We start from the raw sequence: 144,179 nt of genomic DNA, 5'->3' as shown, positions 1-144,179 counted from the left end.
CACAAGATTTGAATCCAACAACAAGTCCCATTTTCTCTCCCACCTGCAGAAGGAAATGGCTTTCAGCAGAGAGAGATACATGGAAGGCTTCTTACTCAAAGTCCCTGTAGTCAAAAGATATAAGTGCTTGCTCTGCCTTTCATTTAGTGGCTATTTCATTAACACTTTACATCATGTGTCACTTGTAAGGCAATATAAGATGTAACTAAGCACATCAAGACAAGGATGTAATTATGTGACATTAAATAACACACTGCATGCATTTGCACATTTTTAAAATGGTGTGAGGGTTGATGCTTGAAATTAAAGTTAAACTAGGTTAATTCACGTCATACTAGGGCTGGGCGATTAATCAAAAATGTATGTATCGAAATTCTGAAGCTGTTTTCGACGTATTTTTCCCATGACGATAATTTCGATAATTTTTATAAAACTAAAATGCGACTTTTTTCACAAGACATTTTCATTTCAAGCAATCTGTGCTTTCATTTAAATTTTATACATTTTTAATAAATAGCCATAATAGTTCCCACTTTGTGTTTCCTTCGATTATTTTAAAATCACAAAAATAAGCACTTTTGAATTAGAAACATATCTCACCTTCAATATTTGAGCTTATTTACAGTACAAACCTTGCTAATGAACTATGAGGACAAAAAAAAATGAATCACAAAAAAATTTAATTATCGTTAATTTATTGTTATCAAGGTAAAATGTGCAATTAATTGTGATTTTGATGTTAGGTCATATCGTGCAGCCCTATGTCATACTGTATTTAAATGCCTTTAAATTAGTGTAAACCTACATAATACGCTACAGTAATACCGGCTGCTATACTAAACATTCTATTACTACGCCACACTGTATTTTGGGCTCCTGCTGTGAAGTACACAACAGAGTGCAGTAACAATCTTCAACATTTTCATCCTTGAAATATGCAGTTAGCATTCAGAAAACACAGCTGCTGCCATTTATATGTAAATGACTAAAGGTATTTTCTTTTTTCGCTGTTTCATTTTGAAACCTGCTGAATAGTGCTACTGCATTTCTTTTTTCATTTGTTTGCATCTGCATCTTGAAGGTGCACCATGCATCAAACAGTTCCAGTTCTGTGCCGCTGATGAGATGCAGCTAAAGCTGGTGTACGCCATATACATCAACTATTGCTGAGTGGTAAATCTGCAGCATCCAATTATAGCTTTGCTCTCTGCAGCCTGTGCTGCTATACTGACTCTCTCTCTCATTTTCACACACACACACACACACACACACACACACACACACACACACACACACACACACACACACACACACACACTTTTACATGTCCATATATCACTAAATGTCAGCCAGTTTCGGTTGCTATCGTGTTTCATTTTTAAAATGACTTCAAATATAATCAGCGCTCCCTCATTGGCATCACAGGCTCTCAGTGCCATTTAACGATTATTCTGCTTTCCTGAGCCAAAAGTTTAAATCACTTTCAGCGCTGCAGTATGCATGTGTCTGACTGTTGTGCTCTAATGGAAAAAAGAACATCCAATAGAATCAGTACTGTTTCATAATTTAGCATGGTTTTCATTGTTAAGACGTGCAAATACACTGAGATTAGTGTAAAAGCATTGGTACACTGAAGCAATATTCCACGCAGGGAGTTGTGAAAATCATCACTGTTCTTATTTTAAAATTCACATTCTGAAATCTATTTAATGGGATAAAGGTGGTGGGCTGTAGACTTTCATTGAATACACAAATCGACAGCAGTGATTTTAAACAGCTGAATATGCAGCTGACCTTCACAAACTGACGTAGGAACACTGAGGATCTTTTGCCGAACAAATCCCAGTGGTGCTCACATTTAAGAGCTGAACACTGCCCAAAAGGCCACTTTTAGGGCACTTCAGGGTAGTTTAAAAAAAAAAATTTGGGCATTTTCAGCCTTAATTTTTACAGGACAGTTGAAGACATGAAAGGGGAGAGAGAGGGGGGTATGACATGCAGCAAAGGGCTGGAGGTTGGAGTTGAACCCAGGCCTGCTGCGTTGAGGAGTAAACCTCTATATATGGGCACCTCTTCTACCAACTGAGCTATGCGGGCGCCCCACTTCAGGGTAGTTTAGTATTCACAAGTACCAGATGTTTTTCCTGGGTGGGCGACAGGCAGACATGTCATCTTTTTAGTGTGACTGACACATGAATCCATCCACTGAATAACTCTGGGACACACTGATACATGCCAAAGTATCAACATGTTCAGTAAGTTCATATTGTCCTCACAAACATAGCCCACACGTATCAATGGGAGGGCACGGAATCGTTTTTACCAAAATCACTTCTGACTCGCTGAGTAGGCCTATATGTTGACGAATTTGTTCAGCTGAGCGCATCATTGGCCCTGCAGTCAAGCCATTTTTGTCGTCATAACCATTTAAAAGGGGAAAAGGAGTCACACAATAAACACTCACAAAAATAAACATGCATTGTGTGTACAGTATGCATGTGTCATCTATTATTCATTCCATGATGTTTTCTTTCTGAGGGACCAAAGACACCTCACTGCACAATACAGCTAGAGCTCAATACACACTTGAGTAATCCTCCGCACATCCCACTCACTGTTCTCCCCTCTGTTCCTTTTCTTCTCCTCTTCCTCCTCCTTAACTCTTGCCCTCGTCTTCGCATCTTCTATCCTCCTTCGTCTCCTTTTTAATCCTTGTCTTTTCCCATTCTCCTTTGCCTCCTCTTATTCAGAAAGCTGCTTATCTTGCTTAGCCTCTCTCTCCTATTTCGCTGTCAGCTATCAGTGCAATTTAAGAAGCCATACTGGCATGATAAGATCACTGCTGGAGCATCTGTACATACCAGAAGACCATGTCAATATACACTGAAAAAGTGTGTGAATGCAAATTTTGAAATATTCTGTGTTTTCTCGTCACTTCCTGTCCTCCCTTTGCGCTTCCTTCTCACTTTTATCTTTTCTCCCCTCCCTTTGATCTCTTTCTCTTCTCCTCTTAACCGCAGGCACCTTGCCGTGCTTTTGTAGGACACTTACATCAGCACAGGTCGGACAACACTGGGACACACACACACACACACACACACACACACACACTTACAGTAGGGAGGCACACTCTCTCCACATGTGCTCTCCCCTTTTCTTCTTCCGAATGCTTCTCACTCACACAGCAGGATAGTCATGTGTAATGAGTGCAGGATCCAGCAGTGATGTGTCGGACAACCCAGGGTCATTTTTAGATCTGTAACTGTGTGTGTCTGTGAAAGAGATGTCAGAGAGTTGTGTACAAATGCAGCAATCTATGCATGGTCACGTCTAGCTGCATCACCGCTACATCAGGCACCAGATGTGACATGCTGCTTAAAATGGAAGTCGTAGCATGGCCCCATCAGCCCACATACATTGCATCTCTTCCACAGTAAGTTTGTAATAACAACTACAGTCTCGTTCAAGCCTCTGCAAATGAAATAAACCAAATGGTTGCTGCTGCAAATATGGCCACAGATGGAAACCTGTCACATCAAATGAAAAAAGTTCCATGGTACCGTTTACATTCAATGTTTTAAGTGATGATGATTATGTGCAACATAACACATACTGTATGTCTTGTTCACATCATCAGTTAAGGGATTAACAGATCATTCTATGTGGATTTGAGAGTTTAAAAGAATCCACATGTCACTAGTCTGTTGCAGAGCACGCATTCAGTGAACATATTTAAAGGAATAGTTCAACATTTTGTGAAATATGCTTATTCTCTCTCTATCTCTCTTAATAAAAGCTAATGTACTTGCACTTACTACTTGTTGTCTGGAGTTTGAACCTTCAGGGTTGAAAGCACTTAATTGTAAGTCGCTTGGGATAAAAGTGTCAGCTAAATGACATGTAATGTAATGTAAAAGAAACCTACCAATTTCAAAATCAGATTTGTCAGTTAAATAAATAATACTACAGTCAGCAGCGGTTATTTTAGCTTAGCATAAAGACTAAACATGGGGAAACAGTTAGGTTGGCATTGATTTCCTAAGTGCCCTGGTAAGAAATGTTTCTGCACATAACCGCCATAGAACCACAAACTACTGATTTTACATTTCTGTGAAGGCTAGCTGTTTCCCCCTGTTACTTCCAAAAAGGAATAGAGATCACAAAAATCAAATGTCCTTTCTACCTGTTCCACCACTCCATCTCATCCCTCTGGTGTAACAAAATGCATCATTATTTTGTCAGATACTGTAAATTACTACAGGCTAAAATCTTTTAATTCCATCACTTTACATACCCAGCAGTCAATAATGTTACCGCCAGTGGCTGAAGTCATCTCAGATCTCAGGCCAGAGTGTGTGTGTGTGTGTGTGTGTGTGTGTGTGTGTGTGTGTGTGTGTGTGTGTGTGTGTGTGTGTGTGTGTGTGTGTTTGTGTGTGTGGGTGTGTGTGGGTGTGGCTGAACGATTTTGGAAAATAATGTAATTGCGATTTTTTTTCATCAATATTGTGATTGCGATTTAATATGCAATTCTTTTTTAAGCTCTTTGTCTTCTGTATTATTCAACAAAGACAATCAATAAATCATTCTATAGTATGAACAACACAAGATTAGATATATTAAACAAACTGTTCTTTCCTGGAGGCCAGGCTTGTATGTGATGATTAAATTGGGTGATGCATGAACTTATATGAATGACATCTTTTATTCAACTTCTTCAGTCACAGTAGTATATTGAGCACTGACCAAGCCTGGTGTAAACATTCATTTGAAAGTCAGAAACAAATCACACAAACTAAAGTGTAGATTGCAGAAATATAAAAACAAGTATGTGGCTTTACCACACTTAGTAGTAGTTAAATAAATAAAAAATATAGTAGATTGTGTGTGTGTGTGTGTGTGTGTGTGTGTGTGTGTGTGTGTGTGTATATATATATATATATATATATTACTATATTTTTTATTTATATTATTTATTTCATATTTATTATATATATATATATATATGTATATATATGTATATTTGTATATATATGTATATATATGCATATGTATATATATATATGTATATGTATATATATGTATATGTATATATGTGTATGTATATATATATATATATTAGGGCTGTCAGCGTTAACGCATTAATCGCGATGCGATTAAGGGCCGACGCGATGCGATTAATTTTTTTTTATCGCATTAATCGCATGCCGGCATTTATTAATTTATTTTATACTTCACTCGGCTTTGCGTCGTGCCTAACAGGCTACTATTTTGACCCTTTGCAGCACCGTTACTTATCATCAAGCTGCCACTTCATCCTAACACATCCTGCTGTTGCAGGCTGCAGGCATGATGGAGAAACACAGCAGCAATAACTCTGAATGGAGCTTTTTATTTTCCAAAACTCCCAGACGGCTCGTAGATAAGTCGAAAGCCATATGCATGTTGTGTAAAGCCGAATTAAAATATCACCGAAGCACGTCAAGCTTGAGCTACCACCTACGAGCTAAGCATAGTAGTACAGTTAACGTGATGCTACCCGCTAGCGGACTAAACGGGTGGCAACTAACTGCAGACCTTTCAGCATCGTAGAGGACTCGGGTCTTAAAGACGTATACGGTTGACCTGTCTCGTTGTTGTCGAGGAGACAGTAGTTTCACCATACACATACCACACGGAGAAAGCAGCTACACTGGAACTGCTGCAAGGTGCTGCAAACGCTGTCTCATTAACCGGTGATCACTGGGACGTTGGTGAGTAATCAACATTATTTAGGAGTTACTAAACACTATATTGACTCTAGTAAGGATTTATAGATAAGGGATTTTTTTGTTTTTTAGTTAGGTACTTGGAGGAATTGTGCAATAATGACAGATTCACACATTTTTCTTTTGTTTACAGTAAATAAATAATTACAAATCTTAAAATCAAGTTCATAAAGTAACTTTCTTTGCATTAATTTGATTCCCAATCAAGATACACTGGTAAAAATTGCTTTCGATTGTTAATATGTACTTAAAAACTGTTCTGAAATGCCAAATAATAGAATTTTATTCATGTGATAAAATATGCGATTAATCGCGATTAACTATAGACATTCAGCGATTAATCACGATTACATTTTTTTAATCCTTTGACAGCCCTAATATATATGTATATATATATATGTTTATATATGTATATATATTGTATATATATATATATATACATATATATGTATATATATATATATATATATATATATATATATATATATATATATATACACACATATGTGTGTATATATATACATATGTGTATACAGTGGGGCAAACAAGTATTTAGTCAGCCACCAATTATGCATGTTCACTATGAGAGACAAAATGAGAAGAAGAAATCCAGAAAATCACATTGTAGGATTTTTAATGAATTTATTTGCAAATTCCTCAGGAAAATAAGTATTTGGTCACCTACAAACAAGCAAGATTTCTGGCTCTCACAGACCTGTAACTTCTTCTGTAAGAGGCTCCTCTGTCCTCCACTTGTTACCTGTATTAATGGCACCTGTTTGAACTTGTTATCAGTATAAAAGACACCTGTCCACAACTTCAACCAGTCACACTCCAAACTCCACTATGGCCAAGACCAAAGAGCTGTCAAAGGACACCAGAAACGAAATTGTAGACCTGCACCAGGCTGGGAAGACTGAATCTGCAATAGGTAAGCAGCTTGGTGTGAAGAAATCAACTGTGGTAGAAATTATAAGAAAATGGAAGACATACAAGACCACTAATAATCTCCCTCGATCCGGGGCTCCACACAAGATCTCACCCCGTGGGGTCAAAATGATCACAAGAACGGTGAGCAAAAATCCCAGAACCACACGGGGGGACCTAGTGAATGACCTGCAGAGAGCTGGGACCAAAGTAACAAAGGCTACCATCAGTAACACACTACGCCGCCAGGGACTCAAATCCTGCAGTGCCAGACGTGTCCCCCTGCTTAAGCCAGTACATGTCCAGGCCCATCTGGAGTTTGCTAGAGAACATTTGGATGATCCAGGAGAGGATTGGGAGAATGTCATATGGTCAGGTGAAACTAAAATAGAACTTTTTGGTAAAAACTCAACTCGTCGTGTTTGGAGGGGAAAGAATGCTGAATTGCATCCAAAGAACACCATACCTACTGTGAAGCATGGGGCTGTTTCTCTGCAAAGGGACCACGACGACTGATCCGTGTAAAGGAAAGAATGAATGGGGCCATGTATCGTGAGATACAGCAAGGGCATTGAAGATGAAACGTGGCTGGGTCTTTCAGCATGACAATGATCCCAAACACACCGCCCAGGCAACGAAGGAGTGGCTTCGTAAGAAGCATTTCAAGGTCCTGGAGTGGCCTAGCCAGTCTCCAGATCTCAACCCCATAGAAAATCTTTGGACGGAGTTGAAAGTCCGTGTTGCCCAGCGACAGCCCCAAAACATCACTGCTCTAGAGGAGATCTGCATGGAGGAATGGGCCAAAATACCAGCAACAGTGTGTGAAAACCTTGTGAAGACTTACAGAAAACATTTGACCTCTGTCATTGCCAACAAAGGGTATATAACAAAGTATTGAGATGAACTTTTGTTATTGACCAAATACTTATTTTCCACCATAATTTGCAAATGAATTCATAAAAAATCCTACAATGTAATTTTCTGGATTTTTTTTTTCTCCTTTTGTCTCTCATAGTTGAAGTGTACCTATGATGAAAATTACAGGCCTCTCTCATCTTTTTAAGTGGGAGAACTTGCACAATTGGTGGCTGACTAAATACTTTTTTGCCCCACTGTATACATATGTATATATATATATACATATATATAATATAACTGAACTCCAGTCAGTAACAAAACAAAAATGCAGAAAATAAAAGGAGAGAAATATGTGCCTGAACCTCTGAAAATATTTAGGTAACTTAAAGTTAAATGTAATCACTGTCTGAACATTAATATCTAAATATTAATCGTAATTATCGCTAGTCAGTAACAGCAACACACAATGTCTGTCAACGCAAGTTATTATTATTACTGTATGGTTCTCAGTAGCTCACAGTTTTTTTTGCTAGGAAAACCAGCATATCCACTTTTGCTGGTTTAGAAGACAAGCGAGTGCAAGTCACTATATTCCCTCCGGTGCTAAACAGAAGCTTTGTGTAGCTGTGAACCCATTTCTTTGGCGATAAACTCCGTTACTGCTTGAGTAATTTCCTCGTTCCGTTTTAAAGTATGTTCATATGGAGTTAACGTTACGCTTTCAAACATTTCGGTGAGTGATGCCTGTCCGGTGGTATTTTGCTTACTTGACAAACTGGTGTTCGGCATATTAGCCATGCAACTGTCGTAGACAACTGTGTTGTGTTTTTTTTTTTTTAAAGTGCTGATACAGGTTCATAGTGTTACCCTGTGAGGTAGCAACGTTAGCAAGACAGATTTTGACCTGAAGCTGCGCATCATCTTCTTTTTTTAAACCAAAATAGTCCCACACAAGTGACATACTGTTCCTATTTGGGACTAACGTTTCTGTCAAGCCTGAGGCCAATGTACAACAGGTACAGGTACGGCTTGGCGTTAGCGTGCCAAGTTGATGCTTTCTCTGCGGAGTGCACACTGATTTGCTCTCGCGAGTCACGTGACCAAATCGCAGCCTTTGCGATTAGGATTAAAATCGCATTTTAACATATCGCGATATTATTGCAAATGTGATTAATCGTTCAGCCCTGTGTGTGTGTGTGTGTGTGTGTGTGTGTGTGTGTGTGTCTGTCTGTCTGTCTGTGTGTTAGGGCTGCTCGATTATGGAAGAAAATAATAGTCCCGATTATTTTTGGCCAATATTGAAATCACGATTATTTAAAATGATTACTCATTGACTTTTAGAAAGATGTTGCATTTATTGAACTTAAAAAACAGTTAAACTTCCTGGACGGCATTTGTCATATAAAGCAGGCAAAGCGACTTTGGTAAAATAATGGCTGGATAGCAATTTATGTCGCTTGTCCAAAGTATTCACCAGCTTTCTGAAGCCGTCGTTCTCAACTGTGCTAATTGGGCACATGTCTTTGGCTTAAAGGTATGCAATGAAATCTGTTATATTTGTCCTTCTCCAAACTCAACGAATAATGAGTTGCACTATAAAGTGTGTCTTTAATAAAAGACTGCGTTGCAGACAATGTCGCTTTGGTTATTAACATTAGTTGGTCATACATGACTTTGTGCTTATGTTTCAGGTGGTTAAACAGTTTGTGGTGTTACCAAGTGGTGCAGACACCACCGTGTAGCAAATCTTGCAGATGATGTGTTTCTTTTCCACGTCTGATTCCTTAAATCCAAACTTTTCCCAGACAACGGATTGATACCCCCTTTTTACTCACCACTCGCACACTACAGTCTATGCTCGCCCACCAGATACCACAAACAGGAGGGGAGGAGCAAAAGTGTGAGTGTCAGAACACAAGACAAAATAAGAGTTTACTTACAAAACCTAACATGCAAAATAATAGTTTTTTTTTTTGTTTGGAGACGAAAAATTTGATTAATTGCACAGCCCTACTCTGTGTGTGTGTGTGTGTGTGTGTGTGTGTGTGTGTGTGTGTGTGCGTGCTCAGGCATGTAAGAAATGGACAAGATGGCTTAAACTACCAACAACCACGGAGAGAGGAAATGTTTGTTTGTGTAAACAGCTTATGGTATCTGACATCTGGAATCATAACCATACTGTTCATGCTGTCGGACACACACACACACACACACACACACACACACACACACACACACACACACACACACACACACACGCACACACACACACACACACACACACACACACACACACACACACACGTACATAAAGAGATTATATCTATGTGACAGTGCCCTTGAACGCCACTCTGGTACTTTTGTCTGTGTACCAGGACCAGAAAGGCTGATTGAGTGATTCATGCTATTGTTACTAAAACAAACAACGAAAGTATGTCTCTTTGTTATTGAAATGTTGTTGAAATTAAAACTGAAGACACCTGTCATGACTGGTGGTCCCTGCAACCTCTTTTAACCATCACTTACAGGATAAAACATGTCTTTGGTTCGGTGTCTAGTCAAAACACAGATGCAGCATAAATCACTGTTATCTCACTATTTTACCTGTCCATTGAATTTTACACATTTTTCTATTAGCATAATAGGATGGTAGCACAAGTCCACTGATGGCAAATATCAAAATGGAATAACCAAACAAACAAAAACAATATAAAACAACAAGCTATCGACCCTTCTTTGTCATTTTGGCATATGTATAGGTTTTTTGCTTGGGAAAAGATGAAATGTGGAGCCATTTTCACCCTGTAAGTACTTTCTCATTCAAACAACATTCTCTTTGTTTATGTTGGTGGTGTGGCATTGGTGTCAGGCTGAATATATGATCTTTGGCCAAACCAAAATGTACTTTTTAAATTGCCAATTAAAGTAATAATTGGCATAGAAAGTCAATTAAATCTACCTTGTTATTTAACACCAGTGCACAAACAATGAATCAGATAAAGAGAACTGCTGTTATAATAGTAATATAGCAATATAGATGCACAGTGAGAAGAATTCATGGTAACTATATGCAAGGGTAATTACTATATATGTAGTCTGAAAAGCTTATTACATATATTTTGTAAATACATCTGAATGGCTACACTGCAGTTTGTAGAATAATGAATCTTTGTTTAGCATGTGATTGGACCAATGTTTCAATGGCATTTCGAGAGGCATTTTTAAAAAGCAATTGTACACCAGGAACATAACATGGCAAGGGAATGATTCAAAGGGCACTATTCAACTAGTGTGTATATATATATATATATATATATATATATATATATATATTATTATTATTTATTTATTTATTTATTTTTTTCTTCTTTTTTTTTTCTTTCTGGAGATTAAATAGGTTTAAATAGGTTTATAACTCTGGCCATTCTCCATTCAGTGGGGAGCTAGTTGTGTGAAATGTGTCTACATAACAAATATGCTATTGATTACCTCTAATAAAGATGTAACTTGATTTTGACAGAGCAAATCTCTCCAGCCTGGGGACTGCATGAGTTTAATTCAGTTCCTCTTTCCGTGACTAAAGCGATATTGTTGACCTCCCTTATAAAGGATAAGTCCATCCCTGAGGCTGTGGTGTTAGCTTATAACCATATCCTCCCAGCATATGATATTCTCCACCAGTATTCAATCACTGCCTCCGGCAGGCAGGAGAAAAACAAGAGACATCTGATTGAGAGAGGAAGAGACGTGCATGAGATAAGCAGGAATGACAATAAAGAAGCGAGAAACAAACAGGAGGGGGGGGGGGGGAGAGAATGCATTTCCTGTCACCTGTATTGTCAGTAGAGAGTAGCGATGAAGCAGATAGTTTAGCCAGGGTGGCTCTCCAATTGTCTAGCTGACAGCAATTAGAAAGCACTTTTTAAAACGTTGCCTTCATTAGGTTACAGAGCACTCGCTGCAGGAGGAGACACTGCAAAGTGTAAGTGTGTCTTAAACTATGGGACAGGACCCATAATTGGTTACGGCCAAGGTGAATGCCGGTGGGTCACCATATGTCACACTAATGAAGGAGACTGGGTCTTTGGGTTGGAAAACTCCACATTTGGCTGCTTGTGTGGTTAGGTTAAAAGGCTAATCAGCAGATTACTCACCGGTATAAGTGGGCCTGGGGAGATGTTAGAGAGGCTGTTAAGGGTCCAGAAGGTCCTCACCAGTCTCATCCAGTGGAAATCAGTAGATATCGGACCCGATGAGTAGAATCCACAGACTAGACCAATAGATAACAGGCCTGTCTAATCTAGTCCAGTTTAGTCTTCACAGATCACGTGCATCTTCTGAATCCTTTAACGATGTACAATTCCAGTTCAGGCTTCACTGGGTCCAGGTTTGGGTCCAGTTTCGTTCATGTTTTTGTTACATAGTATGTGCTTTCCAGAAACAAACCTCTGATTGAGAGATAACAGGGTCCAGTCAAGGTTAAGATCCAGCTCCAGGATCAGCTCAGTTCAGTTTGGTTTAACATAATTGCATTATTCCACATGGATTAATAGAGGGGAGCCACTGAGAGCCAGTCATGTTCAGATTCCTATCTGTTCAGTTTTAGAAACAGTGAGCCATTATTGTTTGAGATGTTAACATAAAAGCAGACCCATCCAGACATTATTTGTGTGTTTGTGCAGTCTAACATATTGTATATCCAGGTTGAGTGTGATTATCTATGCATACAACTTTTACTGTTTAGCCATTTATTTTCTGTCTGTTTTTACCGCACGCTCGGTACCTGTCGGTGCATGTTAATGCGGCTCCAAATGTTGAATTCAAGGTAATTCATATTTTCTGTCAATTTTTATGTTGTGACACATCCACGTATCTTTAAGTTTCTTTTTTAACTTATCTATGCCCATTGTATCCACCTCCACACTGATACAGATGGAAAAAATCAGCATTCATTGTGTGCCTTTCCATGAAAAAAGGGATTTAAGATGATCATACCGACAGATGGATCCTGCAGCAACTGGCCAGTCAACGGCTGAACAAAGAGCGGGCCTTGACGTGGTCGTCCAATCCAGACATGAGAACCAAGATTAGCAGTCAAAAGTAAACCAGACAGTATAGGTCTATTTCCTCATCATACTCATGAAACAAAGTAATGGGTAATAGTAAACAGGAGATACAGGAGAGGAGCTATAGGGCCTTTTTCTTCAGTTTTCACCAGCTTTTCCCTGGTGGTGACGTTCTCCACATCTGCCAGTCAGAACAACATCAGGGGTCTAGAAAACAGGAGAGCAAGAACACAAAGGTTTAAAAGTACAACATTTAAACGACTGGAAAAGAACCTTATTGTAAGGACTGTACTGTTCTAAAGGGGAATATTTAGAACAAGGGGGCTAAAAGGACGATTAAAACAGAGATGTAGAGTAGGACAGGTCTTGACAAAAGGATAGGACACCAAGGTTCTTGGAACAAAATATTTAAAACAGCAGAGGTCTAGAAGACACAATTTAGCACCTGTGAGATCTGGAGCACACCAATTAAAATGCTAATAGCACAGACGATTAAGAATACAACTGACTTCAACATGTGTTGTGAAGGTAAAGCACAATTTAATTTTAAGTGGCTTTCAGTTGTTCAGTTGTTGTTCAGTGTCCTGAGTTGAACTGCACTTAATCCTACCCAGAAGCCTGATTTATAACATTCTCTGAGGGCACTCAGTTTGATTTGTTTTCAGAACTTCTGCCATGACTTAAAAGTTTAAGAAAAGTTAATATTCACAGGAAAAACCTTTGTATTCTTTGTGAGTATATTACCTCCTTAGGGAAGACACAAGAAAATGAAACAATATGAACGTGTAGGAAGTAAAGGTTCAAATGTGTCATGTTTTTTTTCCCCTGACTTTGTGGTAACATCAAACTTGTCATGGGGCCAAACATATGAAAATGGCACAGCTAACAATTCAGTATGTTTCAACTTCTTTAATCAAGTTTTTGTTAGGTTTAAATGCTGTGTCTGACATAATATCTATTGGCGTCTTACAAGGCAAAAATGCTTTCATATGTCCCCTAAAAATGTAATCAAAACTCTATTTAAACACCTTATAATTTGTTTTATTTTGTGAGAGCTGTGTGAAAGTGTAACTGCTGTGTAGTCGGGAGATACAACAAATGCCTTCAAAAATGAGGTCTACTGACAAGTGAAAGCAAAGAAGTGCGATAGCTTGGAGATTGATGAAGCTGTACTTATTGTGGCAGTATATTGCCGCAGCTGTTATTTATAATGTGTATGTTGTCAAGAGAGCATTTCTTAACTGTTATTTGTCAGAAGGAATGTTTCCTCACTGCATTTATGTACAGCCAGTGCTTATTGTGGCAGTTTAAAAATTAAGCAGTCTTCTTAATGCCTCAGTCTGTATTCATCCATCACAACCACGGCACATCACCACTGCCTTCTCCTCCATCATCCTCCAGTCCTCTCCCCTCTTCTCCTCCATCACCCTTTTCACCACGCAGATGGATGAAGGCGATGCAGCGATACAGAGAGGAGAAAGGAGGAGGCGGTATGCAGAAACCATAACGCAGTGCGAGTGGTGAGGAAATAGATAGAAAGATGTAAGGAATAGAAAACAATTACAAAGACAAAGGTTTTATCAATTGAAAACAAACAGGGGAAGGAGACGTAATACGGGATTAAAAAGAAACCGTATGTGCAAACAGCTTTAGAGAAAAGGGATGAGAAGAGAGACAGAGTGGGAAGAGAGAATAATTATTGGAAATGAATACAATTAAGAGAATCAAGATAAGGGGGGGGACAAGTGTTAGGTTAGATGAGAAGAAAAACAAAAGGAGATATATAATTAAAAAGAAAACAAGGGAAGAATAGTAATAAGAGGCATATAAAAGAAACTTAGGGCAAATTAAAGAAAGAATCAGAAATCAGAGATAATCAATAGAGATAGAAAGATAGTGACCAGGAAAGATAAAAACAGAGAAAGTGTCAAGGTCAAATGAAACAAAGAAGAAAGGAAATGAAATCAAGGATCATTTCACCCACTTGACAGTAACGTCTTTCTCTAGTGGTATCTGTAGCCATCAGATTTATTTGTCATGCCGGTTTTGAGATGCTTGTTCTTGAGATTCATGCCTCTTCCCCAATGAAACAAATATCAATAGAGACTATTGTTTGTGTTGCTCATAGCATAGAGCAATTGCATTTAAGGGTGGATAATCCATTGAACCTGTCAGCAGTTTTCAAAAGAACTATTTCTTCAGTAGACACTCATTTCAATAAAGTGTTCACTGGGAGGGATGTTGTCAGCACTGCAACAATTATATTCTTCTTCAATCAGCTGATTGATTATAACTACAAATATATCACTTTTCAGAGCCCAAGGTGGCAAATTAATTTATTTGAACAACAATTATTTTCTTCTTCAATCAGCAGATTGATTATAACTACACATATATCACTTCTCAGAGCCCAAGGTGGCACATTCATTTATTTGAACAACAGTCTACAACCGAAAGATATGCAGTTTACTGTCATATATGACAAAGTAAAGTATCAAATATTCACATTTGAGATGCTGGAATCAGGCAATGTTTGCCATTTATGCTTAAGAAATGACTAATCATTAACTAATTATCAAAATAGCTGCAGACTAAATTGCTGTCGATTGATTTATGGATTAATCAACTAATTAGAAAGCAAATATTTCAAATCATGTTTCTATGCTGTGAGCACCACAGATTAAATTCCATGTTGCTTCATTGTATTAGGATGGAGGCAGGAATCTCAAGGATATACATCCCAAAACCTCAGCACACAAAACACCATAGGAAAATCACAAAATATGTTTTTTGTTATTTGATCTGACAAGAAAACAAGAAACCCCAAATGGAAGGGTCAGAGGCCCGTTTCAGAAACCAGGTTTAGTGAAAACTCTGAGTTTGTTAAAGCTCCATTGTGTAATTTTTTTTGTTGATTCTTAGCAAAAAAAAAACTTTGTTCTTTCACATATATGTGCTCATTCATGTGTAATTACTTCCACCAACTAATCAAAGTATTTTTGTATGTATGTAGAATCTGCCATTTAGAGCCATTCAGAATACATTTGAGCGAATCGCTCGAATGACGGCCGCCATGTTGCGCCTCCATCTTTAAAATACGTTAGCCAAAGAGGGACATACTTCCGCCTTTTGCGCTTTTCACTCAGTGGCACTGAATGTGACGAATGCCAGGGAGGGAGGGGGAGAACATTACTTGCAATTGCCGGCAGATTTGAAAGCCTGTTGAAAATGGAGGATTGCGCCTATTCTCGAGGACATGTAACGGAGTCGCCAAGGAAGATAAAAAGAGAATTAAAATGACAACGCGACAGGCAAAGCAACAAGACCAAAGTTAATATTATATATATATATTTCCAAGATGGAAAGAGCTCATAAGGAGCAAGGATTTTGAAAGTGACACCAAAGTTGCCTGCTTTCTTCTCAAAAGGTAATTCAGCTCTTTCATTTGTGTGTTTGAAGTTTTATAGTTGCTTGGCTACCTATAGCATGGTTGTGCATAACGCTAGAATGACGTCTATGATACTTTTCCTCGCGTCAATGATGAAAAAGGATTGTCTACCTTGTAACACAAACGTAATCATATGTGTCGTGATTTCCCTGGCAGACAACTCACGTCATGGAGTTGTAACACACACTAGCTACAGCTAGAACAGCTGCGTGTAAACGATGGAGATGCTAGGAGCTAATTTCGGTTTCATTGACATTGTTTATACTGCTCAGAGAAATATTTTAAAAACACAAACCTACGTTGCTTCTCTCCTACGCTGTAAACATTGCCTTACACTATTAATCTCGTACAATATACAGAATAACGATAGCACTGATACTTTGCTGATAATGTCAGCAAAGTATCAGTGTTATCGTTATTCTGTATATGCGTATGTTTGGGAACCTGATAGCTGATGTTAGCAATGAAATGTTACCAAAATAATCATAAAACTATTATTACACTGGAAGGAACACTTGCGGACAAAGTTGTACTTCTTGGAATAATGCGGCCGCCGTAGGAGTTAGAACGCGCTCGGAATGGGGGGGAGGGGCTAGAAAGTAATATTCAGTTGGTTGTCATATACAATTTCACTGCTAGATGGGAGAAATTCTTACACAATGTAACTTTAACCCTGAGATGAGGGAAACTCTTTATAGGTTCGATATCATTTCACCAGTAATATTATACTTATGATTAAATATGAAATGAATACACTATATTGGAACTTACGCATTTACTCTTGCAGCAATTTTCTTCCACGCAAATTCTCTCTTGCAGCAGCCGCTATGTTGCTTTTTTAACGAAATATATGTTCAAACTTGCTGTATGTGCGCATGAGTATTTTTGTTTGTTTGTGATTGTTACCATTAGGGCTGGGACAGTTACCGCATTACCGCAATACCGCGGTCACGTGACGTCTTCCGTGGGTCTGCGCTCATCACCATTATCACCGCAAAAACACATTGGCCTGCACATGTGTGCACATTGTGTCTAGTGACATGGATTCATTGATTCTAATGACATGGATTGTGTCTGATGACATTGTGTCTTACATGGATTCAAGGTTTTCTAAACAAAACTTATCATAAAAAGATGGAGCAAATCCGACCTTTTAGCGAGTTGGGGAGCGCAATGTTACATGACACATAATAGCATTCCATTCGTGTTGACTATTAGGCTTATATGCAAGAGTACCTGTGTAATGTCTTGTATCAGAGAAATGTCTTTGTCTTTCCTACCATGTATTAAGGAAAGGCAAAGACATTTCTCCGTTCTCAGCACTAGGGATGTAACGATTACCGGTGTAACGGTAAACCATGGTAAAAATGTTGAAGATAACAATTACCATTTTCATTTAAAATATCATTATTATCTCGGTGGATTACCACGGTGTGGAAACCGCGTGTTTCCAGCTAAATCTGAGGCTCCTGAAGTTGCTGCGTGGGAGCACTGCGGAGCTTACAGTGCATTTCTTGAAGTTGGAATCACGGCGTGAGGCGGAGATGACAGCCCTCAGGACATTTATCAGCCTTGTAAAAAATCCCATAGTAACACTTTCTCTCTCTCTCTCCTGAGATGATTGACCAATCATTGATGAGAGTCATCGCTTTGATCTCCTGCCAATCACTCACGCTCAGACTCGAGAAGGGGACAGAACAGTCGCTGTAAACGGACATTTCCCGTTTTCGGACTGGTTGAAGTGAAGTGTGTAGCCCAGAACATAAGTTTAAACTATTCTGTAACTTGCTAAACTGTCATGGGTTTTACTGCCTCATTATCTGTGTAAACGTTAAAGCTTCTTTCATATTTCAATAAGTGTTCTGTTACGATGTGGATTAAGTTTTGCCCGTGTTACGACATGACATTTATTTGGCGAGAGAGAGATATATTATCGCCTTGATAATATTGCTGTTGCTGTGTTTCTTATTGCATAGCTGATGTGCAGATTGTTTAATATTACTTGTGCAGCCACGTGTTGATATTCAAGTTGTGTTTGCTAGCAAGGTGCAATCACCAGTAAACAGCATAGACAGTAAAAGAAAGGTAAACAGACTAGCACTGTGGAGCCACGTAACGTGTAACAGATGTGGCTTATTCTCAGTTTGTGTTACTGAGCAATATGTTACATTTATGTTAATTATTACACAAAAATGTATGTAATTCTTAGTATTGTTTCTTGTTATATGCTGGTGGCTATAACATTTAGTTTTTGGTAAATAATGTTCATAGTAAGTCAGATGCTTATTAATGTGCGTTATTATTTGCTTATATTTCAGAACCACATCCAACTTCACATGTAATGTCAAAAAGTCAGACATCTCTGGTTCAAGTTCTTACTGGACACCCTACAGAGGGCCAGTGTTTCAGTAGCCAGTTTTCAATAGTTTTTATCAGTTATGTATTTTTTTGTATTTGTATTGCCTATATTTTTGTAATATAATAAACACTGTTACACTTTTCAAAACTACTTCAGCTTGTGTAGGCCTATCAGTGCTTTCTGAACATATTAAACACACTTTTAAAAATGCCGCGATAATACCGAAAACCGTGATAATTTTGGTCTTGTTTTATTGTTCACTTTTAACTCACTTTACATCAACTTTGCTAACTCTTTTTCCTCTCTCTTTTCCTCACAGCGGCACTCATACGTTACTACCGCTCGCTCTCCTTGCGTGAACACACCCACACGGGCACTGATGTCACTCACTTAAGGCACCCTGCCATTCTCGCTCTAAGTTACGCTACTCTCGGGTTGCAGTATACCGCAATACCGTGGGAATTTCTTGCTTTTCAACCACGGTAGGAAAAATCCATACCATCCCAGCACTAGTTACCATGGTGAATTGTAGTGTCATGGCTCCATTCATGCTGCTTTTTTATAGTGGTGGTGCATACGCTTACCTCTGAGTGAACCTACTCTGAGTTGATTGAACCAACTATAATCAGCTGTTCTGGAACCAAAAACTCAGAGTTTCCCATCTCAGGGTAAATCAACTCAGAGTTCAGGGTTAGACTCAGAGTTTGTTTAACCTGCTTCCTGAAATAGGCCCCAGATGGCAGCATGCTACACAGGAGTGAGTCTGCAAAAGGGACAGGCCGGTGTGGAGTAGAGACACAGGGTAAGAGAAAGGAAGAGACTATATGAAGACGATAAGGAGAAAATACAGGGAGTGCTAAAGGTTTAGGGGACAGTTTTTACTCTTTGTTTGTAGTGTTGGCACGCTTTCTTTATGATGCCAAGAGACCTTCAGATCTTAAAGTCTCTCCATTCGACACTATGAGGTCGCCTGTCGTCTGCTGCTGGATGCGTCCAAGAAACAGACGGAGAGAGAGAGAGAGAGAGAGAGAGAGAGAGAGAGTATACACATGGAGAAAGAGAAAAGGAAACAGAGCCATCCATGGCAAAAGAGTGAGAGACAGGAATGGGGAGAAACAGTGAGAATCAGAGAAAAACACTGACACAGATGCAGCAAAACAGCACAGAAAAATGGGGAAAAGAGAGGAAGCAAAAATGTCAGGACAGTCAGAGAGAGAGAGAGAGAGAGAGAGAGAGATGAATTCTGAGAGACAAAAGGCAGTGAAGAATGAGGCCAGGCATACGGGATGACACTCAAAGGAGTGATGATAGATTAAAATACATGGAGGACAGACAGGCTACAGGGTCATGGATAGGCCATTGGAAGAACACACACTTCACACAGAGTCACACACATCCTTGTGTTATCCTCGACTATTTTCTTTCTGGCCTAACCTTGTGAGGGCATTTGCACTGGCTCAGGGCTGTAAAACCTTGTACACACACAAATGCATGTACAGACCTGCATGGATTTGGTAGTTGAGCTTACACACACACACACACACACACACACACACACACACACACACACACACACACACACACACACACACACACACACACACACTTATTTTTGTCACTGTGAGGACATTGTATTGACTTACATTGAAGGCCTAAAATGAGCCTAAATGGAAGTATTACCCCCTTAAAATGAATAGTTTATCTTGTGGGGACATCATATTTGAAAGTTAATTTGAAAATGACGTGTCCAATTCGTACATTTGAATGTGAACAAAACAGTCTATGAAAAGCAAACAAACAAGGAGAACTCTCACCCACAGTGTGCCTATTTTTCATGTTGGGTTACATATTTGACAACCGTGGGCCTTTAATGAGGCCTCTCTGTGTATTTGTCAGTTGTTCTGTTCCTCAGGCACTCTGACTCACTGTGGCTCTCTCTCTCTCGCTCTCTCTCTCTCTGATCAGATCAATGTTGCCTTTCTCTGCATTGCAGCAACCAGTGAAACACATCACAGACACAGCTACACCCTGAGAAGCCCCAACAGCCTCTGTACATACACATGAGTATTATCCCTCATTGAAGGTTGCCCTCAAAGTGCCAACGATCCTGCAATCAAAGAGAGGAAACAAAGAACACAAAGGGCAGCTGCAACTTTTTCCTCATGGGTGAAGTGTCAAAATAAAAACTGTAGTAATTGCTTTGTTTGTCTGTCTCGTTGTCATCTGAGATGCTCTTTGGAAGCTCCTATGAGTGACACACTTCAGACAGTGAAGGTTGAGATGAGGTTAAAGCTGTTAATTAGGCCTATAGGGGAAATGTTTTAGTTTGTGCATATGGTTGCACTTCAGTGCTACAAGTAAGATTCAAACAAATTCTTGATCCCAGTTTGCAAAATTCTAGCCAGTTACTGCCCTAATGAGCAATCCTCAACTGCTCTGCTTTAAAACTTTAATTTGGCAATCAACCTCTCAGAACAACTTGCCCACATAAAGCTTCAGAGGTGAAGAAAACAACTTGTTTTACTATGTCTTAAGTAGATGTGGAAATCAACAGAGGCCCCACAATAAGATGTTATCACAATACTTAAGTCATGATACGATATTATTATAATTTTGAACATATTGCAATATTCTGCGGTATATTGCAATACATGTATCGGTTTGTTCATCAAACTTCAATTTATTGCTGCAAAATGGGATTGTCAAGTAGACAAACTGACCAACACATACTGTATATATTAAAGATTGATACTTGGCATCCGGGCATCGATACAGTATTGCCACGGGACATATCGCATACTTAATCCAGTTAATATCCAGTAGCCTATTAGTTAGAACAACACTTTACACCATTCTTTCATAAAATTATTATAGACTTTTGATGTGAGTATTTTAATTAGTATTATAATGTTCGACTGACTACCGATCCAGCAGAGTTCACAAAGGTGAAAACTTACTCTGAACTTGCTAACTATGCTGCTGAGCTCTGCACAGATCTTGTCTCCTCCCCGCAATCAATGTAATGACACCTCATTTCAATTCATTCAGAGAGGCCAATAGAATGACATATCAGTCGCTGATGAAGTATTTTGACTCGGTGGTTTAAGCCACTCATGTGAAATGGTGTCTTTTGTTCATTCTAATATAACTCCCATTTCCTGAGTGGATTAGTTTTAAAGGACAAATGCACAGGAGTGGGCTTAGTACAGGGAAAATCTACCTGAAAAGAAACGTTGCATGCTCTTCTGGATTCTGGATAATTATTATTATTATTATTATTATAGCAGTATTGATCATTTCAAGCAATCTTAAGCATGTGCAAGTCACTTCAAAAGTTTGAATCAAGAGAACTGGGGCCATATGTTATCTAATGCATTTCTCTTGTGTTCTTACCAACTGTCCAACTAGTCTAGGTCCTGGGTAAGATTTGTATGCACTTCATTTAGCGGAGAATATCTCAACTGTTATAGACTAATATGACCTTATTGAACAACGTGGGATGTGTGCCAAAATATCTACCTAGGACGAAAGTCCTGAAAATGACCACAACAAGTGACACTATTATCACACTACAGGTAAATGGGACTTTTTCTTCCCTTTATAGATATCCTCATACATTTCTACCAGATTAACCTTCATATTAAGAGAAATACTTTTTGTATTACAGTTTATCTAAAAAATAAAATAAAATATGCAAATGAGGCAGTATCTCATTAAATATGCGTACATATAAACCATCGAAGCTACAGATTTTCTGAGGTGATGATTATCAGGCCATAGAAGAGTGTAAAGAAAATGGCTAAACAGTCAACCTATTACATACAACTAGCAACATACAGGAATTGCCAGTTATTTATTAACCTAAACTTTAAAAGCTTACATTTCCTTTTTCAACAAACGTTTACTTGGCAGCCATAGTGACCTGAGGTCATAGCAGAGCACATGGCAGTTTTATATTTAATTTGGTGTGTATTATAGCAAAGCCCGTCTACGGAAAGCCGTTCCACTCCCTATTCAGCCCCATTGTACCGAATTTGGTTGCAGTTCCACCAGAGTTCCACTGGGGGTGATCGCGGTCCAGTGCTAAATGAATGGGACTCTATGGAGCTAGACGGCTAAATTTGTCTCTTTCGCCTGATTGTCGTTGAGAAATCTCAGATTTGATTGTAGTTTTTGCAAGTTCAACATGGATTATAGGTCAAAAGTTGAATGAACGAGTACTTGTGTCCTTTTGATTTCTTACAGGTTGAGTCGTTGTTGCCCATAACACGCTAGCATTCTGCTAATGAATGCTGATTGGTCAGTGAAGGACTGATTACGATTGGAGATCCCGCTTGACGGCATCCAAAGCAGAACCAGAATGTCAGAGTGAATATTTTTTATATTTTTTTATTATATATATTTTTTTCTTTAAAACATTAGCAAACCTCTTTCTAGCATGTGTATTGACAGGGAGAGTCTAACCTGTCAGCTGTGTTGTCGATGCTTCGAGAGAACAAAGGAAGCGACTCGGAGCTTGCCGTGAAGCAGTATCTCTGGCCATATATGTGTATGACGTCATTGACATTTTAAAAGGCTTTTTAGAACAAAAAAGCCACTTTAAAAAAATCTAACACCCAGCAGTGTGTATTTTCTTAGCCTCCCCTTTCGAATGCAACATTCAAATTACTAGACAAAAAATGATATCCTGAGAAAAGTGGATTTTGAGGGGTATAGCTCCATAGAGTCCCATTCATTCTGCACTGGCCTGTGAGCGCCCCCTATATGGAACTCTGGTGGAACTGCAACCAGTTCAGAAGCCGGAAGTAACAAAAGAGTGGAACTCCTTCCCTTATTAGAAATTCTTTGATTATAGCTAGCTAGTTTAGTCTAGTTTTTGTTTGTTTTTTTTTGCAAAATGTGGCAAATGTCATCACCAGTACATCTCATTTGCACACACGAGGAAGCTGATGATAGGATGATGTTCCATGTGCAGGACATTTTAAGTCACCGTACAGCAGGGGTGTCAAACTCATTTTCACTAAGGGCCACACTGAAAATAGAGAATCACAGCAAGGGCCGGACATGTAGAGTTTATTGACATGCTTTTGTTACTGCATGTCACTTTTGGCGCACAACTAGGTGAAACAAAATGTATTGTGAACCCAAATTGATATACGGGCCAGATCTAAATCTGCAAGGGGCCAGATTTGGCCCGAGGGCATTGAGTTTGACACATGTGCCGTACAGGATCTACATCACTGACACTGTCATCAGGTGACACAGATGTCTTTGTGTGCCTATTGTACCACATAACAGTCAATTGGAGAAATCTTGGCCTCCAAGAGCTCTGGCTCATCCGCAACTCAGGAGTGTAAAGCTCAATATTACCACTTCCTGATATCTGCATACCGCTGGCAGACGAGCTCACACAGTGTCTCCCAGCACTACATGCGCTGACTGGGTGCGATACAACCAAAAAAATATCAACCAAACTTGCAGTTCTGAACATTGTCCGCAAACCAGACAACTCTTCTCTGATTCTCAATTTCAACTGTCCACAGCTAACAATGTGGAGTGCAGTACAAATGGCGGAAACATTCTTGGTCAAATGTCTCAAACCATCAACGGACATGGAGACATTTGACAACCTGCGCATTGCTTCGTTCGATAGTAATGCCCTTAAGATGGACTTTGAGAGGACCGCTTGCACCTCAACTAATGCAAGAAAACATATACAAAAAGCCTATTATCAACAGCAGCTTTGGGTCCAAGCGCCATTTACAGACGCCACCTCAATCTTAAATGCAGAAGCTTATGGTTTTGCAAATAAGGGCAGTTTATTATCCCTGAAGGTTTGCCAGATCCATGCTCATGTGGCAAGTGCGCACACAAGAATGGGTGTCCCTGTCGGGTAGCTGGTATCCGTTGTTTCAAGTACAACAAATGCAAGGGAGGCAATAGTTGTAAAAATCCTATCACTGAATGAGCTCTCATCATCATCCCCATACCTGGACTCTGTTGTGAAAGTTTTACTTTGCAACACAGGGAATACACCTGTTGTTTTGTATTTTTCACTTTTTCACAAGTTAACGTTCCAATGATAATAGCAAGGTTGGATATAACATGTCTGTATATTAATCAAATGCTCTTTTAAAAAAGTCCCTTGTTTATATACAATTGTATTTATACAATAGTTTCCATTCAATACAGCACAAAACAGGACATCCCTCCCCCCCACACACACACACACATGACATCCACACTGAACATCTACAGAAACACAGTTAAAAATATCAAACCAGAATTCTTACACTTACACTACATGGTCATTGTGAACATTGTGATCACCTCAGAAAATCTGTAGCTTCAAGAGTTTATATGTACACATATTTAATGAGATATTGCCTAATTTGCATATTTTATTTTATTTTTAAGACAAAGTCTAATACAAACAACTCTTAATATGAAGATTAATCTGGTAGACATGTATGAGGATATCTATAAAGGGAAGAAAAAGTCCCATTTACCTGTAGTGTGATAATAGTGTCACTTGTGGTCATTTTCAGGACTTTCGTCCCGGGTAGAGATTTTGGCACACATCCCACGTTCACTGGGGTCATATTAGTCTGTAACAGTTGAGCTATTCTCCGCTAAATGAAGTGCATACAAATCTTACCCAGGACCTCTACTAAACAGCGTTCTGATTTTTTTTTTTCTTTTTCAAGCTGGCACAAGAGGTTGACGCACGGGCAGGCGAGAGAGACAGTGAATAAACTGAAAGCTCAACTAGTACTGAAGCTGGAAATTAACCAACTTCAGCAAATTGGGTTGTGACTGCACTCAACTTTAGCCTGTCTGAAAGTAGTTTTTGGTACCGGCTCAGTCTTGGGTTTTCTATATCTAGGTGTCACAGAGGTTTTATCACTAATCTTGGCTATGCTGTCCAAAGTTATCCAGCCTTTTTTTGATGTGGACTTCCTTTTATAACAAATCATAAAAAAACATTTTATTTATGTTCTTTTGGCTTTTTTCCTCCACATTTTAGAATTTCCAATCATTGTGAATAACTTTGTAAGTATGCTGTAAAAATTTACTTGATTGTACTTGCTGAGTGCTTGTACCGTTTACTGCCATTATGGTATGCCTCTTACACCAACACACTGCTTTTACTGGTCATGCTGATTACTCTCTCCACTACCACATCCCTCTCTTCTTGCAGCTTCTTAAACCGCAGTATATACATTAATAATAGTTGTGATTGCATCACTTGCCTTGTGCATTATGAATACTATATTCCTTCTAAATTATATGTGTCTGCCGGATTCTGTTTTGTTAAGCCTGGAGGGATTTGATTACGCTCCTTCTGAATTTAAAGCAAGTTGCTTGGATTTATATAAAGAACATCCTCAGGGGCAGAATCTGCACTGTGAGTGTATTCAGCTGTTTGAACATACATATACTCTAATAGTTTAACTTTATGAAGAGAGAGCCTAAACAGCTTACAGTGGTGTCAAGTTGAATGTTTTTTTTATAGAGAAAGACAAATATAAAAATTTTACAGAATAGCCACTTATCAGAGCTTTTAAGCTAATGTGTTGTGTGTTGCTTTTATAAGCCCCTCCAGAGACGTTACAGTATCTTTTACATGTAACAATATTTTTTTTAACCAAGGAAGCCTCACAGATGTGATAAATCAAAAGACTGATCCAGTTTTCCAAAAGAATACTAATGTTTAACTTCGTCATGATGACATTTTTATAAAGGGGAAATTTGGGTTTTGGATTTCTTCCAATCTGTTATTGAACTTCAGCCAACCTTCAATAGTCTCTTAGGCACTCTGGTTGTGTCATTTTTAATGGAAAACAAGCCTTCTCAGGGTGCTTACAGTCTAATGGTTTGTAGCACACAAGTGGAGGACATACATACAACCAAAATAATGTTAGCTGGGGTGCGATGGGTGATCACCACCACCATTACCAAATCCCTCTTTCTCTGACTCCAACCCACTAAGATTTATTTGGCCGCTGACACAGTCTCACAAACTTCGCACAAGAAAAGGGACCAAAAAGTACCATTTCTTGCAACAAGGTCATCAGGTACAACTATAGACTGTAAAAATAATGGACTTGGCATCATGGTGATGTCACCCATTATTGGGTTGTGGACTGCTGTTTCAAAGCCAGGAGTTACCATCTTGGTATTTTGTAGCCAGAAGAGGGTGGAGTTGGGCAGGATGACATGGCTAAGCCAGTGTTGTGTATGGTTTGATTGGTGCTGCGCTAAACTAAACGGTAAAGAGGTAAATTCACCGATTTTTAACCAGCTGACAGAAGTCATCCAGTGCAGTTTCGCTGGTAGGTAAACAGGGACCTCTGGGCACTGGAGAGCTGGGTGAAAATCGGTACACTCTCCCTCAAGTTACCAGTCAGCACTAGCTAGCTAGCCTTGGTTGGCAAGGAATGCTGAACAACACATTTTAGTCAGCCAAAATATTCCAATTAACTTTGATGTAGTGAAAACACAGTGGCCCTCATTTATCAACCTAACGTAGAAACCAGCGCAGATATGAGTGCAGAAATCATCTTACGACAGGCTTCACGTGTGATTCATGAAACGTTTGTATCACACCAATCAGAGCGTAAGGATGGTCATACATTGATAAATGCAGCGGCTGGAAACGATCGTAATTTAAATATCACGCCACAATATATTCTCGGTTTTGAGGCCTCGCCCCTACAATTTACGACATGACAAGACGTAATCCGGCTAAGAAGTGTCACTTTTCAGAGCTGGAGATTGAAACCCTGATATCTCAGGTTAATTTGCACTAACATTTGTAGATTTGGCAGCCTGAAAGCTGTTATTAAAGGCTGTAGAAAGAATGCGGAATGGAAAGAGATCACTGATGCAGTGAACAGTGTTGCCGTGGTAAATCGGACTCCAGCTGAAGTTTATTTAATGTATACATCCTTGACATATGTATGCTATAGTCCTAATAGTAATATACAGGCTTATATTGCAATCTCTTAGGCCTACATGGTTTACGTATATTTAAATAAACACACAGTAGCGGAGTTTATGCAGTGTCTTTTATTTTACTCGTGTTTTTTTCATGAGTCAGAGCCAGGCAATAGGTGTGAGGGAGAGCGTGTGTCCTCTGCCCCCCGTGCTGGACCACCACCCCGACCCTGTCTCCTGACAGCAGACGGGCTTGAAAAACAAGCCGAAATAACTCGGTCAATGGCAGAAATAAATCGTTCACTTGTGGCCTTTAAAACTTTAAAAGAGAAACGAACACCTGAAGAATAAATAAAAATGTTGTGCATCGTCATGTTTCCTGTATTGAGTAGGCTATCGTTGCCAAACATAACACTATACCTTTTAAAAGCGAGGAATAATATCCTGTCTCATTCGTATAGCCCCAATTGGGGCTGTGCTGGACACTGCTCTCTGGGCATCGGGTCATCTGGCTCCAGAACCCCACAGGCTAAAACAATGTTGCAGACTTTTTCTGGCGTGTATAGTAGGGTCCCACCGCTAATGCAAGACGGAGCCATCTGCCCTTAATCAATCCGATGGGGCCCTCAACCGTGGCCCGTGCGCGTACATGTGCACTGTTGTACCGGCGATTAGAGGTCTTTTAAAAGAGTCAGATCTGCCATTGCTGATAAGTGATCAACTGATGACTTCTCCTTCTCCTGTTAAACTTTTTATATGCTGCACCGCAAGTCCACACTGACTCGAAAACTTGCGTACACGAGTTCAGACCAGACATGAGATTTTATCGCAGCCTACGCTCATGTTCAAATTGATAAATCCCTTGCTTTGCGTAGGAATACGTACGCCCGTCCTACGCCTGTTTTTGGTCGTACGCACGTTTCATAAATGAGGGCCAGTGAGAGGGTCAACGTTTAAGACAAAAACATGGACAACACCCAAAAACATGTTCACAGCTATTTTAATGAGTGCCATGGATATGCATTGCTAAGCCTCTATCATGACTGACAGGTCAGCATGTAGACACGTCCTAAAGCATCCCCTGCTCTTATCTCTATTTTAAAATAAATGGGACGGTAATTTACAAAATGATCATCATGCTGTATTAAAGAAGACTTGAAACTAGCGATTGAGACCATGACCTCATTATGAAGAGGTTTATTGAGGTAATAAATCAAGTGAGAATTAGTCATTCCAAATAGACTTCTGTGCAATCGGAATTCTTTTTAGATCCAGTGGATTCGCCCCCTGCTGAAAATTAGATAGAATGCAGGTTTAAGGCACTTCCGCATTAGCTTCTCTTTTCAGCCCTTGAAGTTGTGGCTTGGGTACAACTCACTTTAGCAAACAAAATAAACTCAGTAGTTTCTTAAACAAATGGTTTTGAAGACTTTGAATTACCTTCCTACCCATATGTGTATATCCCATTGCTCCTAACTGAAGCTTGGTAATTGGCAAAAGCAGAAAAAAAAATCATTTTGGAGGATTTGAGGTAATAGGTTCATTCTCCTACACTATAGGGAGGTTAATTCAAGATTTCTGCACTGTCAAAATGACAGAGCGAATGCCATTTTGATCTGATTTGTCAATAACCATAGAGAAGGGAGTTAACTTTTGACTTCAGATGCTACTTCAGCTCTACAGACAGAACTCGTGTTTCCCCCTCTGTCTCTCTTACTATCTTCCCAGTACATGAGGAGGGCATCTCTGTTATTCATTCTCTCATTCACACTCACTCAGTTTCTCACTGTTCCACTCTTCGTTATTATCTCACTCAATTTTACACTCTTGATTGCACATCTATTTCTCATTCTCCATCTCTTTCTTTTAGACTGTATTTTTTTGTTTGCCCTCCCTTCTTGGTGATTCCCTGCTCTTTCTCTATCAACTTTGTTCCACCTTTCTGAAATTATTCCTCCTTGCTCTGTTGCTTGCCTCCTCTAATGTCTATTTCCCTATCTGTCTCTTTACTACCTGCCAGTTCCTTGGGGGAGGTGGGCTCTTTGGCGACAGATGGCGGCCTGCTTTTCATCTCAATAGCCACCCTGGAGGAGAAGCGGGCCTTGGTGGGCGAGATCAACTCCTCATTGGCCAAGGAGTCAGTCCTTGTCATTATGCTCCGTCCACTGCTCGCCTCCTCGACCAATGCCACAGTGTCTTTCAGAGTGTTGTTAGGCGACATGGCCTTGGACGGCGCTAGTGCTTGGTCGTCCTGACTGTCAGGCATTTTTGAGGCAGAGTGAGGGAGGACTTGGACCTGTCCGCCTCCTCCTTGTCCGTTGCTCTGCGGTCTTGGCGCAGTCGCCGCAATGGCTGCTTTTCCATTGCCTGCCCCTTGGTGGCTGTAAACCTTGTATCGTATCATTAAGATGATAATAAAAACCAGAACAGAAGCAACAATAATCCCTCCAATGATGATGATCATAGTGCCACCCAGGAAGTGGCTGTGCAATGCTTGGCACTGGCTGAACTCTGTGTCTGTGGTGAATGACAGACAGCCCAAAGGACGTGTTGCAGTTAGTGATGTGATGACATCATCAAACACGGCCAGGACACAAAGATCGTAGTTGCGCCCAGCCGCGAGGTCCCGAACTAGGAAGTCATTGCTGCTGGATGGAATCATCCTGCCAAAGAAAAGACAGAATAAACAATATTAGTGTCAGGCAATTTGTTAACATGTGTCATCGGTCTGTTAGTTTTGAAAACGTTTGTAAGTGTCTTCAAGAAGTTTTTGGGAAATATAATTTTGTATTAAAGACACCATTTAACTGATATACTTGATTAATACTAATTAATTCACATTAATTGCTACCATGACCTACAGTCTTGTACTCTAGTCAGTGTCCACTGGATATGCTGAATATGCAAAAATGTGAAATGTGTCGATAGGCAAGCATACAATTCAACATATAACTCGAAAAAATAAAACTATTGTAAATTACAAATGTACTTGGTTTTAAAAGGAGATTTCCTTTTAGTAAATTCCTGTTTTCTATAAAATGTTTCCCAAATTACACAGTTCTTCAGGAAATTACCCTTCCATAAAATAAAGCATTTCCAGCAAAGATGGACAATATATTAGTTTTTAATCAGCCATAGAAAAGGATTGTAACACAAGTTACCTAAAGTGAGATATGTATACACAAATGCATGAACACCTTTACAAATGTATCTGGGCAGACATGTTTCAATTAAAAAGGATAACATATATAATATATACATACATATATGGTTCAACCAAATAACTGAATAAATTAAAATAAAAAAGCAACATTTTTAAGAGTAACTTTGCACCAGACTGAAAAGCAGTGTTTTGCTGCCCTCTTGGTTTGAAGGTTTTAGTCCAGTTTCACCTCTGGCCACACCCAGCACTGATGTCCCAGGGACCGTGGAGTCCATCTGTACTGCACAGCAGCAAGGTCAGAAGTTAAACCACTGGAGGTCAGCAAAGACGAGATTTCCAGGGGGTGTAAAGTTACTCTTTAAAGATGTAATTGTGTTAAATAATTTGGCTGGCAACATAATGGCCATACTGCTTTTCTGTCACAGTATCTTGCATCGCATATGAAAGCTGCAGTAGTGACACATGCACCATCATCATATACTTCCATGCGTTGCCGCCTGTGGCACAACAGCCACCTCATCGTTCTTATTTCCCCACAGAGTTAGAATTCATAAGCCTGCAATCTGACAAACACACAGATCCATCCTCTACAGCAGAAATCATCAACACTGATCAATCATCAACGCATTCCTGAGTCTTACCATTGTCAACTTCTATCTTGGTATTTCCAGAGCTAAATACCGTAACTCTAGTTTTTCCTTGGCAGTATGCTTTCCTGAGGGAAATCCACCACCCAGGTAAACAGAAGCAATGCTTTTTCTCTGCTTATCTTAGTTTTGCTTTTTTCTCTCGGTTCTCTCTACTTATCGTTTTGCTTTCTCTAGGGATCTTCAATGTAACTAGTGGAATTGTCAAACATCCATATGTCATTTCTACATTTTATCTAAATCACATTTCCCTTCTGCTTCATTCACATTTCCCCTATGTACTGTAAGTCTTTTGGCCCGTGCCCATCTCTCCTCATTTCCACCTTTGCACAGAGACAGACAAGCTATGCAATATAGTCAGAGTCAAATAGAACTGCTGGGAGGCTGGTGTGTGTGTGTTTGTGCGTGCATTTATGGAAGCCAGTGGGCAGCAGGGTATTGGCTGGCCTAGTCTCAGTGCCAAGCTCATCGATGGCATTGAACCATCAGCAGGAAGTATATCTTGGCAGATAGCTCTGTAGGTTTCCGTGTGTGACCTTGTGTGGCTGTGAAGTCTAGTGTGAAAGGATCCCCAGGACTGGGTTCTTAATAGGAATCGAACCAAGGCACTTTAAATGCCCTGATGTCTTGCCGAAGGGCAACAGCATGATTTAAGATCAGAGCTGGACTAACGTTTCCCTAAGCAATTTCAAAAGGGGTTTTGAAAGGGAAAAAACAAAACAAATGTAGTCATAGAAAACAGTGCCTCCGTTCACCTTATTAAACTTCAAAATACCACAGGCTGGGAGGTCTCCTAACTGTGTTTGTACAAAATGATACCGTGGCTGTTTGTCTCTCTTCTCATCTTTGCAGTGAGACAAACTAAATCATAGTTTATTAGGGTAGAAACATCAGGGAAATCTGTCCTTCAGTAAAACCCACAAAGCACACGTGGGCCTCTAATGCGATATCTGCAGTCTGACACACTGTTTTCCATTTTAACAGGTAACTTATTGCTTGAATTGTTGCCGTTTCTGAAAACATGAGCTGTGATTGTCACGATGCAAAGTGAGGTGTGTAACAGTGTCCTTAAGAACTAAATCATCTGACTCAAAACACGTGTGAAAGTCGTGACTGATTCTCAGTACATTGTCATGGAGACAGAGGGAGCAACTTTCAACACGTGACTGTATAACCTCTGGTGCTAACTGTAGATCAATTTTCACAATGTCCGTACAGTTGTTAGTAATTAAGAAGGAGTTTAAGGTGGAAACAATTCTTTTTTTAAGTAAATTTGAATGTTGGAATCAGCATATAATGATACAACTTTTTTTTTTTTAAGATTTTTTTTTGGGGGGCTTTTCCCTTTATTTTGAAAGTGGATAGACATGAAAGGGGAAGAGAGATAGGAGATGACAGGCAGCAAAGGGCAGCAGGTCAGATTCAAACCCTGCGGCACTGCAGGACTAAGCCAACATGGGGCGAACGCTCTTACTGGGTGAGCTAGAGGTAGAGCTAGAAACAGACGCAAAGGGAGTCGGGAAGTCGGTGACTTTATTTAAGGGAACTGCTGTGGAAAATCCCTTGTCATGTCTAAGGATGCATGATTACCTCCACCAAGAAGGTTATGTTTTTGGTTGGGTTTGTTTGTGTGTTGTCAACAGCATAGTTACGGAAAAACTACTGGCCCGATTACCATGAAACTTGGTGGAAGGATGTAGTATGGGCCAAGGAAGAACCCATTAACATGTTCATGGTTAAACAATTAATCATTAACATCCGTAGTGAATTCATCGGTATGCACCTCACCTCTTCACCTTGCTCACATTGGTTTGGAGTCTCTACTCTTGGCATAAACTTGTAAACCCCACACAACACTGGACTTGATCAGATGCCAGGTCATAAATATCAATTATGTTATCTCTGAAGCAGCATGGATCGATCTAATCCAACCAGAGTGGGTGAGACTGAATCAGTGAACTTCTTCACACTACCCAGATAATCTTTACCAACCATCAGCGTCGCCTCCAAATACAAACTCATGTTATATTTATCTTTTATTTACATTTATCTTAAATTCATCTTATTGTCAAGATGGGCAATTCTGGTGGAAATCAGCGTGGAAAATACCTTGGTGTGTCCCCCAGCCTGTAAGTGCTCTGTTCTTAATAGGAATCAAACCAGGAAACTTCTATTGCCCCGAGGCTTTGCTAAAATGCAGCTGCACATGAACCGAGAAGTGAGTTGGTGGGTGGGATGAGGTGGAGGGAATTTTTGGGGGGATGTTATACCACCACCATCTGCCTTGTTAAACTTGAAGGAGTACATGTTCTGAACAAAACTGAACGATTTAATGACAACTACATGCATATTTCCTATTTTTTGAACAGATGTTTTTGTTATTAGTTAGTTACAGAACAACCTTAGAGGAATGAAGGAGTGTTTGGTAACAAAGGAGAATAAACCTGGGCCTTCCACTCCAGGGAAAGTATTCTTATTCACCCCCTTACGCTGTTGCAAGATGTACAAATTTGATCGCAGAAACTTCAATTAGATTTGATAAAATCCAGTTTTGGGTCTTGTGCAAGTGTGTCATGATTGTTTTTTTGTTTTTTTTAAGGACAAGGACTGCTGGGCGAAGCAGAAATGGTTCAGCAAGCCCAATTGACACAACAATCATACTGGATGATTTATTCAGTTAATGGGTTCAACCACGGACACCTACTCACACACACACACACACCCAGGCAGAGTTAAACAGCATAATGGATTCCTTTCCTCCACGATTCAGATTCAAAGAGACACAGAACTACTGAACAATCTAATGGTTTGCAGGATTGTGCTGCTTTCTCACACACATACACACACACACACACACACAAACAGAGCAACAATCACTCCTCGGTTTATCCTCACACCCACAGGCACACACGTACACATGGACGTGCACCCACACAGCTAAAAAACTGCAAGACTCAAATACACAAACAGATAAACTATTTTACTGTTTGGATTGCACAGATTAGCACACGCCATGTGATCTGGCTCTATGTACACATGCAGAAAAATACTGTAAGCATGACAATTGCCTGGTTAATGTGTTAAAATGATGGCATAAGCTGACAACTAAAAATAATCCCCTTTTCCCCCATTTATTTTTGTTTTTTTAACAAGGATGTTAACACATGATCACTAAGAAAAGCTTTGCATTAGTACGAGCAATTAGCGATCACACCAATCCTTGAGTCGCCGCTACTTTGGGCATAGCCCACCGCTCAGACTGTACACCTTGCTGCTGCAGTAAATGTATATAAACTTTAACCCCATTATGCTGACTAAGATACTAAAAGACATTTTTCTTTTTTGTAACTTTGAGTTTTACCCTAACAGCCATGAATCTGCACTACAACATTATGCTCAAACATGGCTTACATATTACAGTATATTATAACATAACAGACATGACAAAGAACAGTCCTCAGATGGACTTGATCAGATGGCCTAAACAATTGACAGAAAATACTCATAAAATGCATTGTTTAAAAAAAAAAAACGTAAGTCATATACTATATTTGAAAGATTCATTGCACACAAGTGAACTGTAAACACTTCTATTATGTGAGGTTGCAGGTTGCAGATGGAAAATGCAACTGTTCTTAGGACAGCTATAGGAATTCAATACAGTGAAAGCTCTGGCTATCGGTAAGAGTAACCCCTTAAAATAGCACAGAGCACACTGTTTGATACCTTCATACAAATATGATGAGCTAGACACAACATAATTCAGACCTTGCCCATAATTCAATATATCCACTAAAGTAGTATATCAATGCCTTACAAATTGTTTCAAATAATGTGATTAAAAGCAGAGTGGGTTACTCACGTATGTTCTCTGTGATTGCTCTTGAGCTTACATACTTGTTTATATTGTTTTTAACAATTTTCATATTGTTGATATACATTTTTTTTTTACCTTAGCCAGCTTCTTCCCCACCTTTAGCTGGTGCGTTGACACATTTCTTCTTCCAAATGTACGATTATGGTGTTTACAGTGACTCTACCTTACTAATCAAATCACTTGCACACTTTTCGCTAGGCATGTTTCCACATTTTACCATTTGAAATGCTGGTCGATACATGTTTACATTATTATTCAGCTCCCTTTTTTAACGTATTTCTCGATTTCATTTAAACCCAACTTCAACCCAATGACTTCAACAGACTTACAATTACTGAAATATTACTGACATTTACTAAATTGTCTTTTCTCTTTTTGAACTCTGGTGTTAATGCCCATTAACACAAATTGCACCCACAATTCAACTGTGACTATGTTTAACCCAGCCCAATGACATTTCACAGTGACCAGTTGGAAGTGGGGAGCAAGGCATTCTCCCCCTGTGCTGTGACAGAGATCAATCTGTCACAGCACATGCATCATCCTGAATACTGAATAGCTATGGTAATGTTGCCGTCTCTGCATATTTTTCGGGTTTGATCTGGTTCAGAAAAAAATGTTTGTTCCTGTCGATGTGCCCCCCCTCCCCTTTCATCATCTTTCGTTTCTTTGCTTTTCATTTCTGATTTCAACACCACTGTAATCAAAGACTAGTAAATACTGTCTAGATTGCTGTCATTTCCCCACGTTATTCCTCCTATTTGCCCCAAAGCACAACTTAAGTGCACTTTTCACCATCTAACTGCAATGCAATAGATGCAATAAAACAGCATTTGCATACTTTCTTTTAAACCAGATAATAGGCTATACTGTGTAGGTAGGTAGGTAGATACCGTCTCTGAACTATTGAATGTGTAGTTGTTGATGTAACTCACATACATAAACATTGGATTTGGAGCTGCCGTAGTGTCTTTACAGCAGATGTATAGTCAGTCCGAAGCTGAAGAAGGCCTTGCTGTCTGTTGCCAATGGCATTAATAGATGCTAAGATACCTGTTATCAGCAACTCTCCTCTATTTGCATGTCATTATTGTTTTGTCTCAGGCGAAAACAGTGACAGGTTTGTTGGAGGCACTTGTTAAACAGCAGAGTGACGAGGGGCATTGCACTGCTGAGTTGTGTGTGTGTGTGTGTGTGTGTGTGTGTGTGTGTGTGTGTGTGTGTGTGTGTGTGTGTGTGTGTGTGTGTGTGTGTGTGTGTGCATGTTCAAGAGTGAGTGTGCCCAGTCTCAGTGTGGCTGACATTTGCAAGCTCACTGCGCTTATGTATACTCACGTGCACATCTGTGTCTGTGCATGACCCTGACATTTTCACGCTGTCTGCATTCAGTTATGTTGACTGACGGGAGGACGCTTTGTTTGTAAATACTGTCCATCAATCAGCCCTTGGGCACTCAAAATTCATACACACACACAAGATATCATGAAGTCACATCCGGATCCCTGCATTCTGACTGTCGATCTAAGCAAAACGTTGAATGAATTTTTATGATAATGTGCCCCGGCTGTTATAAATAATTCAATGTGCCAATTATTCCTCCAGTGCAGGCAGAACGGAGTAGAGGAGGGCAAAGGGTTGACAGCAAAGTCCCTGCAGCACACACACCCTGTCCGTCCTGCTAGACACACTGCAAAAAAATGTATGGATGGATTGATGGATGTATGCACCTACATTAAACTTAAAATCACAAAACGGGATTTCTCAAACCAACACAAGGCATTGCGGTGACATTACTTATTGAAATAATCCATTATTGAAAACATGAAAATTTAATAAAATCACTTTCAGAGCTTGTCATTTTTTACAGAAGTGATTAACCATTTGGTATTTACAGGACCCAGGGAACAAAATCTGATGTTACAAGCTCTAATTATGAAAATAAGATGTGCCATCTTCCCCTGGGGAACTGAGTCAGTATTTTTACTTGATACAACTCCTTTATTCCCCTTAACTCTGTTTTTTTTTCCATTTGGAAGCCTCCCTGTCCCGTTCTCTTTCCATCTCTCCCAGTCCTCTCCTGCTTAATTTCTCCCAACATCTCCCATTTTTCTCCCTCTCTGTCTTTATAATTTATATTCATCCATTTGAGATGGGTGTAATTTGATTCATATAAATAAATGTGTGAAACCACTTCCTTTTATTAAGCCTTAAACTGTCATCCGCCTATAAAACTTATAAACTTATAAATCTTATTCCTTGACATCGCACGAGATTTTATTTATTCATTTATAAAAGCGCGTAGGATCCTTATGCGTAGGGATCCTTTACTAAAAGTGTATGTACGCCCAAAAGCCCAAAGTGGCGTAGGCAATGTTCCCTTTATAAATCACAGATTAACCACAAGTGTGCATAGGTGAATCAGCCTCTTATCCCGCCCTGTACACGCCCATTTTAACCATAAATACTCAATGCAAAGCACTTCATGAATGCTGATCAGTATGCTAATGGTCTGGCAGTTGTTCTTTCGTTATGCTGAATCATGACGACTGGTGGGGAAAAATCTAAAAACTTCTCAGACGCTCGGACATTGCTGCACATTGAATTATAATTGCGGCCTGTTCTCGCATAGTGTAGGGAAACCTGATCTATAGATACCTATATTAATAATACCGTCCAAAACGGCAGGCGTTATGGCACTCAAGGACAACTTCGATATACCAGACGTATATGATAAGATTTAACAGAACTTCATATTAAATCCAAACAAGCCTTAGTGATGAAGTTGAAGATTATAATATTTATATAAAACACTTACAGGTGAGGACCTGTATTTGGACCGGGATGGCACGTTTCCAGCACGTTGCCCTCTCTACTGGACCCAATTCAGTACATAGATCCAAGAGCTCAGCTTTAAGGAATTTAAATCGGCATATTAGCCAGTCATCGTCCGTAGGAGCCGTAGTCCTCCTGCAGTGCCATCATGCAGCATTACGCACGGGGGTCACCACATTATTTATATGTTTACAACAATTTGAAGACGAAAGTCTAATAGGCAAACACACTTTTTTCATGCAGGTTTGGTCACGAACAGTATTAAAGTTCATTAAAGTAGTTGTGAATGCATACCTCATGCTGTACAAGGTTTCCTAATTACCTGTATCATTATTGTGCTTGCTCTTCATCTGTTTTCTGCCTCCCAGTATGTAAGTGTTTGTCTCCTCCTGCTTACTCAAACACTTTCTTCCATTTTGCACCCTTTAACTATTCTCCTTTACCTCCTAGTACTTCTGCTTTTCCTCCCTCTGTCCTCTACCCTACATGGACAAAACAGCAAGTTAGTTCCTCAACATGTTTTTACAAGGCCATCAATCTCGAATGTTCTGCCTGCCCTGGATTTCTATTGAAGTAACAAAACGTTTTCAGGTACATACAGAGAGAGAGAGAGAGAGAGAGAGAGAGAGAGAGAGAGAGAGAGAGAGAGAGAGAGAGAGAGAGAGAGAGAGAGAGCGAGAGAGAGAGAGAGAGAGAGAGAGCGATATCTGGAGTCAAAGTCAGAAACAGGAGCTAATGTGATTCTGGCACATAGTTCCTTTTTATCCAATTATTATGATATCATTTTAAGTTGGAAGAAACACAAATCACACGTGTTGTGCAGAGAAACAGGGCAACCTTGAAACAAAAGAACAAATATTCATTACTGTACATTGCAGCCATAATTCAAGAAGCTGCATTGATGAGCGTGAACTCCAGCTGTCCCCTGGACTGAGCTTATAGAGTGCGAGCCAATATCGAGGTAGATCAATTATGAAGAGCTGAGAATGATGAAAACAAAATCCAAATTATAGATCCATACAGTGGAGGATGGCTGCTTATTTGTTTTGCACCTCACATGTCCTTTTTTAAATCAATTTAGTATTTTCTTTATGTTTTTCAGAAGAGGAGTATTATCGATTAAGTGTGTTCCAGCTTATGATTTAAATATGAAAACTCAGTTTTAAAGATGGTTTCGATATTTAAATCTTTAATGCCAATATTTTTTGTGTAGATCAATTTGAATTTTGCTTGGAAATCTCTTATTTTGCTATTTGCTAATGTTACTGAATGGATAAAGGACAATATGTTGAGATCAAATCTGTACGTACAGTGTATGACACACAACAGAGCATACAAGTCACTCACTCGCTTCCCCAGAGTTGTTAACAACAAGCTAACATCTCTGTGATTTCCCATTTGAAAGACAGGCGAAAACCAGACAGCTGATCACAAGTCTTAGGAGCAAGTGCCAGTCGGAGTCCTATGCTGACTTCAGCACTATAATTGTGAAACGCTGACACACACTCACTAACAAGGATGATAAGAGGATAGCAGTAACAAGGTACTGGTGGAAGAACCTAAACATAAAATCTAGTTAAACAGAGGCAGGCTTGGGACACTCACTGGAGAATAATATCTTGTTTTGACTTTTTTTTATAACCAAATCTGCTTTCTACCATCTCAAAAACATCTCAAGACTCCCATCATCACTCACAGACTCTGTGGTAGAGACCCTCATCGATGCCTTCATCTCCTCCCGTATGGATTACAGCAATGGAGTCCTGTTCGTGGGTATCCAGCAAAGCCCTGGACAGGTTCCAGTGTGTCCACAACTCAGCTGCCAGGGTTCTCACCTGCACCAAGCCCTGGCAGCTCAAATCCCCACTCTCATCCACATTCACCCCATCCCGGTCAAGATCCACAACACATTCAAAATCCTCATTCTCACATACAAATCACTTCATGCATCCGACCCCCAGTACTTATCAGACTTCCTCCTCCCCTACACTCCGTCCCGGAAGCTCTGGTCCTGAGACACAGGTCTGCTCACCAGTCCCCACACCGACCTGCGGGCTTTCAGGGACAGAGCCTTCAGTGTGGCAGCCCCTACCCTCTGGAACTCTCTCCCAGCAGAAATCTCTCATATGTCACATTCACAGACATATTCAAAACAACTCCTCAAAACCCACCTGTTCACCACAGTCTATGGTCTCTGTTACAGTTTTTTCCAACTGCTTACACATGTTTTCAAAACTATGTCTCCTTTTTTCAAAACTCTACTCACAATTCCCAAAACTGCACACACAAAATGCAAAATGCCTCACATCTCCTTCAAAATGAAACACTGCATTCAAAGTACCATAAACACATCTCAAAATAAACACTTTTTTCATAATAGTAAATTGTTGGATATACCATGTTCACATTGTTCTAAATCTAAAGCTCTTTTGTCTTTTATAGGCCTATATATTTACAGTGTTAAAGAGAGAAAGTAATCTGCTGAGAGTGGTTGAAAAGTGCACTGTAAACAATAATGCAATGTTACAGTAAAACAGAAAATATGTATTGGACAAAACATCACGTTTCTAAGAGTAGCACAGTGTTGTATACAGTAGCATAAAACAAGAAAACAAAACTACAAACATGTAAACCAAAGCTGTCATTTTTAGAATAAAGAATGTGTGTGTGTGTGTTGTGTGTTTGTGCGTGTTTGTGTGTCGTGGTGGGGGGCACAAACAAAGTCTGATTGATTTGTAATGCTGAAATAGTCATTAGATAGTTGCATGCAGTATGGACGCCATTGTAAAGCTACTCAAGATGGGCATAAGTGTGGCACTGATCTCATCAGAGATGGCTCTCCTTTCTCTTCTTCCCTCCTCCTCCTCCTCCTCGTTGTCGTCCCCTGTCTCTCCCTCCTCCTCCCTTTGCTCTCTGTCTATTGTTGGCATCCATTGTTCAAAACAGGTAATCTGACCCTTGACCAATGTATAGGCCTGTACTAAAGCAGTGATTGGTTAGTGTTCAGTTATGACATAATGTGTTTGCACATGTGAGGAGTGTGTGTGTGGGCCCTGGTAAATAAGTGTAGCATTTTGATTGGTTGTGTATAGAAAAGGAAAGAAAGTCACTTCCTGTTAGATTTTTGTGTCTTAGGTAGATAATTGTGTGTAGTGTTTTGAAAGAAGTGTTTTATGCAATTGAAAACTGAGTGAAAGGCTGAGAAATAGCTTATGGTTTTGGAGATTTGCTGTGTAATTTTGCACTTTGAGTGAGAGGTTTCAAAAATCGTGTGACATGAAAAGATTTTGTGTGTAAGCATTTGAAAAAAACCCTCTAAATCCTGTTTTTCCCAGCAAACATTGCCACCACTAACCCATTTATGTATTGTCTTGTTTTGTTTGTTCTGTTGAGGGTTACTTGTTCTGCCCTCATGTAAAGCGGCCATGGGTCCCTTCAAAGGCACTGTCAAAATCCAAGCCATTATTATTCTTAATAACTTTTCCATATTTTTCATCTCCCTTTTTATATCCTATTGTGTTTGTTCTCCTCCTCCTTCTCCTGCCCTGAAACACACTTGTAATCAACTTGGTCCATTCAGTCTGACTCTAAAGTGAATCCCCGAACCAACCTTCCTAATTTGTCATCTCAAACTTGGATCATGTTTCTAATCCTTGATTCATTAGTCCATGCAATCACCATCTCCAGATATTATAAGAACTGTGATGTCCAAGGGTATTAAATCAAACTTTATTCCTTTTTAAATTAGACTTGGATTTTTGAAGGTATTTAACACTAATCACACACACACATTTTAAACACTATCCCCATAATTATTGTGTATTGTATTGTGTATAATCATAGGGGAATCTAGAACCTTGAGCATGCAAGTTTGTTGAGGTGGCACATGCTAAATGTGCAGAAATGTCTGTCTTTCAACATTCCTAATATATCTATATTCTATCAAATGATTTTTATGATTGCTAAGACAGAAACAGGACATTCCAACAGCCTCATCATATCTGGGATACTGTACTAGTGCAGATGTAGTTGTGCTCTGTAAGTGAAATGCCACAGAGTAATCCCCATTAGTACTCTTGATCAAATTCTCTATGTTCACTGATTCTGATTAAGAGGCTTAGATGCTTTGTCCACTATACACAAGCCAAAGTGACATTTTATCATATAATTACTTGTGGTCTCATGAGAATCCTTTATTGCATACTATTTAAACATGACTAAAGTACATGGCTGATAATGAATGATGATAATTAGTTCACTCTTCATTTTTAAAACATATTACAATTTGATTAGTGCAGTGTGGTCACTTTTCTTTTGTTACAAACTTTTCTTTTGTTACAAACATGCGGAATACAAATTTATGCTATCGTTTGTGTAGACTACAATGGGATTATTTTTTATCTTGCTGGCTTCCAAGATGTGTCGGCCGGGAGCATGTGGTATTGCTGACTTTGTGGTGAGACATTATGTCTTTTTTCACAGTGACCAAAGGGACATGGATAGAAAATAAAGTCTGAGAGTGTCCAGTTCTGTGACATTATGATGGCATTTCTGTTTGCAAATGATGTCCTCCCTTTGCTTAACAGACTGGGTTTTTCTGTGTGCAGTGGAGCATTTTGCTGCTGAATTTTAGACTGTAGCAGATTCGAGCTCTGGTTCCCTTTCAAAAGAGGGTCATCTGCCAGTTAGATGAAGCGGCTGCATAAATTCAGGTGCTGTTGCACACATCTACACACAACAATGCATACATCTTTATTTACCGATCAGTTTTCATTTTGACCTTCACTCATGGCCGTGAGCTTCAGGTAGTGACCAAAGGAATATGATTATGCATTCAAGCAACCAAAATAAGGTTTATCCACACACTGACTGGGCTCACTATGTGTGACACAGTGAGGAGCCAGCCAGTCCACAGGGGCTCAGAGTTAAGATTCTGCTCTTCTGCATTCAGAGGAGCCAGCTGAGGTTGTTTGGCTCCTGGTAGGGATGCCAACCACTCGTGTTCATCCCTTTGAATGTATACCAACCGCGGTTGACTGAGAGGACGGCCCAGGGCAGGCCTGGGACGTGCTGGAGAGGCATGCTGGAGGGGCTTCCAGCTGGCATGAGAGCTCACTGGGTTCCCCCCAGCAGGAGCAGTTGCTGAAGAAATATGTGTACACAAGAAAGAAAAGTAACCCTAAAATAATGAACTGCCTGCCTTATTATAGTACCTGATTAGCAATGCCCATATTTGCATATTGAATCAAATCTGACCACATAGCTTTCATGGCATTCTGACTGACTTTTTTTTAATATTATAAATTTCCCTGTCATAAATGCTGCTCTCCAGCCATTGAACTTGAATGCAATTGAAGCAAAAAAAAATAATAATCTGTTGTAGTCAGGCATGTTTTATACTAGTAGAACATACATTTAACATGACCACTGAGCGTGCTTGGCCTAAAAAGTATTGCCAAGAAAAGTATGTTTTATCTCATTGTGTTTCATGGTAGAATAAGTAATAGATTGTGGTTGATACTTCCAGGTACCCCTCTTGCCACAACTAAGATGGCTGCTGTGCATTTGAACAGCAATAAGCAGAGTTCTTTGTTCATTGAACATGTACAGTTCTGCCAAAAAAAGGCCGTTGCTTTGGCGAATGTATTCTTTCTGACTGTTAATACAATAATCAATCATACTACTATACCTGAATTCCATTCAAAACTTTTAATTTGAGTATAAATGCCCCTTGTGTCTGTAGTTTTTGCACATGAAAGGTCAAGTGGCCTTATTTTACTGCTGAGCACATTGCCCAAATAATACCATTGTGAGCCATTTAATTCCAGAATGATATACAAAGAGGGAGTGCTTGATAATGACAATAAGTCACATAATCATGCACAGTTAAGAGCAGCCATACAGCTGTATCATTCCCTCTTCACTAGGAAAGTCAATGTGACTGACAGGTGCAGTAAGTCTTGAATAAGGTATGTATGCAGCAGGGAAATTATATCCCTCTGTGGTGGACAGAGGTTGAACATGAAATCTTGCTGCTCAATATGGAGCAGACCTTAGGGGGCAGGTTGTTAGTGGGATGCACAATGCAAAGTGAATAAGAATGGAAGACAAGTGGTTGCGTAAGTGTGGACTGAAACTGTCTTTCTTGTGGCGGTTGGAGCTGGCTGACATACATTTTTATAAGCCCAATGGAAGCACAGGGACAGGGACAGGTTACAAATGACACTTGTAAGCACTGCTTTTAAGTAGGTCAGTTGATTTAATGGTGCTCTACAACTGAAGTTACATTAAATCTCCAAAAGCTGTCTGCGGTGGTTCAATAAGCACAGGTGCTGTCGCTATGTTTTCTACTAGAACAAAGCCAATCTTCACTATTAACACTGTGCCTTTAAAGATAAAATAAATCAATACTAATCTCTGGTAGACACATGATTCAATACTGAGAGATGCATGACCTTCACTCTTACTGAGTCAGAGGGCAGAGGATAACCTATATGAGATGAAGTCAGCGGTAATCCCCAGTGTTACTATTGTCTATAACCACAGCCAAGATTTAACATTTAGCTTAAACAATTTATATATTGCAGCGCGCAAACTGTAGCCCTTTGTTAGCAGATGTCTTGACGAGATAAATATAGAATTAAGTTGTTGTAATAATACCAATATATAGGATGTACCTATGAACCCTTTGAAAAGAGTCCTTTATGAGAAAACACAAAAGTAATTTACTGAGTTAATACTCAGGAATGACCTTTGGAATAATATTATGACAGATTACATTGAGATAAATAAACATAAGGGTTGAATGTGATGAAATACCGCTTTGCTTCATCCATCTAAATAGACATTTGCAATTGATGGCAGAAACTTTGCTCATGTCTCATAAACAGTTACATGCTGGCTTTTATTTTAGATCTATTTCATTTTTCAATTCACCTCTTCTTTCAGTTTATTCAGACTTTCTCCAACTGTGCTTATGTGAGTCAAATGTCTGACTTTTACTATCCCACACATTCTGTATAATACTTGTAATAATGCAGTTTCCCATACATGTCCTATTCTACATTCTCCACGTCTTCCCACCATACAGAGATCAGAGTTCATTGTCAGCTACAGTATTAGCCTGGTATGGTAGGAAGGGTCTTGATAAAGGACACCTCAGCAGGGATGTACAGTAACCACCAAGGTCCTATGGTGGTCTCTTTATCCATGCTGCTCCCAGAAAAAATGGCCATTTAAATAGGGTCTGTAATCACATTGGGACTGCAGAAAAAAAACTGTACTGCACAGTAAATAGAGTGGAATATTTCCTAACCCTTTTGTTTGAATATAGATGTCACATGAGAAGAGATAAATCTCCTCTGCTCCTGCTGCTCTACAGTAATGATCTCTGACTCTCTGAACACTGTGACCTTACCCCCACATTTGGGGACAATGGATTGCCTTTGCGGGATAAATACATGTCATCATGTCATCTTTTATATTAATACTAGGGGTGGTACGGTTCACAAAACCCACGGTTCGGTTCGTATCACGGTTTTAGGTCACGTTTTTTCGGTTCTGTACGGTTCTTGTTATTTTTTCTTTTAATCTTTAACACTCCAGAAATATACTTCAGCATATGATATATAGCTTAATTATCCACAATGTAGGATACAGTATTAAATAATTATATAGTTATATCATGTAATCATGCACAAACTGAATTTGACTTGACTTTAAGCACATTATTGGGACCATCTCTGAGGAAAGCTAGCTGAGATTTTGATACAGCAAGACGGAAGACATCGATGATTTCAACATGCTTTTCATTTATTTGGCAAAACAAGGAGAATGTGTATTGCCATCTACAGGAACTTATGTGCCTTTTTAGCACATGAAGATTGAAATATTACAGAATATCAATTGAAATAACTTGCATTTATCAAACTGCCAACTTCAGTAGCTCACTAAAATGTATTCTTTAAAGAAAAAGAGAGAACTCTAAAGCTCCGTCTTTTGAATAAGTCAGAATACGTTAAACATAAAAAGCAGTTTACATTGTTAGTTAATTTCTATCCTGGCCTGGGCTGGGACACAGTCATACGGTTTGATAAAAGTACTTATTGGACTTATCATTGCGCACAATACTTGGCGTGGCCTGTTGTCAGGTCCTCCTGTATACATCTCATCTCCATTTTTTCCTGCATCCACCGTGTGTGTTTGTGTGTGTGTGTTTGTGTGTGTGTGCGCGCGTCAGTCGTGGGGAGAACTGAGCAGCCGCCGCTGCAGGGCCCGACAGGATCTAAGAGCTGCAGCAGCTTCAGCAACTTTAGGTGAAAAACGTTACAGTACATTTATGTTAAAATAGCTATGCAGGTTGGCAGGGCGGTCCTGAAGTGTTTTGCATGGTCTTTAGCTGTGCATTGTTGGTAACTTGTCCACACCTCTTCTTTCGCGGGAAAGGGAAACATACTGTCTGAGGTCACATACGGGCACCTGACGGGCACAAGGCTACATTGCACATGCGTTGAACCGTGTGGCACACACACGCTCCGAACCAAGACAAGCGGTTCGGATTTTTTTTCATGAACCATACCACCCCTAATTAATACTGTACTTTAGTGTGTACCTGTTTTGTAACATCACACTATAACTGTTGACCCCGAGTGTGTTTTAATCCTGACCTGAGAACAGTGCAGCACAACAGTGGTAAAAATGTGTTTAAATTACATATTAGCATAAACCCGTTGAAATTTAAAGTTTATAAAGCACCCGTTGTTGTTTTTTTTACCAAATTATACAATTTATGTGGTTCTAACCTGACATTGGCAAAGTACATGTAATTACCTTGGAATTAATTTAGACTTCATTAATGCATTCTAAAATGTCCTGTATATGTGCATTTTACCCATGTCTTTATCAATTTATTTGAACATTCAACTTATTTAGTCTCTTTTTTATTTTATTTATAACCAGTCAGCTTTGGCTCTTGATTTGTCCTGGTAATGTCAAAGATCAGAATTAAAATCACAGAGTACATTTAATATACTGTAAAATATTATGATGTCAAACACTCACTTTCGTGACAGCAGGGACTTAGCTTTGATAAAATAGTTGTAGGAGAAGCAGCTCTAATTAAACAATACACTCACACTGATGTTTGATACAATGACTCAGTAAATGCAGCTTTTCAAATGATAGTGCTTTTTCTTATAACAAGCTGTAACACTCTTTCTGATGCAGCACAATGAGCCAATCTGAGGACATCTTAATCAAAGTTAAATACCTGAAACTGTTAAAGCTGCCATCGTTTCATAAGACATGTCTTTCTGAACTGGATACGTTATTGAACCCGTTACTCTAATCTCTCTCTCTTTTCCTCTCTTCCCATGTGCTGCCTTGCATTCCAACAGGAAGAGATAATCTGGGCAGAGATTATTGTGAGATTAGTTGTGTCTACTGTTCGATGTGTGTATGTACTCTGTTGGGGTGGCTGGATTCTGGCTAGTACGGATGCAGGAGATGGACTGAAGGAGAACAAAGAGACAGGTGCGCAGTTTCACAGTCAAACACAGAAAGATAGTCAGCCTGACTGAAACTGAAAAAACAAATAGACAGGAAGGCACACAATAGACAGTGACATGTTGCTATGCAGGAATAAGGCTGAGAGGTAGTCAAGTTGTCTGACTACCATTTAAACATAAGTGGTTGGTTATTTTTGATGTGTGCTATGACCAGTGGCGGACTTAACATAGAGGCATAGGTAGGCGGCTGCTTGGGGCCCCCTACCAGTGGCTGTAGTAGGGGGGCCCCCAACCAACCTAAAAAAAAAAAAAAAAAGAAAAAGCCCGTTATCTTCATGAATGCTTCAAAAATCATGGTAAATTGTATTAATATTCTTAAAAAAATACATTGAAACATTGAAGTAGTAGTTAAATTGTCCAGTTCATGGTTATCTGTCCCTACACATATGAAATGGACTAGTCGTAGTCCGTAATACACCCCCTACTTTCACAATGAAATGGACTAGGCCGTAATACACCCCCTACTTTCACAATGAAATGGACTAGGCCGTAATACACCCCCAACTTTCACAATGAAATGGACTAGTCCGTAACGGTGCACACAGCACAGCGCGAAAGATAAACACACAGTGACAGGAGAACTGGGGAAGTACACAAACAGAGACGAAGCAAGACGAGTCTAAACGCGAAAATGAAACAAAGTTACCCAAGCGGCTCAAATAAAAGAAAAAAGTGAAAAGACGCCAATAAGTATTTGCCAAACGCTGCCAAAGATGACAAACTTTTTTATGGCTACTGTTTGGGGATACAGACAGGAACAACAACGTCCATAGCGTTGAACATGCCGCTACAGCAGCAGGCAGCAGCTAGCTGTTAAGTGGCGCTAAGTGAGGATAACGTTAACCAAGACAAATTAAATGAAGAGGACATCACGTTGTTTCAAAAAGAAGAGCAGGAGAAGGACAGAAAAAGGAGGAGAGGAAGAGAAAGAAAGACAAGGCAGAGAAAGTAAAAACAGGCATGAAGAGGAAAAGAAAAAGAGGGATGAGGAAGAGCGAAAGGAAGGGACAGAGGCACAAAAGAGGGAAGGTAATCATTTAACAATACAAAATTTCATATTATTAGTTCTTAATCCCAATGATTGACTGCTGTTGTTTTTTGTTATCCTCACACGTCATGGCAATGCTGCAAACAAACACACACACACACACACACACACACACACACACACACACACACACACTATCATGTACTTAGGTTTGTTTGTAGAATGTTTGAAATGCTCAATCTCAAATGTAATGTCAATTCACTTACAATATCCTGTATCTTGTACATGGGTTTGTTTGTAGAATGTTTGAAATGTCAATCTCAAGTGCAATGCCAATTGCAACCTCACTCACTCACTCACTCACTCACTCACTCACACATACAAAGTCAATTATTAATCTTGGCAATATTTGCTAAGTATATGGCTGTGATTTTTTGCTAAGTATATGACTGTGGGGTTTTACCCTGACTACTTGTCTTGCTGGTATATTGATATTGATTTGATCTTAAAAAAAAGAATAAACAGTGCTGGTTTTCCTGGCATTTTGGCAAAGACAGGTGTTATCTGAAACCTTATTCTCTCTTGGGTTCCATCGTGACTATTAGTTTGTGTAGTGCTACACTTTGTGTGTTCTTCATTTTGGAGTAAAGAAGTGTATGCAGGTTTTTTTTTCTCCTCTCCTTTTCGTTCTCTTTTAAAGATCGGATGGGGGGGCCCCATACATACCTTCGCCTTGGGCCCCCAATTTGCTAAATCCGCCACTGGCTATGACCTGTACCTTTTTACTTTGTTAAACAGTCACTTACTAACCTTCAACTTGCAATGCATGATGCTCACTGACCTTACATTCTGCTATCCCCTGTATGTGTTTATATTTCCATAGAAAGAACAAACCATGGAGTAAATATGTTATTATATGTAATAATATATATAATTTTATAAAGCTTTATGTTTTACTGTACCAAACATCACTATACAATGCTAAGCTACAGTACCATCCACACAAGAATCTCAATGAAAATTACCTTCTTAAATAGTGAAGCTCGAACAGCTGAAATAGTAGACGTGCTTCAAAATGCTATCAGAGCCAATATTGACCTGATTAAGTGGAACAGGTATCGGCCATAATAGGACAGTTTCTCTGTCAATGTCATTATACAAGTTCACTGCTATCGGTTACATTAATTCAGTCACGGCAAGTAGCCAACTCAGTCTTTTTTAGGTCTGCAGCAATCTATGGTCTCATGTTATCTTACATAAAAAAATGATTACAAGAAGTTCCACGCAGTGATGTTTAAAGACTTTATAACTGGGCACTGGGCACTGGGCACGTGGTGAGTTTTGGTGTCATAATCAGTATAGGGAAAGAAAAAGTTGGATCCATGCATGCCCAATTCACAAATTAAGTGAATTATCCCTTATCTCTCTTCTTTGATATGCCAAGACAGTTTGACTTGTGTAAGTAAGAAATAATCCTGGTCCTTGGTTGAAGATAAGTTGATTGTCGTAAAGTCCTTGTCTTTACATCAATCCTATAAGAAACTCTTAAATTATATTAAATAATACTGATTGATTTCTGACAAAAATTACAGCAATTCTTTAACCCGTGTGTGTGTGTGTGTGTGTGTGTGTGTGTGTGTGTGTGTGTGTGTGTGTGTGTGTGTTTTTTCTCCACTGCCAATCTCACATCATTTGAAAGGGCAACACAGACGGCCTGGAGTGTCTGGACTGAAGTGAATGTAATACATCAACTGTTGACTTGTAATGAAATAAAAATGATATAGGTGCTGTTGACATCTTGGTAAAATGCTCCCCTGGCCATAATGATAGACAGCCAGACAAAGAGCAAAAAACAACATATTTTTAGAACAAGAACAGATTTTGAAGTAACTGTATCAAAATATGATTTTGAAATAACTGTGTCAAAATACATTTTCATTGAGAGCTTTGGCCTTTTGTCCTTTTCCTATGTTTTAAAAACTTGTGGTGGGAACCACAAAGCAAACCTCCGAGCTATCGTGTTTTAAACATTTTCACCAAGACATTTAGATTAATACTTTATTATGAATGAGCAACTCACCTGTCCTAAGCACTGCTTAGTTAAGGTCCATGCTTAGTTGTGATTGGTGCTTAAATGCACCAATCACGGCTAAGCATAGAATTTAACTTTTGTATTCTAATCTTGTAGATTGCTGGTGTTAAACTATATTGACGTTATCATATTGTTGCCTGCAAGAGGTCCAACATAGCAACAATAAGTATGATGGTGGGACAGTAATTGGATCAGTTAGTAAGCTTGAGCCAACTACTATCTTTTAGGAGATTGTTTGATTGTTCCATGTTTTGTGATGTGTTCATATGTTGAGTGTTCGATCATTTGTTTGCATTACATTAACATACTGACACACTATAAAACCCTACATTCATATATCTGTGAGGACTGAATGATTTCCCATTCAGTCATAAACAAAATGTGCTGTAGCTCTAAGTAAATAATGTGCAAGGACAAAAAAACATACACACAGTCACTCACACTGTGGCAGTCATAACCAAGCGGGGGGGAATGTCAGTCTCTTTGTCAAGCAGAAGAGCCTGACAGAATCAATTAGCAGGCAGGGAGAATGGAGAATACAGGATTCAATTAAACTGACAGCTTTCCCCATAGGCACACCAATCACTGGGCCATTATTCAACCAAACTGTGTGTTTGTGTGTATGAGAGAGAGAGAGAGAGAGAGAGAGAGAGAGAGAGAGAGAGAGAGAGAGAGAGAGAGAGAGAGAGAAAGAGAGACTGAGAAGATGTGTGTGTGTGTGTGTGTGTGTGTGTGTGTGTTTGCGTGTGTGTGTTTTAAGGAGAGTGTCTGTCTGTGTGTGTCTTGAGGATGAACTCATTTCTCTCCATCCGCCCTGAGGTCAGCTTGCTCTGTTAGGGATTTAAACACACAAAACCTAATCCCTCCTTCAGCTGTCTCCAGCGAAAACACACACACACACACACACACACACACACACACACACACACACACACACACACACACACACACACACACACACACAGTATCAGACTTGAACCTTGATTATAGCCAAATGTACAGTCACTGGCAGGAATGCTGTTTGGGTTTCAGAGCAGCAGAAGAGACTGCTACAGAACCATAGTAAGGGAGTCCAGGGGCATTCACCCTGGGAGAAACAATGTAACATTTCAAAATCAATAAGGTGAATGCAGCTTGGAATATACATAATGTATGTATAAAGCAAACAACACAGCAGCTGAGCCTGGGTGGGTGTGTGGAGGTTGCACATGATTGTTGGTGTTATTATTGTACTCTGAGCACTTTGTTCAATCTATCTGTAATGTGGGGTGCCTCGGCGAGCGTTGTTACTGATTATTTACAGTAATTTATCTGTAATTTAACAGTGTTTTGCTGGCTGTTAATGTGGGTTTTTGTCAGTCAATTTCCATAAGCACTGAGTCAATTTTTGAAGAGAGACAAAAGTAAACTACCAGGAGTCTGTACAGACCTGCAGTGGATTACAATGTGCAGTCTGGCTTAGCTGTCATTCTGCCTGCACTGAATTATGAACAGAACCTCTGCTCTTATCTCTCTTCATCTCTGTCCCAGTCTCATCTGTTATTCCACAGACAAACGGAGATAAATATTGTATCAAACTAAAATGTTCAGCAGGCCAAACAATTAGAGCTGAATGGGACAATGAACCTGACAAGATCCTTTTTGGGTAACTATTAGTGGGTGACTGGAGTCACAAGAGGCATTTTGTTTACAACCAGTGCAGTGCCTGTTCAGAACAGGCCGATTGTTTGCCCTCTGGTATTGCAGCTTTCTCTAGAAGCGCTCATCCAAACAACTTCACACTCAAAAATGCACTTCCTTGGGTCCTGTGCAATACACCTGCCATGACATAGTTGCGCCCCATAGCATTGCTGGAGCATAAACATCACTTGCTAACAGCTAGCTATTTGGGACCAGGCTATTTCCGGGAACATAGGCATTCATTCCAAAAGTTCCATCCCTGATTAGGGCCAAAAAATTATCAAAATATTATCAAAGGCAAAATGTCACTGAGGTACATATTTTTAAAAATTCGGGGCTCCATTTCCAGTGTTATCTCCGAGTATTTGTACAAATGCTGTTAAAATTCTACTAATGATTCCCAAAACGGCAAGAGTTCAGTCACTAGAGCTTCTCAACAGCTCATTTATCAGTTCGAAACCAATACACATACAGTAGAATATAAAAAAAAACTGATACAATAAATATTCACTTAATGCATAGTCTTAAAACAAATTAATCACAATCACTGTTATTTGTCCGCCATAACAAGCCAATTGTCTACACAACAGTGTTGGCTACTGTGGTTTCTTTAATCTAGCTGCAAGTTAGTGTTTACGTTTGTGTAACTACATAACTGGAAGCCCTTACTTCTGTAACATAAAACATTAAACTTTCCAAACATCTAACATTTGGGTATGCTGTACAAATTATATATGCTACATTCTGTTCAATATCACAGATGGATTAAGAGACTGACTTTAAAAGCTGTCTTGCTGGCGCTCCACTTTGGACCTTTAGTGACTCACCACTTTCAATTCAAAGGCTTTGTAAACCAATGCTGGACTGTTGTCCAGATCAGAAAGTGGTTATAGTCACATTACTTTTATGTGCACTGATTATGTACATTTCTACTTTGCATGCTGTTTTAGAAACGTTCATGAATAAGGCCATCAGTACTGGGCTGGCAGGAAGAACTCAATCACATAGTTATATTAAATAAACAATAATAAATCATAAACTTTGTATGGAAATTGTTTTTGAAAGAGAGAGAAATACTGCTAAATGCAGAGCGTTGATGTCCAATGATGTAAAAAAATACTTGTGAACAGGTGCTGCCTCAGTATGGGAATAAATATTCTGACCTATTTCCACACAGTTTAAGCCAAGCACAAGTCAACATGCTTGTCTTTTTGGCCAAAAGCCTAGAGCTTTAACTCTTGCCATTTTATTTGTTTATTTTGGTTCTAAGTAATAAAACTCCTAGGCCAGAAGCTCATTATTTTAAATCGTCCTCTCTAATTCCATCTCAGATCTTATAGAGAGCAAACTCTCTCATTCGTATCACCACATGATGTTGGCTGTCTTGTTCCATGCAAGCCTGTTGTCGCTGTTGATTGTTTGAATATTTTTGATTTTGCATCTGCAGTGTTACAGGGGATGGAAAACAATAGGAGTGATACCCTCCCAAAAGATATAACTTTAAAAAACACCATAGTAAAATTGTACAGTGGGTACGTAAAGTATTCAGACCCCTTTAGATTTTTCACTCTTTGTTTCATTGCAGCCATTTGCTAAAATCAAAAAAGTTCATTTTATTTCTCATTAATCATTAACACTCAGCACCCCATCTTGATAGAAAAAAACTGAAATGTAGAAATTTTTGCAAATTTATTAAAAAAGAAAAACTGAAATATCACATGGTCATAAGTATTCAGACCCTTTGCTGTGACACTCATATTTAACTCACATGCTGTCCATTTCTTCTGATCCTCCTTGAGATGGTTCTACTCCTTCATTGGAGTCCTGCTGTGTTTAATTAAACTGATTGGACTTGATTAGGAAAGGCACACACCTGTCTATATAAGACCTTACAGCTCACAGTGCATGTCAGAGCAAATGAGAATCATGAGGTCGAAGGAACTGCCCAAGGAGCTCAGAGACTTGTGGCAAGGCACAGATCTGGCCAAGATTACAAAAGAATTTCTGCAGCACTCAAGGTTCCTAAGAGCACAGTGGCCTCCATAATCCTTAAATGGAAGAAGTTTGGGACGACCAGAACTCTTCCTAGACCTGGCCGTCCAGCCAAACTGAGCAATCGTGGGAGAAGAGCCTTGGTGAGAGAGGTAAAGAAGAACCCAAAGATCACTGTGGCTGAGCTCCAGAGATGCAGTAGGGAGATGGGAGAAAGTTCCACAAAGTCAACTATCACTGCAGCCCTCCACCAGTCGGGGCTTTATGGCAGAGTGGCCCGACGGAAGCCTCTCCTCAGTGCAAGACATGAACGCCTGCATAGAGTTTGCCAAAAAACACATGAAGGACTCCCAGACTATGGGAAATAAGATTCTCTGGTCTGATGAGACCAAGATTGAACTTTTTGGCGTTAATTCTAAGCGGTATGTGTGGAGAAAACCAGGCACTGCTTATCACCTGCCCAATACAATCCCAACAGTGAAACATGGTGGTGGCAGCATCATACTATGGGGGTGTTTTTCAGCTGTAGGGACAGGACGACTGGTTGAAGGAAAGATGAATGCGGCCAAGTACAGAGATATCCTGGAAGAAAACCTCATCCAGAGTGCTCAGGACCTCAGACTGGGCCAAAGGTTCACCTTCCAACAAGACAATGACCCTAAGCACACAGCTAAAATAACAAAGGAGTGGCTTTGGAACAACTCTGTGACCATTCTTGACTGGCCCAGCCAGAGCCCTGACCTAAATCCAATTGAGCATCTCTGGAGAGACCTGAAAATGGCTGTCCACCAACGTTCACCATCCAACCTGATGGAACTGGAGAGGATCTGCAAGGAAGAATAGCAGAGGATCCCTAAATCCAGGTGTGAAAAACTTGTTGCATCATTCCCAAGAAGACTCATGGCTGTACTAGCTCAAAAGGGTGCTTCTACTCAATACTGAGCAAAGGGTCTGAATACTTATGACCATATGATATTTCAGTTTTTCTTTTTTAATAAATTTGCAAACATTTCTACATTTCTGTTTTTTCTGTCAAGATGGGGTGCTGAGTACATTAATGAGAAATAAAATGAACTTTTTTGATTTGATAGCAAATGGCTGCAATGAAACAGAGTGAAAAATTTAAAGGGGTCTGAATACTTTCCGTACCCACTGTATATCCTTATAATATATAGAAACGATACTGTGTATGTGATATAACAGATAAAACATTGAATGCCACAATTGTAATTGTGTTTTTCTCTGTCTAGCCATCTCCACCTGTCACTGTCTCCCTCTGCATGTCCAATTCACTTTGCAGGCCATTTTTTCACACTGTCACAATCAGCGGTACGACATGTTGCTATTTCTGTGACCTTGAAATGCACAAGATTGAAGAACAAAATAGGAGTTGCATGCAAATAAGCTAGCACATGGCAAGGCGCTGGTATTTCTTTGTGAAGCAATTGCAAGGACTGCGTCTCTCATCTTTTATAATTTGGCGATTTTGCCTGCTGGCGTGATAGAATGCATGCTAGAAATGTGCAACACTGACACAATAATGATAAATAATGTGAATAAGCAAAAGTGATAACAGTAATCTGAATAAAGTATAATCAAATAGCTTCTTTGTACTGTTGTACAGTGACCACAGGGCATGCACTGCGAATATGTTTCGTATCTCTCAACCAGCTCACAGCTGAACAACCACGTAATTTGTAGTTTGTCTCTGCTTGTCTGTAAGTCAATCTGGCACATGCCTGCACATACACACACAGACACGTAACCAGTTAGCTCCTAAACCAGCTGTAATAGTTTAGATTTTCAAGAGCCACAGCCAGATTTCCTCCCATTTATCAAAACCATCGATCCACAAACCATCCATCACCTTACAACCAGAGAGAGAGAGAGAGAGACAAAGGCGGAAAAACAAAAGGAGAGGATATTATATTCATTTAAAGTTTAGTGTTGACAGTGGGGGCCATGTACTTAATTTAGTACATCTATCATAGATGCAATACAGAAGGGGAGAGAAGAAGTGTAGAAGGGGAATAGAGGGAACATAAACGTAGAAGAGAGAGAGAGAGAGAGAGAGAGAGAGAGAGAGAGAGAGAGAGAGAGAGAGAGAAATTAAACATTATGGAATGAGCGGTGTTGACACTGGGGAGCATGTATTTAGTTCAGCTGGAGGATTAAAGCCTAATTTTACATCCATCTAAGTGGGCCATAGGGGGAGAGAGTGGGGCTGAGGCTGATGCTTATTAATGGCTTAAGAGTCTTGTAAGGGCTGGGATAGACTTTGAGTTCAGTGACAAGTTATACACGCTGGAGGTTTTAGGGGCTCACGAAAAACATGTTTTCAGTTCAATACAGTCAAGCAGAAGATCCAGGCCTGCTAAACCCTTCAGTTTTAATGTATTGCTGGTGCTAAATAAAAACCGCATAACTTCCTATTTTGCTTTCTCAATTTGTTTATTTAACAGGGGCCAACACAGCCGTTGAGCCAGAGTTCACTATATAGCCAATTACAGTACATCTGTGGTCCCTGGCCAGGGAAATATGACGTTTTAATTGAATGTGTCCCTTATGTGCTGAGTAAGGTCCCTGAGCTGAGGCCCACTTAAAATACAATACACAATCTATTGAGATACCCTCAAACTGTAAGGTGTGATATTTCTGGACGCTTTTAGGACAGTGGCTTGAATTAGCTGCTTAGCTGTTACTGTGTACAGAAAATGTTAAGCTTCAAAGTAGGCCTGCACGATATCGGAAAAAACTTACATTGTGATATTTTTTTTCCCTGCGATATATATTGCGATATGAAAAAAACACGAATTTTTACAAGAGGATTTAATTAGCCCTATTTAGAAATACTAAATCATTCTCTACTGGGGTGATTTTGTAGGGGAGTGCATCTACAAAGAAAATAAAAATGAAAAAGGAAATTTTCTTATGTGAAAAAGTCTTTGTTGAACTTTAATGCTTTACAAAAACCAAAGCAAGTAAGCACTGACTACTCTTCTGAAGTGATTTTGGAGAGGGAAATTAGGAAGAAATACACTGGTTGACTGACATGACACCATTGTATCCAAATGATATAAATCCAGGCTAAAGTGAATGATATTAATAATGCATGTTGCTTCCTCTAAACTTCAGGTTGTGGTCGACTAGCGGGGCCTGCTTTGGTTGTTTGATAAATTGATTAAAATTGATCATGATTGTTGGTTTGCTGTGCATGCAGAGCCTGCGTGTCACACTCTTGCAACAAACTGTGTAGCCAAGAGCACTTAAATCAGTGTAAATTACGTTATATCAGAAACAGACTGCTGTTGTAGATTAGTGTTACGTTTCCAGCGTCGCAGCTCCGAACCATAACTTTAGTTGGGACAGACGCCTTGTTTCTATAGGCTAACTATGTTAGCTTCAGCCTGGCTGGTAGCAGCTTTCTGCGGTGAAAAATGGCATTAATCAGGTGATTTAGTTTGTCTTTGCAGCAAACATAAAACACTGCCTACTGTAGCTTCACTACCCATGGAAAAGCATGTGCATCACTGTGTCAGTTGGCAGCTGCCGCTTGCCATACTTTTCTACACACGGAGAGCCTCACTTCCCATAACAACCCCCCCCGTGGAAAAGGAAAAAGGAGAATGGTGAAAGTTTACTTTTTTATCAAGCAGCAAAGAAGTTGTAGCGTCAACATCGCAACGTCCTGCGATGTGACTATCGCGCATGCGCACATCGTGATGTAGATGATGAAACAACATATCGTGCAGCCCTACTTCAAAGCTTTCTATAGAACCTGATACTGGGAAAATATGAAGTTCTTATTTGGATTATCCATCCCTGCCCGGATTTGTAATGCATGCATTAAAACAGAATGAATTCACAAGCATTAACTTCCCGTTAGTATGCAATGACATGACTAAAGTAGTACAGAGAAGACAGAGATACACTGCAAAGATGTGCAGAGAAAGAATAGACAAGTAGTTGAAGAGGCGAAACATATATAGTATGAAGTAATAACATGATGGAGAAAGGGAGACTCAGTTATCCGTCTGGCTGAATATTTCAAGCAGGAAAAATCATATTAATACTGATGTTTTGCACTGAAGGGAGCTGGCTTGGTTACATGTTTACACACTCACACATACAGTCCTTGCAAATTATCTACTTGGCTTATGCAAATAGTGTCAGCAAACGCAATAACACTAATAAACCGAAATGTATCCACCCAGACAACACCAAAGACCTACGTACACACACACACACACACACACACACACACACACTCACACACACACACACACACACACACACACACACACACACACACACACACACACACACACACCAGCCTTTACATAATTAATAAATATTGCGCCTGTCATTATATGCACACTCATACATAAAATGCAAGGCACAGGCACTCATGCATGTACACAGACAATGAGCTAGATTGGCTGTTATTTGGTTGCATGCTGGTCTTTGTGCGCAGCACACGCTGACATAGAAATATACATGAGCACACACATTCACACATGTAAATTATGAGCACAAGCGGTGCAGTAAGGAGTTGGTAGGTTGTGATTATTCTTCTCAGACTAATGCCTCTATCCCACTCTCATCCCTATCTGCCCATGTTCTTTCCATCTCCTTTTTTATGAACCTCATAATATGCCCTCACACCTTTCCCATGTGTTCCTCAATAACAGTGAATTGAGGTGTGTGCTGTGTGTGTGGTGATTATTTAAGAGCTGGTCATTACTGTAGCGTCCTGCTTTGTAAAAGCGAAGAGGCAGACATACAAGGGAGATGAGGTAGAGATATTTATAGACAAAGTAGAAGTGACAGTGTGTGACAAAGGAAGACGGTAGCAGAAAGACAGACATGAAGGACAGTGAGAGAGGAATACTTATTACTAGCCTCAGTAATTGACAGATCCCACACATGAACATGCATGGTGTTATATGTGTACACACCCCAGCAGAGTATAACAAACTCAAATGGGCCACTGAGACACCTGCCTACTAGCAGTGACAGGACACTATTTTCAACAATTAACAGTGATTGCTCAGTGCCCATGTGAGGCCATTAGCTCAGGACATGAGAGACACATAAAATGCATAGCTTTGAAGCAACACAATCAAAATCGAGCTGCCTCTGACATAAAGATCACCCGCCCTGTTAATCCTTTGCTGATGCTGATGTGGTAAAATACAGTCTGCCTTCAGAAAGAGACTGGTGGTTGTTTTCCCCCTCCATAGCACCACAGTGTTGCTACATCATTTGATAAAAAATAAAATAACTAATAAAGACATGTGCTACTGTGTTATGTGAAATGTTATAAATAACCTCATACAAGCCCCAATGTATGAGAGGCCGTATAGGAAGTAATTCATACTTCTGTCTTACACACACTATCATAATCTTGCATATACACCACTATACTCATACACACACACTATTATAATCCTTTTACATGTATGTATGAGAGGGTATAGTCGTGTGTGTGTGAGAGTATACTAGTGTATGTGAGAGAGTATAGTAGTGTATGTGAGAGAGTATAGTAGTGTATGTGAGAGAGTATAGTAGTGTATGTGAGAGGGTATAGTAGTGTGAGAGTATAGTAGTGTATGTGAGAGAGAAAGTATAGTTTTATAGTGCGAGAGAGTATAGAAGTGTGTGTGTGAGAGAGCATAGTTGAAAAGGATGTTGGTTTGATCAATCAGGAAGACTTAATTAAATTCTTACTTCCTGATTGGCTAAAGGGGCCATTTTAAATTATCATTACCCACTGGGCTTGCTGCTTTGAAAGTACAGCTAGCACCAACTCAGAGGAACAAGGAACATTTAAATCAAGCAGCAGAAACTTTGACAAAAACAACCTTGCTGGACGAAAAAAATTATTCTTATCTTATTTAGTTTATTTTTCGAGGTCAGTTTTTGTTTGTGGAAGTAAATGGTAATAAGGAAAACACTCGCCTGCCTCCTTCTACTCTCACTATATTATTGTTTATAGATTATATAAATCTGATGACAATGAAGAGAAGCAGGTGGGCCAGGTTAGGCGGATGCTGCAACTCCTCATTCCCTAACTTGACGACTGAAGAGAAGCAGGTGGGCCGGGTTAGGCGGACGCTGCAATTCCTCACTCCCTAATGTGACGACTATGAAGAGTAGCAGGTGGGCCGGGTTAGGCGGACGCTGCAACTCCTCACTCCCTAACTATAAGCTTTATCAAAGAGGATGGTTTTCAGTTTATTCTTAAAAGTGGTGACGGTGTCTGCCCCCCGAACCCAAATTGGGAGCTGGTTCCACAGGAGAGGAGCCTGGTAGCTGAAGGCTTTGGCTCCCATTCTACTTTTAGAGACTCTAGGAACCACAAGTAGCTCTGAGTTCTGGGAGCGCAGTGCTCTAGTGGGACAATAAGGTACTAAGAGCTCCTCAAGATATGATGGTGCTTGACCATTTAGAGCTTTGTAGGTCAGGAGAAGGATTTTAAATTAAATCCTGAATTGTACAGGAAGCCAATGCAAAGAAGCTAATACAGGAGAAATATGATCTCTTTTCTTAGTTCTTGTCAGAACACGTGCTGCAGCATTCTGGATCAGCTGGAGAGTCTTAAGGGACTTATTTGAGCAACCTGATAGTAAAGAATTACAGTAGTCCAGCCTGGAAGTAACGAATGCATGGACTAAGTTTTCAGCATCATTTTGAGATAGGATGTTCCTGATTTTGGCAATGTTACGAATATGGAAAAAGGCTGTTCTTGAGATTTGTTTTAAGTGGGCGTTAAAGGATAAATCCTGATCAAAAATAACTCCTAGATTTCTGGCAGTAGTGCTGGAGGCCAGGGCAATACCATCTAGGGTAGCTATATCTTTAGATAATGAAGTTCGGAGGTGCTTGAGTCCCAGCACAATAACTTCAGTTTTGTTTGAGTTTAACATCAGAAAATTATGGGTCATCCAGGATTTTATATCTTTAATGCACGCTTGAAGTTTAGCTAACTGACCGCTTTCGTATGGCTTAATTAACAGGTATAATTGGGTGTCGTCTGCGTAACAGTGAAAGTTAATTGAGTGTTTCCTAATGATATTGCCTAGAGGAAGCATATATAAGGAGAATAGAACTGGTCCAAGCACTGAGCCTTGAGGAATGCCATGGCTAACTTTGGCGTATTTGGAGGGTTTATCGTTAATATTAACAAATTGGGATCGCTCAGAGAAGTAGGACTTAAACCAGCTTAGTGCGATTCCTTTAATACCAACTAAATGTTCCAGTCTCTGTAACAGGATGGTATGGTCAATAGTGTCGAATGCAGCACTAAGATCCAATAAGACAAGTATGGAAACAAGTCCTTTGTCAGCAGCAGTTAGAAGGTCGTCGAAGTGCCGTCTCTGTGCTATGATGCATTCTAAATCCTGACTGAAAGTCTTCAAATAGATTATTTCTATGTAGAAAGTCACATAACTGATTACCGACTACTTTCTCAAGGATCTTGGAGAGAAAGGGAAGGTTAGATATAGGTCTATAGTTGGCTAAGACCTCGGGATCGAGGGTGGGTTTTTTCAGAATAGGTTTTATCACAGCTACTTTAAATGACTGCGGTACATAACCTGTTAATATAGACATATTGATCGTGTCTAATAATGTGGTGTTTACCACGGGTAGTACTTCTTTAAGTAGCCTCGTTGGAATGGGGTCTAGGAGACAGGTAGTTGGCTTAGCTGAAGAAACCTTTAACATTAATTGTTGAAGGTCTATAGGAAAAAAGCAGTCTAAGTATGTATCGGGTCCTGTTGTTCTCTCCAGCCCCCCTGCGCCCAATAGTGAGCCATTAGAAGCTGTGGGCAAAAGGTGATGAATTTTATCTCTAATTGTTATAATGTTATCATTAAAGAAGGTCATGAAGTCATCACTGCTCAGAGCTATAGGAATAGATGGCTCAATAGAGCTGTGACTATCTGTCAGCCTGGCTACAGTGCTGAAAAGAAACCTTGGGTTGTTCTTATTGTCTTCTATTAGTGTTAAGTAATAGTCTGATCTGGCATTTCTGAGGGCCCTCCTATAATTTTTCTATTTTCTATCTTGCCAATCTACACGAGATTCTTCCAGTTTGGTGAAGCGCCATTTACTTTCAAGTTTTCGTGAGATTTGTTCGAATTTGCGAGTTTGGGAGTTATACCAAGGTGCTAGTTTCCTTTGCATCTTCTTTTTGATAGGAGCAACCGAGTCTAAAGTAGTCCATAGGCAGGCCGTAGCAGCGTCTACAAAGTTATCAATTTGGGAGGGACTAAAGTTAACATAAGTGTCCTCTGTTATATTAAGGGATGACATTGAGTTAAGTGCTGTTGGAATGTCTTCCTTAAATTTAGCTATAGCACTGTCAGGCATCTAGTGTAGAAACTTTTATTTAATTTCGTATAGTCTGGTAGTAGGAATTCGAAAGTTATTACAAAATGGTCTGATAATAAAGGATTCTGCGGAAATACTATTAAATCGTCAATTCTGATGCCATATTCTAGCACAAGGTCGAGGGTGTGGTTAAACAGTGCGTGGCTTTATGCACACTCTGAATTGAAAGCAGTACTAAGGCTATTGCTGTCAACGTCCACATGGATATTAAAATCACCTACAATAAGTACTTTGTCTGAGTGAAGGACTACACATGATAAAAACTCAGATAATTCAGATAAAAATTCAGAATACGGACCTGGTGCTCGGTAAACAACAACAAATATAATTGGCTGTACTGTTTTCCATGTTAGATGTTGAAGATTAAGAACAAGGCTTTCAAACGAGTTGTAATTTAGTTTAGGTTTAGGATTAATTAACAGGCTTGAATCAAATATGAATGCTACTCCACCTCCTCGGCCTGAGCCTCGTGGAATATGAGTATTATTATGACTGGGAGGAGTGGCTTCATTTAAACTAACATATTCTTCATGGCCCAGCCAGGTTTCGGTGAGGCAGAGTAAATCAATTTGGTTATGTGATATTAATTTGTTTACCAATATTGCTTTAGACGACAGAGATCTGTGCTATCCTTGCAGTGGTTGTTTTAATTCCAATTAGGTTGTTGAGTATAGCACCTCTTTTGTTAGCGTTTGATTTAATCGGTCTCAGTCGGGGGACAGATACTGTGGTTGTGGGATTATAAATGGATGGTTGCTCAAAATGAAGTACAGAGGAGCGTGTAGCGCTGTGCCTCTGATTACTGATATTATTGATTCTTACTGGAATGATATAGCTGGTCTGTGGGTTAGCAGAGTTATTTGTAAAGGAGTGAGAGCTTACGGGAGAATATAGCTGGGAAGTGCGCTTGTGCGTTTGTTTACGAGGTGCAAACAGTCATTTGAAGGTTTGCGTCTGCACTGCGAGCCGCAGATTCCCACGTAGCATCTGGCTGCCGCGTCTATTGGGGTGAATCCCATCCCTCCTGAACAGGGAGCTATGTTCCCAAAACAGTTTGAAATTGTCAATGAAACCTATCTTATGGGTGTTGCATGTATGCCGGAGCCAGGCGTTAAGGCCGAGTAGTCTACTAAAAAGGAAATCTCCGCGACCTTGAGATAGTAGTGGGCCCGAAAATACGTTCACTCTGCTGATAGGACATGTCGTTATGTCCACAATGGACCACGATGCGTTTAATAGAGGTCGGGAGTGAGGGTATCAGGTCCACAGCTTTAGCCAGGATGTCTGCAACTTTGGCTCCAGGAAAGCAGTGTGTGGCAGCATTAAAAACCCTTATATCCTGGGTGATGGAGTCACCAATAATTATTGTGGTTGGGGGGAAAAGCGGACGAGGAGTGGGGGGACATGAATGCCCGGTGGCAGGAACAGCACAGCCAGTATCGGTTTGAGATGGACAAGGAGAAGAAGAGGAATATTGCTTACCGTTCGGTGGGGGAGATTGTTTTTGAGGAAAGTTGTCGTTTGGCCGGTTCAGGCAAGGGAGCCACCGGACCGTCTGATTACCGCGTCCCTCAGACATTTTCGCCGTGAGGCAGCGGTGCTCTTTTGTGACGACAGCTGGTCAGTAGGCTTTGGAGCGGGGCGAGCCCGGGTAACCACGTTGGCCGTTACCGGGGGAACGTTCGGCTTCGACAGGGCATCGAAGCGACTGGAGAGGCTGAGGGCAGGAGGCGATGGAGCCCTACCCGAGGCTCTCTTTCGGCCGTGAACCACTGTAGTCCAGGATGGCCTGATGGTCGGTGTCGAACTAGAAGATGGATGTGGGCAGGTGGATGGGTCCCAGAGCACAGTATCCTGGAAGGCCGCCGAGAGAGTTGTGATTTGGAGTTTTTGATTTTGAGCAACGTCCAGGTAGGCGGTTAACAAGGCATCTTTGTTTTTTAAGTCTTCGGAGAGCCGACGAACTTCTTCCCTAAGGTCAGCAATTTCTTTGTTTGCTTTTTCAAGCAACAAGGAAATATTGTGGGGAGGTGGGGACTCGCCAGGTGTAGATGTAGCCATGGAGCTGGCGTTAGCCTGAAGCTAATGTTTACGAGGTACTCGTAGAAAAGGTGTAGTCCTCCACGCACAGGTACGTAGATTTGCGTAGATGCTGGCTCTTTCTATAGACTAAAGGCTACCAGGGGATTGAAAATAAACAAAAAACTAAGCAAATAGTACAACGTTTTTCTCAATAATAATGCTATTTTCCTCTGTCTGTCTCCTCTCCCTCCACACTCTCAAACTGCGTTAGCTTCCGGTTATACATATATATAGGCTGCTGATATATTTATATATATATATATATATATATATATATATATATATATATAGTAGTTACTTCCTAATTAATAATTAATCACAACTGCTTTTAATTTAATTTTTACGGAAAAAAATTACCATTTTAACCTAGTAGGAATGCATCATGTTTTAATTTGTTGGCTAATTAGGGTTACATGCACTTTTATGTTGCCACTCTCAGACTGATAATAATTTGGAAATAAAAGCTGCACATACTTTACTTCCATCTACAGCACACTCAGCTGACTGACAGTCTCTTTTCCACAATTGGGACAGCTAGCTCAGACTTTGAATTGGGGTGGTGATGGCGCAGTGGATATGACACATGCTTTTGGTGTGGGAGACCTGGGTTTGATTCCCACTATGATACATCAACCATATATAGCAACTGTAAGTTGCTTTGGATAAAAGTGTCAGCTAAATGACATGTAATGCATTGCACTCTCTTAAGTTATTTATTGTAAAACGAAAACAAAAGTCGTTGTACTCTTTTCCAAAGGAACACAAAACAAAAGAGTTGTTGGATCCCCAGACAGCCCATCATCTGCTCAGCAAGCCAGTTCTGGGATAGCACGTACATCATAGCCCCTTTGTTTACAAACATTCAGACTTCTTCATTCATTTTCACCCAGAGAAAACCCATATCTATTTTATTTTTTTATTTTACTGACAGTAATCCTGGACAAAGCCACATATCACCACATAAACATAGGACACAAACACAAGACAAGGATATACAGATACCACTGAGATTGGTAAAGTGCTGATTTCCCAGGGCTGTACTACGAAATAAGTTCAACATGCCCTGGATTTATTTGTTACCCGGCTTCACTAACCCTAACAACTGCGGTCCCAGTTATCAACTAGTTCAATCAACCCAGGGTTTCCCAATCCAGCGGTGCGCGCGTTTACATAAAAGAGGCGGTGTTTGCGCAGCATGACCAATCACAAACATCTATCAGAGCTGCATATTCTACATAAGAAGAACAAACTATAACTCTACATAAATATGAAAAACACAGACACGGTTTTACAGGCAAAACGCAATACAGTCGCTGCTTCCTAAAACAGGAAGAAAAGCTGGCAAAAAAAACGCTGTAAATGCGTAAATTAAAAGACTTATCAATTTCACTTCCCCATCAGTCAGGCACAAGAGCTGACCATGATTACACTTGTGTTTTCCATAAACTGTCGTTGCTTTAGCTTATATTATCAGTTGCAACCCTGGCCGTTGTAAGCGATCGTTGGAGCAAAAATATATATATAAAAACATGATTCAAACCGATGTGCGCATTGGCAACACACGGCTGAAGAAGCCGACTAATAGCCTATAGGCCTACGTAATTCCCTCTGCTGAAAATCTATATAGTTCATAAAAATACCCATCAGGGAATGTTAACGAGGTTGTCGGTCTCTAAATGTTTTAACGTTTATGAGCGCACCTCTCTCTCTCTCTCTCTCTCTCCATGCACCGAGCTCCACCTGATCTTCTAAAAACAGTGACGCCATTATCAATCGAGTATTGGTTGGTATAGGCGCTATAAAAGCAATAGGCGTTGCTTTTACACCGGTTGCGCGTTGAGCTCTAATCTCCAACATAGGTGTTCAGCATAAGCATTGTTACCACGGCGATTGAATCAACAAGTGAGCCACCGTCGTGATACAGAAAACCCTGGGTTGAACCTGAAGTTAACTCGTTACCGCCAAATCTTGCTTCGTAGTACAGGCCTCCGGTGTGTGTCCTCTAAGGTTCAATATAACTCTTGGTGCGTGCATTTGTGCGTGCGTGCTTGCATGTGAGTTTATTCCACCTGCCTCTGTCAGTCTGAATGACTAAGATACGGTGGCTGTGTGTTCAGTAGGTCGGTGATTCAATTTTGTTTTAAATCCCCTTCAGTAGGACCCCTGACAGCAGGTATTCTGTGTGGAACTGAGGCAGGGTCCTCCCTCCCAATGAGGCATCCTCCCTGTATTCCATCCTCCCACCTTACTCTCCTTTGCTCCTTTATTTCATCTTTCTTTTATCTTCCACTCTCCTTTCAACCTGTCCCATCCTTAGCCATCTCCCCATCCTCTCTCCCTCTTTTCATCTTGCCCCTTGCCCTTCCACACTACTTCACTGTTTTCCTTTTGTTTTCCCTGAGTCACTCTTCTTCTAACGACCAACCTTTTTCTCTCTTTCATCTGTCCTCAACTCTAACCTGTAACTCCTCCCCATGTTTCTTGCATTTCGCTCATCATACTTTCCTCCTTGCTTCTCACTCTTCCCTCTGTCCTATTTTCCCCCTCTCTGCCTTGCATCTTAATGATATAAAAATGAATGAATGAAATGAAAATGAATGTATGCACCTCTTTGAAGTTATTGTAAGTCAGTCCAAATAAGAACATCAGGCAAATCCTTAAAATATGTTTATTTAAACGAGGATCAAAGAACACTACACTGAAAGCTATATTTGTCTGCTGGATGTCATTTGGTTAGAAGAGAAGTTCTTGGGGACACAGACATCTAAATGTCAGTCAGCCAGGCATTGACATTAGAAGCAACACTATTAAAATAGTTCATTATCAGAATTGCATGAATGTACAGAAGCCCTAAAAGGCAAGGTGAAAAAAAAAGTTATTTTGGGGATTGTGGCCAAAGGTTTATCTCCTACGTAGGAGATAGTATCTCGTAAGCTAAACTTTGAATTCTGATGTAACGTCTTAGTTTTCTACAAGTATGCCTGTTAAGCAGGTGTATTGATAAAGTATTGGCTTGTTACTCACAAAGGTTTTATTGCACTTTTAGGCTATAACGTTAGTTGTCATATTCACTTCACTGTGGCCCTGTTCGGTAACTGCAACACAGTCTCACTCTCACTCCGGATTTCCACCGGATGCGGAACGTCTGCAAACCGGCTCCGCTGTGGAACGGCTGCGTGCTCCGCCGTCCGTCAATACCCACTAGGTACAGTACACGGCTGTGGCCATGACTGACAGCTGTAGTCACGAGGACCCACAATATCTCGTGAATTCATGTAGAATAGAACCACAAAACCAACAACAGTTTGTTTCCATCCAGAGGAGTAGAGGGGAAACAACTCTGTGCTGTGTTTTCAAGGTGTAGTGCAGGGAAATATGATCCGCCGTGAGCACGGTGTATTTTATTTTGAAAATTAACCAGATTTTTTTTTAGAACATAATCAATGTGAAACAATTAGTAAAATAAGCTTTATTTCTCTCTGTCTACTGTACAATAACAAATTCAAGTACAAAACATTTGGTCTCAACTACTGCCAGAAAACGCTTAGTTATGTTGTAACCTTGGTTCTCTGAGTGAAGAGACTATCTCTCCACCATACATATGGAATAAGTAACAGTGTAACTGTTAGTTATACAGGAGAGAAGACAAGGCAAAACCTTTCAGTGCTCGTTTTTTGCTTGCTTATTTCTTCATTGAAGTTTTCAATAAAATAGTGTTAAAATCTTTTCTTGTCTCGATCTTGTGAGCTGGGTATCTCGTCCCACCTCTAAGTTTCACTGAATAATTACTGTACAGTATTACAGAGAACTAATCAGTTATTGATAACATCTGCCTAAGCCATGAGTGCATGGAGATTAAGGTTGCCATAGGCAGTGAATTGTTTCCACCAACAGGAGCGTTTTGACCCATTAAAGGCTGCAAAACCTACCATCGCGACTATCCAGTAGAAGTAGATAAAAATCTTTCAAACTAACCTTTGTCGATCTGAAATGAAGACAGATTCAGCAACCGCATGGCTCGCAGCTTAAAATGTTTTCAGAAACATGTTTCAGTGAACTATTTTCCTAAAACACTAGATCGTATTCTCAACGAGCCGCCATGACACTGTTGAAATTCTTGAGCCAGGCGTGGAGCATCAACCATGAAAGTATGACGTCGCGACACCACGCTTCAGTCGTGTCGCAAAAATGTATCTGTACCGTGAGATGGCAAAGGAGACTTTTTTGTGTCAGTAACTTACTCCAAAGGCACCTGACCAAGCGTTGGTTTTTGACATGCTAACCGGCAATTTCCACTGGATGCGTAACGGATGCGGATCCGCTCCGGAACGTTGGCGGAGTCTTTAGGTTTCCATTAAAGTCAATGTGTGTATTTCCACTGACTGTGGAACGGCTGTGTTCCGACTGTGGAACGGCTGTGTTCCGACTGTGGAACGGCTGTGTTCCGACTGCGTCCCAGGTCCGGCAGTCCGCAGCCCTCCGGAGCAGATACGCAGAGCTTCTATTTTTGCCATCTTCTATTTTAGCCATCTTCTAACCATAAACAAACTGGGAACTATATTCTCAGAAAGGCTTACTGCAAAGCAAATCACTCTGACCAAGTAGCAGAAGTAGCAGAGCTTCACCTTTCTGAGAATATAGTTCCCAGTTTGTTTACGGTAAGAAGATGGCTGTGTCTCATGATACATTGTTTTTTGTACACGCTGTGACTCTACAAATCACAACATGTAAACAGGAAAATGTTGGCGTTATTTTGTCACTTATTCGAGCAGTAGGCTAGTTGGAACCAGTTACCTGCAGGTTTTTTGCTAGGCTAAGCTACCGGTGGAACCGTCAGACAGCGTTACATCACGCACGGACACAAGAAGGGTATGTATCGACTTATCTAACTCTGAGGGGTTACGGTGAATAAGCTATATATAAGCTATATAAGTCCCAATAAGTCGGCGTGTTCCTTTAACACCCATGGCCAGTACAATATTAAATACATGTTTTACAGAGATTTTTAAGTGGACAGAACATTTTAAAATTCCTAGATTCAGATTGTATTATTACAGTCTTGAAAAAAAAACTGATTTGTTCAGAGTGAGATCCCAAATAAGCCCCTAGGATTTCTGGGTCAGACTATTTAACGTCTGCAGCTAATTATATTGTGCTCTGATACTGTGAGGTAAAATACAGAGCAATAATACAAATCAAACTCTTTAGTATACATATGTTCTGTAGCTTAATCTATAAGGGGTTCAGCCTTACAACAAGAGACAGAGTTGGATAGAGACTGCAAGATGAACAGAGGAAATGGGCTTGATGCAGACAGTACCTATTACCGTAACAGCCAATACTGCAGATCTATGTAACCACACGCGCCATTAAAAAAAATACAAGGATAATACCAGAATGCTGTATACTTATGTGTTGAGGCATGTCTGTTTATTTATAGAGGGAATATTGGATTAGAAGATAGAAGGAAATAAAAGAAGATACTGGAGAAAGAGCTAAGAGGACGAGGGTATGAATAATGGAGGGATCAAGCAAGAGAATGGCAAGGTGGGGGAGAGAAAAGAGAGAGAAAGACAGGCAATCAGAGTGTTATGTTTCAAGTCTATACCAGGAGGAAAATAATGGCTCTTACCATGAAATCCAACACATCCATAACATCAATGTGTCTGTTGTTATCATGTTTCACATTTGTTAAGGGTTCATATGTCTTGTTCTTGATTTATATCAAACATACACACTCACATGCATGATTTGAAAATGATTTTTGGTTCAGAATGTATTCATAAAAAGCTATTAAGGCATGCAAGGTTAAAAGGGTTTTCATGTTGTAGTGACTTCTGATATTTGCCTCTTTCCATTTTCTTTAATATTTAAAGATATGTATTTATTGCACGGCAGACAAATATAAGATATTCACTCCTGGAAACATAAAAAAAGCTGCACTTTTCACAGCTACAGTGCCATTATTTTATCCTTCAGTAACATGTCTTTCCTTAGTAACATCTCTTTAAATTAGGGCTGTTAATATATGAAAAAATGTAATCTAATTAATTACATACTCTTTGATTAATTAATCGAAATTAATCGCATACATAATTAATGGTGCCTGAACCGATACTTTTTTAAGAAAGTAAAAAAAGAAAAGGAAAAAAAAGGGTACTAAACAACAGTTGGTGACATTGTTTATTGCTAAGGCCATATGGTCAAAATTAAATGATTTAATAATAATGTATAACAATAACAATAACTTATTTCACTAGTAAATTGCTGTTGAACGACAAAAACAACAACCAGATAGGAAAAGGACATTTACAATAACTTCAAATGCACCACGAGGCTGTAGTTTACCAGTTTCATTGAACGCACCGTCTGTGTTGTTTCTCCGACGGCAGCTGCAGATTGTTACATACCGGTGTTGAATCCTCTACAGTAAAACACAGTCAAACTTTACACCGTTTAGCGTTAGCCGTCACCATTTTAACCGTGTTTAATCCAGCTACTAGCTAGCAGTAGGCTAACGTTAGCTGCTGTTGAGTATTGTGTTAACTAGCGTCACATGCAACGGGGTTTGTGTTTCCTGTAACGTCTGTTTCAGAGCATCAGAGAGAAGCGCAGACATATCAGTGGCACCAGATTTTCGTCTGTATGCAAACGTCAATATGGAATGGATTAATCTGCGTTAATTTTTTTAATGCGTTATTTTTTCTCAGATTAATTAATCGAAATTAACGCGTTATTTTGACAGCCCTACTTTAAATTGATGACACTGAATTGATTTCATTTCATTTCTAACTCCCTAGATCCTGTCCCTAATCCTAAACATTACCACTTATAACCCTTACCGCACCCGAGTGGATGGAGGATAACAAGATAAGAATTCAATCAGGATAGGGAGTGAATAGTAATCAATGTCAATAACATAACACCCCAAGAGAGAAAAAAGTAACCAAATAATAATAATAAAAAACGTCCTGTATGTACATTTTATATGCACAAGCATTACCCTGAGTCAATTGCAAAGCAAACAGAAATGCTTAATGCTCAGTTAATCTCATCCTGGCTTACTGCTAAACTAAATTGGACTGCAATTCACTCAATATATTGGATTGGCTTTTGCTGATTGGGGATTGGTTAGACTTTTCTTGTTACTATTGATTCTTATCTTAATGTTCTAAGGCTGTTTTTTATATCAAAGTGGCAAACTCAATGTAAGGGCCTAACCCCTCAGTCACATTAGCTACAAGAGACAGCGAAAAAGCGTCAAGAAGTCTATTTTATGGAAATGCTAAGCGATGCAACAAAGCGACTGCCAATCGAGTGAAGGCAGCGTGAGGGCAGCGTGACATATATACGTTGGTTGCTCGAGTCGAAGAAAATCATTCAAGATGGCGGAAACGCTTCATATGTCTGTATATATCTGATATGTTTGGCATTTTATCTCATATATTTTGTTACCCCTATTGAGAAATAAATACTTTTAAATCCAAAAAACATCGTTCTTGACAATACCTCTGAAGTGACTTCAAGTGACTTAAGACATGCTTGAAGGTAGCACCAGAAAATTTCTGTTTACTGTTGCCAAGAAACAGCTAGCTGTCTTTTGTAGCTAATGTGACTGTAGGGTCAAGCAGACCAAAGATTCACGACGAGACAAAACCGTTTTAGAATGCAGAGAAAAGTTGCAGCGGTCTAGACTGGCTCGACTCAAGCCAGCTGACGGTGGCGCCTGTGACTCAGCTGGTCAAGTCGCAGAGGCTGGTTTTAGAACGTAAGGGACGTCACCTGTTTCAACAGCCACTATCGAAGTCAGCTTGAAAAGTTAGCTACAAACTATAGAAATAAAATTAGCCATAATCCATTTTATTTCTATGTTACAAACTGTTAACTGGTCGAAATGGCAAAAATAAAAATGGTTTGTGCCCGCAAGCACGTATGGTTGAGCCATGGGTGTAAATCTGATCTAACAGTAGGGGGGGACAATAAACATAACATTTCTGAAGAGCAATTTTTGAAGGGGACACAAATAATTCAGCCACAATTATACTCGTAGAGGACATGTGTACGGAGATGAAAGCCTTAATATTATCATTAGTGTAGCATGGAGACTGTACCATTATACTTCTTTTCAGTGTTTCTCTTGATTCAATAAAAAAGCTGACTAAATTGACCAAAATATTCTTCTTTAAAACCATTTATTTATTTCTAAGTTGTTTACAATCAAGCCACAAAAATGCCTTAAAACATAATGACTTATTTTGAAAATATTTCCCCATATAAAAGAAATACAATGGTTTTGTACACTTGTTAAATTAGCTGATCATAATGTAAATCAGTGAGCCACTAGTAAAGCTCATCTGCTCACACTGACAGCCACACACCTCCAAAAATATGAACTAAGCTCAACACACTTACCTGAGACTCTACACCTGACTGTCCCAGGTCTCCCTGTTCCTCAGTTCTTTCTGTCTCCTTTGCCTGTGACATAGTGACGTTAGTAGGCTATTTCCATAAGCACCCATTCTTATAAAGATGTTACCAAATTGCCTTGATATGAGGACTTATTGTACTTACTTGGCGTTTTGGTGTACTGAAAAAGGATCTTATGCCTGTTTTTCATTTCTCTGTCATTTTATCTGAGTAATAACAACACAAATCTTTAACGTCAGATGTCTAAATATGAGTTAGTTTCATAGGTTCACCACGCAGTCATATTATAATTATAAAATGATCTTGCGTCCTCCACATAAATATTAGGTTTCGTCTGGACAGAGGATATATATTTAACTGATCAGCCACTTAACTTCATATTCAGCAAAACACAACTGTAGATCTTCAATATTAACCCTAATATCAGTTCACACACATAACATTAGGCTTATCGCCGTGGTAACGTTAGTTGTAGCGGGTGCATTTCTATTCAACAAGCTATTAAATAAGCTAGGTAACGTTACATTATATTACACTAACATAGCGAACTTTTTGTCATGACTAATTCGTTAATTACTCAGCATCATTTCTATTTGAGAAAAGAACAACTTCATCCGATGTTTAATGTGAATAAAACAGCCTTGAACCGCCTACTTACTAATACATTCCTGTCACTACCCGATGTGACTGTGAGTCTAGTGCAGATCCTGATGTACAGCAGGCACCAAACCACTGTGAGGCAATGGAGGGGGGGACTCAAAATGTTTCTAAACTTAAAAAGCATTTTTTGGGGTTTGTATTGTTTTACTACTTACACAGATATTTTAAGTATACATCATTGTGTTATTTACAATACACAGCATTGTTTTAATGATATTTCTAGGGGGGGGGGGGGACCATTAGATGGGGGGGGGGGTCCTGACCCCCCCCTCGACCCCCCCGACCCCCCTGGGATTTACGCCCTTGGGTTGAGCGAGTGAGCTAGAGAAAAAGCCTAAAAGTTGGAAGTTAGAACGAAAATACAAAAAGTTGTCGCTATGGAGATGATACACCATCTTGTTTCATCACATTAGTGGGAACTGGCAGGTTTTAGAATGCAGCAGACCAGAGACTTGCAAGTAGTTGCACGTTTCAACTCGTCTTGTGGCGACTCTTTGTCTGAACTGGGCTTAAGACCTTTAAAACATTTTTAACCATATAGAATGCAAATCTGTTTCACAAAATGTATGACAGTATGATGAAAAATCACAAAATGATATAATTATTATGTATTATATAATTATATCATATTATAAAAAAGAATAATTTGATTATTTTCATAATTAATCAAATGAATGTGACCTGAACTCTGATGAATGGCAGAAACTAGGTAGATGGATTAACCAGTTAAAAAATAACTTATTCTTTTAAGTTCTTGCTACAAGAAGAAGGTTGTATAATCAACACTTTGCCCATTATGAGACTATGAGCTTGAACAACGTGCAATTTGTAGGTTAACAGTTGGAGTTTTTAAATGTCGTCAATGGCTAAATAAATGAAACCATTTTCAAAATATTGCAATTTGACATTACAAACTATAATGTGATCTTACAGCCTCGCACAGCTGCTGTCACATCAGAATTTCTGAGCTCAACAGTACTAGGCAGCTTAAAACAAGGATAAACTGCGATTGAATATTAAGCTTGTGCAAGCACATGATGGAAACTCAATCATTAATGAAACATTTATTTACTCATATTTCATTGAGTGTTGTGGGATGCAATCTATCCACCATCTCTCATCTCTTATCCCTACTTACCATCCAAATCCCCTCTTCTCCTTTTCCCTCATCCTCTCATGCCCCCCTCCCCCCCCGCTCCAGGCTCCTCATCTAACCAACTGCCTCTTTCTTTGCTCCATTTTTGCCTCTTATTCACTACTTTTCTTGCCCTCCCCATCACTCTCCTTCTCTCGCAATGTGTCTTTTTTTAATTACTCTTCCCTCCATCCACGAAGAGCTCAAGGCTGGGTGTGGTGGGGCTAGAGAGGGATGGGAGTAGTGGACTGATGACGAGGGGAAGGAAACTGCCAGGGGGTTTGGGGAGGGGGGCGGGGATGGCGCAGGATAATTAAACATTGATTGGGATGATGATGAGAACGGCAACAAGACACGAAACAGGGAGATTATGGTCGGGAGGCTGACGGCGTTCTGCTGAGCTACGCAAATATCCGGGAGAGGAGAGGAAAGGGAGGCAGAGTGAGGAAGATATGGAGGGAGGGAGAAACTGGGAGGGTAAGACAGCAAGTTAAAAAATAGACAAAGCAGGACGCAAAAGAAACTAAAAAGAGAGTAGAATACACTGAGTAAAGAGAGAGAGAGTTGGAATGAGGCAGCAAAAACAGTAAACAATATATATTTTATATATATATATATATATATATATATATATATATATAAAATAGGAGACGATAAATAGACTTAGGAGAAGAAAGAGAACAAGACTGTAGCCCTTCAAGAGACAAGGAAGAAGAGGTGACTAAAGAGACCATGTCTTCAGTGTCTTTGAACTTAAGCTCTCTGATCTGACTTATTAGTTCTGCATTTTAATTTGCACAAATACAGAAGGTACCAGCGATGCCTGTGTGTGTGTGTGTGTGTGTGTGTGTGTGTGTGTGTGTGTGTGCGCGTGCACACACGTGTTCATGTGTGGACAGTCATTCGTCATTAGGGCCTTGAGCTTATTAGTACGTACGCAGTGAATCATTAAATTAAATAACAATGACCTACAGACGGACTGCTCAGCGCCACCAGTGGGTGTGGAAAATGTGCACACGAGCATGCATGAATGTGATTGGGAAGATCTGTCAGTTTGGTGATGTTGTATGTAATGCTGGTATGAGCCTGAATATCTTCTCTTTGGTGTTGTACACATCAACTATAACGTATACCTTGCAGAGCTTGGTTGATGAAATTCAATATGTAGTGAATTAAAAGAATGTTGGAATGGTTGTTCATTACAAGACTTTCCACTGCAAGTCCACAATTAATAATGGTAATGGTAGAAATATTATCTGTAAGTGTAGTAGTTAGAAATGTAGTTGGAACAGCAGCAGAACCCTAGGATTAAATTGTTGTTTTTTTCAAAAAGCATAATATGAGCACTTTAATGCATTATCCATATCACTCGATTTACCACAGAATGTTTCTGTGATTAGTTTTTTCATCAGAGCCGATTTACCAGTTAAACTGCAGTAGTTGAAAATTGACAGATATTATTTCCGAACTTGAGCTGTAAATACATTTGGCCATAAGGCCTAGTTGTCTAAAAATATATATACATTAAATAATACATAGTAAAAAAGTGCCCCTGTCGATATCAGTAGAGGGGGTTCTTGCTGAACTGTACAACCATCAGCACAATTCTGTCCTGTCAAGCTTCTGTCTTTGTCTTTTTCTCACTTACTTGCATACATGCAGACATTCATCCTTATAGACTAATACAAATATGTAGGTAATACACATTCAGTCAATAGGGTTGTAATATACCTACTCTTACATATCAGAAGCTGTTTTATTTCTCTTTATTGTTTCCTGTGTTGTATAAACTTATTTACCTGAAAGTAGTGAAGCAATCAAATTGTACTAACAATGTGATAGAATGGTGGATCAACTATGATTAATTACAGTCTCACTTATTTTTGTATTGTTATAATAATAAAATACTCTTTTGTTTTTAACTGAACTTAAGGAGTCTAAGATGTTACCAGGTAACCCGTTTGCTTCATTAAAACTAAGAATAAGGTAAATTGAATCATTCGTAATACAAAGGGAACTCCTTGACATTTTCGGTAATGATAAAAGACTGTTCCCTTCTCTTCTGTTTCTATTTGTATGTAACATACATACACTGTAGCTTTTATTGTAAGCATGGTGTTAACAATAGTTTACACATGCAATAGAACTACAGTAGCTTTGTCTGATCTTTGGTGTCTCTTTTCTTTTGCATATTAGCGCACATCCAACCAGAAAACATTTATACAGCAACCTTGTTGATTCTTTTTTTTTTCATTGATTATTTATACTAGACATTATTCTACACGTGTAATTTCTGCTATATTGATTCTGAAGAGAACGGATTCTAGAGGATATAAAACTAGACAATACTTATCCTTTAACCCATTTTCTCTGGCTGTGGTTGAGGAATAGTCAATCACAAATACAACAGGTCTGATGATTGAGTCTGACAAATAATAATACATCAGTGTCAAAGCTTGTTACCATCCATGTAATGACAAGGTATGAAAAGTGAATCTGCATGCACTCATATCCCGTAATGTGCACAGCATTTCTGAGAGGACCTTAAGTAAATAACTGCTTAACAGTCACGAGATCAGCTATCTACTCCTCATGATCTAACTGGTATTAATGCATGTTTCCAGTCGCTATATCCTGAGGCTGCTGTCCTGAGCAGATGTTTTGTGTCTGTGAGTCCATTATCCAAAGAACCACATACCACAGACAACGTAGAGACTGTATAGACAAGAGAGGGAGTTAGATCACAGGCAGTGGTCTGCAGTGTGAAAAAGAAGGTTTACATTGACCTCCGTCTGCCCTTGCGTGGTGAGGAAAATGTGAGGCGAATCAACCTGGACACACAGAAACACAGACACAAACATGCACACATACTCAAAAATCTTGTCCCACATACACTTGACAATGTACTCACTCATGCATGATCCAGACAGACAAAGTGGTGTTTTAGAGAAGAATAGAAAGTGTGGGCTTAAAAGTAGGTTTTGAAGAGATATCTATTTACAGGGTGTGTGTGTGTGTGTGCGTGCCACTTTCACACGGCACTTTCCTAAAGCCAAGAGGCATGTTATCTGTACGCATTTTCAGCTGTCCGCGTGTATGTTTACGCTGTATACATCAGACTGCAGTCTGCAACGTCTTTCTAAAGCCACGTGGCGTGTGGGGGTTGGGTTGAAAAGAAGAAACTACGGTGGCTGACAGGGGCAAACGCCCTGCAACTTCAGAAAACACACACAAATAGACAAAACACAAGCAAATTAAGAAAGCAGTTTAATTTAATATACAGTCTATGGACGGGAGGCATGAGAAGGGAGTTCTCCAGGCTGCTGCCATACCCGACTCTAATAAAAAGGCAGAGCGCTCTCTCCCCGTGGGGTCGAAAATCAAGCTGTTCCACTTAGCTGCTCCCTCTAGAGGTCTGGAGAACTTTTGACCAATCACCGCAACTTTTCCGCACATTTGACCAATAACCTGAAGTTTCCTGTGACTTCAACCAATCACAGCAGTCCCACGTGCAATCTGAGAGCCAATGACCAATCGGGAGTGAGAACGGGTTGATCATTTCCTTGTTTTTGATATGAAGACGAGATGTGTGTGTGTGACTCATTTACCAACAAAACATACAGCGAAAGACCGTGCTAAACGTTTCAGACCGTCCGATACATTTTAACATCAATGTAGACTTTAACGATTTAAAAGTCGCTGAAGTTGCTGCCGTTTCCATCCTGGCTGTTGGCTCTCTGCAGCGGGTGGGGCTACTGCTCCGTACCCCCCGCGACTGACGCTTGCACATACACAAACACACACACAGACACAAACACACAAACAACACACACACGGTGGATGCAGGAGAAAAAGGAGATGAGACGACACGATGACCTAAATTGAGGACCGCTATGCTCGTTATTGTAAGTGCAACGATAAGTTAAAGTCAGTATTATCAAACCGTATGAATGTGTGTCCCAGCCCAGGCCAGGATAGGAAAATAACTAACAATGTAAAGATCAACAAGCCACTGACAGATATGTTCAAATTATTAAATAAAAATAAATAAATTATTATTTTTTAAATCCACCAGCCATTTTCATAATATACCAACATTTACAGCATCCTGAGCCTTTTTGGTAAGGTTACTAGGAAAACTCAGCCCAGAGTAGTTTTATTCTCCCCAAAACAAGTTTCCTTTTTATTTTGAAAGAACTATAAAAAAAAAAAAAAATCCAACTCCTTTGCAACTTTCACTGTCTCCCGCAACTTCATTGCAACAAACATACAAAAGACATCGCAACTTTTATCGCATTTTACAAAAGCTCCCGCGAAATCAGGCATTTTGGGCCGCAACAATCTCAAAAAAGGCCGCGAAATCCTGGAGGGACTGCTTTTTGCATCGCTTCTTTTTTCGGGGTTTGTGTGCTTTTCTTTTTGCATCGTTTTTTATTTGCAGCGCGTTTATGTATTTGGGTGTGTTGTGTGCATTTGCAGAGTGTTTGCTGAATGCTGCACATGTGTCAAATTAATGAAGATGTTTTCTTAATTTGCTTGTGTTTTGTCTATTTGCATGTGTTTTCTTAAGTTGCAGGGCGTTTGCCCCTGTCGGCCACCGTAAGAAACGGTTTGGATTAGGAAAAGAAGAACGGGGTTGAGTTTAGGAAAACAATAAACGTGGAAAGGAAACATCACACGAGGGACTTGAACCCTGCTGACCTGGGTGAAATTCCTGTGTTTTACCCATCTGCCAGCCCAACCAACTTCCTCATGTGGGTTTTCAGCCTTTCATACGTCATAAGTCATTTGAGGCCAAACGGCGTTGATAAACACGCAAAATAGTGAGTATGCGTCTTTATAACACTCAAATCATGGCATATCAATTGGCGTGTCATACATACGCCACTTCATGAGATCAGTCTGAGAAAAAATCCAAACAATACCCAACCCTAGTTCCAAGTTTCAACTTCATTTTTAATCCTCAAATTAATGCTCTGATTGGCAGGTCTCAACACTGCCAAGTCAGATTCCGCTCACATTGCAATATATTGAGCTAGACCACATGCATTAGCCGGTCAAGTCTGCATTATGATTGTGATTCTGCAAACCTTTGATTTGCCCCTGAGTTACAAGTGCATAAAGTAGCCTTTAGGCCCTTTGTATTTGCACTGCAGCTAAAGGTAGTGATTTCCAAACACTGACAAAAGTGTAGTTTTAGGCAAATATAGCTCTGGATTGGGCTGTTAAGCCACAAAGTGCAAGCCGAGCTAATGCCAGACTTGTTTGGTTAGATAATGGGCTATCCCTGGTGATGCCTGCAGTGGAATCTAAGCTATTGATCCTTCTTGACCTCTGACTGATGACAATTCAGTATGTTTAATACAAAATAGCCGCTTGTCCCAGAAGCTCCAGCAGCATAAATAAACATACACACACACACACACACACACACACACACACACACACACACACACACACACACACACACACACTCTCTCTTTAAATTACACTAGGCACCTACTTTACATAACGCATCAAAGACCATTGTGGAAACAGTCTCTCTGTCTGCTTCACATGGAAGGCAAAACATGAATAAAATACTACTTAGTAATATAATAGTGGACTTTGTATTTGTTAAAGTCTTTGCTCACATTTGACAGCTCTCCTTTACATAATCACCATTATGTTGTGTAACTTCAAGGGAAAATGAAAAAATGGAAAAAAAAATCCTTTGCAATCAGGTAATTATTATGTTCCTAATGTAAAGCTGCCAGCACAGTCAGAGTAAAAAGCACATGCACTGTGTATTCTCAAAAGGCCCATTCACTATGCACAACATGCAATAAATAACAGAAATACACCAATAACCACACACAGCAGAGGGAAATGCAATGGGAGATTAGCCAGAGAAAGATAAACAATGATAAATAAGGATAAAGGGGAAAGGGTGAAATAAAAGAAAAAATAAATAAATAAAGACAGATAAAGCGGAAGCTTAACCAAAAGGCCTCATGCTGAGAAGAAACTAGTTATAGATTTATCTCAGTTATCTAGGTAGTAAAATGTTGAGTCAAAATTAAATTATCCAGTGCAAAGTTGTAGAATTTTACCACTTATCTGTTCCACTGTCTGATGGTTCGACCTAGACGTTAACGCACACTGGAATAGGCATTGATTATATTAGTCAGGGGCTTTTGAAGAGCATGTCTCAGACGCAGGGTTAACTAATGCTCTGCCGGCCAAGTAGATACACACATATGCACACAAACGCACACTCACATGCGCTTTGTGCTATAATGCATTGATCGTAAGTAGTCAGGGGGTTTTGAGACTACGTCAGAAAGCCTTCTCTATGTTCGGAGCTCCTCTGAAAATCCCTGGACTATTGGTGCTCTTTCTCAAGTGGAAATGGTTCTAAATTGAGCAGCCTGCTTAAATACAAGTTAAATAAAAAGGACACCAAGGGCAGTGTGTAAATCACAAGTGCTGGAATTTGGATGCCCTGGCTGGAGTAATGTTCTCAGAGAAATCAAGAATTGTAGCAATTATTTAGCAGCAAATTTAGACTGTGCAAGCTCGCCCCTCCTCCCATGTTTCCTTAACTGTCATGACTAACTGACTAACTGTCACTAACCTTCATCCTCTCCTCCAACCATCTTGTCGGTGATTGGCTGGAGTGGTTTGTTGTATTTTGGTACACAGCCTGTGCCCCTAGTGTTTGTTTGACGTTTACGACCCCTATGTTGTCTCCCGAGACCGGGCTTTTTCACAGTGTATTCAGGAGGCAGGCAGCTAGCGGATCAAGGAGAGATGCCTACGATTTGAGATAAACATGAAATTGCACTGAAACCGTGCAGGAACTCATAGTGCAACTTTTAAGATATTATTTTTTTGTAATGCTTAAAATTAAGCAGCTCCATTGTCAGAAATACAACAGCAGAGCAACTGGTGTATCTGTTTAAAGCGCAACCAAACAAACATGCATTGTTTTAATAAAGAACACAGTCAAAAATGATTGCAACCCCTATCTGATTTTACACAGCAGCAGAACACAGTAAAGTTGCTTACCTCACAGAGGTGTCTGTCTTCTGTAGTTATTTATCTAAAAACTCAAAGTGGTTGTTTTTTCTTGTTCCATTATTCCCTTGCAAAAATAATGCCAGTCGTCATTTCATGTAGAAGCATTTTTTGATAAACAGTTAAGTCAGTGCAAACGGCTGTGACATACACAGTGTGGCTACTTCACAATAAAAGCCATCCTATGTTTCACCAGTTGAACATGTTTAAGGTGAAGCAACAGTAGGAATTAACATTTGCATTAAAATTAACTTCATACAGCTCAAACATGTTGTAAAGAGAGCCAACAGTAAACAGTGATGCTGATATAAATGAGATAACATTGGGTTGGATTACACGTATGCATCCTGCATCCATCCATTTTCCTGCAAATCTCTTTTGTTTTGGAAGGCAATCCTAATCGAGCACAGGAATGGCGGACTCAGCCACTGCCAACATAGTAATAATATTTCAATATATTAAAAACTATTACTTGGGTATAGGTAGAGACTAAATGTATGCTTTCAAGTATCCAGACAATCTGCTTGATGACTTCAGGTTCGTAAGATTGACAGCTACCCTCACACCTACACCTGACCAGTAAGTGTATTTCGTACTGCTGTGCCCACTAACTGCAATCTACCTTGACCAGGCAGGTGCAGATGGGAGGTTGCTATGCAAATCGGTTGTCATGCTTAGAATTGTAAGAAGCTGCTTGTCTCCCTTCTTGTTATCTGAACTGTCTGAATAAACAGGTTTCCTCTTTAGCTTACATGTAACATCATAACGACATTCACAGATTAAGATGCGCTGTCTCCATTTCCTGTCAACTGGCATGGATTTGACATATTCTATCACAGGTTCTTCTTTCAAGAATTATTTTCCCTGACAGTCAATTTCAGCTGTTGATTAAGAATAAAAAAGGCCAAGCAGAGCTAAATTGTTTTTTTTAGATTATTCTGCAGGGCAGGGAGGACATTTTTTATTTACTTCACATAAAACAGAGTGATATATTTGGCCATTTCATTTGCACCTGTGGAAAAAAATTAAATAAATTAATAATAATCAGCAGCACTCGTCTATGATAGTATTAAAGCCACCTGTCACGCATAACAAGATCTGGGAGATTTTCCTAACCTGTTGCCATGACAACACCACAACATATGAAAACTCCCCTGAACTGAAAATAAATGTCTTAATAAAGCTTTCCGAGAGATTTAGGCAAAAATGTTGCCAGTGCTTTGGGATTTCGCACAGAGAGAGCATAAGATTCCCCATGACCACCAAGATTTAAAAGAAATCTTAACTGGAACACATAGAAGTGCTTTATGGTAGTTACATCATGTTTTTTATTTTCTCCAGCTAGAGGGCTGCAACAGTCTGACATTAAATATGTTTCATTGGGATGGGAATGAACATCATGACATAAGGAAGCTGATTTGTCATTGTGTGACAAAAACACCAATTTGACCATTCATTCAAGTTCTTTGAGTGTCATGCACAGGTCCACAAAGGTCTAACATGCCCTTACTGTAGTTCTATGATTAACATAATTTGCAATCATTTGGATTTTGTGCATTAAATGAGGCTAATGCCAATGATAATATTAATATTATTCTATGGCTGCAACCACACCACTATCAAGAATAATTACCATATTACCTTAAACTGCTTTTTCAATTTATTGAAATTCTAATGGGTGTACATTTCCATTATATTTAGACTTGGGATGACAGCAAGCTTTATATGCAGTAGCATGTTCTGCCCACAACACAGAAACTGTACCTATTTGTTTTAAAGATCTATTAAATGATTAATTCCTTCTACATTGAAACCTTAACATTTTTATAAAATGTTGTAGCGGTTCGATAGGCACCAACTTAAGGGGTGCCAGTCAGTTAATATGAGAGACATTCAACAAAATGTCCTTGCCAAGATAAACCCAACAAAATATAGAAATGTATCATATATATAGGGCCATCATGTATTAACAGCAATGAAACAATGCTGCAACAAGATCAGCACATCAAAGCAGCAGTGAAGCAAACTGAAAAACAAACATTTTAACAGCCACACTCCTCACATTTGGCCCAGGCCCAGCGAACCCGACAATGGCTGTGTTCCACGACAGACGTCTTTATCATTTCAGTTGATGAGACTTTTACGACTGGATGACTGGCTAATCTCCACTTCTATCATCTATCATCTGCTATCATCCTCATAGCAGCGGCTGATGCCTCCTGATTAACTTGCACACAACTGCACACACACACGCACACACACACACACACACACACACACACACACACACACACACACACACACACACACACTATCAAACACATACAGGCACAGAAATCCTTTTTACTAATACTCCTTAAATAAATCATAGAAGTCACCATTGATACTGTACTGTAGATAGAAAATGAAAATACACAGGCAGACAGATCATAAATTGAAAGTATAGATAGACAGACCTGTAAACGAGTGTGTCATCCCCAGAGCTGTTGTATTGGACCTGGAACATCCTGACTCCAGTTGTAGGAGTCTGACTGCTCCATCTAATGAGGGCAGAGTTTCCTGTCAGTTCCATCAATGAGACCCTCCGGTCTGCCCCTCTGGTCTCGTTGTTAGGCAGTGCAACCTTAGAGGTTAGGATGTCAGATGGGGCAGGGTCAGAGGATGGGTCTCGGCTACGGCTTGTGCTGTTGGCCAGATGGGGTATCGCCGTGACGACTAGTTCCACCCTTCCTGTGGATTCACCTGCTGCGTTAGAGGCAATGCAGGTAAAGTTACCTGCATCTTTCAGGGATGTTACATTGATCTCCAGGCTTCCGTTGGGGAAAACCAAAGTTCTGAAACAAATTGAGATATATCATGAAGTGAATTCAGTAAATCTATCAATACATTAACTGACATGTAAAATGTACGTTTACTGTAAAACGTTCAGGCAGTTGGCATAGTCAGAACTTTATATTAAAATGGGCCAGGACATTTTGCTTCACATCGGTTTCAAAGAAGAAAAGATCAGGGCACATTCACTTCTGGTTGCAAAATGATCCACGATTATTCCATTACTTTCAATTTAAAAGGCAACTCCCTTCTGGTCCACACCTCCCAATTATGTAAGCCCTATCCTCTGTCACCCACACAAGAGCCCATTGCTAATCACTGTTCTCCTTATAAACCCATTTAGTCGCAACTGTACTTTGCTGCCTGCAGCACCTGATGCTGCTGCCAAATTTGATGACCAGCATCCGGTCTCGGACTCTATCCAGAATCAATGCAATGACTGCCAGACTGAGGGGATGTGTTGCTGACTGATTGTGGGCTTCATCCCCATAAGTATAAGCGTTTAACTAAATGGTATTTGCCAAAAATCCAACAATGCTTCATATCCATAGACGTGCCTTTTCTGATCAAAGTATCTAAAGATGCAAACAGAAATGAATTAAAGGGAGGTGGCATTATTTTTCAAAATATTATCAATCATTTTATAACATGTTTATGCAAACTCATAGCTAGAAACCCACATATTAGACAGATATGCCAACTATGTTACCAGATTGAAATGGGAGAAAGGTGACCTCAACAACTACCTTCTAATTGTTGGCCCCACGGTAGTCATGTGCCTACGCCCTACTACTACAGCCAAAACAAAAAAATATGTGAGACACACTTTCTGACTTTCTCACTCTGTTGCAAATTGACACATAGCACTGAGTTGGAACAGTACAGGGATATATATATAAGAGAGGAGCTGTTTAAATATATATACATATATTTAAACAGCTCCTCTCTTGCACCTGCCAACCCAGTTGGCAGGTTTAATTTAATATGGAGCGGTGCTCTCAGAGGACAAGACACCTAAATGAGCACCTTGACTTTGATTTTGAGAAACTGAACAATGGCCTATGGAGAAAAGTAATTAATTGTAGATTAAGCAAGAAAGAATGCCAGTACCTGGAGCCATTAGATATAAGTCGCCCTTCAGGGCTGATCCAGTGGACTTCGGGCTCTGGGTCGCCATTCGCCTTGCACTTCAGGCTGGCAGGTTGGCCTTCCATAGAAACTGTATGAGGAGACTTACGCGTCAGAACTGGTGGGTCACAAATAAACTCCTGAAGGGCAAAAAGGAATAAGGTCATTCAATTATATTATTATGTTATTATTATTTAAATTATTTGAGTTTCAATGTTATGCAACTTTTTTTATTAGCTTCCTGCAAATAAAAAGCTCAAAATGTTACCTCTTCAGGTATTGTCCAGAAGTACTTGGCACTGAGGTCAGGAGGAGAGGCGCATGTCTCGAGGTCATCTTCTCTGGTCAGTCTTCTCAACCACAGAAGTTCACAGTTACAGTGAAGGGGGTTGCCACCAAAACTCAACACCAGAGAGGTGAGGGGGGAGCCTTTAGATTTGGCATAAACTGGGATTCTAAGGAACAACGGGTCTGGGGGAATTTTCTTCAGCTTGTTGGATGTCATGTCTAGCCTGTGAAAAGAGGGGTTAGGAAGACAATGAGAGAAGGGGGAAAAAGAAAGAAATCCATGTTTTCATTAGATCAACAGTATTTTATTCAGTTGACTAGTAAACCAGCATGTGCATATATATATATATATATGTGTGTGTGTGTGTGTGTGTGTGTGTGTGTGTATATATATGTATATGTATACACATTTTCCGCTCATCCATCCATTTACCTAGCCAGCTTGTGTAGGTTGGTGAATACCCCTTGGGGAACATTTTCTATGAGGTTATGATCCATATTTAGGGTATTGACGTTGGTTAGGCGCCCGATTGTGTCCCAGGGTGCCTGGGCAAGGTTGTTGTAGCTGAGGTCAAGATCTTCCAGTGTGGACAGGAAGTCATCAAAGGCATGGGGAGATATGGAGTGGAGCTGGTTGTTGGCAAGGATCAGGTGACGAAGGTTGGTTAGTCCTTTGAAATGGTCATCCTGGTCAGTGAAAAAGCAAAAATGCTGTAAGAAGCATCACAGTTGTGTCATAATTAAGACACTATACACTGTACTGTTATATATATTTTTCTGTCATTGTAGCTCTGTAGTTCAATTATGTGTATCTATTAACCACCCATCCAAACTTAAAGGCCTCCAAGTCTGTTTATCAGTCCAATGATCCATCTGCCTACTCACTTACCGTTTACCATCATTTATCCATACAGCCATCCTATGGAGGAAATATTTATTCATAATTCAAATTGAAAGTCCAAAGAGAAAACGAAAACGAAGCAAGATCAAATTAAAATTTTTATTTGACTACGCTACTAGGAAAAATCTTGCCATAATTAAATTTAAAAAAGAAAAAGGAAACTGTAAAAGCAAAGTTGATATGTAAAATGATTTATCTTTTGAATTTTCCATTTGGATTTAATATTTGGCTTTTCAATTTAACATTTGGCTTTTCCATTTGGATTTAATATTTGGCTTTTCAATTTCAATTTAACATTTGGCTTTTCCATTTGGATTTAATATTTGGCTTTTCAATTTCAATTTCAAGCCAGTGATGCTCACAGACACCGCTGTCAGCTGGAAGTCTCTCAATAGAATCTGGGACAAGTTTATTTCCTGAAATATGGCTCATTTTCCGTTTGAACACATTGTCATCAATATTAACAAGGTTTAAAATGACCCATTTTTCAAATTTGGATATCGTTTCAAAATCGGAAATCAAATGAACGAAAAAGTACACGGGCTGTACAAAAGGCCGTCAATCAGGAGTGATTGTTGTGATGTCGGAGAATAGCGCAGACACAAATCTCACATCGCGCACACCACCCGGAGAAAAAAGTGAGAGAAAGAAAAAGGAGAGGTCGCAGTTTGGACGATGACTACCCGGTTGAGATTGTGTGTGTGTGCGTCCTCGAGATCTGACCACACACAAACACACGTAGCAAAGCTGCCCACACCCATGTTTCTACTGTTGCTTAATTAAATAAAACATCAAAAGAGATAAGTTGTCTCCGTCCATGTTTTAAACAGACACACCTGGGACGAAGTTGGAAACCAGAATCAGCTTTAAATACAGTCCTAATCTAGTCCTCACTAACACGGGCCCAATTATTGTAACAACATGAAAACTTCACTGTTGTTGCATGAAATGTCGTTTGTGTTTAGCCTACATCATCAGTTTCTATCATGTGAAACAAGAGGCCAAGTCAGCCTGATGGCGAAGCTGCAGACAGATGCTCCTCAACAGTGTGCTCTCCAGCAGTCAGTGCCCCCTGCTGTTCATAAGGTGCGTCTGCACCCATTTCGTTTTAGACCCTCCCACCAGCCTTTGAGCCATGCCTCCTCATTTACATTGATTGACATGTGTCAAGTCCAAATGAAAAGCCAATGTTAAATCGAAATTGAAAAGCCAAATGTGAAATTGAAATTGAAAAGCCAAATGTTAAATTGAAATTGAAAAGCCAAATGTTAAATTGAAATTGAAAAGCCAAATGTTAAATTGAAATTGAAAAGCCAAATATTAAATCCAAATGGAAAAGCCAAATGTTAAATTGAAATTGAAAAGCCAAATATTAAATCCAAATGGAAAAGCCAAATGGAAAATTCAAAGATCTACTTTGCTTTTTCAGTTTCTTTTTTCTTTTTTAAATTTAATTATGGCATGATTTTTCCTAGTAGCGTAGTCAAATAATAATATTTTTAATTTGATCTTGCTTTGTTTTCTCTTTGGACTTTCAATTTGAATTCTGAATAAATTATTCATAATAATAAATAATAAATTATCTCCATACCATCCATCCATCAGTCTCACCTTGATCATAGTTAATCTATTAGAGTCTAGGTGGAGTGCTCTCAATCGCCGCAGGTCATTGAAGGCTGAAGGGAGAATTTGACTGATGGTGTTTCTGGACAGGGTCAGATGTAGCAGGCTGGTCATGTTGGCAAAGTCCTTTCTTCGGACAGCTGAGAGTGAGCAGAATAAACACAAAGAGACACTCCATCAACATAGTCTTAAGTGCCCCGATATATTAAATAGATATAGTATTAAAACTAGTAAACAGGAAATACATATGCACTACATAGATTTTTGAGGACAAATGTGTGCATGACCACAGAAAGATGACTCAGGTTTGTACTGCATCTTTTTTATAAAAAATATTTTCTTCTGAGATGGATAGGGAGAATAAGTACAAGATAAGCATTTAAAAAGAAAGTGGTGGTTAATGAAAGGATGTCTGCTTTTCTGATAAACATGCTCCTATGATCACATTTGGTCATATGAAAACCATCGTCTTTTATATTTTGATTGACAAGCACACGCCTAATCAGCCTCTAGCGTTCAGACCCTGTAACCCATGATACCAAAACGTTTTTAATTCATTCCTGTTAAATTAAGTTTTTGGCAACATACAGTACATTAAGAACCTCAGTTGACTGCATAGATAATTTCTTATACCCCAAAATGAGACACAGAATCTTTAGTTTCGCAAGGGCTAGTGCTAAACTGAAATTGATTTGTACATGAACAATATGACTTAAATAACTACGGCTGTGTGATATTGTTAATGGTGTATCAAATTATCTTCCTGGACCCTGTGATAGCATTCTTTTTTTTTAGCTTGTGTGTCTTTTGTTTTGGCGAACTATGGAACAGAATTAATTTCAAGTTGAGCCTGAGAAGATTAGGTAGCTGCCTTGGTGGGAGCTAATGGGAATCCAGATTAAAAAAGAAGGATAAACCAACACTTCAGTTCTTAAAAATAAGTATGTTTCAAAGTATCCCAGAGAGCGCTTTGATATAAGGAGGATATGAATTATGAATGAGATTTGCTAGACTGAACGGCAAAACAAAAAAGTTTCAAAGTTAAAAAGAAATACCAAGACCTATGAGAAATATTGCTTATTGTGATGTCCAACAAAAATGAATTCTGACTTTGCTATACAGTATTTTTCCTGTCAAGACATTGCTCACTCTTCTACAGCTTCTGCTGCTCAATATTATAGCATGCAGTGTGTTCCCCCTTGAGGAAATCATGTAAGATGATAGTTTATGAGGATAAACAGACTAAACCATGCAAAATGTCTTAATGCCCTGCCTTTGTTGATGGTAAAATGGAATACAGGACAGACTGGCATGTATGTTACCTGTAATGAAGTTCTCTTGGAGCCGTAGCTCCACGGTACGCCGGTCAATGGCAGCAGGAACAAACAGCAAGCCTGTCTTGGAGCAGAGGATAGCCAGCGATGGAGAAAGACTCTGGCACATACAGCGTTTCGGACACGGCTGTCCCCTGCATGCTGCTGCCAGCAACAGCAAAGAGAACCACAGCCTTTCCATTATCCTCCACTGGGAACAGGGCAACTGGAGGCAGAAGAAAATGCACAATGAGTTGAAGTGGATAGCCTCCCTTAAGACAAGGCAACATGCAGGAAGTTACTTGTCTGCAGAGAAACTTGGTCACAAAAAAGACTGTTTAAACATATAAGCACGAACAAATATGTAAAGCCCTCTGTTTCCTTTGTATTATCATTAAACAAACGTAAATGCTATTGTCAGTAGCTTGGTAGATTGGCTAGCCTGCTAACCGCAGCACACATAACTTGTTAAACATAATTTAGTTTTGTAGCTGAGGTGACCCACAGTTTGCAGTGCTCTTAAACATATTGACTGGGCATTAAAAAAGTAATCTGAGTTGATCTAAAACTGTCATATATATATATATATATAAATTTTCATTTGCATTTGCATGAACTGGGGTAGACGCTCCATATTCATGCGCCATCTTGAAATACGTTAGCCGGTAAGGGACATACAGGACAGACTGCTCCGCCTTTCGCTAAACTCACAGGTGCTGCTAATGCAATTTTGAAGAAGGAAACATGGAGGACCACACGTATTCAAAATCCAAATTTCAGGAACAGGAGTCTTCTTCTTCGCCCAGAAAAAGAAAAAGGATATTGAAAAGAGCAAGAGACTGGCCTTTTGAAGCGTGAAGGCTACCGTAGCTGTAATACGTACTTTGAACTGCGTGGTGCGAGAGAGTTGATTGTGATATATGATCTCAACGCTAGATGGGAGAAATTTCTACACATTGGACCTTTAAAACAACAAAATAGACCAAAACCACTAGCAGAATATATGTGTAGGTATATACTGTATAATTGTGTGATTTCTGCTTACACAGTGGACGTAAACATGTGATTCCACATCCCAACTTCTTTTGAGCACAATACTCTCTTTTACATCCTCCTTTTTTAAACGTTACAGTCAGGATAGAGAGATGAGAGTGAGAAGTTGTTCATAGCACTGCTCACTGTTAGGGAGATATACTAAAATACACAATACTGTGAGTTCATAATGGGCTCTATCATTGTTTGGCTGCATGGCGAGCTGGTATTTTCCTGAGGCACACAGGGATTTTTCCTCACCTGTACCTGTTTGATACTTTGGCAAGATGTAATATAGGAGTGCAGTGTCAAAAAAGTAGAGGTTATTATCTGTAACAGTCTCATTTGCATCTCTCATCCACAACAGCTTGTATACTGAATGATAAAGCACACATCCACTTCAAACTGATTTGTTATATCTCAGTATTCTGGACTATATTTTAGTATATGGAGTGCAAATGAACAGTGCTGGGCATGATGACACTCTCAGGGCTCGGGGGAAACACAAACACAATTTAACACAGTTCCATAACAAATTGTCAGACTGATTTTTCTCTTTCCAGTTTATACCACTGTAACCCCCTCAGGGCCATCATTTCCTCACTCAGTATCTGTTTCCAACAACACCTGTCTAAGTCTTTCCAACAGGTGTGGCAAAAGTTGTACCTGATGCCTCACATTTACAATTCATAGATGCTCACTTCTGTCTGCGATCACATGGTGTGTTAGAACAGAATCGGCTCACAACTCTAAAGTAAATCCACAACTATTAATTCAATTCAGTTTTATTTTATTTATAGTATCAAATCATGAGAGTTATCTCAAGACACTATTAGAGGATCATAAATGATAACAAAAATATGGTTAATAATATATAATTTATGGATCCCTATTAAAGCTTTAGTGCGTAACTTTATGATATTAATGAACGTCTGTTACATTAAAGTCATTGCCAAATGAGTTGCTACAATTAAGACTATGAGCTTCACAAAACTCTCTCTGTTTTTCTCAGTATGGTTATGTACAGAAGATTGTTACGTCCGGCGACTTCCGCACGCAGAAACTCGAGTGAAGATAATTACCTCTTCTGAAGAGTCCATCATGTTTTTGTAATCCTCCGTGTCCTCCTTGGCTACTAGCAACTGCGTGGAGGAGGGGTGGGGGCTGTGCGCGATCATGGAAGGCTTGTATCATGTGGACACGCCAACAATTTTGTTGTCATTACTTAGAATTCCTCATGGGGGCGACAGAAACTATGCACTAAAGCTTTAAAGCAACACTATGTAACTTTTCCCGCTTCGATCCCCCTACAAGTTGTCTCATTGGAACTACAGCTGCAGCTAAAATTTACATATTGTTGCTTTAAGGCTTTTATCAACTTTATTAATAAACAGGGTTTTCTTTACTGTCTACGAAATTAAGGTGCAACTCAAACATGTACACTAATTGAATATGGCTTCTGATGAACACATTTATAAAGACAAATTAATTTCACTTACATTTTGTTTCAATTTCATTACACATATATAAAGGGCCACCTCTTTGCAGTTTATGCCATCTGCTATAAAACAGTGAGGGACTCCAATTCAATTATATTTATAGTATCAAATCATAACAAGAGTTATCTCAAGACACTTTACAGACAGAGTAGGTCTAGACCACACTATAATTTACAAAGACCCAACAATTCCACTAATTCCCCAAAGAGTAAACATTTAGTGCGACAGTGCTTAGATTGTCAGATTGTCATTGAGGATCAAATACTACCTTTCTTGGTTTAACCAAGCAGCTAAATATGGAACCATTTCCACTTTTCAACACTACAGACCAGACTCAAACCTCATGGTGTGATATGTGTGTGTACCAGTGGACAGCAGTGTATTAGCCTGCCCAGTTTGACTACCAGGCTAATCAATAACATCAAACTCGTATTGAGGCCTGTGCAAAGTACTACTCCATTCTGCTCTTCCCTTGATACTCTAAATATGCCACACTTTTCTCTCTTTATCTTAGATTTCCCTGTTTATTATACAATAAAGTGAATGTGCCAAATATATACAAACACGTGACGGCATGCAATCTTATGAGCCTGCAAAAAAATAGATGTGCTGTAATTTGATACTCCATGTTCTCCATCTTCCCACAATGTGAAACATAGAGCAGAAACAATGATTACATACACACAGACACTTCTGTTCTTTTATCAGCCTTTCTATTTACTCCCTCTCAACCTTTCTTTGTCATTCAATATATTTATCCCCATTACTCTTGATTGTTCCCCCCCACCATACCTCCCCATCCCCATTCCCTTCATACACCACATTATTAACCTGTTGTTTCCTCATACTGCATGCATTTTCTCTTCACTATTTACTTACTTCATCATACCTATTTTTATACCCATGTGAATACATCATGTTGATTTTAATCATCATGTTATACAAAAAATGTAAGTAATTTGCGAGCAATTTCCCTTGTCATTATTTGTCACTTGATCCTCCTTCACCTTCTATGATATGCCCAAGCTGTCCATCATTCTATGTAATCAATGCATTTTCTTTCACCCCAAATCATGTTCCCTCTCTCTTTCTATCATACATCCCTCCTAGCTGCTTTAAACCTTTATTTATAAACCACTAGTACAGTGCCCGTTCAAAATCTCATTCCTAATCACGCCCTTCACAACGCTTTCATTTTCTCTCCATTTATTTTCTCATTATCACCTATCTCTCAGGCTTCCACTCTCAATCTTTGTCCATTCTCACGCTGCATGCTCACTTTCTGCTTTCATCCATCCCTCACCCTTTCTCACTCACTTTTACAGGGTTTATTGTATCTTTAATGTTAGAAATTGGTTCCAATGGTGATTTTAATTGTACACATCCCTCACTTGGTTTATCCACTCATCCTGCTTCCATGTGTACAGCGTAAATCTACAGTATAATAAGTGTTCAATTTTTATACATTTACACACACCTTACTTGATATGGGTTTTTCTGTGTAATTCAGTGAGGATGATAGCAATCAGTCACCCACCATTACTTACTACTGTGCTCATTCAGCTATGGAGAGTTAATAACACAGGAGAAAACAGATCCAAGCTGTCTGCTTTTGTTTCCAGTTAGGTCGAGCCATTAGAGTTGTTGGCAATGATTTGAATGGCAATCTAATGCTAACTATGCTAACTATGAGACATGTGCAGGGTAGAGCTTGATAGTTCTGTCCCAACTAAATATCTAAAGACTGACTGTCTTCACCCTCATACTGCATGATATTCTGAATAGTGTACTGCAGAAAAAAATATTACTAAATCACAGTTTAAGCTATGTCTTGGAAGAGGACTTGGATATGATGTGGATGGAGAGTGGGGCGGGGTTATGCGGAGAGTGTGAGAGAGGAGAGATGCAAACACTGGTATTGTCCTATTCCATATCCCGTTAGTTCAAATATATTGATGTACCTTTAAAAGTTGATAAGTCGACTGCCCAGCCCTAACTTGACTTGTCTTGGACTCATTTCGGCAAACACAAGTGGAACATACTGACAAACTTTGTTACAGCCCGTAAATCAGCAATACTTTTAATCAAGTTGGTACCCACATGGGAAACTGCCCACTTCTGACTGAGAAATAGGAGACTTACTATTGGGGAAAGGGTGGTGCTGAGAGGGTGGCAATGGTTTTAAAAGAACAGGACTGAGGATAAGCAGGCTGTGTCACTTCAGCCCCTTTAGCTTAATCAGCGTAGAATTGCAGTTCATTTAACTATATTAAACCATACATCTTTTTGATTTCAATTAAGAAAACAATTAATCATAAAAAATGACGAGCGGGTCAGTCTTGACAAAGCTCTTATGTTTGCGGGATAGAGGAAAATAGAACAGCACCGTCAAACATAGCTGGTAAATCCGACCACACGTCGTATTTGCCAACCAAATGCCAGACCCCCACCATAATTGTGCTAAATGTGAGGTCAGTAAAATTGGTATAATGTTTCTTTAAGTAGGAAATAACAGGTAAAACCCACCCATCGTCATTTTTCAGTATTTGCACTGAAGAGCTCTGCATTGATATTCATTTTCTACAAGTGACTGTAAAAGCTGCCAGAACATTGGGGATGTCTACAGCAGTGACAAATGTTTATGTTTTTATGTTTTCACAAAGTAAGGCACAAACACACACTGACAGTCTCTCTGTTTTGCTTGACAGTATGATCTCCGCTTTGCATTTGTGAATCAATCAGCTTCTCTCAGGCAGAGTATTTTTCAATGTGTTTAGGGTAGATATTGTAGCAGTCTGGAATGCTACATTGCTATGCATGTTGAAAATACTTGGATTTGAATGTACTCTCCTCAAGAGAATCGTAATTAGTTATGGGAAGAAAATGCAAGAGATACACAAAGCACTTCAAGTTATAGGTACTATTGCTTTGAAGGGAATGAAAACAGTGGCGTAGTTTCAAGTTTTTTTGCTTCAGTAACACTAAAAGGTTCTGAAGAAAGCAGTAAGCAACACATACTGCAAAAACACCCAACACGTCCATTTTCTAAGGGAAAAAAATCTCCTTCACAGGTCATTTCAACCCTGTGAACATTAAAGACTGCCCCTCGTGCTCCTTTCTCACACTGTATTTTTTTCACTATTTCACAGCCAATCAATAAAGCAGCTGTTTACCATGTTTGAAGAAGCAGAGAGCTTGAGTCTCCTTTTTAATACAGTTAACTTTCTTCTGATTAAGTCTGTGCTCTTAAGTCAGAAAGAACAATGATTATTAGATACCCTAAATCCAGCTAAAGCTCCTTTATTTTATTGTATACATAATGCATTTACAGGATAATGGAAAACAAAAGACAGCAACAATGTTCACAGTGTTCACATAAATAAAGCAAGCAGAATGTAGCAGTGGTCAGACACAGATTAATAAATTAAAGAGAACTTAAAAAAAGTGGGTTTATTACAGCCCCATCTGAAGCAATTAGCAACCAATCACAGATAACGGTACAAGACAGAAGACGTGAGTCAGTAGAAAGGCGAAAAGAAATAGTGAAGAAAGAAGCAGTAAGTGAGGAAGAATGATTTGGGGAGTGACAAGATGATGGAAGACAATTGATGAGTTTGTGATTGTTTAAAGACAGGAAGAAATACTCCAGTAATAGGCTTAGCTTGGACTTATTTACATTGCTTCATAGAGTTTACCTCAATAAGTCTAAATAGTCAAAAACATTTCCAGAAACAACTTACTCCTGTGAAAAACAGTCTCAAGTCACCCACATGCTCTGCTAATACCCCAGAGGGATGGGATTATGGGGATCATTTTAAAAAAATGATAACCTGCCTCCAAGGTTTGCTATCTCTGGCTTAACAAGGTAAGGCATGAGTGTTACCTCTGAGCAAGCAAATGTAATTTCATTTTCTTCCTTATTTGTCCATTGAATGTTACCTTTACAATGGCAGCCCGTATTGCCTCCACCTAAGTCCTGGCTATGTGATGTTACATCTTCATGAATTTCAAAAGAATCTAATTTACTGCAATGGCCTCTGGTAATACATTTTACTCCAACTGGCAACCTTTGATCTCACAATCAGCAAGGCTTACTTCTACTAAAGTAGACCTCTAGTTACATAAAAATTGTATGCTGTGTGTAAGATCCCAGACACGACAACACAACCTGTAAACTGTAATATTATGCTGTAATTTTTAGACTTATTAGTGTTGTTATTCTTCCAAACACTACTGGGATGGTACAGGAATGTGAATGCTATTAGTTGATATATTACCTGTATCCACTATCATTCCTTAAATTCGAATTGGAAATAAAAACACTCTGATGTGATCTTTTCACTCAGTACCAGGAATTCATCCATGTCTGGATGTGTGTGTGTGTGTGTGTGTGTGTGTGTGTGTGTGTGTGTGTGTGTGTGTGTGTGTGTCTGTGTGTGTCTCTGGCCCCTTACCTATGCTGTGTCCACCCTCCTTTACCAGACTACACTGCACCTCACAATGGAGATGGATCACCCTGTCAGCTTTCTTGCAGAACCACTGCAGAGTGTCTTCTGTGTATAATTTACTCTATCTGTGCAAGAGTAGGAACGTGTTGGCACATGGTCTTACAGAATGTTTATCATATTTGCTTCTTTAAATATGCACCCGCAGCTGTGTTCATGCTCAAACTCATATGTGTACATTGCATACATGGACAGATGTGGGAACATGTCATCCTGTTTTTACCATGTACCGTAGAAGTGTGTGTCTTTAAGGACTTGCTTCCTGCTGTACATAAGTGAGAATAGCTGCATTTATATGTCTGTGTGTGCTCCATCTCTTTCTGGTGAGTCTACCCTAGCGAGAACACTGGGTTATTAACGAGCTCGAAAGGAACATCATCCATCTGCTGCGTATACACACACACACACACACACACACACACACACACACACACACACACACACACACACACACAAACACACTATGCATACACACTCGTACACACACTCAACGTTTGCTTGAATTAGACTGGCTATGTGTTAGTTTAAGTGAGTGCATGCTTGTGTGTGTTTGCATAAGTACCTATAAGTGTACCAACCCATTCTGCAGCTTAATCTCTTTATAATACTCTATACTAGTGATTAATGGTGAAACAACTCTGTACAGTTTTGGTTTTCACATTAACAGTATGTTAACTGTCACTGAAGAAAGACTACACCTGATCTACTCTGTTGTTTCTCACTTCCTCAATAATTATACCTCATTATGTTATATTCCTTGACTTGAGGGAGGATAAAAAAGGTAAAGGGGTGAAAGAAAGTGAATGGACAGGTGGTGACCATGGCAAGGCACAGCAATAAAAAGAGATGGAGCTAAAGCAAAAACAAAGTGCTCCTACAGAATGGGGTATCTGTCAAAACCAGTGGTGATGGCAAAGCTTGTATTGGCCGCAAAAAAACTTAGTGGGGGCCTGTAACTTAGCAACAGCCAATGACACATGGATGGTAACAGTGAGGAGGTGAAAAGAGAGTGTGTGTGTTATGGTTGTGGGGGTGTAGTGATAGTGTGTATATGGGGGCTGTGCGAAAGTGCAAGATTGGTCTGGAGATCTCGCAAGTAATGAATCTGGAGTGTTGCCGTCAGAGAGGGTGAGTGTGGGGGAGAGGGAGATTTAGAGAAAGAGAGAGAGACTGTGCTTGGGTTGCATAAAGAGTGCAGTAACAGTGTTGTTGTCCACAGTTTATTTTTGTTCAAGATACACATTGCATTAAAGTGTCCTAGTATTATCATAAAAGAAACATATTGCACAGCTTTTCAAAAGTGTGAGAGGGAGAAGTTTTATGGGCCAATTAAACATAATTTTAAGTAAATAAATACAACCATTCATCTATTTTTAACTACTATAATTTAGGGAAACCCCCAACGTGCATCTAGACTATCTCCAGAGTCCCTGGCAACATGGGAGAAAGCATTTTGTGTTTTTTCATCATGCCAAAAATCATACCTGTGGGAACTGAGCAGCAGGCCGTTTAAAGCAATCTTTAACAATTAATGAGATTAAAGTTAAATGTGGGAGGAGTTCAGCAACATCAGGACCACAGCAAAACTGTCTGCAGTGAATTAGTGCAATAGATGACAGTATAGCACTAGCCAAGCCTTACTTTTATTCTGCATACTCTGTTCATGGTAAATTAGCCTGTTCACTAGTATTGCACTGTAGGCAAAGAATAAATATAAAAAACAAACTCTACAAACAGAGTAATTTATCTAACAACACAAGCTAATTACTTAGCATGAAATTCGTTCTCAACCTTGAAAATACAGTAGTAGTTCGACAAAAATAGGTTTGGTTGTGTTAGCCAAACATGGTTTGACAGTTGTTTTGTACTTTTATAGATTCTGCACCGCTGGCTCTGTTAGTATGAGTATTTTGTCCATTTGGTTCTCCAATTAAAAGATTTTAATTTAAATGCAGCCACCTTTGAAAGATGCATGTTATCGACCACTCCAACTACGTTTGATATGAGCTAGCGCTCTTTCTTACTTCTATTTGGACATTAGTGCAGACAATTGGGAGAAAGCTTGATCAAACTAGTTATATGAGATATTTGGATACTTTTCACCAAATATAAAGACACTTCTGTTTGCCCTTATAGTACTATGAGTGGCCTTTTTGTGTCATTCTGTATTGTCAACAGCCAGACATTGAGGCAGGTCAAACTAAAGTTCTCCATGCTCCTGAAGAAACCCACCATAAATCTTTGATAAGCCTCTTTTGATCTTTCTGATAGATAATCTGTTCCACGTTCAGACACCACACACTTAGACCAGTCTACAGCTGGCGTACAGGCGTACAAACCCCTAAGCCAGCAAGGATCTGCCCTGCAAACATGTCCTCAAACAAGAAACCAAATCCTCCTCGGCTCCAGTGGTGCTGTTCTATCGCTGGCCCTGACCTTCCCTTGGAGGAGGACGGTAGAGCAGACACTTTCTCTGTTGGGATCAGTATTTTTATAGCCTATGAGGTGTGTTGTTCACCTTTTGAATCGATGGGAAAAGTGTGTGCTAGTTCTTCTTGCCAGGGCAGCGGCTCCCTCAGCTATAACCTCCGAAACAGTGTTGTATAATCTCTCTTCGCCTCCTTATTCAAATACTTATACTGAAAAGGATTTGATAATTCAGAAATGATCTTAAATGTGTTACACAAGTTGAGTTATATAAGGAGAATTAAACATATTCTAACCTCAGTTTGCAGTTTTATAGAACCTTCAAAGGTTTTCATTTGAAAGTGAGAATAGAAAAGTAATCATGCCTCTTTCAAATATTTTCAGTCAACCTTACCTGGCCGTCTGCTTTTAATCTCCAGACTCTGCCACAACCACACTGACTTTGTTTCATTGTATACACCTGTGTATAGACATATGCCCCATGAAGGCCAACACAGAGACCTATTAATAAATCCATGTTTCAGGTTGGTGGGAATGGGTCAGCAGGCATTATCCAACCTAGCGCATGGGTTTAAAACAGTTCTGTCTGTCTCTGCTGTGTGTTGGTATGAAAAGATTGAATATAGATATCTACTGTATAACACAATGGTTTAATAGTTACTACATAATTAGTTTGGCAGATTTTTAATTGGCAGTGAGCTGTAGCCCATTAAATTGTACCTTCAGCTTTAATAAAATGCAGAGATACTTGAGCATGACTGCACAATGCTTTTCATAAGGTGCTCAAATGAAGAAATGCTAAAGTTAAACATGTCTGTGCACATGGCGCACATACAAGAGCAAGCCTCAAGGACAACGTGAGGAAAAAGGAGCCCCCAAAGAAAAAACACTATACACGTACCAGAAAGCAATGCAAACAAAGAAAATTGGCTTTGAAAAGTTGATAATTTCACAGCCATATGCACCCCTTGTTGGCAGTGTTTTCCAGTCAAATTTGAGAGAAGACATGCACTAGTGTGTTACGCTGTCAGCCAGAAATACAAAGATTTTGGCAAGCGATCTGAATAAACAGCATAGATCATCTAATTTTTCATTAGAAGGCCTCTCAAGACAGCTGTCAGGTCTGCTGGTACGTTCCTCCTGTTAAAAACCTCCGCCAAGGAGGTTACAGTATATTTTCGTTTTGGTTTGTCCGTTTGTTGGTTTGTTGGTTTGTTTGTCTGTCTGTAGGATTAGGAAAAACTACTGGCCCGATTTTCCTGAAACTGTCACATGGGCCAAGAAAGAACCCATTAATTTTTGTAGCGGGTCCGAATCCCGGGACAGATACACAAATCATTTTTTACTTTTGTTAGCATTGCGACATAGTGCGTTTGTGCTGCATTCATGTGGTGGAAAAATGAGTTCCTGACTGGGAAAATTCACACTGTATTAACATTGTGAGATAGGGCATGCCTTGGCAGAGGTCTGCACTCTCTGGGTGCCCTTCTAGTTACATTTGTATTTGTGACTGCATGTGATGCTGGTGGCAGTGGTTTTGGCAATGTTTAGTGGCTCATAGTGGTACACAGTCATATCAAAGTCAATGTTATTATGTTGTTGATTAGATGGTCACAGTTTTAGTCCATCTCTGTGCATCCTCTACGTCATCAACATCTCTCCCCAGCTAGGCGACCAAAGTTGGCTGCCCTGCAAATACACACAATGTCACAAACACATACACACATCCACATAGATACACACTGGTGCTGATACATACAGTTGCCCAGACAAACCCTAATATCCAATGTTGAACTGATACACCGCTGGAATCCGAGACACACACACACACACACACACACACACACACACACACACACACACACACGCATACACACACACAGAGTTCTAAACGGGAAAGAAACAGACATTTGCTAATGGCTCTTTTGTTACATGACTCCTTCGTTCTCTCCTATTTACTTCTCTTTCTTGCTGTTTCACACTCTCTCTCCAATTCTGTTTCTTTTAATCTATTAATCTCAGTCTCCTTTTGTGTTGGAGCGTGTGTTCTGTCTCCCTGTCCCTCTCTGTATCCTCCCTGTCAGTACAGTAGATAATTTGGTGATTGTGGCTGCTAGCACAGTGCATCAATCATCAATAACATCCTTTTTAATGTAATGCTAAAAGCGCGCGCACACACACACACACACACACACACACTGACACACAAGTCCCTGCTGCTCGGACTCTTCTGTCTGATACCGATCATCTATTTGCTTTTTCTCATCCTTTTAGTCCAACGTGATATTTATCACATACATCTATCAGTCCCTCTTTCTGCCCCGTACAAAACTGTACGTTTCTCTCATCATTCTCATGTCTAATTGGGGCCATCTCTGTTACATCTTTATCATTTTTCTACTCCGATAGAGGGATTCAGTAACTTCACGTCCTTCCCTCGAACAGAACTAACAGCCTCCATCTCACTCTCACCAGTGCTTTATGATATAATTGTCAGCAACGCACATCAATAATTCTATTTTTATACCTGTGTAACATAAAGCTTTGTTCGTTGTTGAACCCTCTGTCTGTCTGTCTCTTTGGGTCTGCCAAATCTGTAAATTATTATTATTTTTCTTATTAGATATGTTTCCATTACAAGGTCCAATCCAATTTTAGGTGACTAAATGTTCAATCAATCAATCAATTAATCAATTAATCAAACGTTATTTATAGAGCACTTTAAAACAACCAGAGTGGAGTACAGAATAATACATGAAAGACATAAAATACATAACTCACACAAGGCATAAAATACAAATAAAACAAATTAAGAGAAATAAAACATGAGAAAAAAAAAACGGCCATACAATTAAAAACAATAAAATCTAAATGTCAACGTCAAGTGTCAAAAAACGATTGTCACAAAAAGTTATGCACACTACAATCTATGATATCATACGAAAACTAGGAGACCGACCAGGTCACGTGACATCGGCTACAGAGCTCCATGACACCAAACGGCAGTTGCTAGCTGTTTAAGCCGCTACAGATCTCTGGAACGCCAGCTACGGTGCCCCACATGGTACTCCGCTTGGTGCTCTGTTGTATAAGCGGTAGTTGGTGGTTCAGTTAACTGAAAATAGGTGACTGTGAGCCGGGTACAGAGCGCAGCGAGCTGCCGGTTGTTTCGGCGGAGATTACGGTTAAGTTTAGTCAAGAAAAAGTGAGCATTATGCAGCGAAGAAAGTTAAGTTTAGGCACCGAAACAACTCGTTAAGTTTAGGAAAAAGATTGTGGTTTGGATTATAACACTCCCAAGGAACATGCATTTCCTGGGTGAAAGTCTTTTTTTCCTCTCTGCTACCTGGCTTGAAAGTCCTGTGTTTCAACACCCACCCATCCTCCCCGATCTCCTCCCAATGCAGCCAGTTGCATTCTTATACAGCAGCAGTCAATGTGGTGCACACAGCAAAAAAAGAAAACTATCATCATACGAATTACAGTGCTTAACTTTTCGTTAACGTATGGTTCATGAGAACAGACTGAAAATGGGGGAAATGTGGTCGTGTTTACATGTTCCAGTTAAAAGACCCACGGCAGTGTTTTGTACCATCTAGAGACGGGTGACAGAGGACCCACTGACCCTCGAATACAGTGCATTACAGTAATTTAGCCCAGTGATAAAAAAGACGTGGATTACTGTTTGAAAGTGCTGCAATGTTGGCAAATTAAAATGTGACTCAGTTCATGTTTCAATGTCTGTGTTTCTCCTACATCATGGCATTTCTTTGCTGCTTCCCACCTAAAATAGATTGTATGTTCTTTAAGTAATAATTGAATGCTACTCTTCTAATCCACCTGTACCCAATGTTGTTTTCATTAGCCACCATGGTGAGAGAGAAAGAGGTGGGGATGACATGCAACAACGGCCTCTTTGTAGACTCAAATTGGGAAGGCTGTTGTTACGTACACCTGTGACATCCTTCTCTATTTTCTTTTCCTCATTTTTTGTGAGTGGCAGCAAGACATACCTGCTTTGCTTGCAGTAGAAGAAGCAGAAGCAGGGACCACAAGCTCAGCGTGCAGGCAAAAACCTGTTTTCAATTCAATTCAGTTTTATTTATAGTATCAAATCATAACAAGAGTTTACTCAAGACACTTTACAGATAGAGTAGGACTAGACCACACTCTATAATTTACAAAGCCCCAACAATTACAATAATTCCCTCAAGAGCAAGCATTAGCGGTAGCTATTGCGACAGTGGCGAGGAAAAACTCCTTTTTCGGAAGAAACCTCGGACACCCAGACTCTTGGTAGGCGGTGTCTGAAAGTGCCGGTTGGGGGTGTGATGAACAGTGGTAGTAATAGTCACAATAAAGATAATGGAACAGTGACTACAATGGTAGTCGTAGTAGTTCATGTCATAGTAGGGCACAGCAGGGCGTTACGGGGTGTAATGTGGCACAGCACAGCATGGGTGGACGTGGTAGGACGCAGCAGGACGCAGCCGGACACTGCAGGGAATCGCAGAGCGTAGCAGGTCCCTAGCGACAGCTGCACCCAAGACCCAGGTCTTGGTGCCACCCTAATCCAAGGCGATATTCTGGGTGAAGAAGAAACATAAGGACTCCGGGGAGTAAACTCCCCAGAGCTAGGTTAGTAACAAGCATTTCTGGGGGAAGGATGCACATAAAAGGAACAAATGAAAAGAGAGATGAAAGAGCAGCTCATTGTGTCATAGGGAGGAAGGAAATTCCCCAGCAGTCTAGAATTATAATAGCATAACTAAGAGAGGCAGGCTAAAGAGAGGTGCCGGGTCGGGCTTGAACTCTCCCCTGCCGGAACGGGCTGTACTTCCTGCCTCCCTCTACTCTCACTATATTATTGATTATATGATAGGTAGATCTGATGACTATGAGGAGAAGCAGAGGGAAGCTGGGGTGCTGTGTCTGTAACTATACACCCTGCCCCTGCCGGTCTAGGCATACGCCGCAACTCCTCACTCCCTAACTATAAGCGTTTGGTTGGGGAGATTGTTTTTGAGGAACGTTGTCGTTTGGTCGATCCAGGCAGTGTAGGCCACCGGACCGTCTGACTACTGCATCCCTCAGAAGCTTTCGCTGTGCGGTAGCAATTCTCTTCTGTGACGACGGCTGGTCAGTTGGCGTTGAAGGGGGGCGAGCCTGGCGAAGTAGTGTAGTCCAGCCTGGAAGTAACGAATGCATGGACTAGTTTTTCAGCATCGTTTTTAGATAGGATGTTCCTGATTTTGGTAATGTTACGAAGATGGAAAAAGGCTGTTCTTGAGGTTTGTTTTAAGTGGGTGTCAAAGGATAAGTCCTGATCAAAAATAACTCCTAGATTTCTGACAGTAGTGGTGTAGGCCAGGGCAATGCCATCTAAGGTAGCTATATCTTTAGATAATGAAGTCCGGAGGTGCTTGGGTCCCAGGACAATAACTTCGAAAATTGTAGGTCATCCAGGATTTTATATCTTTAATGCATGCTTGAAGTTTAGCTAACTAACCGCTTTCATCTGGCTTAATTGACAGATATAATTGGGTGTCGTCTGCGTAGCAGTGAAAGTTAATTGAGTGTTTCCTAATGATATTGCCTAGAGGAAGCATATATAAGGAGAATAAAATTGGTCCAAGCACCGAGCACTTGAGGAATGCCATGGCTAACTTTAGCGTACTTGGAGGATTTATCGTTGATATTAACAAATTGGGATCACTCAGAGAAATATGACTTAAACCAGCTTAGTGCGATTCCTTTAATGCCAACTAAATGTTCCAGTCTCTGTACCAGGATGGTATGGTCAATAGTGTCGAATGCAGCACTAAGGTCCAATAAAACAAGTATGGAAACAAGTCCTTTGTCAGCAGCAGTTAGAAGGTTGTTAGTGATTTTCTCTGTGCTATGATGCTTTCTAAATCCTGACTGAAAGTCTTCAAATAGACTATTTCTATGTAGAAAGTCACATAACTGATTAGCGACTACTTTCTCAAGGATCTTGGAGAGAAAGGGAAGGTTAGATATAGGTCTATAGTTGGCTAAGACCTCGGGATCGAGGGTGGGTTTTTTCAGAATAGGTTTTATCACAGCTACTTTAAATGACTGCGGTACATAACCTGTTAATATAGACATATTGATTGTGTCTAATAATGTGGTAGTACTTCTTTAAGTTGCCTCGTTGGAATGGGGTCATTAATTGTTGAAGGTCTATAGGAAAAAAGCAGTCTAAGTATGTATCGGGTCCTGTTGTTCTCTCCAGCCCCCCTGCGCCCAATAGTGAGCTGTTAGAAGCTGTGGGCAAAAGGTGATGAATTTTATCCCTAATTGTTATAATTTTATCATTAAAGTAGGTCATGAAGTCATTACTGCTCAGAGCTATAGGAATAGATAGAATAGGGCTGTGGCTATCTGTCAGCCTGGCTACAGTGCTGAAAAGAAACCTTGGGTTGTTCTTATTTTCTTCTATTAGTGTTGAGTAATAGTCTGATCTGGCATGTCTGAGGGCCCTCCTATAATTTTTCAGACTATCTTGCCAATCTACACGAGATTCTTCCAGTTTGGTGGAGCGCCATTTACTTTCAAGTTTTCGTGCGATTTGTTTCAATTTGCGAGTTTGGGAGTTATACCAAGGTGCTAGTTTCCTTTGCATCGCCATCTTCTTTTTGATAGGAGCAACCGAGTCTAAAGTAGTCCGTAGGCAGGCCGTAGCAGCGTCTACAAAGTTATAAATTTGGGAGGGACTAAAGTTAACATAAGGGTCCTCTGTTATATTAAGGCATGACATTGAGTTAAGTGCTGTCGGAATGTCTTCCTTAAATTTAGCTATAGCGCTGTCAGATAGGCATCTATTGTAGAAACTTTTATTTAATTTCGTATAGTCTGGTAGTAGGAATTCAAAAGTTATTAAAAAATGGTCTGATAATAAAGGATTCTGCGGAAATACTATTAAATCGTCAATTTTGATGCCATATTCTAGCACAAGGTCAAGGGTGTGGTTAAACAGTGCGTGGCCTTATGCACACTCTGACTGAAACCAATTGAATCTAGTAGTGAGTTGAAAGCAATACTAAGGCTATTGCTGTCAACGTCCACATGGATATTAAAATCACCTACAATAAGTACTTTGTCTGATTGAAGGAATACACATGATAAAAACTCAGAGAATTCAGATAAAAATTCAGAATACGGACCTGGTGCTCGGTAAACAACAACAAATATAATTGGCTGTACTGTTTTCCATGTTGGATGTTGAAGATTAAGAACAAGGCTTTCAAACGAGTTGTAATTTAGTTTAGGTTTAGGATTAATTAACAGGCTTGAATCAAATATGGCTGCAACTCCCCCTCCTCGGCCTGAGCCTCATGGAATTTGAGTGTTATTATGACTGGGAGGAGTGGCTTCATTTAAACTAACATATTCTTCATGGCCCAGCCAGGTTTCGGTGAGGCAGAGCAAATCAATTTGGTTATCTGATATCAATTTGTTTACCAATATTGCTTTAGATGACAGAGATCTAATATTTAATAGTCCACATTTGATTTTCCTATTCTGTGCTATCCTTGCAGTGGTTGTTTTAATTCCAATTAGGTTGTTGAGTATAGCGCCTCTTTTGTTAGAGTTTGATTTAATCGGTCTCAGTCGGGGGACAGATACTGTGGTTGTGGGATTATAAATGGATGGTTGCTCAAAATGAAGTACAGAGGAGCGTGTAGCGCTGTGCCTCCGATTACTGATATTACTGATTCTTACTGGAATTATATAGCTGGTCTGTGGGTTAGCAGAGTTATTTGTAAAGGAGTGAGCGCTTATGGGAGAATATAACTGGGAAGTGCCCTTGTGCGTTTGTTTACGAGGTGCAAACAGTCATTTGAAGGTTTGTGTCTGCACGGCGAGCCGCAGATTCCCACGTAGCATCTGGCTGCCGCGTCTATTGGGATGAATCCCATCCCTCCTGAACAGGGAGCTATGATCCCAAAACAGTTTGAAATTGTCAATAAAACCTATCTTGTGGGTGTTGCATGTATGCCGGAGCCAGGTGTTAAGGCCGAGTAGTCTACTAAAAAGGAAATCTCCGCGACCTTGAGATGGTAGTGGGCCCGAAATAAAAATCTTTTTCCCAGTGCTTTTTAAAGCTTCAATGAGAGTGTCGAAGGTCCACAGCTTTAGCCATGATGTCTGCAACTTTGGCTCCAGGAAAGCAGTGTGTGGCAGCATTAAAAACCCTTATATCCTGGGTGATGGAGTCACCAATAATTATTGTGGTTGGGGGGAAAAGTGGATGAGGAGTGGGGGGACATGAATGGCCGGTGGCAGGAACAGCACAGCCAGTATCGGTTTGAGATGGACAAGGAGAAGAAGAGGAATATTGCTTACCGTTCGGTGGGGGAGATCGTTTTTGAGGAACGTTGTCGTTTGGCCGGTTCAGGCAAGGGAGGCCACCGGACCGTCTGATTACCGTGTCCCTCAGAAATTTTCGCCGTGAGGCAGCAGTGTTCTTTTGTGACGACAGCTGGTCAGTCGGCTTTGAAGTGGGGCTCGCCCGGGTAACCACGTTGGCCATTACCGGGGGAACGTTCGGCTTCGACAGGGCATCGAAGCGGCTGGAGATTCTGAGGGCAGGAGGCGATGGAGCCCTACCCGAGGCTCTCTTTTGGCTGCGAACCACTGTAGTCCAGGATGGCCTGATGGTCGGTGTCGAACTAGAAGATGGATGTGGGCAGGTGGATAGGTCCCAGAGCACAGTATCCTGGAAGGCCACTGAGAGAGTTGTGATTTGGAGCGATTAATTTTGAGCAACGTCCAGGTAGGCGGTTAACAAGGCATCTTTGTTTTTTAAGTCCTCGGAGAGCCGACGAACTTCTTCCCTAAGGTCAGCGATTTCTTTGTTTGGTTTTTCAAGCAACAAGGAAATATTGTGGGGAGGTGGGGACTCGCCAGGTGCAGATTTAGCCATGGAGCTGGCGTTAGCCTGTGGCTAATGTTTACTAGCTACTCGTAGAAAAGGTATAGTCCTCCACGCACAGGTACGTAGATTTGCGTAGATGCTGGCTCTTTCTATAGACTAAAGGCTACCAGGGGATTGAAAATAAACAAAAAACTAAGCAAACAGTACAAGTTATTCTCAATAAAAATGCTATTTTCCTCCGTCTGTCTCCTCTCCCTCCACACTTTCACACTGCGTTAGCTTCCGGCACAGACGGTAAAAAAATATATATTTTCACTTTTTGTTTCCCATATTTCTTACATTTAAGTCGAAAATGTGAAACTTCCTCATTTACTATTTTCCAAAAATAGGTTGCAATCACTTCTCCTCTTATTCCAATGACTTTAATATAAGGACAAGTAGCAAAGAGGTAATCATAGCATTGAGAAACTGCAAACTAGTGACAAAGACAGCAACAGTATCAACCTGACCAACCAAAGCAGTCAAGGGAATAAGACCAAGAAGCTGTTTGATCATCTGCTGTTTGATATGCTGGAGTGCCGGACATGCCGGTTAGCATGTAGATTATAATAAAGGCATAGAAATGGGAAAGACAATTAATACAAGTGGTCCGATGTGGTGTTTCCACCTTTATATGTGTGCTTGAACCTCCATAAGCAGGTTTCTGATACTGTAGCCTTGAGGCTCACAAGCCAAGGGACCATGAAACACACAATACATGGTTTCTCTATTGCTTCCCTACATCTATCTCTGTCTCTCACACACACACACACACACACACACACACACACACACACACACACACACACACACACACACACACACACACACACACACACACACACACACACACAAACACACACACACTGCCTATACAGCAAGATCTCTCCAAATACTCACGACTGTAGCTAATGGGTTTCTGACATCAAACGCTTCCCAATCTGAAACACTACTACATATAGACATCCTTACTATTTTTGCCTCCTGCTCTTATTCAAAGTTTTATACAGGTTTTAGCTGTGACAGATGTCTCATTTTGGAGAGAGCAGAAGCAATCAGTTCTGATTCTAAGTAGTAATACTATAGAAAAAAGGGGATGAGAGAGGTAGAACTAAGGATGAAAATAAGTAAAGGAGAGAAGGGGTAGGAGAGTACAGGCTAACAGGAACATGGGGAAATAAGAAGCTGATCACTAGAGGGGAATAAAGGAAAAGATAAGGTAAAGGAATGAGAAAGTAAGAGAACTGAGAGGAGAAATTAGAGGTTGGCGAGACGTGTCTGCCACTTGGTAGTCATCACAGAGAAGCTTTCTCTATTCAGGACCTCAGCGTGCAGCTGTCGCTTTAGGGAACTGATCACACACACACTCAGTCACAGACACAACACACACATGCACACACTATCTTCCTTTCTCTCAAACACATACACATGTGCTCATGCTTTGGGTTGTGCTTTAAACTGATCGCTGCCACTGGAAAGGCAGACACAGTGAGCTGGTCGATAATAATATTTCATATGGTAATATGGTTTTATTGCTATGAAGAAATATGAATGCGATGGCTTTCAGAGGCAGCTTAGGGAATTACATGGCTGTCATGGTTCTCAGCTTGAATAGCATATTTAGATTCTTTATTTATCTTGGGTCTCTGGGCAGGAAATCTATTAAGTTATTTACCTTTTACATGATATATGCTGGCATGTTGTATATCCACACCTAGAGAATGTACAAAGGCAAAAGGCATGACACGCCTTGAGATGCCATTGAATGAAGGTCACAGCTCAGTGGGATAGACTGGCAGGCATGATCTGGATAGAGATAATTAGAGCTGTCAGTCTTTCTTTATAATACCATTTGAATTCCATTTGTTATTTTTTTAAATATTTGAATAATATTTGAATATTTAATGCTCATATGCAGCCTGCTATAAATATGTACTACACTACTCAGGCTTATGCATTGTCAATGCCACTATAAGCATGTGGTTGTTGTTACACGTTCTGTCCACTAAAGGGACTTCCAACATCAGCCTGGCCTTGAAGGGGATCTATATTAAGGCATGGATACCCTACCCCGACGGGTCCCGACGGGACCCGACGGGCCGGGCCGGGTTCAGACAGATATTTAGAAATTATGGTCGGGTTCGGGCCGGGTTCAGTCACATCAGCGTGATAAGACATTTGTTGTAAAATGGTGCTGCGGCTCCTTTAAGAGAGCTCATGTGTCTGTGTGTGTATGTGTCTATGTGGAAGCTGGTCAGAAGAGAGATAGAAAAAGAGGAGCAGACGTGTAAATGCGACCGGAGCAGGGTTATTCATGTTATAACGGCGGCCCTGGAGGTACCGAGTCTCCCCTGGTTTTCTGATCACGGTCGGAAACGAAGCAAGCAGTGAAGGTTAACACATTGAACATTTTAACAGCTTATTAACGTGAGCTTGTTGCCCCGTGTGCGCTGATGCGCTCATCTGTTGACATTTCCGAATGCCTTCCTACAGTTGCTTAATAAAAGCTTTCCACACAAACAAATGTATGCCTACATGTGTCATTAGTATGAGAAAAATGAGATGTCGGGCTCGGGTCGGGCTCGGACATAAATCTCTTGATGCCTGTCGGGCTCGAGCCCGACAGGCATCAAGAGATGGTGCTGCACCCCTATGCGCCACATATAGCGCATACCCACTTTTTGCGCCACTGCTCGTAACTTATTGTTCATCAGACGTGACAAGAGAAGAGGGAGATTAGCTAACGTTAGCCAACCTATTTATAAAAATAAAATAAAAAATCACATTTGAATAGTAATGACTTTTTTTACAATTCAAATTATATTCGACTTTCGGAATTCGTTCCAACAGCCCTAGAGAGAATTGTGTGAGACAGGCTTTGGGTGATACAGCAAAATAAACACACAGCAGGAAGAGAAAAGAGCAGATAAACTATCTTGCTATCATGCAGGACAGTTTAGTGCATGTATTATACAATAGCAATACAGACCCTGGTTTCTGAAAAATGTCATGTTCATTCATTCTCCTGCCCCAACCTATATAGGTGGGTCTGACCCCTTCACCTCCTGTTTCCTAAGTCACTTAGCCCCCTTTTCATTACAATGATATTATTAGACAGTATTTTGTCCATTATCCTCCATTCTGGAACTCCAGTTGTCACAACCGCTGTCCAGGGTGCTGAATCTGGGGCTGCAATGGGCATTCCCCAACACTTGTGCCAATGGACAGGAATCATGCTGATGGGGACTGATGGACATGAGTTTACTTTGTTTGATCTGCTTAAAGATTTGGCTCATCTGCCAAGCTAACTGCAAGCTTCCTTTACTCAAGTCCGTACAGCCTCATTAAGATAATTATTTAGTTATTTAGTTAGTTCAGTGCATTTGTCTGTAGCCATTTCAGTTAGTGTTTATCTGCCCACTCTGGGAGTGGATGTTTGTTTGTTTTGTATATGTATTGACCCGAAATATGTTTTTTCAAAGGTCCCATGGCATGAGGTTTTTTAACATTAATATGAGTTCCCCTAGCCTGCCTATGGTCCCCCAGTGGCTAGAAATGGCAATAGGTGTAAACCAAGCCTTTGGTATCCTGCTCTGCCTTTGAGAAAATAAAAGCTCAGATGGGCCAATCTGGAATCTTCCCTATATGACGCCCAGAGAATTTGGCCCGGCCATGAGAAAGAGAGAGACTTCATGGCTTGCAAACGAGCGAAGCATTGCAGTTGGTCAAGGCCACACCCCCACCCTCCACCTTGCCCCCCCCCCCTCTCTCCTCCTCAATAGCATTTAAAGGTACAGACACAGAAATGGCATGTCCTAACCAAAGCTCATTGTGGGACTGGCTCGTAGTGGCTGTAATTCTGCACCAAGGCTGAATTTCGGTAAAGAGACTTCAGATACAGCATTAGGGGACCACGAAGGCCTATATAAAAGCATCCAAAAAGCAGCATGTCATAGGACCTTTAAGTCAAAACCATACCATTTACCAAATTAGCGCCCCTAGCAGTGACAGGAAATATGACCCAGAGGAGCGTTTTTTGTCCTCATATCTAAACGTAATGGTTGCGGTCGCAGTTTGGTAACGTTTAGGCAACAAAACTACATAGGTAAGTTTAAAGAAAGATTGTGGTTTGGGTTAAATTTTATTATGTTAACTTCTGGTTCTATTTCGTATAGGCTTCGCCCTCTAAGCACTATTGCTATTGGGTTAATCCCTTCGTGCATGCGCAGTCGTGAAGATTTTTTTGTCCAAGCCCCGGCTCCAAGCCCCGGCTCCAAGCCCCGGCTCCAGCTCCACCTACGGCGGCGCTGTCATGAGGCCCGGCAGGCAGCACCCACTTCGCCGTTCCGCAAACGGCGGCGGCAGTGACGGTAACACGTGTCTCACTCCAGCTAGAGTTGGAAACATAACTGCGTTTTTTAAGGGGCACACAGTTCCCTTAAAACAGCAGGTTTTTCCCTCGCAGTCAGTCCGCCTTGTCCCCCCTGGGCATCTTGCTGCCGCTGGACGGACCCCACGTTTCACATCACACACTCGCAGACAGGCTCGCCGCCATGTCACATGCAGTATGCGGTTGGATCCAGCCACACTGTGTCAGCATTGAGAGGCTTACACACACCCACTCAGAGTGCATGTTTATAGCCTACTCAGTTTTTCTCCACCTCCCAACTAATAACTCAGATTGGTGAGAGTGTTGAGAGAACGACTTGTTAGAATCGCCTCACACACACGCAGACAGGCCAGAGACTGTATATTACTATTATACAGTCTGTGAGACAGGCTCGCCGCCATGTCACATGCAGTATGCGGTTGGATCCAGCCACACTGTGTCAGCATTGAGAGGCTTACACACACCCACTCAGAGTGCGTGTTTAAAGCCTACTCACCAATTGATTACTCGGTATGGTGAGAATGTTGAGAGAACGGCTTGTGAGAATCAAACTACCGCCTTTTCATAGTGGCGGGGGGGGGCGCGACACTCACTGCTGTGTAAACAGCCGACACATCGGTCAAGCTCTAGCGCGGGAAGGCTCAGCGCTCTCTGTTGCTATGGCAACAATCAACACGCTGCTATACGCCTCAACTCGCCATCTTTTCCCGGCTCTTACCAGCGTGGTGAAAGCTATCATGCTATCTCGAGTTAAGATAAGGGCTCTGACGCCTTGCACACATGTGGTGCCGTAGGCGGAGCCTGGTCACTCCCACACTGTGTAAACAACGGGAGCGAGCACCCACTCAGCATGTGCGTGCTACACAGTCATTCCTCCCCCGGCTGTCTAGCGGAACGGGGAGACCTCTGACTCGATGACTGCCCCGCCATGCGTTCTCTTAATACACAGCATAGCGGCGCGCTCTCTGTTGCTATGGCAGCAGACAACACACAGATGTGCGCGCCCCCGCTCTCAGGGCAGTGTGGGAAAGCTTGCCACCCAGGAATGCGTGGTTGTCACAAAAGGCTATACGCCCAAGTTTACCAGCATCCTCCTCCTTTTCGACGGTGTGTTGGAAACAGCCGTGTCATCTCAGGAGAGCTAGCTGCTCTGACGTCAGAGCTGCGGGCAAAGGATGCTTTTTTTCCCGCGTCCCTCCAGGAGAAGAGAATGACGGTTTATGTTCCCATTACTTCTCACACCGGGAAAGACGGGCGGAATGAAACCTTCTCGACCTGTCTCAATTCAATTATGAACATTATGAAGCGCCCATCCCACATGCTGACGGTCAGACGTGTTGGAATGTGTGTGCCACCATGTATGGCAATCTTCCATGGATCTGAGAGATGCATATTTTCCACATTCTCCAAATGCATGAAGACAGCATTACAGCCGTTACGCAGAAAAGGGAATCAAAGTCTCTTTTTATTTCGACAATTTAATCATTATGGCTCCTTCCCAGGAGAGGGCTGCACTCCACATGGTGGATGGAGTTGTGCAGCACCTACAGACACTGAGCTTTGCCATAAATTGGCAAAAGAGATCATTGGTCCCCTCACAGATAACCACTGTACCACCAGTGGAAATTGAGTCCCACTAGCTGTGGAGCAGGTTTGGGATAGCGGAGGTGGATCTGTTCACCTCACGAGAGAACACACAGTGCGCGCTGTGGTTTTCCTCGAGCACACGGGACAATCCACCCCTCGGCTTCGGCGCCTTCTCTCACCAACCCTGGCCCAAAGCCCTCGGCGGCGGTGGGGCTGGCCGCTGAGCAGGAACGCTTGCAGAGACTAGGCTTGCCCCCTACCGTGGTGCGCACTATTCAGGGCGCAAGAGCCCCCTCTATTACGGCGTGTTACGCAGGGCGTTGGACTGCTTTTCCAGCGCTGGTGCACGGAGAAGGGTGCAGAGCCCACGTCGTGTCCTCTGCCCCTAGTGTTAACTACCTCCAAACATTGGTGGTTAACGATTTTACTCCGTCTACAGTAACAGCCTACGTAGCGGCCATTTCGTCCTGCCACGAGGGCTACGGCAAGAGAGGTCAGTTTTTGCGCACCTCCTGGTAAAACGTTTTTGGAAAGGGTCGGACGATAGAAACCTGCTGTGTGCTCTCTCACACCTGAATGGGTTTCAGCCCTGGTGCTCCGAGGAACCCTCCTTTTCGTGTCTCTGGCACAAGCCCCTCTCAGGATGCTGTCACTAAAACAGCGCTCCTCCTTCACCTCGACGTTGGCTAAGAGGGCGTGTGATTTATGCACGCTCCTCTCCATTAGAGGGGACGGGACAGCGGCCACTTTACAGCCAAATCCATCGTCACACCAAAGTTTTAACAACCCTTCGGGCGAGGGAGTTTTCCCTCCGCCTCATAACAACGACGCGGACGAGGCGTCTCACCGACCTGCCCGGTGCGCACATTATTCCGGTATGTTTTACGCACGACAGACATCAGACAAACACAGCAGCTGTTCGTTAACTTCAGAGAACGCACCCAAGGTGCAGCTCTTTCGGAGCAGCGTCTGTCTCATTGACTGTGTGAAGCTATGACCCACACCTGTAGAGTGGAGGGAGTGGAACCCCCCCCTCAGAGCATTCGGGCGCACTTGGCGAGAGCGCTGCCACCGTCCGCGGCCCCCTTAGCAGTGTGACAGTGGCCGACGTTTGCGCAGCGGCCTCCTGGGCATCCCCGTGCCCGTTCATCTGCACGGTGCGTCTGAGTCCCCCATGACTCCGTTTTATCCGCACTTGATGGCAGATGATGCGCTGTCAGGTTTGGTTTTGCTGCTGTCTCCATCCTTCTGCACTTGAGTGGCTTGGAGGAATGCAGGGTTTTTTGCAGCTATTAATTGTGATGTTAATTTTTGTCACCATAAAACATTTTCACAATCCAAAAGGCATGGGCCTCACGATCAGTAGGCCTACTCATGATGATGACAGGGTTTTTCTCTGTCTACGTCTGTCAGCTTCGCCCTTAACCCAATAGCAATAGCTCTTAGAGGGTAAAGCCTATACGAAATAGAATGATAGTTATGTATTGTAACTCCAGATTCTATGAGTATAGGCACAGCCCTCTAAGATTCGGGTCACCTGCTTCACCAACATTGGCTAAAGAGAAATGCTGATGTTGGGAGCAAATCTCTGGTCGTGCCACTGTAATATACAGTATCTGCGGATGTAAGAGAGGCCCGTGCGGGGCACAGGGCGCGAAAGAAAATCTTCACAACTGCACATGCGCGAAGGGATAAACCCAATAGCAATAGCTCTTAGAGGGCTGTGCCTATACTCATAGACTCTGGAGTTACAATACGTAACTATCGTTACACATGTGACGCAGTACATGATGAAGTTTTGTTTGTTCCGATTGTTCCACAAAGTGAAAAATTAATAAAAAACTGCTGTTGACTTTTATTTTCAAATAAAAGTTTGTCCGACCCATTCACTACCCCAACCTACCTCCTTATTAGGGTTGGGTATCGTTTGGGTTTTTTTCTGATACCGGTGCTAAAGCGATACTAGATCAACTTTATATTGTTTTTATATTTTTGAACATACAGAACAGACAAATACAATTGAACAAGAACAAAAACCCTCTCCCATCCCCCACCCTCTGCGGTCTCGAGGAAAACAAAACAAAAATAAATCACACCTTGCCTAGTCACTCTCCTCTAATTCTTGTGATGCTGAGGTCATTAGCTAAAGCGATACTTTTAAAACAGTGCCGGTCGTTTAGGCACCGGGGCCATAGTAGTACCGGGTTAAATTTGAAATAGTATATGAAAGACATTTCTGTTCACTGGACAAGCTCAGTTTGCTTCACTGTTAACTGTATGTCCCTCTTTTTAGTTGTCTTATTAGTTGTCTTACTTATTGGAACTGTCACGTCTGCCTTTTCTGTGAATCCTTCCTTACATTTTTTAATTATGATTTTTTTTTTCTCTCCATTACTAGCCTCATACTAGCCCCAACCCTGTAAATTTAGGATTTGATGATTCTGCAAACCCTTGTTGAATGACAAGGTTGTTTTTTGTAATCACACTTTCTACAATATCTGACATTTGCATGTGGCAACTACACTATGGTCAAGGCTAGGGAAAGATCATGGTTATGGCAACAAAGAAAAAAAAATAGATATGATTTTTGACAGTTGGGTTTGTAATAGTAACTATGTGCTTCGAAATAGTGACAGTTGGTCTGATGACAAAGCACTTCATATTGTTACATTGCTACAATACTCAACACTTTTCATGTGTAGAAGATATAATGCAACCAGCATATGTCTTATGCCTGATACCCTAATGACAGCGGAGCCCAATATTATTATAAGAAGTGATAAACACATATTTACGGTATACACAAATACTCTGACATAAGATGAAAATTGTTTGACAGCTCTGTTCTGAGCTATTTTTCTTAGGCTGCCAAAATTAAAAGTTTGTGCTTTTGATTATCAGACCAACAGCATTGTGTTGACAGAAATGGATTAACAACATAGCCAAAGCCTTGCTTAACATAATAGCCAGACATTTTTCATTTGTGTATGTACAGATAGCACAGATATACATACCCACAGTTCCAAATGCATTTCTGCATGCATTCCCACAAACCTACTCGTGAATACATTTGTGTAAGTTTCCCAACAGATCATTGAGATTCAACCATTGAAAATAGGGTGAGACAGCACAGATAAGATGCATTGAGACACAGCAATCAGTTTGCTGTGTTTACTGTGCTTTATGATTTGCAGATTAGAATGACTCCAGTTGCCTAGTCCTAGATCAAGAGTTTGGATAACATACTAAGATGGGTTTTGAGCTTTGTGAATAACAAGGTGAGATAAGCAACATCCTTGAAATGGCAAAAACAGTAACTAGAGATGCACATCTTCCTGCACAAATAAATGATTCACTGGCAAACATGGTATTTAATTATGGTGGGGAAAACACCATAATTAAATCATGATTATGCTGTGTAAAATCTGTTTTACAAGGATTTTCGTGGAGTGCTCATTAATCTTGACTTATTCTGACATTTGCATTAGTTCAAAATTGCTTTTAGATCAATAGTAATAATATATGGCACCCCTAAATGCATCATAATATGCATTTAGCAATGCTGAAAGACATGACTTTTGTATATTTTGTCCCCAAAGTAACAATGACAAATGAGCAATATCATCTATTGATGCATTGCAGTGTGTTCAAAGCTGGAAGATTCTCCTCATGATGGTTTATGGCTAACATTGGAAAGGGAGGGAATTCAACAGCAACTCTATGTTGACATTTTGAAACCCATACAGGTACTGTCATGTCTGTAGAAAACATAACTAACTCCAATAGCAACGTAATGCTATTGGATGTTTTATATTCCCCACTTTGATGAAACCATACTAAACCATGGCCCCACAAACATGGAACATCTAAAACAAGGCACATATTATTAAACTTCTTGCAGTCTATCTTGCAGTTTTTAGGATGTACACCGATACAACTTCATCAGTTCTCCTGATTGGTGCAGTTTTCGTAAGATTTGACCTGTGTGAGTAATTTATGTCACACAGTGATGATGTAAGAGTCACATGAATGGACAGCACTCTAAGACCAGCTGCATACTCCAAACAAAATTGAATCTGGCATGTTTTCACAAACAAAATTACAGTTTTGTGAATGGAAAAAGGCATCACATTTGGCATGTTACCAAAGTGCACAGGCTGACTAGGCAGACTTGCAGAAAAATATCAAATGTCTTGTTCACTGCTTCTCAATACACTGCCGCCTACAACTAGTCAAAAAGCCCCAAACTCTAAGTTTACTTCTTGTTTTTGAAGACTGTGAAGTTACATTCTCCTCTCACAACTGCTAGGCTCTTCCAGTTTTAGAGGATATAACAGTGAATGAACAGACCTAAGCTGCAAATGTGTTCAGTTACAAATTTGATGTATAGGACTATGCATACTAAATCGCTCCTCTTATGTTTGGGTGTATGGACAGGTTAGCAGATTTAAAAAATACGTCATATTTGTTGAAAATCTATATTCTCTTGACCATACTATTCGACCAATTACCTGGATGACAGAATTTTCACAGAAATACAGTGCCTATTTATTGTGATCAAAAGTTCCAAAATTCAACTGACTGCAGCCCCTATACTTAGCCCACCTTGTTAATGAGAGGCATTGTGTGCATGATCCCAAATTAGATAGCAATGACTCAGAACAAGTGGATATGCATTGTTTCTCACAGGCAAGATGTCAACTTAGTACATTAATTGAGCAACACTTGCATTAATACATTGAGTGCTTTACTTTTCTATCCTTGATTTAAGAAAATAAGGTGCAATCAACATAACATCCCTCTGTGTTTATGTACTGTATGTGTATGCATGTATCTATGTATGTAGGAAGGAAGGATGTTTCTGTCCAACATATTTCCAACCATTGCAACTTGGCAACACACAAGCAAATTGAGAACCCACAAACAAATAGTGAATACTGTACATTTACCAATGACCATACATATATTGCACTTAAAATCACATTGCAATTACAGAAACACACACACACACACACACACACACACACACACACACACACACACACACACACACACACAAATCAGTGTGACCTATTCCAGTCTTTCTAGGCTTTGCAAACTTGTGCATCTTTAGATCTACATAGATAAGTAGACTTCAAATATCCGATTCTCTCACATCAATCCCCTTCGATTTCCGAGATAACTAATCTTAGATAAGCTAAAACTTCTCAGATAGCACGCTGCCTACTGTATTTGATTCAGATTTGTAATTTATGAAGATTTTACAAGGGGATAATGATATATAAATTAACTTGTTATTGTGACATATACCATATACTTATGCTAGTATTAGGCAAATAAGAAGTCCGTTGTCTGACTCAATGTCTCGTTGTAAACTCTTGACAAAGTTAACTTGAATTTCAGAAAGGCCTCCTCTGAAGTTGAATTCAGGAGTGTTAGATGAGTTGCTATTTTTGTTTCCCGGCTATGTTAATACAAACATCATAAAATATAAAATATCATGGATTTTTTTTTTTTTTGCCATTTAGTTCACTCCAATAAATTGCTCATGTCATATGTTTCTCCTGGGTGCTGGCAGAAAATAAAACAGGGAAGGGAAGGCTGCAAGCAAGAGGAAAACAGGATAGTCGTACATAATGTTCTGAAACCTCTGACATGAAACCATTTTTCAAGCCACTTCTAAAATGGTTTTTAAGGCAGTTAATACGTAATGTTGGCTGGAAAAAAGCGTCTGTGGTGGAATTACACATCATTGGACCTCCTGTGACTACTGTTGTTCAGCGTACATACAGCTCGACCTCAGCGCAGCTACAAACAGACACACACACTCACATTGGAACAGATAGTTTGTGTCTTTTTTTGTACAGTGTGACAGATTTACATTAGCATTGGAAGAAACAGACTTTAATCTATATACTGTGGGTCCTTACTGGCTTTCATGTTAAACAGTTATTACAGTTATGACCCAAAGGACCACTGTGAGAGAGCTGCATTCCATAGAAGTATATTAACAAGAAAATTGTTGACGACGAACGGCTCTTATTCATGGTACCAACTTATAGCTAGTTGACTGTGTAAAACTGAGAAAAATGTAAAGGAGCTCTTGCACTTTGTTAAAGTATAAGGTCAAATAAGGAATGTAAAATGTAATAGCTTTATCTGTTTTTAAGAGTGCTTTTGAACTTGTGGCAGCAGTTGTGTTAACTTTATATGCATAACTATAATTGGAAACACCTTAATAACCACATACAGCAGATGTGTTTTGGTGACCAAGTTGCTAAGAAATAAGGACTTCAAATGGTGCAAATGCAATGCATCCAATCATTAAAAAGGATGGATATAAAACAATAAAACAATAACAGGAAATATTATTGGGAAAAACTGCTCACCTACACTGCCAGAAAATGTTTGGAAAAGTGTTACGGCTTTAAATGATTGCCTGACTTGTCTTTATGACCGCTTTTTGGGTAGCTGCCAGTAGTCCCAAATTGATGACACTTCCAATAGAAAGAAATCCCAATAAAAAAGCTCCTAACTTTCTGTGCTCCTGAAATAAATCAAAAGCAGTAGAAGCTGAAGAGGTAACAGATCGTCTGGGGTTGAAGTTTTCTGTTTTGTAGTATCAATATACCCTACAGTGCTTATCGGAATGAAAAGGCAGTGTGTGCAACCTGACAAATGACAGTTGTGGAGGAGACAATGTCCACTCGATTTATATCTCGATGAATAAATGTACAGTGGATCATTGCAGGTCTGCACTTTCTCTTTATAACTCTTCCCATTGATTGATAGCTCATGTTGGTCTCAGTAGATGGAATATTTTGTTGTTTTGGACCTTTGTTCCCACTGGTATACGGGGTTAAGCTGTGCTGTGCTCTGACAGGCTCACTGACAAAACCTCCACTGTCTACAATCTGTCAAACCCAGCTGGTTTATAAAGGTTTAAATTTGGCCTGACCTGGTCAAACACTTCTGACATCAACTTGCTGTACTTTACTCATAAACAGCTGATAACAGACAGCAGCTGAGGAACCAAATCTCAGCCTTTCTAGATACGACAGCAGAATGCATTGTCCTCAAAGTTACAATTTCAAATGACAAATCCTATGGATCAAACTGAATGACTAGTAAGCTAACATTTTCAAAGTACATGTTTGCTTCCTTATATCTAGCAAACAGAAGAAACACTTAATAGAGTAATAGTGCTATAGGTAGTACTGAGGTCTCATTTCTACAGCAAGTCTGAATGCCCTTCTATGAGACTATATAACATTTTAGACAACAGGCAAGTGTGACAATTGATGTGTGAGAGCTGTACAATAGCAGCCTATCCCTCTCTGATTTACATCCATCCGTATATCCACTATCAATAGCACAATCTCTGATCTGCGAAGCTGCCTGCCTGCAAACCTGTTTGGCCTCTGGGCTCTCACAGCCCTGCTAATACGTCTGTAACAGAGGCAGAGCACCTCTTCAGACATACACACACAGCCACAGAGAGACAGTATACACACACACACACACACACACACACAGAGGGAACACATTTGCATTCACATTTGCATTCAAGCATGTGAATAAGTACACTCAACCTCATAATATTATGTCACATTAGGTAGGTGGGCACATGCATACATTTTTATCCACTCACTCTCACACATACACAGATGCATGCATATGTGGAATTCTTTACTCACACAAGTTAAATTTCTTAAATGTAATACCATGTATGTAACACACATGTACTACTACATTCCACAAATAAGGGAAGGAAATTGCCCCCTAAAATGTAATGTGTATATATATATATATATATATATATATATACATTATTTGTAGTTAGCGGAGGAAATATATTATGTGTATATTTTAATAATATAATTCAAAACATTTTGTAATATTCTATACTTACCTAACTTCCCAAATGGGTTAATTCAAATTTTCTTCAACTGAATTGGCAATAAATATATTGGATGCAATTTAAAAGTTCCCAGCAGAGTCAATTTTGCATTCCTAAATTCTCACAGTTTTAAATCCATGTAGGCAAACAATAGCAGAGTAAAAGCTGTTTTTGAGTTCTTGCCTACCTCTATGTGGTGTGCTGTGATTTATTACGACTCAGCATGAAGATGCATTGTGGCGACTGGTAGATGGACTGAAAAGGGAAAAGATGGCCCAGGGAGATGGATCTAAAGACCTGAAAAAAGAGAACAGAGAAACAGACAAGGGTTATTGCAAGATTGTATATGGATACCCCTGACTATATTGACTATATAAAGCCTGGACATCTAATAATTGTAACCCACTGCACTCCATCTCTGTCGTCAAAGACAGCCCATTGTGAGTCATTAAAACATATTGAACTTTTCCCTACACATAGCACTGTGGCCGAGCAAGTGACACAGAAGTGTGAACTAATAGAAAGCTGCCAACAGTTTCAGTAGTGGTATTACTAACAGTCTACATCCATGACGGTGGCTCTGTTAGGCTACTTTGGTGCATCAATGTTTTGAACTAAATGCTAATATTGGCATGCTGACTTGCTCACAATGAATCTTAATATGCTAGTATTTAGCAGGTATGTTTACCTTGTTAACCATCTTAGTTTAGTGAGTTAGCATTTGCTATATTTTGACCTGATGATGGTGTAAGATAATAATTCAGGGTATTACTAAGTCATTACAATTCATCCTGACAGGCACATGAATGTGAGTACAACATGCCATGGCAATCCATCCAATAGCTGTAGAGATATTTCAGTCTGAGAGTGTGGTGAACCGCCCATGAACGTCCAGCCAATGTTGCCATGAACGTGGGTGAAATGTAGAGGTTTGGTTTCTTTTTCAGGACATTTTTTAGGTGCACCACACCTCAAACTGCACTTGAATGTCAGCATTTTGTGTATGCTATAAAGACAGGTTGTCCAACTTATGTCCAAGCCTTCCAGCCACCATAGTTAAAGGCTGACACTCCTCTGTCCAGGTATACCAAATACAAACAGTAGATTTAGCCTGTCACTTGTGATGAGGAAAACCCTGGCGTGATGCTCAATGTCTAACAAAACAACAGTTTAATGGCTGTATTTCCCACAATTCTCCTCCACACAGCATCTAAACCCAATATAAGATCTCTTTTTAGTTATCTTAATGAAATCTAAACTAAAAGCTCTCTAAAATAAGATCTCAGGACCCTAGTTACGTTCATGGCAAGCAGAAACCTAGAAGTCGAACCTAGAAGAAGAAATAATTTTCGATGCCGAGTCTGAAAATTCTTGTGGCACCTCAAAATGTGGGCGCTGATGCAATAGTTATGTCAGTTTATTAACAATTCATCCCAACATGGATCAAAGTGCTATCAAATTGAAACTGACTGTCTGTTCTTTTGTGTTTTAGTAAAGAGCACACACACCAATCAGGAAGCACACACTTCAGTCAGTTGAGTTTTTTCAGTTTTATGTGTTTTTTTGCCAGCTGAGCTAACAAGCTGCAGGTTATTAGTAAATCATTACTCACAGCACAGGCCCAAAGTTGTGTCATCACTAAGACATAAAACAGCGATGTGACACAATATTGGGACAGCTGATCGTTTTGTAGATGCTCAGCATGGCGTCCTACACATAAGTCAATGTACACAGATAACCAAAATATATTAATGACAATAACGAAGATGATACTACATATTTTTCCTCACACACGTCATGACAACTCGTCTCAATGAGCAGTGAGTATGGTGGCCGAGACGGCCAACACACACACAAACACAAAAGCTACAACACAAACGCAAAAGCTACAACACAAATACATAAGCGACAACGGAAGTGAGCGTGTTGTTGACAAACGGAGCCGGAGGAGGAAAGTTCTTGTATGTTTGAGAAGTAAGTGAAACATGGTTCCTGGCTAATTATGATTACTGTCGCTACGTGATTGTCACAAATAAGCAATGTTGATCAATATCTTCTTTACTTTCATATGTATGTACTCTGCCATTTAGGCTATGAAGCTAAAGCTATAACGTGATGTAAATGGTGTCCAGCGTTTTTTAACGCACGAGTGCTACGTTTAAAGTCTATAGTTTGTCACGTTTAGTGAAGCTGTTTAAAGGGGCGCTATGCAGTTTTCTCGCTTTTTGCTCGCAGGTTTCTCTATAGAGCTCCCTCTACAGCTTCTGAAATGATATTTGGCAACACTGAGTAAAAACTCGCTCGGTCAGTCTGACGTTTCTTCTTTCTCTGTTCCTCTGACAATGCTTTCCTAACTTTCTGCTTCTTTTTTGCCGGCTCAGCCATGACGATAGTGTGAAAAACTCCATCGCTACCTTGTTCTTGTTAGCTGGTTCCTGAATGGGCGTATGTGTGCAGTGCCGTGAAGCAATTCATACATCGTGAGACCTGATATCACGCAATACTTCCTGACGCTGAGGCCGGCGGCTCGCAAAAGTTGCAAGGGTGGTTTTTCAGCTCACAAGCGCTAGGGGGAAGCGAGACGACCACCATTCAACCCAAAAAAAGTCATATAACCATTCCAATGACTCCGAACTCTGTGTGTGTATGTGTGTGTGTGTGGTTATGTTTAGGGTAAACTGATGTTTAAAGTGAATGCTGCATATGCTGCCTATTACAGTGTTAGGGGCGTAATATGTCATACATACACACATACACGGTCTATGTTCATGATCATAAATGGTTGGTCTGAATGAAACAAACCCAGAATTTGAACCATGACCTTACTACTGGAAAATAAAATAAATAAATAAATAAATAAAATTCAGACTGTAGACTGAATATTTATACTGTATTTAAAGCCGTGTAAAATGGTTCGTTCATAGACTGTATATTACCATTTGTACAGACTATGGTTTTGTTGCATGTCCTCAATCTTACCCTACAAATAGGCACACACACACATACACACACACACACACACACACACACACACACACACGTTCCTTCGGCAGAGTATACATACATATGAAAATACAAAGATATTGAACAACATTGCTTATTTGTGACAATCACGTAGCGACAGTAATCATAATTAGCCAGGAACCATGTTTCACTTACTTCTCAAACATACAAGAACTTTCCTCCTGCTCACTTCCGTTGTCACTCACAAAAGTTGTCGCTTATGTATTTGTCTTGTGGCTTTTGTATTTGTGTTGTAGCTTTTGCGTTTGTGTTGTAGCTTTTGCATTTGTGTTGTATCTTTTGTGTTTGCGTTGTAGCTTTTGTATTTGTGTTTGAGCTTTTGTGGCTTTTGTATTTGTGTTGAACCGTCTCGGCCACCGTAAGTGAGTGACAGCAGCACCAATAGCAGATTGTTTTGCGTGCTTGTTCAGGTTTCCAGCTGTCAGTGCTGTAGTTCTGCTGACACACACACAGGCTGATTTTGACATTAAACGTTTCAATTATCTTCACAAGAGGCATGCCCACTTCCCCTTAAAAAACAAATAAACACACACACACACACACACACACACACACACATACACATAATTTCCAGCAGTGACAATTGTTTCCCTTCAAAACAGTAATGCACAAGAGGATACTCTTTGGTATGATATACTGATGCTGCAGCTATGTTTAAGTCCCTTGTGGCAGGTGCTTCTGGCTTCAATGAGATACTTAATATTATAGCAAATCTCTGTAGAGTGGCTTTTATGAACCACCACTGTTCCATCTAAAAATGGCATGTGCCGATTTTTATTAGGCAAAAAAGAAAAAATCCCAATCTATATCTTAGTAATCTATTACATAAACCTGGGAAATCTTAGGGGAGGAAAAAATAATTTGTAATGATACAAATATGTTACCTACCTTATAGACTTTAGACTTTAGACTTTTTAACCTTGAATTACTTAATTATCTCCTCAACTTAATTAATGGCGGGAACATTTTGTGCCCAGTGAATTGTTCAATTATGCTCTTCAGTTATTTGCCTCCTCCATCCTCTTTTGATCAGGAGCACATCTTTTCTCCTCACACACAGCCCATGTTCATTTCAGCTGGTATCCAACCACTCCAAAATCTTTAAGATGAAACTTTAATTATTGGATGACATCTGTAGTATCTCATTTATTTTTTATGTTTTAACTGTGAAACAACCTGTCGCCCCTCTACAGCAGGAGCTACAGCAACATAAACAAACATATTATAGCACAAGATCAGAACGTTGTATGAAATCCACATAGTCCAATTAGATTGTATGACCTATTAAATTACAGGGTTAATTTTGCACAGCATTACTCAGCAACACGTGTGCAAAAGCAGCCTAAGCTCGCCATCTAACAGTAAACAAAGAATGACGAAACAAGACCCAATGTAGCATCAAAACTGTAACTGTAATAAAGTGTGGATTAAAATAGAACTTGAAAACTTAACAGAATCTGACCTGATCATACAACACTGACTACTTTCTAAAGTTGACATTTTCTTCCAAGAGTTAAGATAATTACCAGTGAATCTTGTAATTTTAAAAACGTCAAGCTATCCAACTCAGTGCTATGTAAGATGGTTATACTTATAAATGCTGATGCCTCCCAAAGAACAATACAACAAAAAGTAGCAACATCGATAATTGACATCATGAGGTGCCTGGTTGTGAATTTGTTGAATGCTTAGAAAATAATGTTTTTTTTGTTCATCTTAGTTAACATGAAAAGTTTCTCAAATTGTGTTAAGTTATGGATTTAATTCAGTTTTAGCAATCATTAACATCATTTCACTTCTATTAAATTGCTAAACCTTTCCAAGACGTTGCTGAAACAAAAGCCCAATTACATGAAGCTTCTTCAAAAAATAGTCTTTTAAATTTATTTCAAGCCTCCCATTACCACCTAAGGTCTTGAACTTATCTTTTTAAAATACTGCCTTATTACCTCGTGTGAGCCATCACATTCCTTGTCTGTATTGTATGGTCTTGAAAGTCATTGGTATTCTGCTCAGTTTGCATCTATATTTAGCATCTGTTCTCTCCACTCAGCTATTTTAGATTGTGGTGAAAAGACCTGTCAGTGAGCTTGGTGTGTGTATCTGTGCATGTGCATGAATACAAAAAAAGAGGGGGGAGAAAGTGTGTGTGTGTGTGTGTGTGTGTGTGTGTGTGTGTGTGTGTGTGTGCGCTTGTGATGGCTTTTTACTGCTAATGTAAAAAAAAAGGTCTCAGAGGTCTAAATGATTAAAATAAACAAGGCAGAAACAACCATAGTGAAACACACACCCTACCCCACCCAAAAAACACACACACTTGATATTGAGTTTGCATTTTCGACCTGTTCTCTTTTTTTTTTTCTTTGAAGAAGAAGAGGGCAGGGAACTCCTTTTTTTCTCAATTTACATCTTTTCCCCGTCTTTTCTTACTGACCTCTTTGACGCTCTCCTATGAACCCCCTTTTGGAATACTCTCTCTGTTTCTCTTGTAGTTTTCCTTTTTACCTTCTTTTTTCTCTTTTTTTGTGATGCAATAGCACACGTTGCACACATATACACATCTCGTTCCTACTGCATTAGATGGACCATTTTACAATATATGTGCATGTTTAAATTCTCTCAGTAGCTCAGTCATGAGTCACCAGCATTAATAAAGGAGACATCTAAATCCAATACATGCCCAAAATATTTCCAGTGTAGAAGCTCTTTATGTATTACTTAAAACTGAATAAGGCAGCATAAAAATGAGAAGCACTTTTTGTGGTTACATAACTTTTAGTGAGACCTTTACAAGCCTTCAACCTACAGTGTATTTCAGTAAAAGATATTTAAAGATTTTTTAATGGCCTTCAAGCGCACTGTTCTCACCTCATCTCATCCCATCTTCTCTGTTCCTTTCCTCTTACAATTCCTCGACACACTGAATCTAGCTCTTCTTAACCTTTCTTTGTGTACATGCACTTCTCTATCTGTCATCCATTTCACTCTCTTTTTAATCCACCACACTACTGCTGCCCTCCCCGTGCCTTCCTCACTTCTTCAGATGCAGTATAATTATTTGGTCATCATTATAAGAATCATTCTGTTTCCTCATTATAAACCCATCTGCTCTGCTTTGCAATCCAACCAACATGACATGAACACACAAACATACGGATACTGAAGCACACACACAGTTATCACTCTCTCTCTCTCTCTCTCTCTCTCTCTCTCTCTCTCTCTCTCTCACTCTCTGCCCTTCTACTGTCTGCTTACTGGAGCCACTTGAGGGACTGAACACATCAGTGTAACTGGTGTGAGGTAATTATATTGAGAGTGAGGTAGAAGATGTTGGACTTATCTCCTGAGATCCTTTGCGGAATGACAAACTGTTGAACACCCTCCTTTTTCTGTGGTCTTGATGTTACAGAGATAAAAATACTTGTGATAGCTTGACTGCATTTACTGTTATACTGGTATTCTATCCATTAGTATTCAGTTTGAACTATTTTGTTAATACATCACAGAAACAAGCTGGGATTGCGAGGTGTTTAGTGGGACAATGCTTGTTGATTTGAATCCTTGGACACTTAAGGACAATCAGGATGAGTACAACTCTGACAACAACAACCATCAAACAAAACCAAGACCCCAAAAACGTATGTCTCATAAGTTGTTGCAGCAGTTTTTGGGTTGGTACCATTTGTTACACAGATTTGGTGCAGAATTTTATAATTTTTTTTAAGCACGATTAGCGGACGTGTATTCTGTGAATTTGGCCTCGGGGCTGCTCCATAATTTGGAAAATCAGGAAGCAATGCAGCAGTAACGTTGTGGATTGCTAGCAGAAACAAAGCTCCTTGAGCAGAAATGGATAAAGAAAAGTGTCTTTTGAATGGCAAGTTCAGTTTCAAAGTTCAACAGGACTACACTTATTTGCATGTACTGTCTATGTGAATTGAGTTACCAATAGAGTAAGTCGAGTCTCAAATAGAATTGCAGAATTACATTTTTCTGCGATTGGATGGCAAGCACTTCTGTTCTGGAAACTGCTCCGAAACCCCTTTATTGTCAATATACTGTACTTAGGAAAGTTATTCATCCTCTGAAGAAAACCTGTCACCATTTGCTAATCATAGAGTCCATTTAATAAACAAATCATCAAAGCTGCATTTCTATCGAGGAATGAATGTCAACATTAAACATTACCTCATTGCACCTACCATAGTCTTTTCAAGACTGGATTTGATTAGAAATTGTAATCTCTTTTAATAAAGCAAAAAGTAAGAGAGCAGGTAGAGCAAGGAAAACATAAGATATAGGACAGCACCATTAGATACATGCAGCAGTGTAGTGTAATATACCGAAGAGGAATGACAGCAGCAGAAATAATGCATGGATCTCTGAAAAAATGATTTCAGTGGAGTCCATTTGTCAAAAACAGAGTGTGAGCAAGGCATCTGCCAAATGCAAAAACATTAATGAATCTAATAAACTGGGAATTACCAGGTATATTAGTGAAGTGCAAAAATGTCAATCAAAAAGCACTTTGTATGGTTAAATGTTGACGTGATGACCTCTGAAAGCTCCCGGCTGACAGCCAAGCCTTTTAGCACTACACACACACAGCCTTGCAGTGGCAGAGAGTAAGTGCCTTGTGGTAGCATATGTATGTGTGTAGAAGTGTGTATACGCAGTGATCCGGACACAGTGTAACATTTGATATCCAGTTCCGATGTTGTGTCTTTGGCCATGCTCACACATACTGTCTGAGTCCAGTGCACTTAAGAACGTTAACGCTTGACCTACAAGCGCACATGAGGCAAAAAAATTATCAGCATACGGAACTTTTTAATTTCTTTTATGAAAAACGTGAATAACTAACCTCTATTTAGAATATTTGCACGTCTTCAAAGTAACTAAAAAAAATTAGGAATGCAATTACTTGGATATTGAACAGTGTCAAAATACAGATATATTACTACATTCTCCAACTGCTGCCATAATCAACACATATAACGGGTTTGTATGATATCGTACGAAAATGTATGCACGACAATTAGTATATCTTACAAGATTCGTTCTTGTTACGGCGACCGGTCACGTGACAGTTCGTTTAGTGGTTGTTACAGTTAAGTTTAGCAGAGAAAATGGGACTGTGAGCCAGGTGCCGGTCACCGTAAAGTGACGGTCGTGACAGCAGCTGTTACAGTTATGTTTAGCCGACAAAAGGTGACGGGTAGCGGTCAGCGTCGTGACAGCGTCTGTGACCACAAAATGTTGACTGTCATGCTGCGACGAAACAACTACTTAAGATTAGAAAGAAGTTTGTAGTTTGGGTTAAAACACCAGTCCCCTTAAGTAGTACTCCCAGGACACAATCACCTGTTTCCTGGATGAAAGTCTTGTGTTTTCCCCTTAACTTTTTTGGGGACACAAACCACTCCCCCATTTGAAAGTGCTGTATTTTGTTTTGTGGCCCCACATAAACATGTCCATCCAATTATTGATCCATCTTTACGACACATGCACAATGGTTGGCTTCAAAAGAGAAGATGTTGTGTTCTTCTTCATCTATGTTCTCATACAAGAAACGCATTGGCGTCTGTATCATAAATACCGGTAGAGCTGACTCTCTCAAGCTCTGTCTGAACTACTTGCACAGAAATTGTTTTTGTGTTTTCCCAAACCTAATACAATGGTGCTGCCTTGGCAGCCTGGTTTATTGCTCTGAATACGATTAAGCCAAAGTACAATACATTAACAAACATTGGGTTGATGGGACAATGATGTAGTATAGTATCACTTAATAAAATATAACTTCTTTATTGTGCCAAGGGTTGGAAATAATATCATCTCTACACTAAATAGCCCAGCACATTTGACAAAATACTGTTGAAAAGTCACATTTGACCATATTAACCAGTTTGAATACACCCAGACATACAGAGGGTCAAAGAAAAAGACACATATCCACGTGCAAATGCAACTCTCAAACACAGACAGACACACACAGACACACATAGTGCCCCAGCTGTGCGAGGGATTAGAGATTAAGAGAGAGGAAAACGACGAATCTATCTAAACACAACATTCCATAACACAGATACATCTCCAAACAAGTGTCCTACATATCAAGAGAGATAAATATGGCAATGCACATGTAGGGTTGTTCACATCCATGCTTACATTATGAATCTGCCTCACACTGTACACCGGCGAAAAAGATCATCAGATCTTTGATAAACAATTGCAAATCCAAACAGTGTAGTGTATGAACCTGCTGATAATGTCACCCCTGTTTTGCTGATACAGTACCTCCAATCAGATCTCTTTGTTGCCTTTTTCTATTATTTATCGGGTGTTTCATTTGTTATCCTGCTTTCTTTTTTGTGCTATTGTTTGAATAGAGCCTCTCTGCAAAGCAGTAGGATTAGGTGATTTAATTTACTCTTGCATTTCTGAATCTGAGACAGCAGCATGTATATTCTGTAGATTTAAATCCACTGAAGGAAAAAAGTAATTGAAATGACAACAGAAGAACACATGAATTATACCTGATGGGCAGCATGTTCTGGGGAACATATTGTTTACAAATCTAGATAAGACTATTGGTAACTATAATATATGTGTGTGTAATAATATATAATATATGTGTTGTGGTTTCAGAATTATCATTTGGCATTAGGGTGGGATAGCTGTTCTAAAACCTTGATAAGTAATTTTATTTAAAAATAATAATAATAAAAGGTAATGACTAATTCATGAAATGAAACCTGGCCGTCAGCCATCATGCGGCTGCTACTGCAAACACAGGTTGAATTGTGCAATAAAAAGAACAGACATTTTAATTTAGTTCTAAGAGATGACTAGTAGAGAGGAAGACAGAACAGGAAATAGAGGGAAAGTGAGAAATGGAGGGTAGAGAGGAGGAAGGAGGGAGCTGATAAACAGACAGTTTACTGCATAGAAACTGTATCTCGCCATTTGATGTCTGTCTGCTGGGGTTCAGTATCAATCAATATGACTGCCTGTGAGTCAGTCTGATGGAAAGAAGCCAAACTTACTCTTGATCCAAAGGAAATGATCCCTAAAACACCTTTTTGACATGAGCCTATCACATGCAAACACCAGGCAGCTGAACAGCACATACACAAGACAAGAAGACATTAAGTTCTAAGATAAATTTTAAACACCACTTACCCTCAATCGGCAAGCAATTGTCAAACAAAGCTTTGGGTAAATTACCCAGTGGTGTTCTGCATGTAAATGTGTTGACTCTGTGTGTGAATGTGCGTGTGTGTGTGTGTGTGTGCTGGTGACTGGTGATGTCTGGAGTATAATCGCTCTGTCCCGCCTCCAGGCCAACTTTGCCACATGGCTGATGCTGACTGACAGCTGCCTTTGGTGTCCTCACTTCTCTATCCTTATCTCCTTTTTCTTTTGTTTGTGTCTGCCTCCCCTTTCCCTTCTTAGAGCCTTTAAAGTCAGTTTGTATGTCCGAATAAATCTGGAAAAATATGGTTTACTAGTATACTTTGGCATAGCAAAATAGAAAATACTAAAAAGGGAACTTCCCAAATTTTACCTTCATAAATCGCCTGATAGTCATGGTGATTACTACTCAGTCTGTGACAGTTGTACATTATCTACTGTGGCTGGGGAGGAGCTTCATAGAGTAGAGTTGCATTATGGTAACTGTGGGATCCAATGTTTTTGAAGCTTGACCCATGGTATAAACTAAAAGTCAGGATATCTGACTCTCTGCTGCATCCATGTCGGGGCACCGACACCGTTGAGGAACTGTTGTAGAGTAGGGTTGGGCGGTATCCAAATTTTGATACCGTCAAACCTCCTCCCTATTTTACCGCGGTATACGGTATTACCGTGACTAATTAAAAATTATGACGTAAGGCTCAGACGGCGTCACCAAACTGTTGGCTTGTGCACCGTTCAGAAACTGAATACCAAACACTAATACTGAAACAATAATAACATCAACAACAACTTACAAAAAACTACTTTCTCCTCCACACTGTCACGTGATAACAACCATACATAATTACATAAATTATATTTTGTGGAGTGCAAGCGGGACAGACATGTGCTGGGGGGGCAGCAGTGCGTGGACAAACTGCTGCCGGTTGGGCGAGGAAAATCCTGTCTGCCTCCACAGCCAGTGCCCGATAGTCTCTGGAGGAAGAGAAGGGGGAGCAGGCCAGTGCACGGGTGCTGGAAGCTGCCGCAGGAAAATGTGGGCGAAGAGGAATGAGGGATCTGCCGTGCCCAACACAGCCAGCATCCTGTCCATTAACTTGGACGGCTTGCTGTCGCCAAGGCCGTTCAGGGACAGCAGGCGGTCTGCTTTCTCCAGCTCCGACAGTTCAAAGAGTTCCAACAGGAATGTTTTGAGGGCGTCGTACTTGCCGTTAGCCGGAGGAGCCTCTAACAGCGCCATAGCCCTGGCTGTTCTTGAGGCATCTAAGGCCGATACCACGTGGAAATACTTTGTAACGTCCTGTGTTATTCCTCTCAGCTGGAAACTGGGCCTCGATGTGCTAAAACTACGGCCGTGGGTTGTGCTGCCAAAAGTCCAGTAACTTGATGGTGGCCGCATAGATAGAACAGCATTTTCACCACCATAGTTGTTTGACATAATTCAGCCGTTAACCCGGAACTCGTATATCATAACACCTCTCCCTTAAAGGTACAGTACCTTGGTGAATGTCTCTTTCAGTCTTACTTGTGGGTCACCACAATTTAATATTTAATCCTTGTCTCCTATATAAGTGCATTGCATTTTTTTAATGACAGTATTGAAACTGATACCGTTGCTATTTTTAGACCCCGTGGTATACCATATTACCGCCCAACCCTATTGTAGAGTATACACAAAATGGTATGCTACCCTTTCTCTCAAATGGATTCCATCTCCCCTCTAACAGGCACACAAAGCACTCGTACAAAATCACACACACACACACACACACACACACACACACACACACACACACACACATGGGTATGATCTTGCACCAGCTTCTCTCATCTAAAACAATTTCTTCATCCCCCTCTCTCCATCTCCCAACCACTTACAGCACCACTATTTCTCTCTATTTAGCCTGTCCACATCACCGGGGATGCACTGCATTGTGTGAGTGTGTGTTCCACCAGAGTGAGTTGATAGGTTGTGATAGGTCTCAGGGAGAGAGCCAGACCACAGCAGTTAACGCTGACCTCTCCATTGCATTTTACCCACCTCCCACACAACACCACCACCTGTCTCTCTCTCACTGTTCTCTAACCTCTCTTCGTCTAACAATATAGTATATCATACCCCTTTTTCGTCTACAGCTTCTTCCCCTCTAAATTTCCTCTCTCTCCTTCACACTCTCTATCCTATCTTTATTTTTACCATCATCCCTGGTCCTTTTATTTTTCCCAATTTTTATAGTATATCCCCATCTCTGCACTCTCTACCCTCTTTTGCTCTTTTGTCCCTTTCTTCCCCCCTTCCACCTTCTTTCTTTCACCTTAAGGCCGCTACACACATTATGCAATAACAGCGATCTTGCAGGTTCATTGCCTGTCACACTGTGCAATATGAATTTAATAAAATCTTGGTCACAATCTGTGTCTCTGTGTCAATTTTGAGGCAAGTCAGATTGTGCCATGAATTGTGGTGAATCAAAGCACTTTTATGTAAATAGAACTCGACTGTTGAGGCCAGTGTGTATTCTACATTGTTTCATTTTGTTTTTTAATTGGCTGGTTATAGAAACACAGTCTCATTATAAGAATTTGGCCACACACTTTTACATTGTCCAAATTGTGACGCAGGCTATCTTTGGTCACCAAAGCTCAAAATCGGCCATTGGTGGACACGTGTCCTAGCATGATCCAGGGTTTGATTTGACTGACAACCAAAAAGGTCACCACATTTCTCAAAATTCTCTACTTTTGTCTAGGACAACCCATAATTGCACATTGTAGAGTGCCTTACTCCTCGGTTTCAATAAACAGCAGTGTAACCTTGAGATGTTGAGTCCTGCACCATCCTCCTTCCCATTCGGTCATCTCTCCCCCCATCTGTTTCCCCTCCTACATTTGTCACCCTCTTACTCTATTTCCCTCATTTGATCGCTGCCTCCTTAAATTGCCTGCCCTCCATTCCTCTGCTCTCTTCTTCATCCATTATCTCCTCATTTGTGCATTCCACATATTCGTATCTTTCTAAATTCATCCAACAATTACCGTCTAAATTTAAACTTAATTTTAATATGCTTTATTCGCCCTTTCCCCATGTCTAAATTTTTTCATTGCCTTCTCTTGTATTTTTTTCTTATTATTTCTGTCCTCCCTTCCACCCTCCATATCACGGCTGTAATTTTGCCTTTCGCCTACCCCTCTAACTGCTTGCCTTCCATGAGTTTCCTTACTCTCCCCCTCCCACCTGCTCCTCATTGCCTTCCTCCACTGTGCACTGGTCATTCATTTATCTGTTTATCCACCCCCTGTGTGTGTGTGTGTGTGTGTGTGTGTGTGTGTGTGTGTGTGCAGTGATAATGAGGGGGCTGGCTGATCTAAACTTGCAAAATGACCCAATCAACCCTCACTAATAAAAGAACTTCCATACACACACATATTGCTGCAGTGAGCCATGGTCACCGTGACACACCATATATTCTGTGGTCCTTTCCTCAATACTTGGTTTCCTCCTTGGACCTCATTACTTTAACAGGCGAATTTTGTTTCTTTTTTGTCCTTGTCAACTCGGCTTGTTTGTCTCTCTCCTTTTTCTGTCTCAACCCTCTGTATTTTTTACATTTAAAGACATGGACTAGAACTGTCGTCAAAGGTTGTCAGAATAGCCAAAAATACTGCATTAGGTGACAATAAAATCAGGTTTTGTTCACTAGTCATGAGAATCTTTCAACGATTCATGCAAATGCTACCTGATTGCTGTCCTTTTTTCTCAGACAAATGTAATCCTCTGTCAAACCATCTTCTATGTCTCTACTTTTATAGCATCCTGTCTCTATCACTATTTCTCTGTCACTCTCTTTTTCTATACCCCTTTCAACTTTTAATTAATTTACTGAATGCTTTCTGGCATGACACACAGTTCCTTCGTTTTTTTGCCAAAGTGGAAAAATGAAGCGCATTCACTAAGGCTCACATTCAGGGTTGCAATAAGCACGCATAATGAGGATTTATCAGCAAAATTGTGGGCGTTAGCATTCAGACATAAGCGCTTGTGAGACACCTCAGAAGCTGCTACATGTGCTGGGTGGAGTTTACCACAAAATCTCCTGTTTTTTTTACATGATGTGTGCTTTGGAAACAGAAATGGCCTTAGGACAGCGGCCACTGTGCGTTTTTGATTAGACTCCAATTCAATACACGCTATAAAGACAACAATTTGATTTAATTTGTCGCAACTGATATTACATTTAGCACAGGCAAGCTCTTAAGCCTCAAGCCATTTTCAAATTAGAGCAGTGGATAATGTCAGCCACTTAAGTGTATTATAGAGCTAATGAAGAACAGTAATGATGAAGCTATTCTAAATATACAGTAGACATAAAGCCCTGCATCTTAGGCCTATCTGATGCATCTCTTCAAACCTCAGTTTCTTTAAAAAAAGAAAAAGAAAGCCACATCTGAGAGTCCCAGCAAAGTTACTAATATCATACGCTTGGCAACTAGACGTACATTAATCAATCAATCAATCAATTTTATATGTCACATGAAATTGTAGGAGGTACAATTCCAGTGAAATGTAATCCCATCAGCTCCTTCAACACGGGGGGGTCCACGTGTTGGGACAGTGGAATACCGGGCATTTTGAACATTGGGTGAAATATAACGGAGAGATGGCCTGATTTAAATATTATTATGTTTAACACCACAACTCAAAGCTATAAGGCAGATGGGGAATACCTTCTCTAATGCAATTTCATCATACAGAACACAGGCTCTCAACTCTGAATTGAAACAATTATATGCTTCATTCAGAAACTGTATTATAAGTAACAGTTAATTTTCTTTGTGTGGATGATAGGGCAGTCTTGTGAGTGTTTGCTGAATTTATATAAGGGACTGTAGGAAAATGATTGTGCGAAGGGGTGGTCAGAAAAGGGGGAAGGTTATGCTTTGCTTTCTAGTAAAATGAAATTAAAAATACAAATTTAGACCCCTCCTGCCTCATTTATTTTTGTGCTGTCTCTACGCAAAACATTTTGATTTCAAACCCCATTTTAGTTGAGAATATGTCAGTTTACAGTAATTTCACAGTCTATTTCAACAATGTCTACCCAGTATTCATACTCCGCATTTGAGATCTGATGTATGTAATATTCTTTGTCATGCATTCACAAACATAATAGTTTAGATACAAAACGTAATTAAGGTAGAAAGAAAGGGGAAAATAGATTTAGGTAGCCTAATTCTAGTGTTTATATAGCATTAGTGTCACCCTAATGTGATGTGTACAATATGTCATCCTATGGCATGTACTTACTGTACACTATAGTGGATCAATGCACACAGAGTTGGTCAGTTGCGCAAACCTTTCGCTAACCTTCCATAACAAGCAACTCTTATGTTCCCTGGAGAGCTGTAGAAACTTGAGTAAAACAAAGCCTGTTAAAAAGTTTTTATATTTACCTCTAGATTCTTCTTCTGGAAGTGAAATGCTCTTATAAAATAATAAAAGTTGTGCTGCTTAATTGTCTGTAAGTTTTCTTGAGTTCACCACAGCTCATACATCCCATACATTGTTCACAGCATTTCAGCTTCATCCCTTATGTTACCTTTAAAATGTTCCACAAGTTACAGTGAATGAGTCTTAAGTGAACAGCTTTTCATGGTCTATGGTGGACTGCCACCTACTGTGTTCTGTGCACGGCCCCTGGAGGCTCAGTCGAGAATCCAGGAAGAGATGTTTGAATTGCTTTAAAATCTTTCCACAGTCCGCCTTTGAGACACTGACTGAGCAGACAGAAATCCTTCTGTAGCGAGCATAAGTGAGAACTGATTTATGGAGACAAGGGTGAAAGAAGTATGAGAAGTGTCTCTTTAATGTGCAATAGTCTGAAGCTATTATCATATCTATATATTCGTGTATCCTTCTCCCTGAAATGACTTTGCAGCTTAGCATCCTATTTGGAAAAATGAACTGACATTTCTTTACACAAGCTGCGCGTGGAGATTTGTTTCTGTGCCCAGATTTAGACCACAGGTGTCTTGTTGTTTTGTAAGTGACTGCTCTGACAGCATTGTAAGGGTGTTCTTTTGAATGGGTGTTCTTTGTTCTTTTATAATATCAAGTGGTTGAGTTGTGCCCTTCACAAATTAATGGCTGTTGTTCTTGCTCTTATCCTATTTTCATTACTACTATAGGTCAGTTCATTTTTCATTTAGAATTGCAGTTTCATTTCCCCATATTGATTTCAATTTTAGTTTTGTTGCTATGATCACTTTTTCCCAGAAAAGTTTAATATTTTTGTTTTACTCCTTTGTCTCAAAGAAAAGGTTGATCACAAGGATGATGGAGACATAATTGCTTTTGAAAAAATCACTGAGAAGAGCGACTCTCTCCAGATTTGGCTTCACTCCCACAAGAAACACCTGTGATTATGTGTGTGTTTCTGTGTATGTGTATAAGCTACCAGCATACATTTTTGTGAAGCACAGCTGTAGATTCCTAACTTATTTTTGTTGTAATCTCTGTTTTTTTTGTCATCTGCACGGTTGTTGCTATTAGGAAGCAGCTCACTTCCTTTCTGCCTGACAATGTGAATAAAGTCTGTTTGAACAAGAACCGTCACACATAAACTGTAGTCACATTAACGTAAATTAGTATATGTTCGGCTGATTTACTTATCATTACCTCAAATTAGACCAAGGTCTGCCAAAGATCTGACTATGTTGGCTGTTTTGGTTATACAGCTTCTTTCCTCAACTAAGATCTCATTGGTTGAGATGTGAGGTTAGTTCAGGTATGTGACTAAATTTGGTGTAAGGATTGATAAAATCAAATTCACTTAATTTATAAGAAACGCATAAAGCACCCATCACTTGTAGCCCTATACTTCGCCCTATGTTCAACCACTTTTAATTCAACTACCTTTTAATTCAACTGGGCTCTGCCTCCTGTTTTACACTAATGACAATCGTACACAAATCACAATTTTACTTCTCATAACTATAATTGTAAAGCCAACATTACAGCAAGCTGTAATTCTATGCTAAGGACCCATCGAACATTGGAAATATGAGTGTGCACTGAGTCAACTCTACAAGCAACCAGCCACAGACAGTCGAGTGACCACTTTCAATAGTAATAGTTCAAGTATGAGTGATTGCAAGTGGAGTGGTTGGTGGATGGAGATTTAACTAGTCTGTTAAGCTGCAGCACCGGGAAACAGGCTAACTATAGCACCACCGGTCACCTTTTAACTTCAGGGCTAAGTGATGCCAGAGCCAACTCAGCAAGGTAAAAACACAAAGCAGCATTATTTGACGGGTTTCTCAAGTAAAATAAGAAACACTAAAACTGCAGGTTAATAGTGAAGAAGGTGAGGGAGTAATGACCAAACAGAGTCTGTTTTAAGGTATAGTTAAAACAGAGGGAGAGAAAGATATACATACAAATAAGGACATAGATAATAGAAGAAAGAGAGAGAGGGTTGCTCCACATGATGCACTCTAGTGTCATCCTCAAGGCTCCCTGAGGGGAAACACACAGAACCACTATGCCCTTTCTATATTTCATCACCGTCCCCTTTTACACATCTTTGCTGTCAACTTGCTAAAACGGTATATCACTGACAACACCAGTGAAACATTCATTCAGCTTTTCTCGTCCACACCCACCCTCTCAGGGGTCTCAGTCACTGAGCTTGTAGACAATTTCAATTGTAAAATTACAAATGTTATTGATGCCATTGCTCCCATTAAGGTAAAAACTGTCTCTGATAAGAAAAAATCTCCATGGAGAAATGCCATACTGGTAAGAACAGAAAAAAGAGAGCGTTGAAAAGCAGAACGCAGGTGGCAAAAAACTAATCTCCAGGTCCACTACAACACCTATAAAGAGAGACTTCGCATTTATAATTTGGAACTGAGGAATGCAAGGCGGTGCTTCTTCTCGGACATTATTGCCAAAAACAATAATAATTCACGTGCTTTGTTTGCTACTGTCGATAGGTTAACAAACCCTCCAGTACCAGTAGCATCTGAACTTTTATCCACGAAGGCCTGCAATGATTTTGCCACTTTCTTCAAAGACAAAATTCAGAAAATTAGACAAACAGTCAGTGCTTCCATATCGAGTACAGGGTATGTGTTGTCACAGTGTCCAGGCAAAACAAATTCCAATATGACCCAATTTCATATGATTAACCGTAAAAACCTGGAGGACATTATACAACATCTGAAAACCTCCTCCTGCTGCCTTGATATTCTACCAACGGGCCTTTTCAAAAATGTTTTGAATTGTTTGGCTACAGATCTTCTACAGATTGTAAACACGTCTCTTCTCTCAGGTATCTTCCCACAGGCCCTGAAAACTGCAGTCATTAAGCCACTCTTAAAAAAAGAACAATCTAGACACGTCACTAATGAGCAACTATAGGCCGATATCAAACCTTCCATTTTTAAGTAAAATCATTGAAAAAAACGGTTTCTCAACAACTCAACCTTTTCTTGTCACTAAACAACAGTTTTGATGCCTTCCAGTCGGGTTTTCGACCACACCACAGCACTGAGACAGCTCTTGTTAAAGTCTTTAATGACATCCACTTAAACACAGATAGTGGCAACATTTCAGTCTTAGTATTACTTGATCTCAGTGCTGCATTTGATACGGTCGACCATGACATATTACTAGACCGATTGGAAAACTGGGTTGGCATTTCTGGCTCAGTACTAAAGTGGTTTGAGTCTTATTTAAAGAATAGGGACTACTTTGTGTCTATAGGGAATTATAAATCTGAGCATACAAATATGACGTGCGGAGTTCCCCAAGGCTCCGTTCTGGGGCCTCTCCTGTTTAACATCTACATGTTTCCACTGGCTCAAATTATGGAAAACAATAAAATAAGTTACCATAGTTATGCGGATGACACACAAATGTATATAACCTTATCGCCAGGGGACTATAGTCCAATACAACAACTGACTAAGTGCATTGAACAAATTAACGACTGGATGTGCCAGAACTTTCTTAAATTAAATGAAGAAAAAACTGAGGTGGTTGTTTTTGGAGCAAAGGAGGAACGACTAAAAGTCAGCGCTCAGCTTCAAACGACAATGTTAAAAACAACAGACAAAGCCAGAAATCTTGGTGTAGTCATGGACTCAGACCTGAATTTTAACAGCCACATTAAGACAATTACAAAGTCAGCCTATTACCACCTTAACAATTTATCAAGGGTTAAAGGACGTATGTCTCAGCAGGATTTGGAAAAAACCTATGCTTTTATCTTTAGTAGACTTGACTATTGTAACAGTGTCTTTACAGGTCTCCCTAAAAAATCAATCAGACAGCTGCAGCTGATTCAGAACGCTGTGGCTCGAGTCCTCACTAAGACCAAGAAAGTGGATCACATCACTCCAGTTCTGAAGTCTCTACACTGGCTTCCAGTGCCTCAAAGAATTGATTTCAAAATACTTTTGCTGGTTTATAAATCACTAAACGGTTTAGGGCCAAAATACATTTCTGATCTGCTACTACACTATGAACCACCCAGACCTCTCAGGTCGTCTGGGACAGGTCTGCTTGTTGTCCCCAGAGTCAGAAGTAAACAGGGGGAAGCAGCGTTTAGTTTTTATGCTCCACATATCTGGAACAAACTCCCAGAAAACTGCAGGTCTGCTGCAACTCTCAGTTTTTTTAATTCAAGGCTGAAGACCTATCTTTTTGATGTTGCCTTTCTTTAAATAACTGTTCATTTCCTATACTGAAGTTGCATTGTTGACACTGTTCAATCTATATAAGCATATAAAGAGAAATTCCTATTTGATCTGCTTTTATATATTTAACTGTTTTAACTGCTCTTCAATGTTTAATTTCTTGTACTGCACTGTAACTTTTATTTTCGTATTTTATCTGTTTTACATTTTTTTATCTGTTTTCATGTAAAGCACTTTGAATTGCCCTGTTGCTGAAATGTGCTATACAAATAAAGCTACCTTGCCTTGATTTGCTAGCTTGTTCCTCATTACCTTATTTTCTCTCACTGCTTCCACTTCCTGTTTCCTCCTCGCTATTTATCTTGTTTTTTAAGCACTCATTTTCTCTCTCTTCATTTATTTCCTCCCCTTTCCACTCTATCATTGTGACATTTTCATCCTGCAACCAGTGGTTACACAGTGTTGTAGGTGTATGAGAGAGAAAGAAACACAGAGAGAGAGACTGTGTGTGTGTGCGTGCGTGCGTGCGTGCGTGCGTGCATGCGTGAGTGCGTGCATGCATGCGTGTGTGTTGACTGGATGCCAGTTGGCCTGTGGTGCAACACGCTGTTCTAATGAAGTGATCCTACGCACCCCTCCAACCAATCTGAATTTGTTTTAAATCAGCAAGCACACAGGGACCCATAATAATTATTTTAACCCATAATAGTAAATATCATGAGAATGATAAATAGTCAGTTTACTAAGGTGGTAACAACAACAAAAAGAGCTCAAACTAATGCAACTGACTTATTTAAAGGTTAAGACTACCTTGTTTATTTAGACTTGTAAGAGAACAGACTAAAGTCGATACATAGTGAGAAATTGGAAATGCTTTGAAAACAGTAGGTTGCAGTCAAAGCCACCAAGTACCCCAGGGTATTTTGGGGAACATTTTATCTCCTCATTTAGAACTTTGAAACTTGACCCATTAAAAAACAGGAAAAGCACATTTCAGTGTGATTTTTGGAGGTGTGCCAATAATTTAACTCTTGATTAACACTTCCATCACTGCTAATGTTTATATTTATTCTTACTTGATTTTACTTCAAGTCTTATCACCAGGTGGTTATCTGTTTGTTGAGCAAATGTCACAACACAATGAATCATGACCCCTGTCAACAACTTAAACTAAATGATTTATTTTCGAGACAAAGCATTATCTTAGACTCGTGTCAGGAATAATACAATTAGCAACAAGATCCTTGCAGCATCAATAGGCTAATCAGATCAGATAATATATAATCTGATCCTTAGTCTAATCACCTGACCTCAGGCCAACCAATCCCAAGATCAATACTTGGAAACAGATGCCATATATGCCAACTGCCTTATGATTAAATATGTCTTTGCTACCAGTTTTTAGCCATGCTAGTGGCATGGCTCTGGCAATGTCAGCCGGTTGATCCACCACTTTGGTCCAGACTAAAATACTATATCTCACAACTATTGGATAGATTGCCATGCATGTTGATACATATATCCATGGTGCCAAGATAATGAATTCTAATGGCTTTAGCGATCCATTAACTACCCTTCCAGCACCACCATAATGTTAGCATTTGTATTTAAAAAAGAAAAAACTATGCCTTAGTTTTGTGTGGAATGTCTCAAGAATGAATTTAGTTCAAAGCATGGCTGAGCCTAAGAACAGCCTCATAGCTTCTAGCATGGCTGTAGATGCTCTTCTTAAGACGTATCTCTAGAGCAGCTTGCCTTCAGTGGAGACTACAGTAGCCTGCTTTGCAAGGGTTAGCACAGAAAATTGAGTCAACTATGCTCTGGCTCATAGGTGGCTTCCTTGCCACTCTTAGAGGCTGGTAAGTTAAACATCCATACATACAAAATGAATCTCTTTTAAATAGTACAAGTTAGGTTATTTGACATAAGC

At 40.0% G+C, this 144,179-nt stretch overlaps 1 protein-coding gene across 1 annotated transcript; it reads right to left on the bottom strand.

The window, feature by feature from the left end:
- Positions 1-29,311: 29,311 nt before the first annotated feature.
- LOC144514075 (leucine-rich repeat and fibronectin type III domain-containing protein 1-like protein) lies at positions 29,312-90,256 on the bottom strand. The gene is made up of 7 exons (XM_078245262.1): positions 90,055-90,256; positions 88,721-88,872; positions 86,642-86,895; positions 86,189-86,432; positions 85,903-86,060; positions 84,417-84,794; positions 29,312-30,026 (listed from the first exon to the last, which is right to left on the bottom strand). The coding sequence occupies exons 1-7, from the start codon at positions 90,245-90,247 to the stop codon at positions 29,312-29,314; spliced, it is 2,094 nt and encodes a 697-aa protein (XP_078101388.1). The 5' UTR covers positions 90,248-90,256.
- Between the last annotated feature and the right edge of the window lie 53,923 nt (positions 90,257-144,179).

Source organism: Sander vitreus, chromosome 3, assembly GCF_031162955.1.
Source record: "Sander vitreus isolate 19-12246 chromosome 3, sanVit1, whole genome shotgun sequence".
In the NCBI taxonomy this organism is placed as follows: Eukaryota; Metazoa; Chordata; class Actinopteri; order Perciformes; family Percidae; genus Sander; species Sander vitreus.
Note: the sequence above shows the minus strand (reverse complement) of the source record. Positions and strands in the feature narration are given on the sequence as shown.

What these genes read in the sequence shown, in the direction of transcription:
- LOC144514075 (XM_078245262.1), bottom strand. Translation starts at nt 90,247, where the DNA reads ATGGAAAGGCTGTGGTTCTCTTTGCTGTTGCTGGCAGCAGCATGCAGG. An exon ending in CCAAGAGAACTTCATTACAG is followed by an intron (nt 88,873 to 90,054) that starts GTAACATACATG and finishes GCTCACTCTCAG; the next exon opens with CTGTCCGAAGAAAGGACTTT. An exon ending in ATAGATTAACTATGATCAAG is followed by an intron (nt 86,896 to 88,720) that starts GTGAGACTGATG and finishes TTCACTGACCAG; the next exon opens with GATGACCATTTCAAAGGACT.